Source organism: Ptychodera flava, chromosome 4, assembly GCF_041260155.1.
Source record: "Ptychodera flava strain L36383 chromosome 4, AS_Pfla_20210202, whole genome shotgun sequence".
In the NCBI taxonomy this organism is placed as follows: Eukaryota; Metazoa; Hemichordata; class Enteropneusta; family Ptychoderidae; genus Ptychodera; species Ptychodera flava.
The window spans coordinates 13,872,592-14,000,457 of NC_091931.1; the positions used below are offsets into that span (position 1 = coordinate 13,872,592).

Consider the following 127,866-nt stretch of genomic DNA (forward strand, 5'->3'; position numbering starts at 1 on the left):
TCTGTGTGTAATGTTTAAGTATATGTTTACGCCTGCATTGCTTTAGTGTCTTATAAGCCCTGGATGTAAAATTACATAAGTCCACACATGAAACTTTAATAAATGAAGATAACATAACATAGCATAACATAACATACCTTAACATAACTTAACTTAACATAACTTAACATAACTTAACATAACGTCAAAGGATCGCAGTGTCACATTAGTCTCTCCACTGTAGTTTCGAATCCGTGGCAAAACGTGTCCAACTGTTTTTCCTTTAACCTCACATTTAAATGTAAAAAGGATAAGGACGCCTTTACGTTTTTCGTTAAAACGTTATCGAAAGAGGATTCGTCTATAAGCCCTATTTTATTACTTGGCTACTCACACCGAAAAAAAATTCTAAGAAAACGAGGGTACCCCGTCTCATCAAACGGGGGAGGGGGTCTCATTGCGTCCATTCTTTCCGTCGTAGCTGCCGATACATTACTTAAAGCACTAGACGTTCGAAACGGAGATTTTTTAGTGTCTATACCCAGGGAAAAGAAAACAAAAAGCTATATTTTTGTATTTTTCTTTTTCATGGTATGCGACTTCAAATAATCTCCTGCTTGTTCACTGTATAAGTATACGTGTTCTATCCAAAGTAAATGTGCTGTACACCCATATAATTACTTAAGTTAGCGACAGTGCAGTGTAGAACAAACCGCAGAACTTGTTATACTTGTCCAAATCTTTTGTTACGTAGACATTGTGCTATTTAGTTGAGTTCCCGCCAAATCAAAAAGCAAGCTCAAGTTTTATGGATGGGGTTGACCCACAGCTAGTTTGTCGTTGATTCAGCTATAACTAGCAACATTTCAGCCAGTTGATAGGGCAACTTGAGCGTCAGATCCCACGTCACGGAAACATTGCACTAGTATTACAAGAACCAGTGATGCCATGGCGGCATCGATATCATTTAGGCCTAGTTCTTGTTCAGTCGAAGCTTACATATTTGCGTATTTCACAACATAAGCACATTCAGAGTATTTTTTCTTCTCACAACATAAGCACATTCAGAGTATTTTTTCTTCTATTCGATCTATTTCTTGTATCCTATTTGTCACAATAAACATGTAGGCCGTGATAGTTCTGAAACCCGCAGCTCCCGTCCGCGTCCGCAGCTGCCATTAAATAGTCATAGTGACGTGATCAGCCCTAGGGATGTGCAACAAGAAAAGCGATAAATCGTTGTATTAAATTCAAGAAATAAGCTTGTACTTTGAAAGCGAAATTTGAAATATTTCGTGTATGAGAATATAGTTAACTTTAAGAAAATAGATGAAGTGAAGGTATGAGCAATCGGTTTTAAGACAGTGAGGATGATATGATATCACTTTGCTAGCACTTTCAAATTCGTAAATAATACTGTTATTTATCTGCAAATACGTGAATATTCAGCAACTTGATTTTTTTTTCTACCACATAGGCCTAACGATACCTGATAATAAAATGGTTCTCACATACATCTGTAACCTATAGAGTTGCATTGTAAAGTAAGTTTCGGTATCAGAGGATGTAAAACGGCAATGGTACAACGGAGGCGCTTACCGCCATGGCGTACCAATTTCACAAGATAAGTCAAATGTCACCGTGTAACTGTTAGAATACCTCAAAGAGGGCAGCACGAGAGGAGGGACCATCTCTCAAATCGAAAATTTTGAGAAATTGACGTGTGCAATGATGCAGTCTGAGGGGTGTTTCAATTTGTTCAGCACTCGGTAAAATTGTTTGAAAATGACATTGAACACTGATATTTTATTACATTTTTTGCATGATTAGTGTTTGAGTCACAATATTCAACAGCCAAACAGTGACAATACATTTTGTTACTTTAAACATTCTCAGTTTGCCGGAGATTACGACCAAAGAATGTGGATGAATGGAAAATCTGTTACCTTCTTGTGTCTTTCTCCAGCTGCCAGCTTCTAATGAAACGCCTGAATAGAGTATGGTTAAATGTCAAAATGGTTATTGGACTGAAGTCAAATCAAATATATGTTTCTGTGATAATAAAGGATGAATTCATAACAGTTCGACGAATGCATGATAACTCACAATTCGGCCAGAACACAATTTTTACTATTGTGCAGTCTGATGAAGAAATTATACGGCAGTTTTTGTCTGAGAGAATCGAAGGATGGAATGTTGTTCGATACACACATTCTACTGGCACTGCAGTCACGTGGTAAACTTAAGATAATATATGCCACTCTGAGGTTATCCATGTTTTTCTCAGTGTACAGTCACCATAAATGCTTTGATTGCATCTGGAAAACACACAAATACTGGACTTTTGAGATGACTGTAGTAGCCTAAGGAAATTCTTTCTTTCATGGCATAAATACAAAAATCAGTAGAATGTTTCTGTTTAAAACCAAACTGAAAATCTGTAGCATTAAGACAATCCTGACAATGCTTTAAAATAATTAACTCCAAGATCTTAGAAGTCACTGTGGCAATGGCGACTTATCTATTGTTATCTTTGCTGGACATATCACGAGTTCTGTCTTTGACTAGAGGAACAAGAATAGTTCTCATGAGACTTTCAGGAAGAAAGCCATGATTGAACATTGCAGTAAAAGACAAAGCCAGCATTAAATGCAGACGTTCATTAATATATTTGAAGTATTCGGCAGACAGATGATCATGGCCGATAGATTTTTTCAAGAGGGAGCTTTACGATCGCTTGAGCAACATCAGCTGACAAAATATTTGGACTTTCCCTTATGGTGTCAGGATCTTTTAACCACCACATCACAAATTTCTCATAATAATTGTTTTTATTTTATTTTATTTATTTTATTTTATTAATAATGACTTCCACAGCCGAGGCCATTTATGGAAGACTGTTAGTAAAAATACAGATACAGAGTTAAAGCATGAAGACAAGACGAACAAACTTTAACAAATACTGAGAAAACAATGTTTTAAAACATTTTTAAAACCATTTAAATTTACAGAAAAAGGATCAATGTCATTGTATTCGTTTAAAAGCAAATTAAATTGTCTCGGAATTCTACTAAAAAGAGAGTCACGAACACAATTAACTCTACCAAATGGCACATGAACAAAGTAGTACGCCGAGTTGAAAACCTTGGTACATGAAGACTAAAAAATGATGCTAAAGCATTAACATTAAACTTTGCATTTATGCATTTGTATAAAAATATATAATCAAAAATAGTCCTCCTTGATTTTAATGACTGTAAATTGTAAATATTGCACAACGAGTCAATGTCATCACTGTAAAAACCAGTAATTCTTTTATGAAGAAATGTTAAAAATTTATGCTGTACTCTTTCAATTCTATCAGACTGGTGTTTACTAATACTGTTCCAAATAACAGAAGCATATTCAAGCTTAGACCTTACCAAGGTAAAGTACAATAATTTTAAAACGTGCACACTGTTAATACAATGGCTATTCCTCATAATAAAACCGAGAGCTTTTCTAGCACCTTGAATCATGTTATTTACATGGTCACAAAAATTTAATCTTTGGTCAATAATAACACCGAGATCTCTCATGCTACAGGTGTCGATTGCGATTTTCTTTTTTTTTTTTTTTTTTTTTTTTTTTTTAAATATGTTTATTTACTGTTTAATAAAGTTACAATATCTCGTATACATTCATTAATTGTACAAGTACAAACGCCATTTCAAAAATTCGCTACACTATAATAATCAGCAAAGCGTATGACTAGAGCTAGCAATGCTCCTATTACTGCAATATTTTTTTCCAAAGTGTATAAAAATTTTTGTATCTGTTGCATTTGTGAGTTGAATAAATAAACTGTAGATATTTATAAAAAATGTCGTATGACAAGACAGATTTCATGCTTCCACTGTTATTTCTAGAATTAGCCCAAGCAGCAAAAATACAATATTTTCCAATTGTAATTATAAGATTGACAAATCTGACTAGGGAGGATTCCTGAAGAGGTTTATACCCTAATACAATGATATGGAAATCCACATCTATATGGATGCAAAGTTTACTTAGAAGACCTTTGATATGTTCCCAGAAATTTCCGAGCTTTTTACAATATAAAAACATATGTTCGTAGGAATCAGATACTTTACAAAAAAAGTATCCGATTGCGATTTTCGATGGTAGTTGACTTCGAGTTCTTTATGAGTGACGTAAAGGCATGACGTGTGAATTGCTATGGTGAGGAGACTATTTGTTTTATCAAAAGGGATGCACGAATATTAGGGAGGTGTACAGGCTCATTACGGTAGATGACATTATCTTTTTGATGTAAGGAAGCAGCAAACAATTACAAAGTCATGTGGAATGGAAGTTGGTTGCTATTTTAATGTCAATATACAAAACACAAAAATATTTATGAACAAGACGTAAGTGAAACAGGTTATGATCTGCCGCGCCGTACACGGCCATTATCACACATGTAGTCCGATATTACGGTACTCACAGCAATACACTCAGCCATTCGCTCATACACAGTGCTGCGACGCAGCCTATTATGCTTTCTTGGGGGTCTTATCACGGTTTTACAAATGTAGGAGTTACCCGGGAGGATGACTTTGATTGTATTAAACTTTTTATTAGGTCTAGGTGAAAGTCACACCCTCACTGTCGCTCGCTCTTTGAAAGTGATGGCCTTCACTTCAAGCCCTCACATTTGCTCGCACTTCGATTGTGAGAGCCCTCACTTTGGCCCCGCAGTTGTCGATTTCCGGTACCCTTACACATCTCTATAGTGGAGTGAATCCCTTTCCCATCCCTTCAGTGGGTTGCACCATGTTGTATTTGTAAAGATTTAAATGTGCATATACACCATTTACGCTATTTATCATGTAGTTGTATGGAAGCTGCCAAAAGATTTACATACTGTGAATAGTGAAGTTTTACCTTTGAAAAGTTATTTAAATTAATTTATCGTTATCAAACTTCGTTCAGTCGTTAAGTTTTTAAAGTTTATTCAGCCGGTAAACCCGTAAGTTTGAATCCCACGACCGGAAATGGTCCCGCGGTCTGCCTATCTCTGTTGGCGCAAGGTTCGACTAGTTTTGCCTAAGCTTATATACTACGACCGAAATGTCTAGCGTTTCGTTAAAGCAGCATTTGGTGGACATTCATGCGGTCATGAAACGCGTCAAAAAGTTTCCTCTGTTAGTGCTTTGTGAGGATATTTTGCAGAGCTGTCTGAATGATGCTGTTAACGTTATTCAAATGAAATAAACATCATGTTTATGTGCTTATGTGTTAGCTACTTTTTATACCCGCGATCGACGATCCGTGTTCATTCAGTTCAAATTAATTAAATATTTGCCATTTTCCGTTGCTTCAAACTATATATTTGAGCAGCCAAATGAAAAACAATCACTGTTTCTTTGTCATATTGCTGAGTATTCACCATTTTACGTACCTATGGAAGCTGCCTAAATTACCACTATAGAATTCTTGTTTATTATTCATAATGTAAAGTGCAAAAATATACTAGTTGTCAACAATCACAGATGTGATATGCTTATTTTATGTTTACATCCCAAATTACTTTGCGCTGTCAAACTTCAGTGGGAAGAAACAAGCTAACAAACTAAATAAAAAAGTTACAAAAACAAAAAGTTACCACATTTACTGGCCACAATTATACCCTTCGGTCCTACGTGCATGCCAAACACTAGGCAAAATAAAATCGGTTAAATACTCCGGCCATTTCTCAGTCTAAAACTGGGGAATTTTTAGTGTCGACCTGCTTCGTGCATATTGAACCGATTTTTTTCTGTACAGGCGTACCCGACCAAATCACCGAATCTAGGATGCGTCCTATGTTGGGCATACATTGTCTCGGGCGATGGTAGAATATTTCCACTTCTATCAGTTGTGGGGCGTTTAAAATCGCACGATGAGCACGAAGATGTGTGATTGTGGAGGGGGGATGCAGTGGTCACTTCGTAGTCCGCCGACGCACCTCCTCCCGCGATGCCCGTACTCTGCAACTTTACCCTGTCTGGGTCACCAGACTAAACCTTTGCCTCTCCCCGGCACAACCTGGCAAGCCAAGGGAGCGCTGCAGGGGGCTGGCACCTCTTGGGCAGACCATCGCGCGATGCCCGTGCTCTGCAACTTTACCCCTGTCTCGGTCACTCGACAAGAAGACAAGTTTTGACTCTTACGTCTTCCCAGCACAGCCTGGCACGCCAAGGCAGCGTGGCTGGGCGCCTACGCACCTCTTGGGCAGAATATCCCGCGATGCTCGTCCTCTGCAACTTTACCCTTGTGTCAGTCACCCGACGAGAAGGCAAGTTTTGACTCATGCCTCTCCCCAACAAAGCCTGGCAAGCCAACGGTGTTCGGCCGGGCGCCGACGCACCTCTGCAGCCGGCGATGCCGCGATGCCGACACTCCGCAAGCTTGGTCTCCGTCTCTGTCCCCGTAAAAAAGTTTTCAACATAGTCTCTCCCCGACAAGACCCAGTCGGTCCGGGGTCGAACTTGCACGTCCGCTGCGGGCAAATCAGCTTATTGTGGAAGCTAACTTTTAATAGATCGCAGTGAAGAGACTGAAAGAGTCTGGCAAGTGATTTGCCGCTTCTTCCAAGGTGGCATATATCGCACAAAGCGAGAGGCGCTCTCTATCTCGGCGCTGGCAGGGTTTAGTGGAAGACGAGCGGCCGCTGGCATATACGGGACCTCAGCCGAAAGTGGAGCCATTAAATTGACGCAAACAAGGTGGTCGCCTCGCATCATTACTGTACTTCAATAATATTTTGCGGGCAGAAGCCCTGCACTTTCGACCCGGCCAGGCAAAACCGAGTGCTGCATTTCAGCTGCAAGATCTCGCCACTTTCTTGCAGTTTCGCGGGCAGAAGCCCTATTTTCTCGCATTGTTCCCTTTTTGTCTGTGCGCGGTACGTCACTGCAAGTGGGCACGTATTGCACGTTTTTGTCGCAGGGGCGACGACTCTTCCGCCGGCAAATCCGAGAGCACGCTTGCTTTCATTTATAGACTCTACTCTCGGACCGGTCAGGCAAAACCGAGCCCTGCATGAAGCTGCAAGATCTCGCCAATTTCTTTCAGTTTCGCGGGCAGAAGCCCTATTTTCTCGCATAGTTCCCTTTCAGTCTGTTCGCGGTACGTCACTGCAAGCGCGCACGTACTGCACGTTTTCGTCGCAGGGGCGAGGACTCTTCCGCCGGCAAAGCCGAGACCGCGCCGGCTTTTTTTATAGACTCTACTTTCGGACCGTTAAGGCAAAACCGAGCCCTGCATGAAGCTGCAAGATCTCGCTTTTTCTCTCAGTTTCGCGGGCAGAAGCGCTATTTTATCGCATAGCTCACTTTCCGTCTGTGCGCGGTACGTCACTGCAAGCGGGCACGTACTGCACCTTTTCGCCACAGGGGCGACGACTCTTCCGCCGGCAAAGCCGAGAGCGCGCCGGCTTTTATTTATAGACTCTACTTTTGGACCGGTCAGGCAAAACCGAGTCCCGCATTAAGCTGCAAGAGATGCCACTTTCTTGCAGTTTTTCCCGGGAGGGGAGACAATATTTTGCGGGCAGAAGCCCTGTAGTTTCGACTCGGCCAGGCAAAACCGAGTGCTGCATGAAGCTGCAAGAGATGCCACTTTCTTGCAGTTTCGCGGGCAGAAGCCCTATTTTCTCGCATAGTTCCCTTTCAGTCTGTGCGCGGTACGTCACTGCAAGCGGGCACGTACTGCACGTTTTCGTTACAGGGGCGACAATGGCTTTGGGGCAAAGGTGTACGTACCGGCAATGCTGACGCTAAAGCCGACAAAGCACAACAAAAGTCCGTACTTTCTCGCATTTACCTTCAGCCCATTTCGAGCGAGAGTTATCCCCTATATATAGTCTCGGCGTGGACCAGGATGGAGGGCGAAATTTTTGTGACGGTGTACTCTTAGCTACGACACGCCAAAATCACCATCCGGCGAGATTACTCTTCCGCCGACAAAGCCGAGACCGCAGCCTTTATTTATAGACTCTACTTTTGGACCGGTCAGGCAAAACCGAGTCCCGCATAAAGCTGCAAGAGATGCCACTTTTTTGCAGTTTTTCCCGGGAGGGGAAACAATCTTTTGCGGGCAGAAGCCCTGTACTTTCGCCCTGTACTTTCGACTCGGCCAGGCAAAACCGAATGCTGCATTTCAGCTGCAAGAGATCGCCACTTTCTTGCAGTTTAGCGGGCAGAAGCCCTATTTTCTCGCAAGTTCCCCTTCCGTCTGTGCGCCGTACGTCACTGAAGCGGGCACGTACTGCCAATTTTCGTCGCAGGGGCGACGACTCTTCCGCCGCAAAGCCAAGAGCGCGTCGGCTTTTATTTATAGACTCTACTTTTAGACCGGTCAGGCAAAACCGAGTCCCACATGAAGCTGCAAGATATGTCACTTTCTTGCAGTTTTTCCCGGTAGGGAAAAACAATATTTCCGGGCAGAAGCCCTGTACTTTCGGACCGGTCAGGCAAAACCGAGCCCTGCATGAAGCTGCAAAATCTCGCCACTTTCTTGCAGTTTTGTGGGCAGAAGCCCTATTTTTCTCGCATAGTTCCCCTTCCGTCTGTGCGCGGTACGTCACTGCAAGCGGGCACGTACTGCACCTTTTCATCGCAGGGGCGACTCTTCCGCCGGCAAAGCCGAGAGCGCGCCGGCTTTTATTTATAGACTCTACTTTTGGACCGGTCAGGCAAAACCGAGTCCCGCAAGAAGCTGCAAGAGATGCCACTTTCTTGCAGTTTTTCCCGGGAGGGAGAACAATATTTTGCGGGGCAGAAGCCCTGTACTTTCGACTCGGCCAGGCAAAACCGAGTGCTGCATTTCAGCTGCAAGAGATCGCCAATTTCTTGCAGTTAAGCGGGCAGAGCCCTACTTTCTCGCATAGTTCCCCTTTTGTCTGTGCGAGGTACGTCACTGCAAGTGGGCACGTATTGCACCTTTTCATCGCAGGGGCAACGACTCTTCCGCTGGCAAAGCCGAGAGCGCGCCGGCTTTCATTTGTAGACTCTACTTTCGGACCGGTCAGGCAAAACCGAGCCCTGCGTGAAGCTGCAAGATCTCGCCACTTTTTTGCAGTTTCGCGGCAGAAGCCGTCTTTTCTCGCATAGTTCCCTTTCCGTCTGTGCGCAGTACGTCACTGCAAGCGGGCACGTACTGCACGTTTTCGTCGCAGGGGCGACGATGGCTTCGGGGTCAAGGTGTACATACCGGCAATGCTGACGCTAAAGCCGACAAAGCACAACAAAAGTCCGTACTTTCTCGCATTTACCTTCAGCCCATTTCGAGCGAGAGTCATCCCCTATATATATAGTCTCGGCGTGAACCAGGATGGAGGTCGAAATTTTTGTGAGGGCGTATTCTTAGCTACGACACACCAAAATCGCCACCCGGCTTGATAACTCTTCCGCCGGCAAAGCCGAGACCGCAGCCTTTATTTATAGACTCTACTTTTGGACCGGTCAGGCAAAACCGAGTCCCGCATAAAGCTGCAAGAGATGCCACTTTCTTGTAGTTTTTCCCGGGAGGGGAAACAATATTTTGCGGGCAGAAGCCCTGTCCTCTGCCAGGCAAAACCGAGTGCTGCATTTCAGCTGCAAGAGATCGCCACTTTCTTGCAGTTTAGCGGCCAGAAGCCCTATTTTCTCGCATAGTTCTCCTTCCGTCTGTGCGCCCTACGTCACTGCAAGTGGGCACGTACTGCCATTTTTCGTCGAAGGGGCGACGACTCTTCCGCCGGCAAAGCCGAGAGCGCGCCGGCTTTTATTTATAGACTCTATTTTTGGACCGGTCTGGCAAAACCGAGTCCCACATGAAGCTGCAAGATATGCCACTTTCTTGCAGTTTTTCCCGGGAGGGAAAAACAATATTTCCGGGCAGAAGCCCTGTACTTTCGGACCGGTCAGGCAAAACCGAGCCCTGCATGAAGCTGCAAGATCTCGCCACTTTCTTGCACTTTTGTGGGCAGAAGCCCTATTTTCTCGCATAGTTTCCCTTCCGTCTGTGCGCCGTATGTCACTGCAAGCGCGCACGTACTGCCAGTTTTCGTCGCAGGGGCGACGACTCTTCCGCCGGCAAAGCCGAGAGCGCGCCTGCTTTTATTTATAGACTCTACTTTCGGACCGGTCAGGCAAAACCAAGCCCTGCATGAAGCTGCAAGATCTCGCCACTTTCTTGCAGTTTTGTGGGCAGAAGCCCTATTTTCTCGCATAGTTCCCTTTCCGTCTGTGCGCCTCACGTCACTGCAAGCGCGCACGTACTGCACCTTTTCATCGCAGGGGCAACGACTCTTCCGCTGGCAAAGCCGAGAGCGCGCCGGCTTTCATTTATAGACTCTATTTTCCGACCGGTCAGGCAAAACCGAGTCCCGCATTAAGCTGCAAGAGATGCCACTTTCTGGCAGTTTTTATCGGGAGGGGAGACAATATTTTGCGGGCAGAAGCCCTGTACTTTCGACTCGGCCAGGCAAAACCGAGTGCTGCATGAAGCTGCAAGAGATCACCACTTTCTTGAAGTTTAGCGGGCAGAAGCCCTTTTTTCTCGCATAGTTCCCCTTCCGTCTCTGCGCCGTACGTCACTGCAAGCGGGCACGTACTGCACGTTTTCGTCGCAGGGGCGACGATGGCTTTGGGGCTAAGGTGTACGTACCGGCAATGCTGACGCTAAAGCCGACAAAGCACAACAAAAGTCCGTACTTTTCTCGCATTCACCTTCAGCCCATTTCGAGCGAGAGTTACCCCCTATATATAGTCTCGGCGATTTTTTTGTGAGGGTGTACTCTTAGCTACGACACGCCAAAATCGCCACCCGGCTTCATTACTCTTCCGCCGGCAAAGCCGAGGCCGCAACGGCCTTTACTTATCGACTCTACTTTCGGACCGGTCAGGCAAAACCGAGTCCCGCATTAAGCTGCAAGAGATGCCACTTTCTTGCAGTTTTTCCCGGGAGGGAAAACAATATTTGCGATCAGAAGCCCTGTACTCTCGACTCGGCCAGGCAAAACCGATTGCTGCATTTCAGCTGCAAGAGACCGCCACTTTCTTGCAGTTTCGCGGGCAGAAGCCCTATTTTCTCGCGTAGTTCCCTTTCAGTCTGTGCGCGGTACGTCACTGCAAGCGCGCACGTACTGCACGTTTTCGTCTCATGGACGACGATGGCTTCGGTTTCAAGATGTACGTACCGGTAATGCCGAAGCTAAAGCCGCCAAGGCACAGCAAAGGTCCGTACTTTCTCGCATTCGAATTCTCCGTACAACGTACAGTCCTGCTGGCACATGCCCATATTTATATATATATATTGTCTCGGCGTGAACCAGGATGGAGGGCGAAATTTTTGCAAGGGTGTACTGACAGGTACGGCACGCCAAAATCTGCCACCGAGCCGGATTACCCTTCCGCCGGCAAAGCCCGAGACGGCACGCTCTATAGATGTACTGCGAAGAATTTGCATGATGAACTTTAAAGATGCAAAACAGGTGGGTATCAGAAAACTTTCATTGTGTTTGTGAAGCTTTACAGTGCTGGGCTGTGCATTTTCACCACTTTGTTGTACACGGGACACAAGGCAACGACCACATGTTAGTTCGTTGTGCGCTTGAAAATCCAGTTTCATATTTAATCAGATCAGTTGATGTTCGAGGGAGGAGTTAACTTGTCCACCTCACAATCAAAATTTCTGGAAAGTTTGCGTAAAGAATGTCAGAAATATAGATATCGAGAAAATTAACAAAGGCGCTTGATTTACACTGCAATTTCCACGACAATTAAACTGTACCAAAAATACGACTAGATCGTTTCCTGCATGAAAGTTGTGGTCATGGAAACAATATTGACAACCTAGGAACAAGGATATTCATTCAGAATGTAGCATAGACAGTGGAGGGTCTTTCGTTCCGCTGTCTATGGATGTAGCCAAGATGTAAACGGGTTGGCAAGGAAATTAATTCTCTCTTACTGAGGGCTCTGTCACACCTTGACGATTTAGCCAACGTATATATGCCGTCGTCATATCAAAATTTCTCTACAACGCTGGCTTGCTGAACTAACGATGAAGATTTTTTAATTTGGGGCATTTACATAGCGTATTCATAACGTAGTCATAGGTTAAAAATACGTTTTGCGTAGGCTTGACAATTATCTCGACGGCATCAGCAATCTTTCACTAAACGAACGTGAAAAACGAACGGGCTCGTCATGTTTCCAAGCATGCTATTGGTCAGCTTTCGTCACATTTGCATGTCTCGTCGCAAATTCTGCAACCAGGTTGGACAGTTAGCCTAATTAATTAGTAACCGTCAGTTCTTTCCGTCGTCTTTCGTCGCATTATAATACTCGGGTACTGCTTTGTGTCACTGACAAGACAATGGACAGAAATAGTTGCTCAAAGGGACCATTCATTGCTGCGGTTGACGGGGGTGTTATATATCTGGAACCTTGGATTAGCGATGAGATTTCCAGATGATAGGGTTCAAATCCTGAGTAGCACGACTTCTATAGGTCAGGAGGTAAACCATTCGTTTTTACTGAGATAAATATTGAGTACACGCACAATGTATCGTAATAATAACAATGATTTTCATTCACTTATATTAAATAACCAGGCAACGAAATTGGTTGATTGAACAAAATATTGCGGGATTTTCCCAAGCGTAGTCTTCGTACTAAGATGATGCGGCGTTGAGCGAGAAAGGCACATACATCGGCAACTTCAGGCACGAACCAACGGGGTTGGTGGTACAGTTCTCTCTGTGGCTTTCAGAGGTCTTGAAATATGATATTACGTGCTCGACGTCAATGCGACACCAATTAAAGTCACGAGTAAATATTATACGGTACACCCGATTCTCGCAAAAAGCTGACTCTCTGGAAACTTTGTTAATGTATCTATCATTATCAAATAAACGTGTATCATCCGAAATATTCAATGCCATTCCAGAGCAGATGCCCAGCAGCAACTGAAAATCCAGACTTTAGTTCTATAATATTCTCCCCGGTGTCACAGATTATAATTAGTTTGGTACTCCCAGCATGATATCGAGAATGTCTTTTGTAGTATATTTTACTTTAAATGGCAGCAATAAAAGTAGTTAAGAACAGTGTAAGTGGACTTTGGCCGCAAAATAGACAACAGGGAGTGCTGCTTGTGACAGTTCGAGACACAATCACCGAAACCCATCCAAGAGAATATTCGTAACGTCATGCTATTCCGAACGGCCATGCAACGTGACTGTAACGGTTCCACAAAGTTACTTTGATTACAAAATTGGGCTATTCAATGGATTTTCTTCTTTTTTTTCTTCTTCCGACGTGAATGTATCAAGGTTGCGTAGCCCACAATACTTGTAAAAGCCACGAGCACATGCTAACACAATGGCAAATCCCCTGAATCGCAGGAACACGATGACAGGTGTGCATTTATATCGACACTCACTCACAGTCCTGCTATCCATCTGTCATACGCGAAGCTATTCTCTGATTGGAAGGCATGCATCAACCGCTACCATGGCGGCAATACAAAGCAGTGTCTGAATATTATAATGTGACGAAAGACGACGGTAGGAACAGATGAGTCCTCGGCGGCTACTAATTACTTAGTCTTGAGTCCAATCACTATGTAGATTTGGCGACGAGACATGCAAATGTGACGAGAGTTGACCAATAGCACGCTTGGAAACACGACGTTCTCGTTCGATTTTCACGTTCGTTTAGTGAAAGATCGCTATTTCGACTTATGAGTAACTTACAAGTAACGTGTGTTAATGTGTATCAACGAGCGCATAACCTACCTAAAACTTATGGCACGCGTGTCCTGGACGTATGAGCCACAGCTTGGCATACGTCGAAAAGTTTTGTGTATGCACGAAAGTTTTCGACTACCTAACCGTACTACAACCGAATATCAGCGTGCTTCAGCATGTTCTTAATTATACAAAATTTACCCATAACGTATTCGACGTACGTCCAGCGTATTCGCCATTTTTTTCATACGTTGGCATACGCCATTTTTAAGCGAAAGTATGTTCGGTAAAGTTCGTGTTGTTGTTGTCGTGTAGTACTGAGCGGAATTGGCGTGCTGGCGAAAACGGGAAAAGGATTGAGCTACAGGGAGATGAGTTTTACCATATTAAAAATTCCTCTCACTATTTTATGGATATATGATAAGTATGTTAGAACCAAATTTGAAAGTCTTTTATCGATACTGTCAGATTTTACTCAATGGTGTACGGTCAGTCATATCGCCTTTCACAAGTTTATGAAACTGCTGCCGTGTTATTTATTGATTGGCGTGAAGCAGTGTTTCTGCCCTGAAAGCCCACAAAGTAAGCATGGCTGCTACGCGACAGGCAGCACGACGCCATCGACTCTGGGAAATCTCGTCCTACGTTTCGCATAATATCGTGCAATTATAAACCACCCACGTAATCTGCAAAAAGTATAACACCTGTGAAGCCCATTTTGATATGAAAAGGCCATAGTATATCGAGACGGCCATGACATCAAACGGCGTGCCGCATTTCTAGCCAGTTTCTCTTTGTCTGTGAGCAAATTAACCAAACTATAAAACACTTTCTACCTAAAATTGTCATTCATATATTTTAAACATATTATCAAACATTTTTGGTTTGAAACTCGATTCACTGATTTTTTTGAATCATCCTTGGTCAAATCTAAAATTCAATAGAAGAAACAAAACTCATCTAAAATAATGTTGAGGCCAACCCACTTGGTCGTAAGCTTACAGATTTGGTAATTCTGAATAGCCGAGCTTACTCTGGTAATCGATATGGTGGTCTGCAGATAGGCACTATACTGCTGCAAATATTTATCTCTGTTGTGAATTGGCAGCACGCCTGCTTCTAATCTGACAGATACACGCAAATGCGATATACCATAATTTGGTCCATTTTCACGTTAAACATTTTTGTGACATTTTCATTTCTACAAACGTACCAGTTCCACCTATAATAGGTCTGGAGACATCTTTTGCGATAATACGAATTATCAGTAATATTATCCCGTGGCGCATTTCGGCCAGTCGATATTCCAACTTATTTATTCAAATAGAAAATAGAAATTAGGTTAATTATCAATTTTGAAACGTTCTTTCACGTTGATAAAGCGCCTTTTGGTCCTTTTCGAAATGAACACGTTTTCAACGCCTGTGAAATTATGAGAATTTGGTAAAAACCTTTGTGAGGATAGTACTTTGCGGCTAGTCAGTATTTCACATACAAACGTCATCGTAAATTATAGTTATCTTAGACAAGTGCCTATTTTCATTTATGGTCGGTAACTTTGTGCAGTGTGGTGTTCATCTTTCAAAACAGTAAGTTGAAATTGGCGACTGCAAATTTGCCATTTTCCGACTTCCTATTTGAGATTAGGCGTGGTCTATGCTAAGAAGAGGGCTAGGTGGAGCACGAGATGAGTTATCATGATATCTAGATTGATAAATGTCTATAGAAGCATTCCCGTGAATATTACGATCAGGCTAATCATAATTTCGTTAAAGTTTCATCGTTACATTCCTGGCAGTTCGCGACCTAATTATGAATCAGCCTATTCCTGTACTTTTTTCTGGAAGTATTTCTGATAGAAATGAAAGGATTGACTTGATTGAATTGTTTATTTTCTCAACCGTTATAGCATGTCCATCCAATAGCTGTGGAAACGCAGCTATCTGTTGGTGGGGTAGCGTGCGTCGCTATGCGGGTCAAAGGTCAACCCCGCCACGGATATTTCCAAAGAAAGCCCATCCAATTACTCTGACGGCAAAATTGATATGTGAAGTTAATCAACGCGCCGAGGTATATCACTCCAGTACAAATACTAGCGCTTCTTGCGTAACCTGTTACCGTGACGCGATAACCAATAAAATGGTACATATTTCAGAAGAATAATTTAATTATTTGGCAACAGGAAGTTTTCATATCTCAAGATATTCAACATCGGGATTGTTAAGTTGTTCACCTTGACTGAGTTCCTGCTGCTGCTCCTGATTTACGTTGAAACGTTGGCTGTCCAAATTAAGCTCTGCATGACAGGGCTGTGAGCAATCTGATTAAAATCAGATGTAGAGTATGGCGACGTCTGTACTTGCGCGGTAATATCTTGCGTAGTGAGAGGCGACAGCAAGAGACTGAAGAGCACACCGCGCAAGTACAGACGTCGCCGAACTATCATCTGATTTTACCCTCCCACCACGCCGGTAACACACAGCCCTGCCATGCACAGCTATCTAAATTGAGTTGACAGTTCACTCAGTTGTAATTATCTGGTGAGCGGTAATATCAGCCGATCACCAAAAAAAATCCAAGTCTGCGAAACATATACGTGATATTTGGAAATATGAAGTCAAAACAGGTCTAATTATCAGTATCATCCATGGTAAATAAATTAACAGTCCGCAAACAAAAAGGAGAACATATCAATGGGGTAATTTTGAACAGTTGCTTAGAAGTGGCGGCATCAGGTATCCCCAATAGCTAAGCGTACCCTGCTAGCAAGCCGACAAGATCGTCAAGACCACTCGTCAAGATCACAGCAAAGTGACACAATTATTGTAATATGGCAAAGCAGCCGAATTAATTAAAGCTAAATCACATTCAAGGCCATAGGCACACCTTGTTTCATTCGATTACGGCTGAATAATTGTCAACAGTTACTGTATTATGTTCTCAGTGGCTGAGATTTTCTATGTCCGCGAGGAGACTATGGTGTTGCAACACTGTGACATGACTAGTCGTATGATTTGACCTTATTAGTAATATTGTAAAGTTGTTCAGGATACGCCGCTATACTAAGACAGCTTGTATTATCATATCATAATATTGTGACCATTCAAGTGTTCGCCTTTGGGCGACTTCAGCTAGAAAGCTTTTCGTGCATTTTCCTTAATACGAGCAATGTGGAAAATCTCATTTTATTGCGACACCGAACATTTGTCATCCTAGGTAAAAATTGGTGAGTCACCGCTTTTGATAAAAATTAATAGAGTCAGTTTTTATCTCGAAGACCCGCTTCTATTAAATGTTTCGATCATTTTCTGTTTGATGTCACAATGTAATTATGTTCTTTCTGGTCATGATAAGTCATGCATTGCAAAGCATATGACAACCATGAGGAAACAAAGGCATGACTGATATTACCGGAAATAAATGCGAGACATGCCTTGAGACAGTTATTATTTGCTAATGTTTTATTAGTCACCATCAAACATATTTGAATTTCTTTACAGGCCATCTTCCATACATAAAGCAATATACATGATCAGCTGCTTAAGAAGGTCTACCAAAGTCCGATGAATTTCTTCGATAATACTCCATCAGGCAGAATTATGAACAGATTCTCAAAGGACCAGGATGAGGGTGAACTAACATTACATTTGACCACTTCTTACTATAAAGAAGGGCTTTTTATATGACACACTCTGCTATATTCGAGAACCAATCATAACCTGTGTGTCTGACAACCAGGAGTCCATGCATCTTTCGTTTTGGAAAGTACAGTAGTGGCTTTTGCTACAGACTTTGTTATTTTGTGAGTAATATTTCGTCCAGGGATATAACAAAGACATCAAGATTTGAGTGGCTGTACAGATATCGGTAAACAAGGGACAATAGCTCCAATAGCAACAAATCCATTTCACAGAAAAGCATAATAATTACGTTTCCATGCAACTACCCTTGCATTGTTTCCTCTGGCAGTCGGAACTATCTATAATGTTTTGCTTTAATTTCGTAAGTTTTGTTTAAACTCGCGACATACACAATTTTTTAACTAAAAATATCCCTTACTCTGTCGTAATGTGTTTTTATATGATTGTCACGAGAAATTAAGCCTTGTGACAGTAACTCACTGTTATGATACCAGATTCAAAATTGGTGTGAATCTGCCTTTGCACAAAATCCGTACTACTCAAGATCAGTTTGCGATTACTGACACTGATGAAAAGTTATGGAACAATTTACTGCATGATGTTAAGATGAGTACATCAAGATATCAGTTTATAAAATCATCAAGACGATGGCTTACGAGACCACAAAATTGTGTAATAACTGTCAACGAGCGTTATAAAATTTGAAGAGATGGGGCAAGGTTCAATGAGCTTTTAGTTACTTTTTCTGGCTGAAAATTATCATTTTCTGTACTAGTTTTCAAATTTAGTGTGAAATTGACTCTATAAAAGTTACATTAGACTTATAATTACTAAAGCCATAAATATCTGATGTTTGATCTAGATGCATAGAGACTCTAGACTCCAGGCTTATCAATACCGTATATTGTCAAGATAAGTTTACGCTAAGCCAACTCTGATGTCCTCATTCTTTCGTCACTTGTTACATTTCTCTGAGTTCCTCGTTCTATCATCACTTGTTACATTCCTTAAAGCACGGGCGCCACTTATTTCAAGTGCCCTATTACAAGGATGATTAACCTTAAATGTTACAATCTTAAAGTTACGCAATTCTTTATGCATGTAACATTGTATTATGGTTCGATTATACAGATTTCTGCCATTGCGGTCATCAGCACATATACACGTAGATCAGTAATCGGGCAGTTTATATGTCATCCATTTTTTCACTGCTGCACATATTCGGAGTCAAGGAGAATATGTCTGACAATGACTGGCGACTGCACTGTGTTTTAAAGGTATACAGTCACCTGTAATCTAAATATGCCCATATATGGTCAAAGGGGCGTTCCTTGGTATTCAAAATGCCCATGTGAGGGCGCTGTTTTTAAAAAGCAGCCACCCGCTTAAAATCTGTAATTGGCCAGATTTTCTCTTTCCACGGTAACTGTGGCATAATTGGAACAGGTGCTAGTGTACCTTTAAGAAATGTATCAAGTGACGAAAGAATGTGGAAACCAGAGATTTTAGATTTATGATTACAAAATTCATAAATAGCTAATGTTTGACCAAGAAACATGGAGACTGTAGATTTAAGGCTTTATTGTTATTATATTGTCAAGCTAAGTGTACGCTAAGCCATCTTTTTTTTTTCCTCATTCTTTCGTCACGTGTTACATTTCAAGTACTTGGGCGACTTAGTGTGCTCACCATAGTTAGTTCCGTACTTTGATCCTGTGCATTTACAACATCAAAGAAATTCAGACATCATGAGTTTAAACAGTCTGAATCGAAAGCGACTCAAAACTTAGAATGTGGCCATGATATTGTTTTTCTTTACGGCATGGTAATTAGCGGTTGATTTTCCTAATCTGTTATCATTATAATTTTGTCCTGTTTCGACCATTAGGATTACTGACGGCAAATTTCATTTTTGATTGCGCTGAGCGTTCTGAAGGTTAGGGGATAGTAGTTTTCGAAAAAACTAGCTGTCTTTTCATAGAATCGGTTACAGTATAATATTCAACGTCAAGAAAGACCATATCATGACCACATCCTAGGTTTTGATGTCGCTTTCGTTTCAGACTGTTTTCAGATTGTTTTCACAAACGAAGTCTGAATTTCTCAGCATCGTAAATGCACAGGGTCAAAGTACGGGACTAACAGTGGCTAGCACACAAAATCGCCCATGCAGGTACTTGAAATGTGACAAGTGACGAAAGAATGAGGAAATAAGAGTTGGTTCGGTTGAGCTTGACAATATACGGTATTGGAAAGTCTTGAGTCCAGAATCTCCATGTTTCTAGATCAAAAATCAGCTATTTATGACTTTTGTAAACATAAATATTACATGTATGTTTACAAAAGTCGTAAATAGTTGATGTAAGTTTCATGGGGTCAATTTCACACATATAGCGAAACTACTATGATACCCGTGAAGAGCATTAGACTGTTGAAAATCAGGCTAAACTAGCAATTTATATAAGGAAGACGAATATGTCATGACCGCATCCTGATTGTTATTCGATTTAGATTTTTTCGACTCAAGCTGAAAACTGAATATTTGCGATGGCGCAACTGCTCTGGGCAAATAAAGGGCTAACTAAACTTAACATTTTTAAAGGGGGTCGGCGACTGAAATGCTATAAACCTATAGTCGTGGTGCCAACAAGTTTTTTTAGTTGCCGTAAAGCGATTGTTGATTGTCCTTGCTGAAATATTAATGTGAGCAATAAGATTTTCAATCAGAAATAGGGAGCGACCGTTAAATGCAAATAAAGGAAAGGGAGCGACCTTTAACCTGATGCCTTCTGTTTGTGGCTGAGTGCACAGTTGTACCCGTTGAGTACACAGAAACAAATTCTACTACCAAAAATGCAACTTCAGTCACCTGACCACTTTAGCCAACTGGGATATATTGGCACATGTTGATGTGCATGTCTAGTCACTTATGTCACTGATCAGAGGGTGAAACAACAGAGGAACAGTGATGGCGGATAATCGAGTGAGTGGCCAATCATTTTCCATTGTGTTTTGATATAAATAACAGAGTGCTGACCATGTAGCTCGGTGTTATCAACGCATGATCGCGCTCATTGTTTCTAGAATTGTGTTAAAAGGAAATATTGAAATTATAAAACTGTCATTAAGACAGTGGATTACTGCCTTTTTGTCCACTCTGTTGGAGCCTAGGTGCTCTCTCTCATACTGAGAGAGTGGGACATGGACATTCATAAATATATGTGAATTTCAGACCTTTTATCAACTTCTCATCTTATTCAATGATGTAATGGAGCAATGATGATGCAGAGTTTGTGATATCTAATTGTACGTAACTGGTTTCAAAAAAGACTGATCATGTTTGTATGTCGAAGCTCTTCGACAGAAATGTAAACTGTACTGTTAGGGTTCTATATTCGCCACTCTCTGTCAGTTTTATAGCCTCAGCCTCGGCTTAAAGAATGGTCAGTGACCAAGTCGTTTAGAAGGAAACAGTGATTTTGAAGTTCTAAATGCAAGGCTATAGTCACAGGCGGTTCGAGTTTGTGAATATTTTGACATTAAGTAAGACGCAAACACGGGGCGACCTATGAGTTAATTATAATTAACATTACAGACTTTAACAGCTTTTTATTGCCAGCTTTATCAATACTGACCAGTAAATTTCTTGCCGTCATACCCCAGATTATTACTGATAAGATATCTGATTATCCAGTATTGTTTGTGGTCCTTGATGTTTCCTAATTTCCGCCCATAATAGACTCAAGCAAACTTCGCACTTCATGATGTGCACGACCACGCTTAAAGTTGTTCTTTCGTCCATCATCATTATCCGGGTAAGGATACATTATTACGCATTATTGTGAATGGCTGCGTCTGAAACGGTTCAGTTGCATATGCCGTCTCGTTCTCGATGCGTGCAAGTAAGGGTGTATCTATCTCTCTTTAGTTTCACTGGGGCATCGCAAGCGTCTTTCGGCTTTCAAAGAAAATGCTGATTTACCGGAGGGAACAGAACACTGTGAAACGAATATTTGAGATTTAGCAAGAGCAAGAAAGAGAAAGCCACTGTAATATTTAAATTTATGTCGCCATTTTCGTTTATTTACAAAGCAATACAATCAGGAAGTCAAAATTTAAGATTAAGTGTAGATCCTCCCCAGTAAAACAGTTTTACCGTATTTTGAATCAAGTTCATGTTCAGCATTCTTCCCCGTGTCACCACCATATAGCCACGATGCAACTATTGTCACTGAATTATTTATGCAATACATATTGATAATGTCTTGCACCCATTTATTTAAGGGCTGGATTGTGCTCAGAATTTGATGTTCCGTCGATAGAGACCATAGCACGGTGTTATCGCTTGTCATCCTTCAATGTCGACCCTCGATAATTGCATGAAACTTAAGTGTGATTAACTGTTGTTTTGCACAACACAAATGAACACAAACCACTGGGGGCAGTGATATCGTTATTTTTTGACGAACCCTTCTTGGGCTACTTGTTGTTCTTCAACTTGCGCCTGTTGATTTTGTAACACAAACACCCAAATCACGGTATTGAATGCAACTCTTACGATGCGCCTGAAGAAAAGTTGGACGATTTGACATCAAAGTAAACTAGCAATTTATACATATTTGTGTCAATCGTACTTTCAAAAAGACTACAACCATGATAAAGAAAGAATACAATCTTACCGAGCAAAATCGATTTGAAAAAAACACGCGGGCAAGGTTTAAAACTAAAATCGCCTGGCCATTTCAGATTACTTCGGTATGTTGCAGTGTTGTCATGACTGTACATGCACAGAACAGCTGAGGAACAGTGATCATGGCGGACCAGGAAAATAAAATAGGGAGTGGTTTATCCTTTTTTTTTATTTTCACGTGACATTTTATGTAAACGATACAGTGCTCTCAATTGGACTCGGTGTTGTTAGTCATAAGGTGTCATAGAGTAAGATGGGCCGTGCTTGATAAAAGCATAGACTCTCGAGAAAGTTTTTCTCGAGAGTCTATGATAAAAGTAACTCTGAGTGCTATGTTCGAATTTCGGCCCATTGAGATGAAGTTTAATATCTACTGCTCAGAAAAGCGTGAGAAAATTGAAAGTCTTCTTTTCATACCGACTTCTGTATTCATTGTAGTTGTTACTTTGTAATTCTATTTTCACTTTATGTAATGAATATTTCCTTTAAAATGCATTCAACTGTTTCAATTGGCATGGCACATTATTATTGACACGCGCGGAACTTGTATCTTAATTCTCATAAAGTGGCATTTTTTATTTCCCGGTAATAATCTTTACGGCCCTATACGACAGTCCCGTCTGACACTTCCCACCTCAGCCTCTCGCGTATTCTCTCCATGTACTTTTAAGTTCTGCCCAGTCAGATATCCTAGTGAAAACCCTGTCATGATACCCATCCAAATCAAACAATATTATATGGTTGGATACTGGTTATAGCGTGAGCTTTTATATCTGTATTTTGTTGTCACTGTTCATTTCATTTTGTTGGTTTCACTTTTTTCAAACGTCATAAGATAACCAATAATAATCTCAGCTGGAAAGGTACGTCAGGATTTGAAAGGTTTTTACTATTGCTGTATTTTGTAAATTTTACAAATACATGTATTGGTATTTAACTCTTCTAAGTCGGAGGCAGTCAACATCTCTGAGTTAGAGAGGGAGTACTCAAATTCACCATGGTTGGCAAGGGGGGTTACTGGAAATTTTGGACTTTTCGATGAAATTCCTCCGACCCCCCCCCCCCCCAGTCTGTAAATAATGACGGTTCCCCAAGGTCAGCAAAAGCCATATCCGGGCCGTAAAGGTTTTATCATATACCTTATGGAATGATAATATTCAGCATGATATTTTAGGAGATACAAAATGCGTGCGATATCAAAAATTCTTTGCCATTTGTGTCAATTTTTCGGAAAAGCGATGGCCGCTTTCCGTCGCGGATTGACATATATAAGACGTCATTTGTTTACCTACAGAATTCTAGAGCGCTAAAAGCAACATCCGTACTATTACGTGACCAACGCAATAGATATCCATCTATAAAGGCTGAAATCGATGTGTAAGAAGGACAAAAGCGTGATGCCAATTTCTTGTAATTTATACTGAACAGCCGTGCACTTAGTACACACAGGATTTAACTAGAATAAGTCGATGTCACCGGCGCGGCTCCACTGTTGCCACGCGCTGCTACGATCTGAGCGAGGAGACGTTTTTCTGAGGCTGAACAAACAATGCTGTTCCGATAACCCGACCTACCCTATTTTTGACTTGCCGACCCTAAACTTTTTAGAGCTACGTAAACACGGAAGTAAAAAAAGAAAGAAAGAAAAACCAATAAAATCACGCGTTCGTTACTTGGCATTTGATTTTTGCTTGAACGAGAATGTCTTCCATGCAGTTTTTTTTTTCCTTTCTATGTATTATGCATTTTCTGGAAATGTTGTGGCCAGTGTTTGACCGCCCTGAACCCCTGAAAAATGCATATTTAAAAATTAAAATATTTTGATAAAAAATTCCTGCCGACCTACCTACCCATTTATTTTTGAAAACCATTTTATAGGAACAGCAAAATTTATTTGTTTTGGCCTAATCTCGCGCTGGCTTTGTACACGAATGAAACGTTTGCGGATAGCAACGCGCGTACTAACCAGAATCTTGGCTGGTCCCCGCCTAAGTGACAAGCACAGTGTTCTGCACAAAGAGTGCGTCTTACTACGTGCTGCTTGTCTGGTCACGTGAGACGCTGTGATCAGCGAAAACCAGAATCGAGTTAGTTCAGAAATGCACGCGATTGCCGCGGCATATTTGGGCACCGGTCCGGGGTGTGATACGTAAAAAAAATGCATGGATGTGAGGTATAGCTTTACACAGGCATGTGAATGTAGGTATATGATAAACATCGATTTTATAGCTCGATTCAAATCAACCAACATGCACATTCATGGTAACTAGATAATACGATAGCCAGGTACACAGAGAACTGCTATGTTGACATGATTTATGTATTGTTTCACATAACAGGTAAATCCTTATCCAGGCGACGAACCTGATGAAGGTATGCTTCTTCCATTCATGTCAAGGAATTCTCCTTCGTTTACCATTTTTGCATTTAGTAAAGACGTATTCAGCTTGCTAAGATTAGGCAGCACATTACGGGAAAGCTCCATTAACTTAGGAATACCCTATTTCCCTATTTAGTTATCAGAGGATCAATTTCACAGACCTGCCTTTCCTACAATTGCACTACAATGGCACCAGCTGGATAAGATAAACATTCACACCTTGGGGGATTAAAAGTCTTCTGTTTGTCACCCGAGTTGGTAAGGCAAGGACCCGGGTTTCAGGTACCATGCAAGTTAATGCAGTCTTTCCCTAATAAATGATATGTAATTATGCAAAAAATAATGAATGGATTTGTCAATCAATATGTACGTTTGCTTATTCAGAACAGGATGTTTGAAATGGTGAATATATTTGCGAGGCTTCTTATACTGAGATTGACCAAATATCAACAGGTAATGATACGTGGAATCGGGATGATGAAAAGTATGATTGAGGGTGAATAGCTTATTTCCAAAATTTTGTAGTCACACCAATATTGGAGTTATTTTATGATTTGCAAACTGTTCTAATTTCATTTCTACATACTTTTGCCACTATCTTATGACTCTCTCTCTCTCTCTCTCCTCTCTCTCTCTCCTCTCTCTCTCTCTCTCTCTCTCTCTCTCTCTCTCTCTCTCTCTCTCCTCTCTCTCTCTCTCTCTCTCTCTCTCTCTCTCTCTCTCTCTCTCTCTCTCACTGATTTTATCTTTAGATGGCGTAATACATCGCTTGACAACAGCAAGACGAGAATCAACGGGAGTCAGAGACTTTTGCACTTCACTTTGTGCTATAATATGCGGTTCAGGTAAGTAGTACACCTACTTCGAATTCTGGGCCAGGCTTCTGTATTTTTACATTTCCTTTTGTATTTCCTTTTGTCTCTGTATGACAAGCTTTTTCTATATTTCTGGTTTGCAAGATATTTTGAGGTTGTTACCCAATACCACCTGACATATCAGCATGAACTTCGTTTGCGCTCTGTCAGACGCAAGACGATTTCACCACACAAGTGACACGAATGCTGATATGACACAGAGAACAGGTGATATTGGATCAAAATTCCAATTCGGCGACATACTGTAGAACGCTAAGAGCGGAACCAGTTTGTTTTTTCAGTGAAGTGTTCTTCGAGTGTATCCCACAACCGATGACGTTTAATGTGTAACACGATTGGAACTAATTTGGGATAATTGGATCATCATATTTTTCAAATTTCTCAAAAATGTTAGGTCCCCTATAGCTGAATGTCTCAATATTACAAATTACTCATAAAAACAAGTGTGCAATGTAAAAAGAAAAGCAGATTAGCTTACATTTGCAGATTTTAAAGACATTACTTCAACATCCAATTATCCCAAATTAGTTCCAATCGTGTTGTGTGTATCTCAATCTTTACCGCAAAATTTCAATAACGGTATTTTGAGAAAAAACGTCACTGTGACTTATAATGAGATGTTGGCATGGATACATGATCAAATGAATATTCTGTAAAGCCAGTATAATATAAGTCGAGATTCTTTCATAGACCTTTGCTGCCTGAGAATATGTCGTATTGCATGCTGCGCGCCCTAAATCATGATTGGGGGAGGTTGGGACTGCGAGTTCGCACGCAAAAACAAGAAAAAATGAGAGTAAATAAAGCTCACTTTGTGTTACGTGAACGAACAGCCTCGCCTTGCGCGGCCCCATCGTTGAGAATATGCGATAAAAAGACTTCACAGTCAGCATGTGAGCACTGTTCAATTAAGGTAGTATGTACCTCAAAAGCGAAGGACAAACTTTTGCTCAGACTTTCCTCAATGAAACTTTCAACCATTGTTTTCTCAAATCCAGATATAAATGGATAGCACACGAGAATCTTTAACCCAGACTGCCATCTTGAGTGTTGTCAAGTTCAACAACGTAATTGAAGTACTGTACCCAAGCTGACTTACACGCAAGCCACCTACCCATACGCAAGAGTCCAAATATCTATCCCAGAGGCACATTCTACCTTAATGAGAGATTCAGATAATGATCGTATGACGTTATGACTTGACATGATTCCTCCTATGAAAGAAATGCAGCATACATTTTACAGTTTCCATTCATATTTCCGCGTTACTCTTTCAATGAAGTGTAATTATCATATTCTTTTGTATTCTAGCCTTGGTCCTCATGATTTTCCTTGTGGTCGTCGGAATATCACTGTCTGTGCCGATTACGATGATAGTCATTGGTGAGAAGCTATAGTGAACACGTACTGTCTGGTAATGCGGGCTACAGACCCGTCGTATTACCCCGAGGACCGTGGGTTAGGGCGACATTTTTTATTTTTTGTGTTTCTCATCTCCCGACGGACCGTAAATTTCAGCTCCGACATGAAAATAAAAAAAAAATTTTGCGCCGCCTCTGAGGCGATCATCCTAGCAACAGCACCACCGTCATCAAATTGTGAGATTGCAGCGACTCAGGCTGAAAGGACAGAGAGCACAGAACACTGAACTGAAAGACATTGCAGTAACTGAATGGACAAAACATTGAACTGAAACAAATACACGTTTTTTTGTACTTAAAAAGTGTAGAGACTGAATGGACAGAACATTGAACTGAAACAAATACAGTTTTGTTTGTTTTTGGTACTTGTTTTGTTTTTGTTTTTTTTATTTCGACCGCCCGCCCTGCCCGAGTATTCCTCTGGAGATGAGAAACAAAAAAAAATAATAGGGTCACCCTTACCAGGAATACGTCGCTTCTTGCTCGAGGCCGAAGGCCGAGGGAAAGGGATGACGTGTTTATGGTAACGCCCAGCCACAATGGGTAATAAAGGGGCGCTATAGTACGACTATAAAGATTTCTTAGTATGTATTTTATAACACTTGACATGCTTACGTTGTTCCCTTATTATTTTTTAATGTGCTGTGATGTTTGCGCTGCGTCACTTTTGAAAAGTTTAGTTAAAGCCGTTGTAAACTTAAATGTAATGACCACGCCTTATCCATACTTTGTAGAATTATTTAGATTTCCAATCCAACAATTTCGTTTATTTTCACATAAATTATTGTTCAGATATGCACATTATATGCATCAAATAAAGATATGGGGTCACCAGCCTATTTACAATGGTACATCGCTTAACATTACCCCTTCCCATATGTGAAATGGGAAAAATCACAATTTGATGAGAAATATGTCCTTTCCAAATCATTTTGTTGGAATATTTAAATACTTTGTAAATATATCAACATTCAAACATTTAAAACTTACAACTCGAAGATAGTATAATGATCATTCAATCATCACTAACAACGTTCGCTTTCATGCTAAAAGCTCTGACAATAAGTTGTATGAAGATAGGTTTCCATCAAAACCACAGTGTAATTTTTACAGTGAGCACGGTCCGGTACATGTATACAGTGGACGCGCGCGTCGTAGAGTGCGCGTTTTATTGTTTGCAGCTATGATAACGTGCAAGTATCTCGATCACCCTTAAAGGTATACAGTTACCTGTAATCTAAATATGCCAATATACGGTCAAAGGGGCGTTCCTTGGTATTCAAAATGCCTATGTGAGGGCGCTATTTTTAAAAAGCGGCCACCCGCTTAAAATCTGTGATTGGTTAGATTTTCTCTTTCCATGGTAACTGTGGCAAAATTGGAACAGGTGGCAGTATACCTAAATTTTGCCACAGTTACCATGGAAAGAGAAAATCTAACCAATCACAGATTTTTAAAAAACAGCGCCCTAACATGGGCATTTTGAATACTAAGGAAAGACCCTTTGACATATATGGGCATATTTAAATTACAGGTGATTGTATACCTTTAAGGAAGTTCGCGCCTCCAAAGTAGGCCTAAAGACTTAAACTTCTGCTGAAACTTTCTTCAATTAAACTTTCGACCATTACCATACACCAACATACACGTGCCTGTCTAAAGCCATGAGGGAAAGCGCCCTCACATCCGTGCAGTTTTTTACATATCACTCCCCGGCCTGCAAAAATATGGGCAATCACGTGCATTTCTGAACTACCTCGATTCTGGTTGCTACGCGCGTTGCTATCCGCAAACGTTCCATTCGTACACAAAGCAAGCGCGAGAGTAGGAAAACGTCTACTCGCTCAGATCGTAGTTGCGCGAGGCGACCGCGGAGCCGCGACGGTGACATCGGCTTATATTTCCAAATTCTAATGAAATCCTGTGTATACTAAGGCCAAGAAAAATAAAAAGTTTGTTTCTCATCCAAGACATATCGCAAACATGATGCGGTGACGCGGTTTTTTTTTATACTCATTTTTATATTCTTCAACCAACAAGAGCGCACAAGAAAACATGAAAACAACATAGGAATGCACGCAGAGATAAATGTACAGCAGTGTTGCTTTAAACACGAATGGAACTAATTGGGGATAATTGGATTAACATATTTTTCAAACTTCTCAAAAGTGTTTGACGCCATATAGCTGAATGTTGTAATATTACAAATTACTCATAAAAACAAGTGTGTAACGTAAAAAGAAAAGCAGATGAGCTTACATTTGCAGGTTAAAATTACCCTATTTAACCATCCAATTACCCAAAATAGTTCCAACAGTGTTTTAGTATTTTTGTATAGCAACAGTTCTGTGGTTTGACTTTCAGTGCAGCATTGCACAGTTTTGACGGCTTAATATAACAGTGACATCTGTGTACAGTTCTGAATGGAATGTTAGTGTCAGTTATTTTGTTTACAGTTCTGTTTTATAGAGCAATGTGTTATGCACTATCGTTGCGTATGTTTTCGTTTTGTTTTTGGGGGGTTTTCTTATTTTATTTCTCATGAACAGAAAAAAAGGTTGACGCGGCGGGTTATTGTTATGCGTGCCTGTTCAGTATATATACCAATATATTGATATCGCGCTTTTGTCCTTCTTACACCTCGATTTCAGCCTGGATCTCTGTTGGCCACGTACTAGTACGCATATTGCTTTGCGCAGCTAAACAAATGACGTCATTATGTATGTCAATTCGCGACGGGAAGAGACAAATGGTAGTGAATTTTTGATATCGCACGCATTTTTTCTCCAAAACGATGCTGATTAATATGTAAACTACATATTTATCATGATGATTCCATAAGGTATAAAACCTTTACGGCCTTGGTCGTACAGCGTACGGGCCCTCGCACGCTCGGGCCCTTCCGCCGTACGACCTCGGGCCGCAAAAACCGTATCAGGGCCGTAAAGATTATTCTCTTATCAAAGCAAGAATAAAAAATGAAGGGTCACCCTGCGTTAACTCTTTGGGAAAAATATAATTTTCGATTTTCGAAAAAACTAAGACGGTGAAAACTTTTCTTACATCAAGAGCTTTAAAATGAGTCCCCAAAAGTAGTAGGTCAGAAGAGAATCGAGAAAATTTAAAAGCCCTGATTTCTGTCCCCGAGGCGCTTTCGTTCCAAATCAAACAATGGAATTACGTTTCTAGCGCGTCAGTTTTTATAATCAACAGCCCCCTAATAGCTACAGTGCAAAAAATCTGATTACTGCCAGGTATTTGCTAAGAGAGCTGATGCAGGCTTGCTGACACAGCACTTAAATTTGATCAAAATTTCAGACCCTGTAACAGAGGTTTTTAAACTTCACATATGATAGGCACTGGTCATGGCCTGTCATAGGCATTCCCTGAAATCTGCATGCCAGTGTATTTCCTGCCATATGAACCATTATTTTCAATTTTTAAGCCACCTATGTTTGTCTTCAGAGCATGAAAGCTCGTCAAGTCATTACAATTACTCTAGTTTCTAACAATGTACAATTTCTTCCCCAACTCAGGAGCCATTTACAAAGACCAATGTCCGGCTGAACCATACATACCAATTTTTCTGATCGTCAGTGGCACTTTCACGATTGTAGCTACCCTCCTGTCAATATTTGCCGGTATGATGTACCAGTGTCAGTTGATATGTTGCGGTGACGAGGACGAGTGTGCTACTGTCCATAGCTGCATGTTGTGTTTTTATGGATTAATTGGTATTTTCATGATGGCCTGGTTTATCGCAGGTAATTTCTGAGGGGATCGGAGCTATTCTATTTCCTTCCTTGAGCTACTGTAAAATGTACACGTATAAGAACCGTTGGAAGGCCGTCTCATTCCTTATTCTTGAGCTCCTCTTCTGCATTCAGTTCTGCACGTTGCCCGGCAACTCACTAAAAAGAACAAAACAAGACATTGAAAAAACAAAAACACTGTCATAAAAATAACAAGCCATAGCCAATATAACTCTAAAGAATCTGACCAAATACCCTCATTTCATTAAATTTGGTCAAAAAATTGTCAGTAACCTTGCTTCTTCACGGTATCTTATATTTTCAACCATGATTGTTGATGAATACTGAGGATATCAATTCAGAAAAATTCTTTTATTGGATGTAAATGAATTTGATGAAATAAGTTTTAAATATTTAGCTATATATGTATTTCAATCGATGACACTTTGATATGAATGATCAGATGTAAAATTTGTACTACAGATTGCAACACTTCTCTTTCTGTCTTTTCCAGTACTCTTTGACAAACAATTTGTAAAAGAATGTTTAGTAAAATGTACATAATCACTGAACAATGATCTGTGACTTTGAGTTGAAAATTTGAGGCCACCACGTCCTCTTCAATGTTTTCAAGTCATCCCATTCCCGCGTCTTTCACTAAAAAATGAAAAATTATTTTCTAGAGATGTCGATGAACGCGGTCAATTGTCTGATGACAAATTGATACACTTTATTCACCTGTCCCGAAGCTCCCCTGTTGACTGCTATAATGGAGTCACAGACTTCCTACTGTTGCTAATGGGTCTTTGTGTGTTTTTACAGGTAACGTGTGGATCTACAGAACACATGAGCCAAACTACTACGATGTGGAAGCGGATGACTACTGCCACAAGACTCTGTATCTGTTCTCGTTTTGGCTGCTGAACGGGACCTATATACTGATGGGGTCGAGCTGCTGTCTTGGATGTTGTTGTGGCTACTTCGCTAGCTAATATTATCGTTAAGCATCAAAGAAGGCTGGAAATTGTCTTTTGAAACATTTAAAGCCTATATGTCAACCATAACAGAGCGATCAGACATTTTTTGTTTGTCCTCTTCGTAAACATGTTCAAATCACTTTCAGTTTGCATAGAGAAGGAATTCCGCAGTTATTTTGATATTTTCTGGTTTTCGTGGGTTTTTATAAAAACCTTTCATTATAGTTCGAGTATTACATAACGAATGTTATTGCAGCATTTATTCGTAATTGTAATTACTTGTAGATTGATCAGAACGTTTGAAACAGTTGTTGAACGTCTTATGCGCTGGCTGTTTCAAGGTAAAATAGTCAGCTACATATCCGTCCTTGTTTGTTGTTTTAAAGTTCAATTGTTTTATACTGGTGCTTTCTGGTTTGACGTATTCTTATCTATCGATTCCTTTGAAGTATACGATGACGATTTCTTCAATTTGATTACATAGTTGTACTTGGTAAATACAAAGAAAAATGAACGGGTATAAATATTGGTTTCATAACACATGTCACATATACATTATATTCTGTCATAATTTTTTTTAATTTTCACTACCCCATGCATGCAATAGTTTCCAGTGATGTAATATCTTTCAAGTTATATATTAAACTGCTGTACCATCGTCGTAAAACACACACCCATTTACGGCAACAGCTCTGCGTTACCTTGATTTTTGCGTTGGTTCGCGAAGCGGAAATCATGCCCTGCTTCACGAGAATGAGTTATACGCGCCATATCTTTCAATGTCCATTACTTCTTCATTTGGGAATTCCAGATTATAATAAAATGCTTCATTTCGTGTCAGCTGCCTTCTCACTGTCTCTGCTTGACCGATCCTTCTCCCCCCCCCCTCTCTGAGTGTACAATAGGAAATGCCGGAGGGCATGTCAGAGAGAGAGAGAGAGAGAGAGAGAGAGAGAGAGAGAGAGAGAGAGAGAGAGAGAGAGATGAACAATGGTGCTTTGTAAAGGCGACAACTAGTGGTTATACATCGTTCACGAGTTCAGTTTTTCATTGTAACAGCTGTCGATTTCTTCGAGCTGGTACACTGTGTATCGTCATATTGGCGCATACCAAAGCCACCATCCAGTAATTCACCGTACATCTTCATGGGATATCAGTTTCGCCCGCGTGCATAAATTATGTTTCGACTCGCGTTACTTTCTAACTTCCAGCTGTCCCGGGATAGCATACAATGTAGGCGGTGAATCTCCCTCGTTGCATCCTGCAGATACCGCGACGTTCACTGTCCTACTCATCTTGCGGTCATCAACTGTCTTGCCGCGGTGATTTATGGGAAAGCATTCCTCCTTTCGTATCGCGCTACAAACTGAACGTCGATGCGACTTTTAAAAAACGTGTACAGACTTATGCAATTTGCAACACTTCAACTTTCTTATACCAGCTTCCAGACTGAATGTTTCTTCCATGACACTCTATTGAACTTTGGTTCGTGCTTGGCGGTGTTTATCCCTTTTCAACGCATGTTCACTTCTGTTAACAATGGTAGGCAACAATAGCGTAGTTGGCCCATTGTGATATGGGTTGAAATGTATCTCGTGCGTTGTTATTTTATTCTGCGTTCACCGAATGGTATTTCTTGGTCGGACGGCGCTTTCCTTTCTATTGTTTGTTTCGTCAATAAGAGACTTTACATCGGATTGAAGAACGTGACGGTTCCGCGGACACGTGATCCTGGCCGACATGTCAGTACAGGGGACGATTCATTCGCTCGGCAAAATGGCGGCCATACAAGCAGCTACAGCACATAGGGTAAGTTCGAACTCAACTACGGAAAACCCGCGTCTGATTGTTTTTTTCTCTTATTCGAGATAGGAAAGCAATGTTGCTATTTTGTTTGTGATACGACCACAGGTTACCCTGACCCAAATGCGAGATTTGCAGCTAGCGATATTTTTTGTCGCTCCATAGCCAGATTTGTCATGGCAAAAATGTCGACTGGTCCTTAACAACAAAACAACATACCAATACTGATTCAAAATTACGGTTAGGTCATCGTCGAGTTATTTCATTGGAAGTTTTCACCTCTGCGGTATAAACCTTCCTGGTAGTAACCACAAGATCAGGTTCATTTCACTGCGATCCTTTGTTTTTATGCCTATTGTTGTGTTGGAGGTCAAGACCTTTGTCACTTGACTGACAAGGACAATGCAGCACTGCAAGTGGTTCACAAACAGCTTCTCCTTGCTCGTGACATCAGAGCCCTATCAGTGCATTCTAAGAATGCGTGTTGTGTCCGTTAGGGAGCGTTCAGTTTTTACGGCCTGGGGGGGGGGGGCCGGCAAAATCTTGTCGCCGGTGTTCAAAAAAATATAGACCCCCTGCATTTTTTGTGAAAAAATGATGACCCCCCCCTTTGTCAGACGAAAAAAATTGATGACCCCCCCCTCTGAAAAATAACCAAAACCCATATGTCAAATTTACCTGCATGGTTTGGATTTGAACTCCGGTACGCGGCGCACTTTAGTCGATGCCAGTGCACAAACTTCTCAGCCACATCCATTGAAACGTCTGTTAATTAGGACGACTGTAAGGCAATTTTTAACTTCATTCCATAGACAACTCATGTCCATGGACATTGTATAAAGTAAACTTTATCAGAGTGGTTCGCCAAAGGCAGCCCTCCGGTTAAGAGGGTCATGGGCCATTACGTAAAGTCAACTTTATTCTAGTGGGCCACCAAAGGTGGCACGCCGGTAAAGAGGGTCGATCATGGCTATTGCATAAAGTAGACTTTACTGGACAGGGCCGCTGAAGGCGCGCGGCCATTACCATTATTCAGTGCGTGATCCCAGGGGTCCCTCAAAAATGTTTCTAATACAAGCCGCGGCTTCAATTGGGAATTTTACGGTAAGATTGCCGTGGGGTATTACATAAAGTCAACATGTAGTGGGCCGCCGAAGGCGGCCCGCCGGTAAAGAGGGTCAATCATGGCCATTGCATGAAGTAAACCTCATTGGAGTGGGCCGCCAAAGGAGTCTGCCCTTAAGAGGGTCATGGGTAATACATAATGTATATTTATTGTAGTGGGCCGCCGAAGGCGGCCCGCCGGTAAAGAGGGTCAATCATGGCCATTGCATGAAGTAAACCTCATTGGAGTGGGCCACCAAAGGCGTCTGCCCGTTAAGAGGGTCATGGGTAATACATAATGTATATTTATTGTAGTGGGCCGCCGAAGGCGGCCCGCCGGTAAAGAGGGTCGATCATGGCCATGGCATAAAGTGAACTTTATTGTTGGTATTATGTTTTTGAAAATGTGGTGACCCCCCCTTTCCTACCAGTGAAAAAGCGATGACCCCCCCCCTTTGCGGATTCCAAAATTATGATGACCCCCCCCCCTGGATTTTGCCGGGTCCCCCCGGCCGTAAAAACTGAACGGTACCTTAGATCGTCGTCTATGGTATCTTCTAACACGATCTCAGGAGGCCCATATATCTGAAACTAACTCGACGTCGAGAGTTTGCAATTCCTTGAAACGGTGGGCATGTCAGGATTCAAGCACAACGCTATGACAAGACAAATACTAAATAACTCACACTTTTGCGCTTATCTTTCTGTTCCTGTAAGTAAAATACCAAAGGTCCTCAAGCTGTCGTAAGATAATGGTAATTAGCATGCAGTCATATTTCATGGTGATCTAATCGATAACAAATGATGGGAAATGTTACTGTCATATGGATACGTCGCCGATCTCAGCTACAACGCCTCTTACTGAGCTGGTATCGCTGTTTCACATTTTTTTGTTGTTGTTTTGGGTTTTTTTATTTTCTTGTACGATTTTAGTGAATGCTACGTGTCATTATCATTTTGCTTGTAAAGTAGAGTATGTGGGTGCGATGTACGTTTCACGATCAACGATTATAGAGAGAGAGTAAAGCGTATACTTACATTTCACGTTTCCGATCCTGAAATTTACATTTACCCAGGTTCCAAGTAATGTAAATATTGTCTTTCCCGTCTAAGCTTACGGAAACATCGCCAATTTAAACCGCTTTCGAGCTTGCGTATACTCTTCAATGTGTTGACCGATGTTCAAAGTATTTAACTGCCTACTTTGTCTTCATGTCTGAGTACACATGCAAGCATGTTCTACTGTCACTGGAAGAAGATGTTGTATTTAATGTATAAACACAGTCTCTATAGTTTCTACGACTTCAACTCAATGTAGTATCCTTTTAATTTGTTTTCGAGATACATGGCAATTCTTTCAGTGGCACCAATATCAGACTTGAGTATTGTATGTATGCCATGTGCTCTTCCGTGAAGATGTAAAAACAAAGGAATAATGTAAACGCTGTGGCATATATGATGTGGGTGTGTAAAAGCACACAATTGTACAATGGTAGTGTGCTAACGGCTGCACACAAAGCATGCTGTTTGTCTAAGATAAACCCTCCAGGCGCCTATTTTATTGTTCTCGACCGACAGAGCGTGCAATAACGTGGGGCTGAACATGACCACAGTCCGTGGGTGGAGGGACTGTGACATGACAGCGAATTTTGCCCAGAACAACCTTTCTGCATAGATTCATTCAATTTTCATTAATTTGGTCACTCAAGATTAAAATATTGATTGGATTCACTTTTAATACGACAAGCAGTACATTTATGCTAATTTATGCTAATCACCCCTACGTCGTAGCTATTTTTCTCTCTCGTTTTTAACATTCCAAAAATACATATTTACTCCACTCTGGCCTTGTCAAATTTTGAGAAATTTTCAGGTAATGTATCTCAAAACAAACCGACATTTTTGTTAGGCAATGAAATTCGTAAGTTTTGAACTTTCATTTCAATTTTGCTTCATAACTTTAATTACTTTTTTGAATGTCAGTCTTTCAACCCCTGCCATCTAAGAATGATAATGGACACATCCTATACACATACTCAAGTTTCATATAAGACATTACATTTTATGAAGGAGTATCAAGTTTTTGACTAAATCATTTTTCATCATAAGTACCAAAATTGAGGTTATCTATCCCCAATATTTACGCCTTCATCCTACGAGCAAAGTATTGCTACCATACTAAACTTTAGATTCTCTGCGTTTTGAAAAAATAAAGTATGGGTGGGTTTTCATGTCATCTTTGATAAGAATTATTGCTTTAAAAATGTCCATGTTAGACTGGCCCAAGTCGCTTGGCTTTTCCCTGCAGAAGTTACTGTCTGACCAACTTGGTCATCGCGTTCACCCAACGATCTACGCAACAACCTACCTCTAATGCGACAGTCTCCTGAAGTTTGGGGTTTTTTTTCAATTTATTCTTTTTTGAAATCTATATGCAAACAGACTTGGCGCAAGTCTAGATGCAGTAGCGTGAAAATGCATTTCAAGCGCTTCAGTCTTCACATACCGCTGTTGATTTGAGAAAATTCTTCATGCCAACCAAGGGACGATCGTAAATTAGTGCTGGATGTTTATTCTCAAATCTGCCAAATTAGCTTTTTAGAAAAAAACCACTGTGATGAGTCATTGGCATTTACAAGCAAAAGATGTTTTGTAACTTGGTTGGAAGTTTTCCAAGTTTCTGACGTCATAAAAGCGAGCAGGCAAATGTTTGTCAATACATCAAAAGATCTAGACTTCGCTACAACTATTGATCGCGAGGAATAAGCACGAACTAAGTGTCGATCCACACCGCTGACATTGTGTGACCATTCGTGGACCCGATCTTAACTTCTCACTGGTTGATAAAAGGTATAACCCTGTTTTATCTTTTCTTACTTTCCCAATAAATGAAGTCACGAACCGATCGCGCGATGTCTATTCTCCAAATTCAATTAGTGTCTCTGAATTTTTGAAATTATTTCTTGTTTGCATCTTTCCAGATCTTTGATGAGATCAATGAAGACGAAATGGGAGTTGACTTGGAAACAGACGACGAACTTCCAGATTATGAGTACATCAGAGGTAAATGCAGACAATCCTATAAATATGTTACGTACGTTTATGACATCGAGTGTATAACAAGGAAGGGGAATTGGTTACCAGACTATAGTGACTGTTCCAGATGGTGATGTACAAACCACACTCCTTGTTTGGATAGCGAGAGTAATTAAGGCGGTATGCGCCTCGAAAGTGAAAGACTTGACGTTTGCTCAAACCCTTCATAATTAAACTTTCAACCATTATTTAACCAAATCAAGAATAAAAACTAGGGGTCGCTGTGAAATAAAAATTCTCCAGATTACAAATGTTTGAAATTCAAAATGGCTGCCATCCATGTGTTCACCATACGGGGGCAAATAACAGTTTCGATTTTCTAAAACCAAGGACAGTGACAATTTTGTCATAGTGACTACAGGAGCTTTAAAATGATCTCCCACAAGCGGTAGACCAGATAACAGTCGCAAAAATTGAGAGTCCAAATATCTGTCCCCAGGCACATTCTTACCTTAACTAATTTATATGAGTATATTGATAGACTGCAAATCTCCGGTGATACAAACTGACACTCAGTGTGGGAGAATAGCCATCATATTGTCATGTTATATACGCTTGCTGCTATTATTGTAACCTGTTGAATGGTAAATGTAAGTTATGAATGTGATAGCGATCTAGAATCGTGTTCAGAGTGTATTTTTAACTCATTTGATAAAGCTTGTGCACAATGGTATACTGACTGGGCTTAGGCTCATTTCACTGTAGGTGCCAATATTTAAACACGAAATCTCTTTCCCTCAAATCACAGCCAACCCACCGTCGTACGAGAGCTCTCTAATCGCCAGGATTAAAGCAGCTAAGCACCAGGCCAAAAGCACCAAAGAATTCCTCGACAGTCTCTGTGGAATACTGTGTGCATCAGGTAAGTGTAGTATAATGCGTCATAGCGAATCAACTGAGCTGATTCAATGTTGTGTGGGTCTATAGTCGCTAGCATTGTGTACTGCAGAATATTGTATCGACCGTACTATAACCGACGATATATCGTGTACAAAGATTTGGTGACAGAAGCTATTCGTCCATAGCATTTTTCTGAATTAATATTTTGAAAAACAAATAGTAAAATTATGCATAGATCGGTTACTAAAGAATACAACGGTACCCAATGTAATTGATTCCTAATGACGTCACATTTATGACATTAATGTGCGAAAAAGTATTCATCTGGGTATTTTAAACTTCTCTCCAAGATTAACGAACTGGAATACCTCGTCATCATTACTGTTATGATGAAAACATTAAGATACACATACAGAGGGTTCTGACAAAAACCAGGCAGGACGATAAAGTTGCAAAACAGACTAAAATTGCCCTTATTTCTATCGGCAGCCACTATTGGTGCCATACTATAATCCACAGTTGCTATAATGTAGGCGCTCTCCAGTCGATACTCGCCCCGTGCGTGTAGACTCCGATGAAGACAAGCTTGATGTAAAATAACTCTGTTTTTGCAAGTCCATCATGATCTCATGATCGATGACGCCAAACATAAATTTTATTGAACTCAGTTATTTTACAACGTAAGGGGAGATATCAACGTACGCAATAGCATATATTTGATACTCTTTACGATACATAGCTCCGGGACATTCCTCCACGCTGAGATGACATCGGTAACTCACTTCTCCTGGTCCAGTTACAGTCAACAACCGCTGTCGAAGAAAAAAAGATGCTACCGTTATAGTGATCAGAAGGGTACCTCTTTGTACCCATTGTATTCCTTGGATCCCCAAAAATGTTTCTGTTTCATTTGTGTTCATTGTCATCATACATTCGACTTACTTGAAATCCAGATTGCAAGATCATGATTTACAATATTCACGATAAGTGCGCGCGTGAAATATAATATGGCGTTACGACAAATATGGAAATTGACACCACTTATGACTTCACACGTCTGCGTAAAATCATCAACTGATATACGCAACGCTCCCGGCTGACCGAATTAATAGAGTGAGTAAGATACTTTAATTACACTTTTTTTAAAAATCAGTTTTATATTTATTTCAGCTGTAACTTTTATAGGAGTCTCCATCGTCGTGGGTCTACCTTTCGTCTTGATTACTGTCGGTAAGTTTTGGGCGACCCCATAGGCCTACATATATGCCTAAGTGCATGATTAGCGTGTGTGTGTGGTCTTAATGGGTGTCGGGATCAATTCAGTATTCTCGTATAAGGTGTACATTTCTCACTAGACACGATTAATACCGAGACAACTATCTACTTCACGTGAAGAAAACTATTAAAATTCGAAGGACGTGTTATTTTTCAATCGCATAGAAGAACGCGATATCGCATGATGTTTTCCCGCCAGCCGCGGCTGATGACCTCGGACTGGAGCCTAAGTTGTTCACACACTTTGGTTCTATTTCCATCGTGATAATGATTACAAAAGAGGATTGTATCTGACAGGTGGATAATGGTAAACTTACTGTGTGTACGTTTATCCCGCGCACTGGGAAGTGTATAGACATGACTGTGCAATTGCTAGACAAATTTCCAAGTAGACGGAAGTATGTAATTTACAGAACGGCTTGCGCATCACTTTGCATCATCTGCAGCGCATCCATCTCAACAATGATCGCCAAGAATCGCAAAGGACCGAGAATCCCTTGGTATTGGATCACGTTCGCGTCCACATCTCATCAGCTATTTGGAATCTCTTGCTGGCGCATCGCATCGTATCATAAAGTTGATCACATCACATTTTGCATATAAATGGAAGACATCAATCCAAAAGAAAACCCCTAAAAGCCCTTTGAACCCTTACTTGAACAGAAAGCAAACAGCTTGCTATCAAACACAATACTTTGATACATGATATTTTCGTCATGTTTAAATTACCCTGCATGTATGTCAGTAAACGTGCACCGACGCTACAAATAAAAAGCATTACGCCCTTTCATATAAATTGAACGATTATAGATTTTATATAGGAGCTTTATGTTTCATTGTATATTAGCCGATATGTTTCACTGCCATGAAATGGACGGCCGTCATCAAGCACATTAATTAAGAATAGACGCTGGTCGGGTTCGGGATATGTAAACGTAGTTCATTTGTCGTGACTGTATGTTTTAAGTTTTGTTGGTGTTTTCAAGCTTTGAAAATGTAAGTTTACGTATGATTAATGTGCTGTGATTAGAAGCAAAGTTTTCAGTTACCGTGGCAACGGCGTACGGACAAGCAACACGAACAGAAGAGACACGTTTCGTTCCGATGTTTCATGTCTCAGTTACGCCCGTGTTCAGTACTCATGCCAGCCCTCATTTCGAATTACACTTGTTGGATATTACCATTATTATCAGAAGTATAAGACTGAAGGCTTTTGAAATGTTTCTATTCTTTAGAAATGTACATTCAACAGCACTTCCTCGACCTTATCCGACGTCAATTCTGTCGGAACCGACTTTCTGCATGGTCTGACCTAATCCGTGCTTGTTTTTATCGCTTATATGGACTGTGGTTTATTGGCTTTTGCCCTTCAAACATGCACTTTTCTTGTGTCTCAAGTGTTTCTGTTCACAAATGAGGCGATACGATGCGAAAGAAAGACAACATATTCGACGAGATGTGGATGCGATACGGACACTATTTATCTCTAAGTTCTGCGTAATATATACATTCCAATATAAAACGGTATTCTTCTTAACCTAATTTGTCAAAAAATTGTTCTGTTACAAGCCCCCTACAATTTTTTTCGCGATCTCTAACAACATCTAGATTACCTTCTCCTTAACAACGTATTCTAGCCTATGGCTGATACATTGTACCTTTCTGGTAAACAAAAATCGTACCCCATTCCGACACAAAAGGTGCAACGCACTGCATCTGAACTCTACCCTATGGTAGTTTGTACATATGCGACCTCCTTCAGCTTCGTATACTCAACCAGACATCATGAGCACCCTAGCAGTCAAGTTGCAAACAATTTTGTCTTGATTTTATGTGCCAGGGTCATTATACGTCAACAGGTGCCCGGCCGAGCCCTACATTCCCATATACCTTGTGGTTTTCGGAGCCGTCTTGCTGGTGACGATAGTTCTGGTGATCGTCTACTCCGTGTTGTCGAAGAGAGAGAGGGCCAAAGGTGATATTGTTGCACACAAGGGCGCCCCCACCAATGAGGGCAACTGTCCCATCAACTGCCTGATGTGCGTGATTATGCTAATGGTGTCGTTTTTAGTCACATGGCAATTTGCAGGTGAGAGAGTTTTAGAAATACCTATAACGCACCGTATGATTTCCCTGTACGACGAAGTTGAATGAAATGTACGGGACATGATTCATTTTGACGTACTGTCGTCATGTCGGGCCAAATGTAGCGTTTTAAAAAGAAACAACGACAAGCAAAGACAAACAAATACAAGAGAGACAAATTGCAATTCGGTGTTCAAGATCGATTGAACACAAAATAATATGAGTTGTGTAATTATTTAAATGTTATAGGAAGATTCACGTGTCTAAATATATGTGCCGAGGCCATTAAAGAAAAAAACAAGTGTCCGGGAACCCGACTTTCTCTGTTTAAAACCAGCCCAGCCTCAAAACTTTTATTCTCATTTTCAAAAAGTCATGCACGATATTGGATTTTGTTTTTATTTTATGATGGGTCACACAAAAATAAAAAAACAAGTTTCATACTGACCGACCATATTTTTCTGGGGACATGTTAACTGAACAAACAGCCTGTTTTTATCCTGAGGAGACTTCAATGCACATTTCTGAGTTTGGTAGATTATAGTTGTTTTTTCCGTAAACAGGTTGATCGTTAATATTCTTTTGTCTAAATCTGCTCACCTAAATGATAAACACGTTTGGAACTAATTTGGGAGAATAGTCTTTTCTAGTAATGTTAGTTTAATCAGCGAATTTTAACCTCATCTACTTTTTCATTTTTTTATACAATTCACTTGTTTTTATGCGTAATTTGTAATATTTCAACTTTCTGCTATAGGGCGTTTTAAACTTTTGATAAATCCGAACAATTAAAAGATCTCATCTCCCAATTTTAGTTCCAATCGTGTTAATAATTTTATTGCTTTTCGACTTGATGATAACCAGAAATGAAAAATTTAATGCATGTAATATGCATTTAACTCACGTCGTCTGCCTCTTGCGATTGTCTACAAAACTGCCCACATAACGAGTTTAGTGAATACATATGGTGCAGTATTTCGCTATTTTCAAGTCACCAAGTCTTAGACCATGACAAAATTGTGGAGACTTGACGGGTAATGATGTGTAGTATTCACTGGTAACTTGCTCTTTGTAAGTATCAGGGTCAAAATGACGCGTTGCAAGTGACCATAAATTGAGGTGTCACCGTGACAGTGTTATGATTACACTGTTCAATGTCCATGTACCTCACGCATACGTACTGTTTTTTTATTGCCACAGCTTACGTGTGGGTTTTCAGGATTCACGAGCCGAACTTCACCGAACCGGATTCACCAGACTTCTGCTTTCAGCCGATTTACTACCTGGCCTTCTGGATGAATATAGCGTCATTCGTGATCTACGCCACCAGTCTGTGTGTCGGCTGCACTATCTGTTGCTGTGTTTCGATATCCAGGTGACGTCACTCGGAATCCGTGACGCCTTACATCAATCATGAATCGTATAGGTGTATGGAAGACAAAACGATGCAAGGACAATGGTAGTGAGCGAATGTGTAATGTTTTCAAGTTGATGATATAGGTCCATATTGCAGTGTACTTTTTTCTGTTCCTCGACATCACGTGACTATTGTTCATAGGCCTTGGGCCAACGATAGGTTCTGCTATATCAGTAGAAGGAAGATTACAAAATCATCAATGGATGAGAGGATGAGAAAAGCATGTGGACTTCATTGAAGCTGACACTGAGAGAGAGGCGCTTGGTATGACCATAGACAGTGATAGCGACTGCCTATGGTACGGCAGGTGTACTAGCAGCGGCGACTCACAAGTGCAACCGAATGGACAGACGGACCGGTTGTAAGTCCGAAAGCAAGGCACTGTCTGAAAGCCATACATACTCGACTGTTATTTCGCTTTATTCGAACAGGTAGACAAAACATTTGCTGCAGAAGTATAACCAAATTCCATTTCAAGTTATTCTCTTTGTGAATGGATAAAACCTCTCGATGACGTTTCACCAAGTTGCAATGAACTCTGACCAAACACTCGTTGTGGCACAATGGATGGTTGATTGAAAATTGCATCGCAGACAAAAAGTTAAAAACTAATGAAGAACTCAAAATTATTAACAGAGTTTACCTCTTAGCATTGGTTGCTCGAGACAGAATAAAGCCAACCTACGCTTCGGTACACTTTACGTACCACATTTTTGCATGATTGAATTGGAAGTCGTTTGGTTTTCGATGTTTTCTGTATCCCGAAATACCCTCTCAGAATCAGCCATGCACTAAACATTGCATGTCGTTATTTGGAAGAAGTCAAATAGAGCTCTGCTGTACCATGAACTGGGATTTGTGATTTGTAAGAGCGCTAGCTGATGAGCGAATGTTTCCAGGAAACCACAGATATCGTGACATCATCGTCCTCCTGTTTATCCTGTATGACATGTAGGTTGAGGGCGTGCTCTGTTTACTACTCTTTTAGGATCTTTCTGGGCTCAGACAAATGAAGCAGCCTATTTCTACATCATTTTAACTGGGTTGAATGTTATACAGTGTCTCTTTTGAGAGCATTTCATCTCAAAAATATCTGAAAGTAAAGTTTAAAATAATTACTACAATACGGAATATTAATGGACATTGCAGAGGTGACATCATACTAAAGAGAACTTGTGCAAGATGTTGTCATCGAAAATTGAGCACAATTTCGAAAACTAAATCAGTATCGTATCATATAACCTTCAAAGAAGTTTGAAGAGAATCAAGCGAAAATCGAAAAAACGATGTCCGTATGCAGCGGACTCTCCTTGTTACAAGAATTCGAAATGTGTTCGTAGATTACGATGGACGTTTTCAGCTACAAATGGTGGCTTGTTTGAAATATCTAATCTCTTGTTTTTGTAAATTTTCGCGTATTTTTTTGATGTGACTGAGTTTTGTCCTGTTTTTAAAAATAAAGTTTTTTTGACCGTATGTCGAAATTCGTGTCGAAATGCCAAGGCTCCATAGCGTACAGATAGACTGGTTGTCCGGCATGCCCAATGTTATCAGGGTCAATAGCATACGACCGAATTTTAATCCGCACTGAACTCATTTTTGTTGCGACAATGGCATTGAATATTGCTCAAAGAACTTTCTGTTCACCATGCTATTACTGGGTATTGCATCACACCTCAGAGAAACAGAAAGGGAAATTTGTCTCCGCAGAACAAAAATTGGAATAAACACACAGCATAATTTTTCAAGTAGCTCCATCCATGCCTTCACCACGACCCGGCTTCTGTCGACTTTTCTGTGCTATGTTTATCAGAAAAGCGAGACAAAAAATTAAAATTTTCCACTCTCAAGTCAACATCGGAGGGTTTACTCACCATTAGTGTCAACATGTCCCTCACAGTGCGAGCAAAGATGAACATTAGTTTCTTGTGCAGGTTTAGATGGATACTGCAAACAAATTCCGCTCGATTCGGAAAATATAAAGTATGCAATATATATATATATATATATATATATATATATATATATATATATATATATATATATATATATATATATAATTACACACACACACACACACACACACTCACAACAACCGAATATTGGAAATACATGACGACTGACCCCAATGTTGATTTTGTTACTTTTATTGACCTCTCAATGTAAATGTTGAATACAATATATTTCACTCTGTGAACTTTAATATACAATTACCAAGTGTCTATACAAGTCATAAAGAGTGCAAGTTTTACGCCAAAAAAACGATAGAAGAAGACCACAAGATATGAAAAAAAAACAAGAAAACAAAAGATGAAAGGACAATATAAAACAACACACTCTACATTTTTATGAAAAAAAATCAGAAAAAAAATGTTTTGCATGTGCCTGAAGTTTAGTTTTATTAGAGTCAAACTTGAATTTAAGTAGATACGAGCGAATATTAGAAACCTTCGAAGACTGTGAATTGGTATATTCGTGACAGTAATTTGAAATGTGAGTTGTATTTTATAGTTCGTTAACTGTAGAGAGCAAACGTTGTAGGTCAACACTGTGAACTTCTTGGCAATTTAATTTTGTTTTCATCGCGCGTCTTGTATTAGGATCTTCTCAAATCGTGTTTCAAAAGTAGCCACTTAAGTTCCCATATAATGCTTATCACTATGACTTCAGATGTGAATGAAAAGCTGGATTCTGAGGGTCTTTCAAAAGGCTGGAGCGGGACAAAAGACTGCCGTTCTCAAACTGACTTAAATGCCATAATTAGAGACAGCGGGCTGCATTCTTTGAACCAATAATCTAAAACGACGACCATCTCAATAAGTGTGTCTCCACGGTTGAATACACTTTTGAAACGATTATCTATACGACGGCCATCACAGTATGTCTGTCTCCGTGTTTAAACACGTTTTGGCTTCGTTCCAATCTGAACCTCGAGAGTGACGTAAAACATGACGAAATTAGTACGTCCACGCAAGCTGAAGTAAAATATTTTAGCTTTTTCAAATTGTGTCTCAAGCGTGGTAATTAAGAACGAGAATGAAGAAGTACGACGTACTGTCTCACTTCGTTTGTGAAAGAATATATTAATTCAGTAACTGTCGGATAAGCATCTTTCAAAAGTTAATCTCATCAAATGATAACTATTGAGCGATATATTTCTGCATTTGCTTCGATAGTGTCCCATGCAAGTGGGAGGTTCTGTAGTAATTCAGGGCCAATCTAATCCTTCATCATGCGATAACAACTAGCATATACCCTCTATAGTCTTGTCGTGCGAAATGTGCTAGTTTACATCTGACACCTGCCTGGGATGTTGTTGTCCGCGGGGATTGCCATACATTATAGAGTTCAGATCACCTCTGATTCATACATGTATCAAAAAACTCCAGAAAAAAATTTAATCAGAGAATCTATAGGGGGCGCTACTAATGGCAACGTTTATCGCAATCTATGAATTATCATCCAAAACTACATTTATTATACAGAAGATAAAAATGATGAAGACATATTTATGCACCGTCAACTTTCATAGTGGTTTTCTATACATTACGAGCACAGTCCATCCCGTATAAAACACATTTGACGAGCATATAGGTGTGACACGGCTCAATGAAGATGCCGACGTCGTGTGCGATCAATGCAATTTACATCGCGTCACAACACAGTGCGTTCCTCTGTTCTTTCAAGCGGATATACAGCAGTGAGCAGCATCAGTCTGTTTGCTGATTGTGAAATTCATTGCGTGTCGCCTTGAGATCCACACAAGTGTTTTCATATTCGACGAGTTGTCTGTCTCTCTTCACTTTATTCCTATAGGCCTAACAGGTAGAATAGCGTGTGCACAACATGGAAGACAGTCGTTGGTGCTTTTCAGTTCAAAAGCAGATGGAAGAATTATAATGCTGCGATGAGTTCTAAATCCTGTGATTCGTTGTGTCTAGGGTTGATCTTATATGTACCGCTAGATATGAGAATAATAATTGTTACTTGAAAGATAAAACAGTCGCTTGATAACGTCGATTCATGAGCAGCGCGGCTCACATTCCCCTTCGACATGGCCATTCTGATTGTCCTTGGGAACTTCAATCGATGTCGGCTCCACGCACTGAGTGTTTCAAGCCAATTTCGAAGGAGCTAGATGCCCTTTCCGTTGCTTCCTTGAAAGACGTCGCTGAGATGCAGCCGATTGGTCTGAGAGCGTCAAACTGAAACCACGTGATGAAAGTTCTTACTATTTAAAGTTTTGTCACTGTGGAGTACACAAACTCCACTCGCCAAAAGAAATACAAATGTACAGTTCTCTGTTGTCGACACATAAAAATTGGATACATGAACAAAGACTTTGTATAGCGATTTGTGTGCGCTGTAATGTTCATGCAGTTCCTACAAAGGAATTTGCAGTTAAAATTTGGTCCCAGTCCCAATGCTCTTTTCAAACGATTTTTGCGTTCATTAAAGTTATATTTGTTGACAAAAAGGAAGAAAACACATTGGCAAATGGTTTAAACATTTACAGTTGTTCTTACTTGCAAGAAGTTACCATATTTCACACAGACATAGAATGTAACTAACTTTGATTACTATCACGGCCATATCATGACAAATACATAGTATGTGCAAATGTTCTTTCGTTAAAGACCCATACTGCAAGTTCAGCCAACGTTTTCGTTGTTTTTAGTCCATGTGTCACCAAACACCCTTTCCTCGTTCACTCCACACAGCGTGTTCAAATACCTGGTATTTAGCTAGTCAACGCGCAGAAACATTGCTGTTGATGGTTGAATCCCGGTCCTGCATATGTGTGTAATACATTTCTGTTGTATACGTTCACCACCAGATGTGAACTACTTTGGCGAAAATAACAATGCACAATACTCGTACTCGTTTTTGAATCGATGAACAAAATACTTCGTATTTCAGCACGCTGCGCTAGAAGTAAAGAATCTGCTGTCGGTTTATTTCTCGTCCAAAGCATTGCAAAAACGTCAAAAGTTGTACTTACTGAGACTTTAAATCGTGAGAGTAATAACAAGATATAATTTCATCACGAGTTGTATTTGAGTGTTCGACACGCACGGGGAGTGTTGTGTCCACGATACGAACACTATAAGTAATTCAAAATTTTGTGCACGTACATATCTGTCAAATTTACACGTAACACCGAAGGTAACTCAAAGTAGAATGACAAAAAAGTACGGGGATGATAAGATTTTACTCTCAATGTACACTGATTATTTTCTGTAACATGTCACGAATGCTTACAATGCGTAGGCGTTATTACTCGGCATCTTTGACCGACAAAGATGAAAGAAATTAGACTCGCACGGTTGAGTGCGCCCTCCTCAGCACAGGTCGATGCAAATTCTAAAATTACAGGGTAGCGGGAACTTGCAATTTTTCACTTTCTGCATCTTCAACGGGTAATTTCGTCGGTAAAGTACAGTTGCGTGACGTGACATGACGTTTTTCCGAGGACCTTCCTGAAGGCTACGTGCAAATAAGTTATACCATATTGATCTGTAGCTCAACGCAATCTCAGCATATAGATGTGCCAGTGACGTCATTTGTCATTATCTTCTGACGGAAAGCCGGAGAGATATCACAAGAACTATAGCAAGTCTAATCAACTACTACACTTTGTTATCTGTCAGAGGTGTGTAAATTTTCTGTCCTGAACATTGATAACGCCCTCAGCGAGTACGAGTAGAACGAACTTCACATCGAAGAAAGGAGACGGTGATGGTGTAGTGATAGACGGTAGCTGCGGTGCCATTTCATCTTATTTGAAACGACTGATCATCAAATATACACCCGTTTGATACAAACGTACTGATGTACTTAGTAATAAATTGATATTTGCGTAGCATCCTATCTAATAATTAAACAGTGTCAACGATGATAACACTGTACAGTGTCACGGATATTGCCGGAAGTAATGTAGTTAATCGTTTTCCCTCCGTAGGAGTATTGGGGTCTCACTTCATTCTACTGTGTAAATGTTTTAGAATTATAAGCGACTTTCAATTATCTTGGAAAGAGAAAATCGATGGATATTCTTTCATCGGTCAGAAACGTAGACCTGCTAGAAATGGTTGAATCGTTCCGACCACACTCAGGCTCACCGATGGTATAAATTAAATGTTGTGATGTGAACTTGACGAACCTGAATTTGTTTGAAATCAAAATGATGCGTCTCTATAGCGCTATCCTTTCAATTTTTCATGTCGATTTCAACAGAAGCAAACTGGCAAGTGTCTGAGGAGTGTTGTTTATCAGTCGATGATGAACAGCTCAGGGAAAGTCTCGCCCACTTCTCAGACGTTCTACCGTTTGTACTTTGCTGATATTATATCAGAAGTTAAAGCGGTAGAAATATTAAGAATGAAAGAACCAGCGATGAATTGGGAAAGTGTATCTTCATTGATGAAATCTAACATCAAAAAAGTGAAACCGAAAGTCGTGTGGTCGAGTGGAAGTAGTTTTCATCAATGCCGACACGAAGCTCATCATCCGGTAATATCGAGTAATGATCTCCAATAACGACATCGATTTGTTTGATATATAATGGAAGCAGAATTAAAAGACTCATTTTGCCAGGCTGACAATAGGGAAGAGTTCCTCTGAGACAGTTCGGAAGCGAGACATTGTCAAACGGTGGAGATGGAGTGAATATCTGAAAAAAACATTTCAAATATGATGCTGACCTGAAATCCAAGGGCCAATGGCTGTAACATTTGATAATATTTCCAATGGAGTAACAAGGTGCAAAAATGTGCGATGTTATTGTTGATAAGTGAATTTTAGTGCGGCCTTTTTAGTCAGTTGTCAACAATAACACTCTAGCCATTAAACATGTACGTGTCAAGAAGCAGTCACGGTGACAAGTTGAAGACTGGGCATCGTATCGTCGTGAGTTTTTGAGTTAAGAAACTGTTATACGCAGAAAACAAAATACTGGAAAATTCATCAAAAGTTACAGCTTATTGACAAACGTTACAGCTGACGTCACAATTGGTGTTTTTTACGAAATGCCGTACAAAAACGGCTGCATCGAAAAAGTAAAAAAAATGTAAATAAATTGTCTGACGGGTTTCAAGAAGGTAGACATATACATACATTTACATACAACTATATGTACAACACAATTGCCATTGAACATCAAACTTGCATAGCTCAACAGTACGCCTGGACACTTTTCTTCCATCACAAATCTTTCCTCGGCGATATTTTCGCCCAATGAAAGAATGTGAGAACAGTTTTTCTGTTGACGAGTCAGAAAGAGTCACTGACATCGACTGATGAAATGTAATTGGTAGTTCAAAGACAGGTGAGCGTTCGGCGACTCCTTTCACTCCTCGAGAGTGAACTGTGATTGGCCGATGACGTAAGCAGGAAAAGGAATTCGATCTTCTGATTGGTTAGCTGTTCAGGATTCGATACATTTAAATTCCTTCGACCCTTATTTTTTTGCATTGCATCACGGCTCCCATTGGTCCCCAAACTGGCACTGAGAGCATGCCAGAGTTTTAAAAGAAGTCGATTTGTTTATTTGAGTGTTCGCGGTGCTTCTTATGACGTAATATCACTGTTCCAAATGCATATGAATATTCCCTTTTCTTCGTTCCAGACCGTGAAACTTTTTTCCCACTGATGCTTGATACACACAAAGAAAAGCGCCACGCTATTTTGTTCTCAGCTGGACCAGCAAAAGCTGGCTGACATGCCGTTCTCCTCTAGCGCAAGGAAAATTATTTTTCCTGAAAACAGATTCTCCAGTACTGACATCGTTGACCTTACGCCAAGTATTTTTTGTCTGACTTTATCACTCTGACGTGGTAACCCCTGACAACTCGGCGCTGACCAATCGTTCTTGCCTTGATCGCTGACGCACGCGCAGTTTCAGTCTGTGCATCTTGCGGTTCTCCCGGCACATGACGACCCCGAAACAGCTCATAAAGCAAAGCCACAACGCCCACAAGACATTAATGACGTTGTGCGTCCAGAATGCGAAGAAGTACAACGTCTTCTGGCAGTAGCGCGGCGAGTTCGGGTCCTGGTCTGGAGGAGAAGCGCTGTATATCCAGATATTGCCTGCAAGAAGACACGAAAAACATCTCTGTTACAGTCGTATGTAGAACAGATATCGACTTTCATTACATATTTATTATCTTTCGTTTAAAAATTGTTAAACAACAACAACAAATATGAACGAAAGTTTATTAAACCATGATTAAACTTCTTTCGACCTCCCCTTGCTTCGTTAGAATTTGAAGCACAGGTTTGTCACACAAAGACATAGAAACTGTACAATGTCAAGCTAACATTGATCTTTGAATTGAACGGAAACGGATTCCTTTAATTTCATTTTATTATGTGGCATTTTACATCCTTTGGATGTGTCTCATAAAATCTACATAAAACTGCGGATAAATTAATATGTCGTTATTTTTTCAGCCTTAGGTTGCAATCAAACAGCCGATCAAGACTTTTGAATTTGACAGGTGGTTCCAACGTCTTAAAGCTTCACCTCTTACAAGTTGATTTATTATTCATTGTTGACATGCAGTCAGCCCACATTTGTCAACTAAATCCACATACCAATACCTTTTTTGAATTTAGCTTAAAATGACATTAAGTAGCAAAAATAAGGACCGCAACGCAGCCCACAAAGTGATAAACGCTTCATAATGCATATTTAGACACACTTCTTTTTTATGTCCGACATGTGAGCTATCAACGTGAAGAATTTCGAATATTTTTCAAAGTTTGCAATACTCGCGAAGGCAATTGAGGAATTGGTTCTAAAGATAACTCGAAATATAGAAGTGCCGTCAATTTCTTGGTCTTGTCCATATATCGGTCGTCATATACTATGGACTATTCTATTTTCACTGGAATTTAATTTAGCTTAAAACAGATTTTCAATGTTTCACTGTGATCTTATTTCATTTCGTCTAGTCTGACAACATGCAAAGTATATAAAACTAAAATTTTCACTCAGATATTATTTAGCAGAAAAACAGGTCCAGCGAAAATAGCGAAATACATTCCCAGTGAAAATAAAGTATTCCTCAGTAGGCCACATAGCTATTTAATTATGTATGCTTTTTATTGTATTACAGCCTTGTCAATACCATTTAAATTTGTGACGTCATCCCCTGAGATTGTTACTGATAATATAGCCGATTATCCAGCATTGTGGCCCGAATTGTTTATACATCTACAATCCAACAAAATGCCTTCGCCTCGTCTAATATAACGTGCAAAGTTTGTTTTCGTCCATTATGGTCCGCGAGCGGCTACTTTATTGCTTAGCTATAAATCATTATTTCTTAGTACAGGGCTCGAAATTAACTTTTTTCCATGGTAGTCCCATTTGGCAACCATTTTCTGAAGTTGGTAGCCCAGTGACAAGGTCTGGTAGCCCATGCATGGATGAAGAGGGTTTTTTTGTAAAGGATATTTTTTATTTATGTCTTGACAATGAACGATTTATTTTGCATGATTCTATCCAATAAGTGAATTTTCTAGTCATTTGACATCAATACCTGCAAATCATAGCCTTAGGAGAACGGTATAGCATGTGCAGTGGACAACGGTGACGCCTCAAAGTTTGACGACCTATTTACACATACGCAGAGCTTATATGCAAATTTTGATGTTCGCGATGACAACGACTTTTCACTCAGCATGTGTAAACATAACACGGCTAAAAATAGATTGGCTATGAATTTCAGGATGACAACTTGGTACAGTCATGTTCCTAATACTTTCGTGGCAATTTTGACTATATTTCCCAACCATATCATGGGATGATCTCATACACTTCGGAAAGCGAAATTTGTGGATGGTCCGACAGCTTTTTCTTTGCAGTTTGAATAATTTTGTGTTTAATTGTGATTGATAAATTGTGATTAAATAACTATGAAACTAATTTTCATTGGCCATCATTTCCCAAGCCTGTTATCCAAGTACATCAGTTCAGATAATGATATTTTATTGAAAGTTTGTCGCAACAAAGTCGACATGTCCTTTCTGTGTCCAGCTGAGTTGACTGTATAAACGTCGGCCCATATCACAGCGATCAACATCATGTCGCCCACTGAGTAATTTCATGTCCCAGGCTTTTGTAGTCCATGTGGGTTACCATTTCATTCGTTTTGGTAGCCGCAGGGAAAAAGTCGGTTGTCTGAGGACGCGGGACTACAGCTAATTTAGAGCCCTGTAGTATCATAATTTATGTCTTATTTATCCATTTATTTGTCAGCCAGTCAGCCAGTCACGTTCGATGTTTTAGTTTATATATCTGCGTGTTATTGGTTTGGTTATATGTTTGTTTGTTTGTTTGTTTGTTTGTTTGTCTGTAGCTGACAAGTCACAATGTCCCTGTCTCGACATCTATACCTGACAAGTCACAAGCCCCTGCCAATATACAAGTAATATATTTGCACTCGTTGTATACATATTTATTTGGAACAGTTTCCAAATGCCGAGTACCACAATTGCAAACAACTATGCTTAACAAATAAAAACCGTGTGATTGTTTTTCAAGGTAACATCTTCAAAAGTCTAGAAATGCAACACGCCCACGAACAACTGTTCTTCTCCCTTGCCAGTTGAATGGATATCAAGTTATAGCTATACGCGTAACAAATATCCCCACGCGGCCTTACGGTCATTGAATTTCAAATATCCTTAGCGGTTCTCGGAAAATGTGCCCTCACACAATGAATACATAAAAAGAAACAGTCTCGTTACGAGAGTTCGCTTAGAGACAAGACAGAATAAAATACAAGAACACAGCTGCTTATCTGTACACAGTGACTGATGAAAATTTAACAAAATGCGATTAAACTTTGAAACATTACAGTGCATTCAGAAGATATAGACGGCAAGGATGAAATGAAGAATTAATATTTCAGAGGGCGCCCTTTCGTCATGTATTCATTACACGACATTAAACTGACTACAGGGCACATCTGCTCGGCTTGATTAAAAAAACGACATCGCCATTATCTGGTTGAACTGATCACCTTGATATGTAGCGGCAAGTCATGAGTCTAAAGAAGTGAATTAGGTGTCGCGATGAAAGCAGACGGACAAAAACACCCAAAGACGGAAGCATTTTCAAAGTCGCTGGCCTTGTAAATCACCTATGTCATACAGCTGTATGGCCTTCTGTCCAATCAGACGTGCCAAAACCAAATCGGAAAGCTCAGAGAATGAAGCGGGATAACATAATTTAACTTCGTTTGAAACTACCCTATTTCCAGGGATACGTGTTAAATTCTCAGAGGAGGGACATTCATTCTGTACGATAATGTTTGCTACACGGACATTGCCAATCTGAGTTAGAAGTTTCCCCCACAACATGTAACATTTTGTATTTCCTAAAACATTTTGCATACCATTAGGCCTATTGCATATGATACCATTTCGAAAAAAAACCCAGCGAACTGAGTATTACACGTACATGCGTTTTTCCTGATTTTTCCCTGATCAAATAATTTATCAGCATCTAGTACATCCCTCACTGTAAAACTGAACGGCACGCTAGCTTATTTCCGAATTTCATTTTTTAGTTAATCCCTCCCACCGCTGCTAAAATTCTCTTCACGGAAACAAATCGATTCTGGATTCGTAATGTTACATGAAATTAACTATCACAGTCCCAGCGGACGAAGTCCTAGGGACTAGTAGTTTTGGTCATGTCAGTCTGCAAGCTTTCCTCGAAGATGTCTGGACCGATTTCTTTCTAAGTTCGTACAAGAACATACGCCAATGTCATACCTTTGCACGTCGATTTGTTTTGGGGATAAAATCCAATATTGCTGCCGGGCGGCCAATTTGTTCACATGCCAGGACCGATTTGTTTCAAAGTTTGTACAAGGACTTTACCCAGTCATACCTGTCGTTTTTGTCTGAATGTAAATAATTTTTTGAATATGGTCGTAGATTTTTACTCATCAATACCCGCTTACGTCGAATTAATAATGATTCGTGAAAATTCGAAACAAAGCGTTTGCCTCTGTATCGGATGGCAGACTCACGTTCAACTAAAATTATAGGGTGGAAAAGCATTCGCGATAGAGGGCGCCCTCATCCCCGTACATTTCAGCGATGAACGATGCAATTTTTCCTACCTAGAATATACCATATGAAGCAGACGATAAAGATGATCGAGGGTAGCATGTACGTAGATGTGCCGCCTTCGCCGTTCTTCCAGGTCTCGCGCGATCTCAGCCGTTCCCCGTGTCTCTTGTCCCAGCGGTCTTCGCAGAAACCATAGCAGCAGACGACGATTATTGCCGAGAAGAGCAGTGATCCGTTGACTATCAAGTAGACAGGAATCAGCGGTTCGGCAGGGCATTCTTGGATGTAGATGCCACCTATTCAAATCAAATTCAATGAAGACATTGTCACAATTGCTTTCATCAGTAAGATTGATATATACAAGGTCAACAGGGGAGTTTCTGTCTAGCCCGCATTGACATCACTTTCAAAATCTCGCTTCGACCGTCTTCCCGCGGGAGGCGACTACTGACGACGTAAAAATCAAATCAGTCAAAATTAGATGCTGCAAATTTCTACAATTCTGTGCGATGCTAGCCATCGTTCGAATACAAATAGAAATCAATATAAATTTATCAAACATGTCTGTAACTAGGCAAGTATCGATAGTAGTGTGACCCCCTGGGGAAGGCATAACAACGCTTCACGCACATTTTAGCAAAACATATCTTCTCAAACAACTGTTTTCCTCTTTTTCACCTATCCTATATTTGTGATCTGAACGACTTTCACACTGAGTATTCATTCACAAAGAGAGTGATCGATCAGTCTTTGATTGCCTGAAAGGTTTATTTTGCCCTGACCGCCCTGTAAGTACATGGCTCGAACAAAGTGATCAGAGAGAGAGAGAGAGAGACAGAGAGAGACAGAGAGAGAGAGAGACAGAGACAGAGACAGACAGACAGACAGACAGACAGACAGACAGACAGACAGACAGACAGACAGACAGAGACGGACAGACAGATAGAGACAGAGAAGTGAGGGTGACAGAAAGACTCAGAGATAAGATAGAGACACGGACGGCGGCAGCTACAGGTGCAGACAGATAACTAGATGCTTAGAGAGATAGAGAGGGACATGGACAGACAGGTAGACAGACAGACAACTGACTGGCAGACAGACGGGTAGACAGACAGGCAAGCAGACAGACAGACAGGCAGACAGACTGACAAACAGACAGACAGATTGTGCAGGGAGATTGGAGATTCCCTTGATGAAACAACTGCACCAAATAAGATGAACTGTCAGTTCTCTATTTCATGGGCAATTGTTGAAAAGCTGTTATGAGTATTAGTGAAATGGTAAATACTATAGACCCTGGAGATCCAGCGTCGATTATGCCATCAATGACAAGTTTTTGTCCCTAAAATTAATGACCAAATGCTCACTGATTTTTCGTCTATCTTCTGCGGCAGTAATCTGCTTTCAGCTCGTCTAGACATTTGGAAATGGAGTATGTTACGGACCCACCGTGCGTATCGATTGAATGGTTGGTCATTGCGTCTACCATAGACCCTCGAGAAAAATGAGGGTCTAATTATTTTATTTTTTATTTATTTCTCTTTAAATCGGACATCAATTGTCCATAGAAACACTATTACAGAAATGAAAGAATAAACTTAAAGACACTTGGAATAAAGCACCGGAGAGGGTGCTGACAGCCAACATTATCTCACTAGAAAAGAGAATCAATCCAAAACTTGCGTAATTCAGATGAGAAATTCAAGCACTGATTCACTTGCTGAATAATTACATTATCACATATAGATATTCGTACCATAAAGCCATACATTGTTTTCTGAGTAAACTGTCAAAATTATACAGATCGTTTGAAACAAACATGGAACTTGCACTACTGAACTTTCTGTATCCCAGAAAAATACGGGCAGCATTATTATAAGCAACTCTCAGTTTCATCATAGCCCCAAGGGAATATCTAAACCAAAGGTGAGATCCGTACAATTGGTAACAATAGGCTTTAAAAATCATACATTTTACCCTTAAAGAACATAGCGAAAATTTCCTCAGAAGCATATTAGCTGAAACATAGAATGATCTCTTTTGACGATCAATATCTGCATCGTCTAAAAAGTGAGACGTTAGAAGACAGCCCAAATACTTCTTAGTTTCTACACATGCGATTTGTATACCATTTATGTAAACTTTAGGAAAATGTACAACTCTAGATTTGTTAGAGATGACACACAGGCATTCGGTTTTCTTTGTATTGAAAACAATGTCATGAGTGGTACCATAAGAACTACAAATATCTATCAATTTCTGCGTCCCTTTGACAGAAGGACATATCAAGCAAATGTCGTCGGCATACATTAAATGGTTTATAAATGTTCCACCGATATTACAGCCTACTTGAGATTTTACAAGCAAAGCACTCAAGTTATCATTATATACATTAAACAGTTTTGGGGATAGGACACCGCCCTGTCTTACACCATTAGTAACAGTAAATCCAGATGAAATGTAATCACCCCAACGAATAATAATAGATTGCGTCCGATACCAAATGAGTAAAAATCTTACAATATAAATTGGAACCTTGCGAGAAATCAACTTCTTAAACAATGTCCAATGGTTCACGCGATCGAATGCTTTTGAAGCATCCAAAAAAGTAATTATGACATTACTACCATTTTTTCTGTAATAATTGACAATTTCCTTTAAAACAAACAGGCACATGTCAGTAGAGTGACCCTTCTTAAAACCAAACTGGTAGTGAGACGTGTCAAGATACAACTCCATACTGTTCAAAAGAACAAATTCGTTCAAAAGAACAAATATGCGTCTACTAGGTAAGATTCCGACATATGGCGTAATTCAGTTCCATCAGAAATCAGAAGGTATAGGAGAACAAAGTCGTACATGTACAATCTCATTTCTCTGTTCAAAATACACAAGAACATATATGCGTAGACCCGATAAACAGATTTTCCGTGATGCAGGAAGATATAGTCTGCCTGGAATTGACAAGTACTGTGATTGGCCACTTCGTGCATGCTCTGGTTTGGCAATGAGCAAAGACTACAAGTGTTTGACAAAAGAGAGACAACGCTGTGGGCGAACACGCACGGAAAGAGGGTTCGTTCATTTGCCGGCGATTGCCTACATGGTCATCTCTCGTGAGCTGCCTTCACAATTGACGATAAAGCAGGCCTTTCGTTGATTACTAGTAGTCATTCATGACAGGGGAAGATTAAGGTCACAACTAAGCTGACGTTAAAATTCTCGACAACTGAAGACTTGATGTTGTTAGTTAATTGTACATGTACTATGGACGAGACGTGGAGTGATGGATGTTTGTTACTAGTAGAGTAAACGTGGAGAAAATATTGAAGGGAAAATATTGTGAGAAAAGATCGCTTTTACTGGAACGTTCCTTAGCCTGGAAAAGTTGAGCCGAGAGCGTTCAGTTAAAAAAAAACCCAACCATTTTGTTTTAGTTCAGTAGTGACGCCGTTACCTTAATCGCCGCTGTGCTGTTACTGATTAATTTCTTACTTGTCCCCATCAGACATGCAAATATCGAATAGAATGAAGTCATGGGGATTACAGCCAGTCATGCCTCTGCTTTAATCGACTCTCGTGGAGTATTGTATGGGTGCCAGTCCATCGCTTAGGAGTTCGGAAATGGGCATTCTATGCGACCATATTGAGCACCGCGAAACTGAGTTAATCACTGTGATATTCCATGACCGTTTATGAACGGGACTTCTGCCGCTTAAATGTTTCTTTTTCTGCTTAAGCACCTACAGTTATGACTGCTCGAGCATCAAATCGTGTTCTATAAGGACTTACGAGCTTCCAACCTATACTATTGGAAACTAATTTACCTCTTCGTTGCAGCCACTCAGCTTTTTCTCTTTAAATATTTTTCGCCTCTCTTTTTCAAAATCATACTTGCATGAGCAAGAATGTGAATACGAGTGAATCACAAAGAAGTGGATTTATGGGTCATGAATGCAGCCGAGTCCTACTGTGGGTAACTTGCCCTCAGACTGACTACTTAGGGAAGGGCGCGCCACTTCGGCCGTACCTCCAGCACAACCCGGGTAGCAAACTCCCCTCATCTCACGATCAGCAAACAAACAGATGAAGGTAGAAATTGATTACTCATCCCTGATCAACTTGTAAAATAATATCTTATCAAATGTTGAAATCCAAACAATTACTCATTGAGCAGGCATTTTTTTCCTGGTAAAAAGTGTTAAACAGGAAAAAGCCGTCCATTTTATTTAACGGTAAAATTGAGTATTGTTGATTCTAGTTTCGTACTTTTTCGAGTGGAATTACAAAATTATGAAATTACAGCATTGCTTTTCTGTTTCTAAATTTAAATGAATTAAATGTACACTGATACCGTCCGCGATCAATGCATCATCTGAAAACTCGATTGCTCCCGGGGGTAAATGCATCTGATGCAGAGAGTGTCGATGCCCATCGTTTGAGTACGGAAATTAATTAATGACCTATTTTATCAATGGAGAATATTTATTGGTCTAAAATCATGCAAGAATCTAATGTGCGTTAATGGCCTTCCAGCCACGTTCAATGCGATGTCTTAAGCTCATCTCTGCTAAAACACAACTTATCCATATTTTCCAATTGCTCTCTGGCAAATTGTCGTCCAAAGGTTTGAATCTTAAAGGTCTAACTCTGAGTGTATAGAAATAGTAGAAACACGAGTAATACTCTAGGGAGCAGAGTAAAACTAACTTACCGACACACACCATGGGTATGGCCAGGACCAACAACAGTATAAGATAGCCGATCCCACCGACTGCGAAAAAAGAAGAAAACATCAAGCATTCACGAGATATTTTCATAAAACCTTCCTTGGATGAAACTAGAAACATTCTGATGGCAATGGTTGCTATCCATGTGACTTCGCAATATAAAACATCCATGTACAATAAATATAATAAACAGGGGTTGATGAATAATTTAGAGACAGATCGAGTAGGAAATTCTCAGCAGCAGTCAATTTGCAAAATTTACGAAATTAACTTTTCTTGAAATGGTGAAAAATATCAAAAAATATCCACAACTATCATCATGCAGTTATATTTCTCAACTACCGTCAGCTAGGATATTCGGCTCTGTATAAATTAAAGCTACATTAACTGTAACGTGTGACGTTACAGTATTTTCTCATTTTTCTTCTGTTTGCAAAATACGGTTTCTTGTTAGCATTCCAATGTCATGTCCAGATTGTTGATGAGGCCTGTATTTTGTTCAATGATATATCTCACTGCTGACAAATAAATGTGGGTCTGGACAAGAATTCGTTTATCAATATTAACATTGCATGTTGTATGCAGTGCGTCATGTTTGCAAGGCCAATACTTTATATTTCAACGTATTTCAGAAGTGAAAGGTAAAAATTACCGTGTTCTGGAACAAAAATTATGAAAACACTATAAAATTACAAATATTGCTGCTGAAAATCTCAACTAACTTTCATCAAAGGTTGAAATAATCATCGAACTGCAACGATCGATAGCGTCCGCGTGAATCACATAACCAAAACAAAACTCAATCATTGGCTGCGCATGTCTCCTTTTGGGATGTATTTAGTCCGCTGATACAGCATTTTTGAAAACGTTCTCCTTGTCAAAGTTACACTGGTATTAAACAAACGGTTGACGAACTAATTAAAGCAATTACGTCCACCGACTTTGACTCGCAAGCTTTTTAGTGAATCCTCGAAATTCTGCTCTTTTAAGTCAAGTCATCGTCACCACGGAATAACCCATTGTAACAAAGTGACCATATTTGATGGAATTTTGGAAACAAAAGAATTCGGTAAGAATTTTAAATTTAAACGTCGTAATCTGACAGTGTTTTTATTAATTCAAATGCTGTGAGTTTTATAACATTCAGTCGCTGCAAACATTGCATTTATACTGCGAGTAATTGTTTTGATTTGAACTTCTGAGGTTTTCTCCCGACAATCAGGGCAGGCTACGGTCCTGTAATAAGTAATTATACTGCCGTCTATACTTACAGTATACAATGACACAGTTGAAAATGCGTTTCCAGTACTGTTCGCATTGAGGATTTGCCCATGGGCAACTTTTCCATCGCGACTCTGAGCGCAAGGGTGTGGCTGGTGTCGAAGGGGGCGTCCTTTCTACATCGTTGTCCCTGTTACTACCGCCGTTCTGCTGTAGCTGGTCGCTTTCACCGCCTTCGGGCGTGTCGTCCGGCACCTGCGATTCTGACGAGTCTTTTTTGGATGGTTTGCCGAAAACCGTTTGGTAAGATGGCGGTCTTGTCCCCTTGACTGTAAGGCAAAAAAACAGAGAGTGTGAATTGGTCAAATATATACTCAAGCACATATTCCACGTTGTGAAACCTACAAGATATACACAAACTAGACGATAGTGTAAATTCAGGAAAATGCATAAAAATGAATGAGCTGATTCTGTCGAAATTAGAATCTTTATGTTAATTTTACAATCCAAACAGCGTTTGGGAAGGAACATTCCGAATTGTCCCCTTCGATGTCACGGTCGATCTCCAAGAATCAACCCACTAATCAACAGTTCATCCTGTGTGTTCACATACGTTGCTGTGTGGACTAGGATTCGACCATGGAATTCACGTCCATTTGTGGCAGTATGTGCACAACCCTTCTGTCTCTAAACATTAAGGGCTGTGATATTTTCATCGAAAAAAAAACTGTCGGAATTTTTCAAAGAAGAGATTTCTCGGATCACCTGACTGTAAGAAGATAGGTGTGAATCAAAGTTCCCGTCATCACATTTGGCATTTCTAAACAGCCGCCAAGAAAATTTAAAATTGCCGACACAGAGTCTAGTAAACAATATCTCGATTTATTAAATATGACAAATAACGATATATATATATATATATATATATATATATATATATATATATATATATATGTATACGTATATAATATATTCGAATGTTCGAAATATCGACCAAATCACTAAACACAATGACTTTCGTTTGAAGTATGCGTGTCATAATAATCAGTCTCCCGATGCCTTATCTTAGATATTTACTGCAGGGAATTCGATTTGCCGGATGTTACTTAAAGGTCGTCTGGGTTTTAAATTATCGTACACCGTTGCCTGGTCACATTACAAAGGGACATTCTCATTAAAATGTACTCTAATAGGTGCGCCAAATCGATTGATTTGTCCTTGTTTCAAATTTACTCGGTATTGCTTTGTTGCCTGACCTAGTACTATTTATATTGATTGGCAATTTGAGCCGAAGCCAAGGAACAAAATGGTAGTATTTCACCTGGAGCTGAAAATAAGGCCGAGCTTATGCGAATTCACCATTCATCTTGGCTGCAAAGACATAAATCTCCGGAAATCGAGAAAATCTCCGCTACTAGTATCGAAGTGCCGTGCCATGCACGTGACTTCGCTACCATTATCCATTACATAGTGTTTGCACTTCACCTTTGTAATTGAATTAACAGGCAATACAGCTCGAGTAATACTATAATGACGTCAGAGGAAAAGTCGGCCATTTTGTATCCTCAGGCGAAACTGCCTCTTTACTCCACCGTGCGAAGAAACCTGATTGACTGAACGTCTAAGATTTAACCAAGGACGAATGGCTTATATATTATGTGAACAACGAGTGCGATTTTTTTCTGACGTCAAAGTCAACTATCAGCCAGACTACGACAAATTTGTTTCATTAAAACGTGAATACCCAAGTTTGCAAAGGCTCAATGTACATTGAAGTCCAATATTGACATGTGTCAATGCGGTAAATGCATTAAGATCAAAGGCAGGCGGCATTGTAAATAATATATTCAATGGGTGATATTTCGCTAAACCATAGACCTTAAAAACGGAAGGACAGGCAACTAGCTATTTTCTTTCATGTAATCCTGGTTATAATCCGTGAAAAACTTGAACACTCATTAACATAAACAAACGTAACTGTTTATCTCTCGTATCGCAAGCTCACGGAAATTCCCGTGATTTGAGAGACTTGTTAGACGCGAGATTATGTTAATCACTACAACATTGCGATCAGCGCATGCTCAAGCTTTCGCGTCTAATTTCAAAGTGTCGTGCTGTAAACAACAATGGCCGATTGAGACGGAGACGCGTGAATTTAGTCCTAGTTTTACAAATGTACGTTTGACTTCCTCCCAAAAATACTAGTACAAACCACGAAATAAGACACGTAGAAACGTACATTAGCACTGTCATGCATTATTATTACAACAGAGAAACATGAGACGGTACGATAAATTACTCAGAGGAAACGCACAAAATGTCGTGTTGTAAACAACAATGGCCGATTGAGTCGGTGACGCGTGAATTTAGTCCTAGTTTTACAAATGTACGTATGACTTCCTCCTAAAAATACTAGTTCAATCCACGAAATAAGACACGTAGAAACGTACATTAGCACTGTCATGCATTATTATTACAACAGAGAAACATGAGACGGTACGATAAATTACTCAGAGGAAACGCACAAAATGTCGTGTTGTAAACAACAATGGCCGACTGAGTCGGAGACGCGTGAATAGTCCTAGTTTTACAAATGTTCTCATGACTTCCTCCTAAAAATACTAGTTCAATCCACGAAATAAGACACGTAGAAACGTACATTAGCACTGTCATGCATTATTAAGAGGGTAAAAAAAATACTTAGTTGAAACGCACAAAAAAGATCGTCCATCAACAGCAATAATGATGGCCGATCGAGCTGGAGATGCCTGCACGTGAATTTGGTACAAATTTGGTGAATTTGGTACAAGTTTTACAATGTAAACATGATTTGCCCCGCAAAATACTAGTCAGTTGACGAAATACCTAACGTTGAAACGTTTTACTATCATTGACATGCATTATCATTACAGCAGAGAAATATGACAGGGTATGAAATTTTCAGTTGAAACATGAAGTCGCTTCGTAAACAACAATGGCCGATCGGGCTGAAGACGCACGAGTTTTTAAAAATACTACAGTGCCGAAGTGCAAGAAGTACATAATGAAGTAAAAGAAAGTTTACAGCATTACACATGAATCAGAAATAAACGGAAGAGTTATCAGGGGTGTACAATGATTAGATTGCAAAATTAACTTTGCCGACTCGATCATGAATTGACGGGAATTACAAAAAACAACAACAATAAATATACCTAATAGTGACTCATCTGTCGAAAATGGTAGCAAAATTGTCTGTAAAAATCAATGGGTAATACAATGCTTGAAAACAACGTGAACTAGACCCCGGAACAGAACGCGACTTGACTCGACAGCACAGGTATAGCGTCTTCTGTGTAGCTCCAGTGCTGCAAGACGTCACTGTGTCATCACGTGACGTGTTTTGCGTTTACATAACTGCGCAGAGGATTATAACCCAGATCGTACGGGTAAACACGCAAGTTTCTTTGTCTTTTCTGGCAGTTGCCTGTCCTTCCGTTTTTAAGGTCTATGGCTAAACATACCAACAAATATTGAGTTATTTGTACATCTATCGTGTTTTTCTTAGTAATCAAATCGCACATCCGGTTTATCCATAGCTAAGCTATGACTTTGATTTCTAGTGTGATTTCTAGTGAAAATAATGTTCAATTTAATCCTGCCTAACACAATTGGTTTTCAGCATTCCGAAGGTATCAACCGTGCGTGTTTCTTTATTTTGACGTCCGTTTTTACTAGTAATCGATAATTATTCGATCGATGTCAAGAAAACTAGTATGAGTTCGAGTCACCCATTGCCGTTCGTGGTGTATTTTAATGTAGAAAGAAAAACCAGGGCTGCGGTTAACTCATGCTACACACGTACGCAATGAATGCCTTCATTTCCTCGGTAAGTCAGATTCAAATTGCATCCCTTGTTATGTACGATCTACGCGGTTTGCACGTCCCTCATTCCGGGAGTCAAATCAGTCACCGTGTTCAGGTCTGACATCCACCCGAAATGTTTTACGACTCTCGCAGAATCCACTGCGACTTCGAATAATCAGTTTGATTTCAAGGTCATCAGCGCGGCTACGGTCGGCTTTCACTCGAGGAAAAAAAGAGAACTCGTATCAAAGACTGTCAAAGCAACTGCGTATTTTACTAGCCGGGATGGGAACTGCGTCAGCGTGCGGTTGCCATGACAACTGCCGGCGAGGCTTCGCCATCATATGCCAGTTTACGCTTGTGCACGCTTAGGTAGCTAATGACGCGGGTTTGGTTTTACGGTTTTAACACCGCTAATTGAAGGCGGCGGGAACCGCAAAAGCAAAGAGAGGCCGACCTGATGTCGTGAACCTGCGGATTTGATTCCAATAATTTTCGCATCGCAGGAAAGCGGAAAATTGAACGCGTCAGTTGAAGTCTTTAAATATGCAAATTACTCCGGTGACGTTTTCTTTCCCAGACACGTTGTGGAATTACAATATATTACCCATATACGCGTTTTGCACTTATGAAATCACATTCGTATCTTAAACAAATGAACAAATATTTATTCGATTTCGTTTTCCATAGCAGAACAAATTAATCACGACAGGCCTGAAATAATCTCTCGCTGATGATAAATTCAAATGAATAATAATCTCTATATGGGTCATTGGCGGTAAAAGGCTGTCCTGTGTGATTGAATCGCTCTCGTGAAGGACATCATGATCACCGAGGCTTACATCGAATTATTATTATGGTTCAAGATGATCTTATTTATTTCCTAATTCTGCACAGTAAATTCAAGCCGGTCTTTATATGTCAATTTCGGACGATATTAACAGTCGCAGACTTTGCTTTTAGTGAAGGACAAGATTGAAGATTACAGGGCGCATTCTACGCTGCAGTATACTCAACAATTCAAGATTCTCTGAGAGACTACGTTGTTTTTATTCACCGATGAAGCCATCTCCAGAGAAGCACTGATTTCTGCAATAAGGTGGATGTGAACAAAGGTGTGCCGATGGATTCCCTTTGTACGATTCAAGCTTAACTATAGAGCGCATGGACAGGCCATTCCGCCGACAGACTGTCCACGAGTATTAATCAACGTACTACCTCTATGTTCGAAATTTTAATGATATGATAATTACGTAAAGAGCAAGCGGGCCTTTCGCTGAACTATAATACATAGCTACTTTCCTCGTTGAAATAAAAAACAGATCGAATTAATTTTAAGTTTGAAAACCGAAGTCATTATAGTAACAGAGATGTTCGAGATGTCATGTGACCTGTGCGAAGAATGAAAGTGAGTTGCCGGCGCGGGGCTGTTCTGCGAGTTTGAAGACATGCCTAAGGTGGCTCTTGCTTCGATGAGCTAAGTACGACTTCAGTCACTTTATCAGTATGGCCGGTGAATGGTATTGACTGACAAGTTGGGCGAAATGGCTGGTGTCATCTCAGAAAGTGCATATGTCACGAAACACGCCTCTACGTACCTTATATACATCCTCTCAACGGACAACAAAAAGGCGCGGCATTAAAGGTATACAGTCACCTGTAATCTAAATATGCCCATATATGGTCAAAGGGGCGTTCCCTGGTATTCAAAATGCCCATGTGAGGGCACTGTTTTTAAAAAGCGGCCACCCGCTTAAAATCTGTGATTGGTTAGATTTTCTCTTTCCATGTTAACTGTGGCAAAATTGGAACAGGTGACAGTATACCTTTAAAGGGCGTATAGTCGCTGAAAGAGTATGATATAGACTGCGTCACACGCAACCATTTGCATGCCTCGATAGCGATCTTGCAAACTGTCGAAATGTACTGAAAGGTGTTTCCTTGCACTTTCACGATGCAAATCGAGTCATTTCTTTATTTTATCCGGCGAACTGGGAGGAATAGCTTAAACCTGCGTGGAAATAACTGAACATGTCTCGGTGAGAAAGCAGCACATAGGCGTGCATGTTCCTTGTCTTTATTTTCGAACACAAACTCCTTCGCGGTTGCAAGAGCTTGATCGTCCGTCATTTTCATCTGTTGCAAACCAGTCGACTTCTGCTTACATACCACAAAAAATAAGGGAAAGTAACGTGTATTTCGCTATAAGGTCAAAACTTGCAGTCATCACAAATCTTAGCCTACGAACCACTAAATGGCCTGTGCGTACAATACGCATAATATACGCATGTCTATAGAAAACTTGAGACATGCGCAGACGGCAAACCACCTTGCTGAGGAATGTCATTACAGAATGGTTTTACGATGGTTACCAATTAATTACAGTAAAGAAAACAAAAGTGCCGTCAGTTGTATTCTTGTTGATACAAATCCATAATGCCGGTTCATTGTCCAATAAAATCTTTATTTACAGTAATCTTACTCGTTTCGGTATTGTCAGATGATAATGAGAATTCTAATTCAATTCATCGCATTTCAAAGCTATATATGATATTATAAATTTATATCTTACAATATAAGTATATAGTGTTAACGAATGGCATGATAGAAAATATACTAACAAAGTATTTTTGCCGCGCTTTTCAATCTTTAGCGTTTTGTTCTTGTACAATGTTCCCCGTCTCTCCTTCGTTTTCTGTTTTTCATTATACACACATACACACACACATACACACACACACACGTACAGACACACACAAATAAAAAGTTGACATTTATATTATTCATTTCACATATGTGTGAATTTGTTCTAGAACGGTATGAAAAATGTATTTTGTGCACATTGGGAAAATGTCCCAATTCTTTTTCATATTCTGAACAAACCGAATTTCACTTTTCTGGAAGCTGATTTCTTTGCAACGCGTCATTTATATTCAACCACATTTCGCGTCGATGAGACATACAAGATGTTCGTACAGCAGTTAATAAGCCAACATAAAAAGGGAGAGGGGAAATCAATTGAGTTTGACAACGGTGCCACGGTAAATGTCAATAACAATTTGGAAGTTTTTTCCAGCCTCTATCGGTGTCAGACGTCCGGGACTGCCTCTTTACCGAATCCGGCCATGTCAGGGGAGTCGTTTCAAATTGTGTAGATTCAGTGCCAAACACGTCACGGAACTCATACACGTACGTTCGGGTCAGACAACGATGATGCAAAACCGACATTAAGGTACTATGCGCCTCGAAAATGAAAGACTTTTACTTTTGCTCAAACTTTCTTCAATAAATCTTTCAACTATCCTATTTCAAAAATACGAAAAATTGGGGGTCGTCGTGCAAATTTTGGTACCAGAGAAAGAAATGACCTAAGATTTACCGATATCTAAAATTCAAAATGGCAGCCATCCCCGTGTTAACTCTATGGAGAAAAATATAATTTTCGAATTTTGAAAAACTAAGCCGATGAAAAGTTTTCTTACACTAAGAGCTTTAAAATGGACCCCCACAAGTGGAATATCACACAAAAAATTGTAAAAACTTGAAAGTCCGAATATCTGTCCCCGAGGTGCGTTCTACCTTAAGTCGAAATCACGTTCACAACCAAATGGGACATTTGATGGATCAATTGTATAGTCTCGTAAAATCTCTTCACACGCAACATATATAGAAGTCACTGAGGGATTAAAATAGTCCCTTTTAGACCGGATTAATGATTAAAATTGTGTGAGGGTAGGCGAGTAGTCGAAGAGTGACAAGTGTTCTAGGTATACAGGCTAGGATTCGTTCCACGTCACTCTGACAAACCCACAGGCGGGCTCTCTAAAATTGTACACCAAGCTTTCAACTACCGCTGGTATGACATCATGGCATGCTGTGTGTCAAACTCTGCTAAGTGTCTGCTCGAGGACGCCACGCACTTTGTCATCACGTTAAACATTTATCTTTCCACTGCGTGTATCAGTGCATCAAAATTGAGTCGCTGATGATCAGTAAATCCCCGGGCAGCACTACAGCTCGCGTCCCGTAAATTAGCACAAATATATATAGCTCGCAGTATCACGCCGTAACAAAAAAAATAGCGTTTAGGTGTGCAGCAACTAAATGCCACTGTAAATAAATGAATAAATCATTGAAATTATGACTTAAGAGCAGAGGTGAGTGCCATGAATTTTATGCGATATATAGAAAACATCATTCCATTAGGTAAAACTAGGTCGTGGGCTAATTAGAGAAAGCTAAGCAAAGTCACGTTCGATAATCAGAGGCTCCCCCGGACGCAGATGATTTTATTAATTGTCCCTTGAACAGGAAGATGAACGCTGCTTGCCATAGTATGCTAAAAGGAAACATCCTTCTGAAATATTTCTTCAAAATTGATTCTCAAATTAGCAGAACAGAGCGGTGGCCAACGCAGTCACAAGCAATGTCTGACCTGACAAAAATTTACACGATGAGATATTTAATAATTCCATACACATAGCAGGAATAGCAAACTGTTGTGATTTCACGATTTTAGTGAAAAGCTATGGATAATTTTTTTAGAGATTTGAAATTTTGGGATTTTCAAATCTGGCGATATGAAATAGGGGGCCTAGATTGCTTTACCGTCCGCTTGCCTCCGTACCTCCGTCCCCACTACCGTCTAGTCTCGTGAGCACTATTTCGAGCTGGAGTTGTAAAAACTGCTCATTTGAATGTCAATGGTCACCAACTGAGACCATGACGTCAACAGCGTCCCTTCCAAAGTCAATCACTGAAAATGACCCCTCATGATTGGCCTATGACTTGGTTGGGCAGAGCTGCAGTGTCTACACAATTAACATATTTGACGTCATATTAATTAGCTCTGCCCAACCAAGTCATAGGCCAATCATGAGAGGGTCATTTTCAGTGATTGACTTTGGAAGGGACGCTGTTGACGTCATGGTCTCAGTTGGTGACCATTGACATTCAAATCAGCAGTTTTTACAACTCCAGCTCGAAATAGTGCTCACGAGACTAGACGGTAGTGGGGACGGAGGTACGGAGGCAAGCGGACGGTAAAGCAATCTAGGCTATGAAATAGGGGGCATCTTTTCTGAAGTATGCCTACCGAAGGTGCAAGCTGGGAATTACTCCTGAAAACGGATAATCGGTATACAATGTAAAATTAGAACTGTAAATCGAGATCCAGCTCTCTGACCGTTCAGTGCCTGTGATTATGGTCTTAAAATCGTGTTTTTTAGAATTGTGAAGAAAGGACAAAGTATTGAGCGCATCCGTAGAATATGTATCATGTTACCAGCAGACCGTTATTTACTAGAGGACACATTACCACCAACCAACAAAGTCAAATGTTGTACTTTGATAGAGGAAATCGAAAGAGTGTTTATTGTCGGTTTTAAAGTTCCGTATGTACGCAATATTAGCTTCTTTGTCGGTTTGTTGATGGCATCTTTCATCGGGTTCATACGCACAACATGAAAATAGTACATACCGCGGCGTTGCACCATTCAATTGCTTATCAAGCGCGCCATAAAATCCAAACCTAAAGTTATTAGGACGGACCATTATACCTTTGAAGGTGAGGTTACGACGCCGACTCGGCGGACATGCAATTTTTTCGTTATCAAAAATTTGGCAAATATTGTTTCTTTTCCACAGGCGTATATCTTTTTTTTTGCAAAATTTACAAACCTTTTGGGCCGAACTTCATGTGAGTTGTAGTTTTTTTTCCAAATTAAATCAGCTTCGATGCAAAAACAATTAGCAATATTCGTTCTGCGGATTTTTGTCCGGGCATTTTTGACGACCCTTACCACGATCTAAAGGTCGACCCCACATTTTGTACGAGATGTAGAAATTCCTATGACGTCATCAAGTATTCTGACGTCAGCAAATGGTGTATATCTCTGAGCCAAATGGAAAATAGGATGAGGACTGTTCGGCGGTGAATAAATACAACAAGATCTTATCGTTTTACACTACATGTACCTTTCCCGCTCTTCGTAGACCTTGTGCCTTGGAACACCACATTGTATTCTGGAGGGGAGTCGGCGACGAGACTTGAGGGACGGGACTGCTCTGAACGAAGACTCTGTTGGGAGGGAGAAAGAAGAAAAAATTAATAACCTGAAATATGAGTACACGTCCGCTGGGACGCCACGTAAACGAGGTTGTCAGCCAAGAACATGTTGTTTATTGAGTACATAAATTATCATGTTCGCGTGAAAAGTACTGTGACCTCCTCAGTGAACATTGAGTAGAAACAAGGAAAGTACTATACAGGTTGAAAGTATTACCGGACAATGAAAACTTATTGAAGTTAATGATGATATTGAACTATCTGGGAGTGACTAAACTTAAGAATATATGCGATATTGATAATATTATGCAAAACATTTGGAAGGGTTTCGTTCGCATTTTCGCTTCAACTTCGTTCACGAACAACGAATCATTTTTCAGCGACTTTTGTTTTGTCGCTCTTGCTGCCGATGACGAATGACATCACGTGACCACAATTTGTAAGATTCCCGGTTTTATTTACAGCTTCTGTCACGAACACTGAAAATCCAAGTGCTCAACATCTTCAGTGAGTTTCGATGAGTTGAAACCGGTGAAAGGGACTACATCGCAATCTTTTGGGTATGTGTCAAAAGAATATGGTGAACTTTCTCGAAGTAGTGCGCCTGAAAATCTTAACTTTTTAAACTTTCGCTCATACTTTGCTCAAGCAAACGTTACAGCGCTGTAATATCACCGACATGCAAAGTTTATGATTAGAAAAACACCCTAAAATTTACCGATATTTGAAGTGTGTATCATACTGTTCTAATATACTCTCGTGCCTTGCCTTCACAATATGCCGATTTCACAACCGGACCCTGATCGGGGTCAAACCCACCAGATGACGTCATAGGTCACCCAGGAGTCAGAGTTCACAGGGTTGAAATTGCCCTCGACTCGAGCGATCGAGATAGCGAACCTCAATACAAAATTGTATGCAATGAGACACGAAGGATGAACGAAAACTCACAAAAGTTACAATGTGGAAAGGAAGGAAACCCTTAAAAATTATGCAACTGTGAAAATCACGCACCGATACAAACAATGCAGGCTTTGTAGTTGGTAAGCTCATTTCCAACACGCTTTGGCTTTCTCTTTGAAGGAAATATCGATCGATCAGAAAATTTATTGTGATTCGTGATAGGATCGATGACGGCAATGTTGTTCTTTAATCTCTTTAATATAGCTGAGTGTTAGATAGAAGTCACACTCTGCTCTGGTAGCGTCTCAATTAATTTCATGATACAATAAAATTAATTACATTCTCTTCGCAACGCCCATTAGTTTTCACTCAAAATTACGTAGGATCAATACTTTTTCGATATAGCGAGAACGGAGAAACATCTTCATCGGCTACAACTAGTGTGTCGCCTATAGATAACCTTAGTTAATCGGAATGGTAGCACTGTCTCTGTTTGCTGGTACGTGTATTTAAGACTAGTTTGTAAGGTTGTTGAAATGACAACACAATCGTACCACCATGGCTTGTGTATAACTATAAAGAGATACAGGTTCATTAATGCAATTATCTTTTAATAACGTGATGCACACACATAACCGCCAATTTTTTGCACGGTCCATTTAAATAACGCTGTTTGCTCTGTGCTATGTCGTAGGAAAATGTGCTAATGCTTGCGGGCGTTTTCCACGCGTCAACATATCAGTTTCTGCGACCTGCTGGCGAGATGCATGTATAAATGTGTAATAAATTGATCTGTGCTTGTGCTTGTGCGTGAGCGTGCCATTATTGAATCGGGCGCGTAGTGGTATTTTGCGCTGTTTGCATGCACTTGAACCATAAACAAGTCTCCGTTGGGAGTCGAATAGCGAGCTAGTACAGGGGAAAAATTAAGAATGGAATACAATTTCGCCTTGACAAAGCATTTCTCGATATGCCATTATTTACTTCCTTTGTGCCCGTGTATTATATCTCTCATCACGCACTTATAATCACCAAAACATATCGTTGACAGCGGCGTCATTTATCCCCGTCGCCTGAATTATTGATTACCTAGATATGTAATTTACATGTTTTGTGAGAGCTTTATTTAAATTGCATTGAACCTACGCGGCTTTTTAATAGCGTCTCCATAAGAGCGTGAATCGCGTTGTGTTATTTCTATAGATATCAACTGAAAACGATGGTACATGCTGAAAAATACGATGTTTTGAATATTTTTTTCATAATTTTTTCCCCCAAGGGATAGTGAATCTGGTAACATTATCACATATTGTTAGAACGTTTATCGCATTTGCATCGACAATTGACGTACACCGCGCGCAGCGGTGACTTGGTCGGCCATGACCGATTGGTAATTTGGAATTCGTCACACGCACGAAAGTTCGTCGCATTTCTTTAAACATGCATCTCACGCAGATATCTCTCCGTCTAACACACCGAGCACTTTGCAGGGGTTCTTTCGTGCATAGCAATTAATGCTGTCGTTGTTTTGCCGCCTCTATAAAAGCGTTTGCAGTCAACCTATCTTTAAAAACGTAACTGTTATTCTTGGCAATGCATGATTTGAAAATTTCACAGCACTAAATTAATTTGAGCTGGGTTCATATTTAAAGTAAAATCGCGTTGTATTTATCGATATTTATATATAATATCATCCGTTTGAAAAAGAAACGAAATGAAAAGCAGAAAGTTAACACGTTTTGTTTGAATTTATCAGAGAAAAGCGTTGTTCTCGGAGAGGGAGTTCGGATTTCAGGCGATATTTTCCTGATCGTGATACGGACAGGTGTACACCCTGAAATAAATCAGACGAACACACTGCATAGCCTTATCATATAGGTGCAGGACGCGCACACACGGAGACAGTTAGCCCGAACGAAAACGCCTGTGAAGTGTGCGTGGCCCCCTCATCCGGCTTGGAAACGCAACGACGCTGCCTCGGCGAAACAAAACAGAAAATTCCGGCGTCTAAAAGCACTGTCAAAATGTTTGCAGTTGTCCAAAGCTAACGGCGGAATGTCAATACACAAGTACGTACACCGTAAAGACTCGAATGAGAAAGTACACAAGCACACATTAGAGAGTGAAACAATGCCGGCTCAAAGAAACAAAAATCTCTCGCTGATAAGAGCTTTTGTTTCGAGGCTAAAGCGAATTTCCTGTCTTGTTAGTCATCGCTTTGTATCTGTACGTCTGTCGCATTTTACCGGTGGAAAGGACACGTGCAATTAAACGAAACTCCATTAATTTTTATGGCGCATCGTGAAAGTCAAACATTTACATCGTCTACCAAGCGTACACGTCTAAGGTAAAGTGCTTACCCCGTCACTTTGCGGGTAAATAAACATAATTTCCGTGGAGTGAAGGGGAAAAAATCTGTGTCACATATTTCAGCAATGCTGGGATGTGATTGTGCCTCCTACTTACCATACTGCTAATTTGTCGTGCCAAACTACGCAATATTATGTTCCAGACGAGGTACCGACATCCTAGTCCCCGCCATCTTGAAAATTATAATACCTTTCAGGGATATTGTACGAAATAGACTGCGGCAGAGTGGTGATGATGATTTCGCGTAGCTGCATAGTATTCCGGTTTTCAAAACGAGGGGATGGGTTGAGGATTTTGACTTCGTTGAGTATGTAAAATAAAATCTCGTTGGCCGCCTATCAGTGGAGTTAACCGGTATCGCTCTTTACGCTTGCTCCGACAAATAGCAACGGTGAATAAGCATGCACACATGCACGCAGACACACCGGTGTTCGATGCTATTGTGATCCTGCTGTTAAGTGTCTATGGCATTTTCAAAGCGCCCTCTCTGGTATCAGGATAAGCGTTTCGTTTATTTAAACAGGTGGATTTCGGTATCTATGACCACAGACAAAGGCTTCCTTCCACCGTCTTTGATGAGGCAAGTAGCCAATAGACAATTCTGTCATACAAGGACGTGCTTGCATCGAAAAAGGTGTAGAATTAAACAGTGAGTCACTGTTTACACACGGAACGGAAATCACATTATAATACAAAAACGGAAACATGTTTCAGGTGTGCGGCACATATGCGGGTAAAAAGCCGAGAACTGGACTCGACACTGATTCATCATCCGTTCTCATCATCGAACCAGAACAACTGTAAGGCCCCAGTGTGTGGAGGGACTGTGCCCCAGGGTTTTATTCAACGAACCTGCCTCAAGTGCCGAAATCACAGGGCGGGATAATGACATCATCGATGACGTAATGATACGACTTTATATATTTTCGTATGGTACACCACCACCCATCACATAGTACACAATATAAAATGATGTATGTTGTTACATGAAAAAGTGCAGATATTCCTGAGAGGTTGAGCGAGTGTACGCGCATATATATACAGTGAAAAATGTCTAAACCGAACTGTATCTAAACAGGAAACCTGTCTAAACTGAACCGCTTTCCAAATCCCATTCAAACAGAACTCTATGTTAAAAGGACCTCCGCCGTATAAACCAAACACCTCTCCAAACCGTATATATATATATATATATATATATATATATATATATATATATATATATATATATATATATTATATATATATGCGTCTAATATACTCGGAACAAATATTTTCTGTAAAGGACTGAATCTGTGGTGTAATATTGGATAGTATGTCTGGTATTTAAAAAATGACGATATTGATGGAATTAAATATAACATATGATGTAATGGAAGCGAATAATATGATCTATACTGTGAACGATCGCCCGTTTTATGGCGAGCGACGATAGGTGTGTTTTGTTTTAGTGATCGAGTTCGACGGACATGCTTTCGTTTCAGTAAGATCATCCCGGCTCGGAACACGTACGATCATGTTACACTCGTGGGTTTGTACTCGGTCCTGCAGAAAACGGTGACCGTCCATCGAATTTCCGTTTGAATGTTCGTAAATGCTATGGTGGTCAAACAAGCGTACACGCGTTGCTAGTCAGACTCGTAGAAGCAGCCATTTGGTTCGCTTACATTTTGATATATGCAGTATTTGCCCTTAGACAAGAAAAATACAATAATGACAAATTAGCATATCTTTAAGGTTATGTATCTGAATTTTTATATGCAGTCATTTCACGAAATATTATCCATGTTTTTACACACACTGAATCTAAATTAAGTATATTTAATAATACACGCTTTTTCCAGTGTTGACGTGTTTACTTGCCCCATAATAGTGACTCAAGAGTCATATGACAAAAATGGGCAAATTAAATGCCCCATTGCAGCTACCACGTTCTTATTGTATAACAGCTGCCCAATATGAATATGATCAATTCATTGCATTGATAGTACAGTGATTCAGTTTATCATATAGCTTTGTGTTATTTCACAGAGACGGTAGGCGCTATGCATATAATGTCTAGATTTCATATGAGGCTGCATATCGAGGGTAATAATCCAAGGAGCTGGACGACTCGAAAACTTGTAATCGGTAATTCAAATTTAGCTACACTTACTTTTTCACAAGTGTTAAATGCAAAGAAGACACAGATCTCTTTTTGAGAAAAGCAAAGTGAAATTACAGCAGTTTGGAAATAAAACCATTCAATTATTGTGTAAAATCACGGGGTTATGAAGATGCGCGCCCAACAATTTTGTCATGTTTGAGTGCCCCCTCTCACAATTTCTACCATTATTTTTAATCAAATGTGACATTACCTGGTCAAACGTCTTTTTGTGATGTGACAAATTTAGTTAAAAACTCCTCCATTATGTATATACTAACTACATATATTTTAAATGGTAGAGAGGGTATATGTCCTTTCTTGGTTTGAGGTTTGTTTTTCTCCCTTCAGATAGTCGTGTAAGTCTCATGCCTTAGGTCAACCGGTGCAAATGTTTATTCCAAGCGCAGTGCGCGTAAGTTATTAGTTGTTTTGTGTGTTGTGCTGGTACTTATTTGTCTATTTTTGACAGTTGCCATTTTGATTGCCCAGTTTCGGGGTGAATATCAAAAGTATGCCAGATCCGTTTCTTTCTATGCTCTGTTCTGTGTAGCTCACCATATTGCTGATGAGGGCGCACTCCTGTTGATGATGTTGATCATGAAAGCAATTCAATTTTGTCATTCATGTCGTTCATCTCTGTATTTTTTTAAGTATGTTTCTCCGGGCTCGAGAACACAACAGAAATGAGGATATAGGTATGGGGAGAAATATGGGGATGTTTTCACGCCATTTCGAAGGCAATTTGTCTGAAATGGTGCAGACAAATAAAATGTTCTTTTATTTTCTGCCTTTACTGTATTCAAAGATAAGCTTTGATGGTCAGCTACAATAACATATAAAATGAGGATAAAAAACATAATCAATGGTAATATGGATAAGTATTGACTCTATTATCTTCTGAAGTATTCCAAACCCATTATGTTTATAGTACTGTAATTGACTTGTATGACAGAAAGATAACTGGTACGGCTGAACAAGAGAGAATCGATGATGCCGACGAAGAATGTGATGATGCAGAATGATCAGAGGAAACTATACCAATGAAAATTTCACAAATCAAGTTTAATTTATTAACAGCTGCAAGATCCAAAAACAGACATTAAACCGTGAAAACAGAAATAGTCGTATTACCAACGAACATGGAGGAAATGAAAATCTGAAACATAACACCCTACAGCTCCATTATAGCAGCTTTCAGTTAATTTAGTTTTCTCTCAAAATCATGCCGCCAATCCATTTGTCCGTATCATTGCATATTGTCCAAAAAGCCTTGAGTTTGCGTGACTTATACTTCGTATTTCAATAGACTTCAAGTGAGAACAAGCAAAAGTGGGTTTGTTGAATTTGACAAAGACAGAGAAAATATTAAAGCTCAGTGCAAGCAGCGTTACTGGGACTTATATAATAAGCGCGATGGCAATTTGCACCGAAAGCAACTTTTAGTCCAGTTTGTCAGCTGAGAATGTTTGATCCTTACAACATTAGTTGTCCAGACCTATTTGCCAACCTTAAATAAAGTATACACATAATTAATGAGGTGTACTTGTTCTGAAAGCGATTAGCTAGAGTAGGTACCTTTATCTATATTAACACTCTTCCTGTAATTGTTGATGTTGCCGACATAGAGGACAGTAGGTCAAAAAAGGTCATCCAAAACATTTTGAAAAATATTCAACTATATATTTATATCAGACATACACTAATATTTCTGAACTTGTAGTTAATGAGATGAAAGTAGCTCAAAAGTCATCCAAGGTCATCCAACGTTTAAGGAAAAAATTGTCTCATACTGGTCACCATCTAACCAGAACTGTAGCCCTTATAGATGCTGAGATAAGTGAAACTAGGTCAAAGGTCATCTGGTGTCATCCCAACATCTTGGAAAAAAGTTTTGCAGCATGATGGTCAATATGCAAAAGGGAACAAACTTCTGACCCTTGTAGTTACTGAGATACATGAAAGTAGGTCAATGTCATCCAACATTTTGGAGAAAAGTTCAGTTCTATGCTGATCGATATTCAACAAAAACCAAACTTACACCTTGTAGTTACTGAGCTTGTCCATTTGGTCTGTTGGTTCTGATGAAGATTTTTCAAAATTATTTTGTTTCTCGTAAGTTTCCTATAAATGGCACTGCCAAAGCATGCATCGAATTTGAACGCCTGTCAGAAACTTGCTAGCACTCCTACTGATATGTGATCTGAGCAAAATTTTGATTCAAATGGTCCATTGGTTCTGGAGAAGATTTTGTAGCTTTAACTGAATTCTGTTCAAAAATTCAACATGGCACCGATGGTCACGAGACTGCTCACAATTTCATTTCAAAATTTCAGCAGACCAAGCTGAAGCATCCTACACTAGAAATTTGAAGTGCTTTTCCCCTTTATTTTTGAGAATATGCTATTTTGTTGATTTTCTTAAAATCCAATATGGCCACCAAGGTCTTGTGATTAATTGAAGTCAAAGTGTACAGTGCACAAGTACCTCCCTATCCCTGAACAACTTGGTGTGAAGTTTCAAAATGATGCAGGCAGTAGTTTCTGAGATTAGGAGTGACAAAAAATTTACAGAAGTAGAATGAAAGAAGAAGACAAAGAAGAGGAACAAAAGCAATAGGGGCCCAGTAGGCTTGGGCCCCTAATTATCAAAGATTGCAGCAATTGTCTCTTTAAAACATATGAAAACTGTACATTACAGAAAAAATGGAGATATACGCTAGGGTAGGTTCATGATTTATTTATTTGGGAAAAGTTGACAAGACAACCTCAAGTGATAGTAAGAAACTTAATTAACTTTTTCAGCAATTCTTGGTAATCATATCCATTTTCTGTTCTTCAGTTCTTATCATCTATAAGCTTTAAGGAATTAAGTCACAGGTAAGTTAATACAGATGGCTTGATTTCTTGAAAGCTTCATAACCAATCATTGATTTTAAGTTGGTGCCCACCACCTATACACTGCAATGCTTCTGACAATTGATAAATAAACATACTACCATGGACATGTCTCTTTTACCATATATGGATATGTACATTTCATTTTACCATATATGGATATCTGTAAATTTCAAGTGAAGGACTAGCCTGAATGCATGCATTGCTTTCACAGATTCTTGTAGTCATAGTGACGAAACCCTGATAGATACCTAACAAATGGGCAAAAATGGGCCATCAATGACCTCTTCTTGAACTTGTACATGTATCTGTTCATATTTTGGTGAGGCATAAGTATGAATAACCCTAAAGTTTACAAAGAGAAAATTTTTTTTCTTCAAAATAAATTAGTGTAAAAATGGCATAACAGTTTTCCAACGATATGTCTGACAATCAAAGAGAATAGAGCACAATGCAACTAGTCACATGCGAATCATGTAAAATGACTGTCTGCGTGCACTATCTTTAACTGCTTGCCTTCTTCAAGAACAAAAACGTACATACACTTGACAATGAAACTTACTCATAAATACAGAAAAACAGGGGAGTACATATGCAGAGTCTCTTTTATCTCATGATTTCCTGAGCTATCAAGGAAAATGGCTGATAATTCACTTACTCTCATCATATAGAATGCATGACCCTACACAGTTATGGCAAATGTACAAAAGACTATAAATGACCCTGATGTCATGAAATACAATGTACTCTGTGCACAGACTTTCTATACAGCCACTAGTATTATTACACTGCATTGAGTTCTGCTATCTGGGCATACAGTAAGAGTGGAAATGCGGCAAGAACAAAAAGACAAGTTTTAAAGTACTGTACATAATCCATACTAAGTCTTTTAGAATATAAATACTCATAATGGCATCCATCCACTTCAAAAATATTTTTTAACATTGTATGTACTGGTATAGCAGAGCTCACAACAGGGAAATACTGACCAACAGAGTTCAAAAAATCAGAAAACTTAATGAGGCACTGCTATTGGCACAACACTATCTTGGACTGTAAGGAACAGACAGTTACACATTCAGAAAGTATTCCTGCTCTTCCTGAACTCAATATATAAAACACTATTACCTGAAACATTTAATGCGTTTACCATTGTTTTTGTTCCATTTGTAGAAAAAAGTTTCTGCTTCTGCCACTAAAAATCATGTCAAAGTTCCTAGTCTAAACTTCAAGATGTCAAAGCAGCCTGTACCATTCAACGGTATTGTCGACTGTTGTAAGTTAAACCAGACTAGAATTCATTTGTAAACAAATGATATCGCATATCACAGTCAAAGAGTTGGGTTTCTTAAGTGATTTCTTTCTATTTAAAAATAATGAATGAAAAAACGAACTTGCTTTCCTGATCCAAAATAATGAAGATATTATTTAAAATTACAGCTACTGGGCCCTTGAAGCCAATATCATTGTGACAGTCTGTTGGCATGTTACCATGATAGTTCTAATCATACTAGTACACTACACCAGTGGTACCAGTAAAATATCTGTAAATCACAACACAGGCACAGATAAACCTTGTTTTGTGTTGCTTCTACGCCTTGAAAAACAATAATATTGATGCATTTCTTGCAAGAGGCAAAGATGACCTAAGCCATCAACATGATCTCTGGATGAACCCTTGCTTAAGAATTAGCTACATGCAGTCTTAACTCTAAAACGTATTAAATATCAGGCAAGAGTAGCAAACTGAACAATTTTGAAGAAACTGTAACCATGGAAATTTTGACACATAAAGATACAACTCTGAGGTATTTTGCATGATAAATTAAAATTTGCAGATGAAAAGTTAAAGCTGTTCAAAACCGCTCTCCCATTATGCTTTCAAAATTTTCAATCCCTAACTCCCCCCTCCTCCTCCGGAATAACCCCCTGTAGCACATTTCCTGCCCCTTCCCCACCATACAAACTCCAAAATGTCCTTTCCAGGCTATGCTAATACTCTCCTGATCTGCAAGGCACCCATACACAGATCCTACTCTCTGTCCATTTGAAGAACTTCTGCTGAGCAAGCAAATAAAATTTCCCCTGCCGTTGATAATATAAAAAACAAATTATCCGTCCATCCTTTTTCCTGCCTGTAGACATGAGAAAAAAAAACCTAGCTGCTCACAAAGAAATCATTCTTAGACAAATTTTAATGAAATGCTTTGTTAGCTGCCTCAGGTCCTGTGCTCAGCGAAAGAGATGAACAATTTAAACACATGATATCCATGCCAGCTTGTAAAATGTCTCTTTAAAATTTACAGAAGTCAACTGTTTATAAGCTTTGATGGTCAATAGTATTGATTGCTCTCAATCAATAATAATGGGATTTGATCTGGTAGTAGTAGATTTCAATGGTTCTGTTGATGTTTGTTTTGCCACAATGGTGAACATCTGGCATAGCATGATTGCATTGATTCTGTACAAACTGGCAGTCTGTCAAATTTTCATTTTGTATGCATTGTGGCTTGAATTGCATGACAAGCCATAGTGATCATAGAGACTTGGTATCGTAACAATTTTCACATTTTTACATATTATTTTTAGACACCAAACATTTTACAGCAAACTTTATGAAGAAAATTTGCCAAACTAGGTAAAAATCTCAAGTTTTTTTCACTATAATTGACAGCACTGGGCAAAAAATAATCAAAATTATTTTTAAAGGGCCTGTAGTTGTAACTTGTTATGTTTTTTTCACTTCTTTTAGGTCAATTGCAAATTATTGTGCAACTTCAAAGAGCATGTTCAGACAGTTTGTCAACACAGTGTCAGCATGTATAAAATGCACAGTTATCGTCTGATTTGATCTCTAATCAGACCAGAATTCACTTGTCAACAATAACAATGCAGTCTACACATGTACAGGCTGAGTGTACATGCTGAATACTGTGAATCTCAACAAACTTTGGGGAATAGTACAAGACACTGTAGTTGACATTGAAAACATAAATGGTGGGAGAGAAATCATCAAAAGTTACAGATACTGACCCCATAATACATAGCATGGTAAAAATATGTCTGGTTAGAAGCATACAGTATGACTTTACATGGCAGTGATTGTTTTACATTTACCCGCTTTCCTGCTTTTACAGAAGAAAAAATAGAGAACAAAATATTAAATGAGTCAAACTACAGAGTTGATATTGAAACAAAAGAGGATAAATAAAATTCCTATTGTGAAAGGTTGAAAGTTCAAAGTCAGTTGCTGTGCAAACCTGTACAGCAAGTGTTTTTTTATCATGTTTGCAATTGGTTGTGCTTCACATACTGAGCAAAGAAAAAACACCGTCCCACGACACTATTGTGAAAAAGACTGTGGCACTGAACAATCAGTGAATAAATAACATGGATGACGACAATAAATAATGAAAAATCAGTTTTGGAAAATTGACAGCACTGTTGTGATTGAAATACACAACTTTTAATATCCCCTTAAAGGTTGTGAGCAGAAACTAGAACTTTGACTCATGACAGTAATTTATCTAAAATGTGATCTAAAACAGTAATTACCTTTCTTGTAAAAAGATGAAATTAAAAAGAATGAAGAAGATAAAAAGATTGAAGTATAATTACAGAAGATTACAGTATAATTGAACTCATCTTTCAAACTCAGCTGAGAGTCTAAGGTTGTCTGGCTTACATTAGATTTTGTGCTGATATAGGCATCAGCTTAATGCTCTGTTGTATTCAGCAATTTGTTTCATATATACCGGTATGTAACCTTGATACCCAAGTTCAGCCAGCTTTGGCCAATGCCCTATCACAAGCTTATCACAAACTCCTTATTTGTTTAATGTAATTCCTATATATCAAAATTCAAATTTGGGCGAGTTGAGGCAGGCTGCATCCTGTAACTGAAAGCTTTCTAACTGAAAGCCAGTTCTTGATAAATTTGGTGAACATATGACTGTTTAACCTTTTCAACCATGACCCAATTATGGACCTACCGGTACATGTATCACATAAAATTTGGGGGTTAGCTCTAAAATGTAAAGAGTTACTGATGTCTGCGGTTAAGGATTAAGGAGACGACCAGACAATACATGTACAGTGTAGGGCGCCACCAGCGGCAGTACTAAAAAATTTGTAATGCGGAAGTAAGAATTTGCCGCGATCAAAAAAAAAAAAAAAAATTCCAAATATGCCAAAGTAGAAGCGGCGATTCCGATGAACAATTTATTTTTTCTTCCTGGCCTAATTGTAAAATGCACTATTATTGGTGACATTTGAATTCTAGTCTGACCCACAATTCATCTATCAACAAGAACGTGTTACAACATTAATGGAGTCTACACATGTACATGCTGAGTTGACCAGCTGATCACAATGTATCTAAATATGCACCAGGGAGTGGAGCAAGAAACTATAGTTGACATAAAAAAAACAACAAAAATAGTGAAAAAATTACGAAAAATAATAAGGTTACTGGCCTTTTACTTAAGATGTTAAAAATTTCAACAGAATAGGAAACTGATTCCAAGTTTGGGTTTATGTGAAAACATACTTGGTAACATTAAATTTGAAGAGCAATACTGGTGAACGTCTTTAGGATACAGCTTTCCAACCAACTTTGTGAACATGAATTCTGTACACAGTTTGCAAAAATCCAAAAACTCTTTTTAGATAAATAAAAGCATCATCCATTAGAAAAACAATTCCAACAAAAAACACTGTCTCTGCATAAGTATTACGGTCACCATGGCAGCCCAATACATTTGAATGAAACTTACAGTCCCATTAGCTGTACACACTCAGGTACACACTTGTCAGATCCTAATAACGTCACATGCTGTAACACAACTGCAACGCTATCTGTCTCATCGCTATGCTACCTGCAATCTCCCTGCCATACATGTAACACATATCATACCATGGGCTGTAGAGGCATATTGTGGTCACCAGCTTAAATGCCCAAAATAAATTTTTACGTAAAAAATATGCAAATATGCATGTTGACTATCCATGGCTCTATTAAAATTTTGAAGAGAGCCCTGGGCTGATATGCAACAAATAAAACCCTGTGCTGATATGTGATCATTACGAGATGATATACAATATATTCTACTACTATTGTGTATCATGGAATCTTAAATGTTTAACTTAGAATGCCTCTCTTGGACAGATATTTGGACTTTAAAATCTCTACGATACTTTTCTGATCTACCACTTGTGTGGACTTATTTTTAAGTCCTTGGAGAACATGGACATAACATCTTTTGTCTTATTTTTGTGAAAAATCAGAAATTTAACTTTTTTTTCATAGACCTAAAATAGGAATGGCCTCAATTTTGAATTTCAAATATTGGTAAATTGAAGGTAATTTGTTTCTCTGGTGTCAAAATTTGCACATTGACCTCTAATTTTCATTCTTGATTTTGAAAAAGAATGGTTGGTGGTTTTTCTTAAAGGGCCAGTAATGCTAACGTTCAATGATTTTTTTCTTTATTTTTATTTTATATATCAATTGCAACTTCCTTTTGTACTACCCAAAAATTGTTGAAACACCCACTATTTAGCTTGTCAACTTCACGTTTGTGTGTGTAAAATGCACTGTTATTGTTTACATTTGAGCTTCCAGTCTGGACCAGAAGTCACTTTTCAACACTAACAATGCAGTTTACAACCATAGGGGCTGAGTTGACAAGCTGGATACTGTGTATATCAACATGCTTTGGGGAGTAGAACAATGAATTATGGTTCACATTCAAAATAAAAATGGTGAAAATATTATCAAAAGTTAGCATTACTGCCCTTTTAAGTTTTTCACTTTTGAAGCACAGACTACATGTACCAATTAAATGTCTTTGTCAAAGTGAGATTACAGATTGTCATAGCATGCAAAGATAGATGTAGTTAAAGCCATCAACAGAGAGATACTTCTGGTATCAATTATCAACAATAACATATTTTACAGAGTGGCCAAGACGATTATTGCAATGAAGATGTGAATGTGTGATCAAGATTGGTGTTCATACAGACTGTACATGAACAGGTACATAAATAAAATTTCCTGTCATACATTATTACTGACCTGTGGTGTGTCGCCTTTGGCATTCAACGAGAATGTGATTTTTTGCATATAACTAGGTCTTCAGTGAAATATTTTGATGCATCACAACGTGGTAAATGTACAAAAATATCCACGGATGCTCTCAACCTATAGAGAGAGAAACCTTATGAGAAATGACTGGCTGCAGAGTACTCAATCACTCATGCAAATAAACCGGAGGAATATTGCAACCCTCAGCTTGTTTTTCACTTCATTCCAACAAAATTGCAGAAATCACGCCTGAAGCGTAGACTGTCCACTCGGCTGAGAACGGCAGCGGCAGAAGTACTTCGTAATGACCAGCATTATCCAGAGAAGCCACAGGACGTTGACTGTGATCTGAGACCAGAAGAACAGGGAGAAGACGGACTCTCGGCAAAGATGTGACGGCGGTGAGAAGATATAGTGAAGATGGGAGCTGACGTAATCTTGCTCTTTCTCACTTTGGAAGAGTTTGTAAAACTCACCAGCTAGGATGTTGCCTGCAATGATAAAGACGTATCATCAAGCCTTAATATCCATCATGGTAGAATATGCCTTACAGCCTGCTATTTGGACTCTCACACTTCTCTGATCTACTGATTCTGGGGGCTCATTTTGGAGATCTTGGAGTAAGTAAAGTTTGCACATCTAAGTTTTCTGAACATCGAAAATTTAACTTTTCCCCATAGAGTTAAGACAGGTATGGCAGCCATTTTGAATTCCAAATATTGGTAAATGTTAGGTAATTTGTTTCTTTAGTACCGAAATTTACATGGCAACTGCTATTTTTTATTCTTTTGAAAGAAAATGGTTAAAAGTTCCCATGGAAAAAGTTTAAGCAAAAGTTTATGTCATTCAGTTTTGAGACACATACTACCTTAAAGCTAAAATCATTTGAATCAGATGTATTTTATATTATTTTTGTGATGTTTTGTAAAAACAGAGTTTCTCATTCTTCTATCAAAAATCTTTTTGAAGTACTGATCAGCACTGTCTGTATCTTCGTTATATCCAATTTTATTGTTCACTATTTAACACTCGTCAAGATAAGAATTCATCAACAAAATTGAACGTTGTACACAATTTGATGTGCTAGCAAGACTGAAAGTATGCATTCAACACACTTCAGGGAAGAGAATGAAGAATAAAAATACTTATAGAATTATTAAAAGTTACAGATATTGTCCCTTTAACTACCTTCAAGGTCTTAAGCCCTGAGTATAATCTTTATATACATGTTTTATGTATTTTAACTTTGCTGTGCTGTTGTTTGTTTTTGTATTTTAACTTTCTTTGTGCTCGACCCTTGTGAAAAGAGGCGTATACCTATCAAGGCTATCGAGTTGAAATAAAGATTATTATTATTATTATTGTATAATTGTATCATTCCTTATTATAGCTGATTAAATTCTGCAAAGCTAAAGCTAGTACTCACTTGAGAACTAAGTTTCAGACTTTGCTCAAGCATCTCTAATGGAAACATATTAGCTGTTCTCTTTTATGATGATGAATAAAAATCAGGTTTCAAAACGCAAAGTTTTGGTATTGGAGAAATAAAGTAATTGACTGATATCATACGATATGGTATTTGAAATGAAAATTGTCACCGTACCCATTAGTCCACTTTTGGCAAATTATTATTTTTTTTTCACTTTTTCAAGAGCAAAGTGGTGCAAACTTCAGTTACTGAAGAGAATTAAGGCTTCAAACAAGTCAATACCAGTAATTTGTGTAGAAAAATTGACAAGGATTCTCCATGAGGGGACTCTAGGGGTGAGCCACCGCTCTGGTTTTGGAGCAATCAATTCATATGGTAATAGCTGTACAAAAGAATACACTCACACAACAAATGAATATGCAAATCATGTATTGTTATGTACATTTGTCGCCCTGAGACTGTTTTACCAGGCTGTGGAGAACACTGTTGACAGTTTGAATATCTTTCAAAGAATCACATTCTTCAGGAAGTGGACACCTTCCTAAGCAGAAATATTTCTCTTTCATGAGAAACCAACCATCAGTGAATATATCACTGGGGCCCGGACAAAAACCCCTCAGAAAAATCACTTGTTTGGTAGACTTACCATAGACATACCATCCAAGCAGTATCAAAAAGAGAACAAGATTGACACAGTAACTCTTGGACTTGGTGCAGTAACCTCTTCTCACAAGGTACAACTCAACCAGTAAAATACCCAGTGAGAACATCCCCAGCCAACCACTGGTGATGAGATGTATGGGCACTGAGGGCGCTGCTGGGCAGTCATTCTTGTACATGGATCCTGCAAGCCAGGAAAATGCGAGGTATAGAACAGGTTACGTCATACTAACATTATGTGACACACATAGGCTAGTGCCTGTTACTTGGAATTTGCAGGATATGAAAGAACACTGGTTTGAAAGTGTACCATACTGCAATTCAACTTGGTCAGATGGGGTACATCTCCATGCATCTATCATTGAGAGAACACACTAAGATAAACAGATCATTGCATTGAACAAGAGAGGGCCAACATTATACAGAAGCACCAAACTTTGGCTCTTACATACAAGCATGTACAAATTATCGGCTGAAAAATCCTTTGAATTCCTGCCATCATATTCAATCACAATACACTTCGTCTTAAGATTAATCCAGCTTTCTGGATTGTGGAAGCAATTGATGAAACTTGTCATAGCATCTATACACTTAACCTACATTTAAAAATTCCTAGTATTCATCATGCCACACATCAGAATTGCAGCCTCACAGAAATTTTGATTAAACTTTTATTAAGCCTTACAAGTTCAGTGAACCTACATATGTTGTAATGGAAAGCATGTTCAAGCAGCAATGGTAGTAAAGCAACAGTGAGCTCAGTGAACGCCCTGGTTTGTGCCATTTATAACTTTAAAAAGAACACATAAAATTTTCATGCTCTTGGGCACAAGTTACAGATGCTGTGATTAATGGGAGAATATTTGAATAATGGTCTCCACTGACGTTGACATCTGAACACTTCGTAGCGGGAGCGTAAAATTTAAACTTAAGTAGGTGATACATAAAACATGTGAGGTATCCATTTCTATGAATTTGCCGCGAAGCTACATCAAAATGTCATTTTACAGACCTTGAAAGCATAGTTGAATAACAAAACATTACATGGAGGACAAGATCACAAGAATGCCTTGCTAAGGGAAGGTGCTTATGACAGCAATGTTTTATGCCTACACTGAGCGATACTCATCATCAAAGTCCATGTTTTGATCTCTGAGAACAGGTAACAAATCATGATATTGCCCGTCATATCATGTTTCATAAGCATGGATCAAACTACACTTGAATATGCTTTCGTAAATTGCAGCTCAAATAAAACACAACATTCACATATTCTGACTGACCCTTCAAAATACCATATTTCCCTGGCATACAGTTTATACTGGATACTCACCAAACCAGACATTTGGTATCGCAAGTAATATCATCATCGCCATAAATGTATAACCGCCTCCTGCATGAAAAAGTATACAAATAAATATATCCACAATGTCTTTTATTGCATGTTGTACATGTTCAAACCAGTTGTACACTATAAAATTCACCAAAATTGTGTCATACTGTCACGGTCATTTGTGTTTTCTCTGTTAAACAACAAAATGTCACACCATTAAAAGGGACAATTTACAGAGGACTCAATTGCTGTTTTGCCATGCTGAGATGCTGTCTTATCTTACACATGCCAGAGAACTTTTACTGAATTTGTGTAACATATCAAGTTGTTTGAAAAGAATGTTGGACTTGATTACATGCACCCATAACCATCCTAGCTTGATTGTATACCTTTGCTACATACAAGATGACACACTCATTGAATCTAGATGTTCTGAATAAAGTATTTGCAACAATACTGCCTGTCTCACCATTCCCTCTCCCCTGCCAGACTTGTATCTCAAAATCTCTTAAGGTAGCATCGGTACAGATATTCACTCAAATTTTTACAAATCTTTTCTGATCTACCCCTTGTGGGGACTCATTTTAAAGCTCTTGGATTAAGACAGATTTTCACTGTCTTTGTTTTTTGAACATCAACAATTTTATTTTTTCCCACAGAGTTAACACAGGGATGATGGCCATTTCGAATTTCAAATATTGGTAAATATTAAGAAATTTGTTTCTCCTGATTCTTATTTTGGATTTGGTATGAGAATGGCTGAAACTTTCCTTGAGGAAATGATGAGCAAATGTTCAAGTCTTTCACTTTCAAGGCGCATACAACCTTAAGTTCTCCCCATTTGTTGCAGTTGTTGGTTTCACCCAACGAGTTCTCATACCTTTCCGGAGGAGGGTCTTATCCAATGTTTCCATCCATTCCTCGAAAGTCTTTGGAACCCGGCATCCCGATTGGTCTGATTGCCTGGAGCGAGCGTTCTCGTCTGTATCTAGGTTCAGCGGCCTCTGGGCGCTACCATTCTCTGAAACTCCACTACTTTGTACAACTTCGTTGTCATAGATTTCCTCATATGGTGGTGGTGGCTCTGAAGAAAAGTGGTCAGATATTTCCTTGATATTTTGTGCGACCTTTGAGGCAGATGCAATATTTTACACTCTAGTCCCCTTCTTTCAACAAAATACCAGTACTTTCTCTTACATAACATGGTATGCTTCCAAATTATCAGGACAGTTGTATGCTCAGATTTGGGGCAAAGGTGCTTTCTTTATGTATATTATTAATAAAATAATAATATTCATTATACTCACAATGTTAACATTTATAATGATAATCTCACCACTACACAAGTGTTATCAGTTGTGTATTGAGTATAAATGTTTTCTTGAGCATGCATTTGCTTCTGAATGCATAAAGTATTAGATGACACACACTTGAAGGTGTTATACTGCTTTAGAAACAGCATTAGCTTTCCAAGACTGTAGGGAAAGATAATTACATGCAACCTACCGTCATCTGTCGGAATCAGCCCATTATAAGGCTGTGGAGCTGAGTTCAACTCGGTGGCACTGTTGTCATACTGCTCGTCAATGTTGCTAGAGTTCTCCGCTGTCCCGCCATTTGAACTGGTACTCTGAGTGTTCGTTAAAGCCCACTGCAAGATATAAATAGGTTTTCACATGCATGTATTTACACGCAAGGAGGCATGGAGGATTCCTGTCTTCCTCAATGGTACATGAACGGCAAATAGTTCTTCTCCATCCCTTACCTATCTTGTGTGATAATCAGATATTTAAGAAAGCTACATCGCGTACACTATCTAAAGTTGCCTGGTATAACGTCCAAGGTGACATGTATACGTTTACTTTCACAAAGCAAATGCACTCATGACCTCCTCTGACGAAAGTACAAGTAATACTGTAGCAGCTCTCTCATCATTTTCTAGTAAAATTAAAAACAATGTACTCCGATCGTGGAGGTAATAGTTACCTCCATGCTCCGATTAAGTTTTCCGAATGAATGAAATATTAAACAGCAAAGTATTATTTGAGCGCGACAATATAATGCACAAACGTGAGTGAACCTTCAATGAACTCTCACATTATCGCCAATCACACCGAAGACACCATGGTGATAATAAGTGCGACTGTTAGAAACGAGGACCATCGCATCGTCCAGTAACAATACCGCTGACTCGGGAAACGCTCTGAAGATGACCATGATGACATTTTCCTTCAATAAATTACATGTTATATACTGGGTCGCTCGACGCTCTGGGCCTCGGTGATACACAGTGACGCAACCAACTTACCGTCAAGTCACGATCCATGTGTATTCACGGTCTCGATGTCACCATGGTAACCAATGACGTTGTGTAAAATACGTTACTGGCAAAAAATATTTTGCCAAGAATGGAGCAGCGAGGAAAACACGCGATGCGCGTACTATATAAAAGGCGTTGGTTCACTCATGGAGCCTGGCATGTAACGTATGGCGTGCGCACACGTAGAAAGACGACATATTTCCCTCAGCGCGAACACTTCGATTATGTAGTCAGTGACGATCAGAATGTCACTGCTTTTAAACAACCCAAAGAACAAAATGCAGGATACGAGAGCGGGAACTGCTGATTACGAATGTCAAACCACGGCACTAGCCAAATATTCACTTTCAGTAGACCGCTTGTTTTTGTTGGTGCCCTCTGACCTTTGAACTTGATATTAAGGTTCGACGTAGGCGGCGTTCTTTACAGTAGAGAGACCAGTCTATTACCGTGGAGAAGCAGGCCTGGTGGAGAAGTGCAACTCCATCAGTTTATCAGTTTATGTAGAAATGCAACATCAGTTTAATATTTTCATTGTCTTGAAACTTTCACAGAAGACTAGGAGAAGTCATTTTGAAGAATGATGCAAGCGTGCTAGATTACAGGATTAAATAGGAAGATTATTCCATTTTCATATATAGTATACAAAAAAGAACCTACGAAAAAATGTTGGCATACAAGTTTTTCTTTGTACATGTGACTCGCATATCTTTGTGTACCTTCATTTCATGGTTTGCAACACATTTTTTTTTCATTCGGTCCGAAAAGGAGTATTTAAAAACTTCACGCTGCAGGAAATAGCAATGTTGCAATCTGAATTATCTAGCCCCACAGCTACATGTTTTAGGGCTGAAATTGATAAAAGTTTAGTGAATCGAACGAAATCAATGTTATTGTATGGCGTATTTCCATATGATGCTTAACGGAAAGTAAGACAGGAACACTACCTTTTCTCATCATATTTCTTGTCTAGCAATTTCCAACGACATATGCAATTATAAAGAAAATAATGATATTTTAGATGTATTCGCCAACGAACACGTGACCTGACTTGATTTGTCAGAGTGGTATATATCATTGGTCAGGTATCAAAAAAAGCCCATTTCAGCCTTCTTCAATCTACTTTCAACAATTCCAATCGCGGGTGGATGGAATAAGGCCAAAAAATCGTCTCAGCCTTAATACTAGTACCAAGATCCGGTATATAATTTCTCGGCTTACGCAGGGCATTCAACCTGATTTCCCGGCCTGGCACACTTGATCAGTTTCCAGTCATATGGATGATATAACTTTTGCAAAGGCTGTATTTTATCATATTTTCCCCTCCTGTCTGAGGTCAGCTGGTTGTTTCTTTGATAACACGGGTGTTCGATTTACTGACATTTTGAAAAGCTGTATATTGTTCCCAATGTACTTCAACTATGCCCAGCAATGATATGGTGGCGCTCTACAAAAAAGCCGTAAGAAGGAACACAATGACAATTAATGTGCTGCGAACACGATAACTGCGTTTGTATCTTCGATCAAAGCATGCTGCAAAATGACATATATTCTTAGCTTGGTGTAATTGACAGTTAGCAAGAAAAATAATTTGGGGCTTAAATTTTCCTACGTAAAATCTTCCAAACGCGTTTTAATGAGGTTGAAATATTCGTGCCCCTTTCTGATGCATTATCAAAGAGGAGCCTTTGCTATAGAGCGCCGCCAATGGTCTTTGAATGTGGCTCAACGTTGTTTACTGATAGGGAACAAAATTGATATTTGTAGCACATTAGGTCACCATATTGAAATTTGACATGAGCTTTTTTAGTTCCCTTGTTCTGCTTTTGACACCTTTTTTCTCTTTTTTTCAATTCACTCACAGTATTTCCGTGTGACCCTTTGCTTCTTTGTCAATTCCACTGATGTATCTGACGAAGGAGACTTTTGTCTTCAAAAGCTCATTCCAAAAGTTAAATAAGCTTCGAGTCAAGATTAAACAGCTATTCCCAACTTGCTTTACTGACAGAAAATCCTTCTCCGAGTATTACGGTTTACATCGACTGAAGCAAGTGCGAGTTCGATCTTCTCGGTGAATTCCCTGAACTTTTCGCGATGCATATATGAACTGTGGAACACTCAAACAAACAAACACAGTACAGTCTTTTGTGACCCATGGTGGCTATTTACTTGATGCAAGATACATATTTTGAAGAAAATTAAAATCTAAGAAGAAAGTGATGGCTGATCGAAATCCCGGCCCCTGCCACCCTCTAGGATTCAAAAAATCATCCTGTTGCCTATTAATTTCCCGGTCTCCGAGTCCCCATTCCTCGCCTCCCAACTGCCCGTTTCTCCTCTTCCAACTCAAAGCTCTCCCACTGTGCGCCCTCATAAAAGCCGAAGAATCTCTAAAACTTGCCCGAAACAATATCGGTTCTAATGACTGTTTGTCTGCTAACTTTCAATCCAACTTTAAGCTGCTCGCTCAACATGGTTCTTTAACATTCCCCCATGCCTTCGGCCCCAGATGAAAAACATTGCCCGACCGCACGTTCTGAAGCCGTTGATACGAGATAAAAATGCCGGCCGCCCGTCAAGAAATCACTTGCGTGCGCCTTTTTAATCATTAGACCCCAGGAAATGGGTCGATGTTTCAACAAACGCTTTGTATGCTGCCGCTGTTAGGTAAAACCACAGTCACATTCAATCTTCATTGTCCTATGTTTTAGGTATATGTTTTAGCTACAGCACTTGCGTACAGCCCATCGGTCTTCGTGAGATAATTACAGTTGACAGTCAAATCCTCTCAACGCACTCACCCGCACTGCCATCTTCTAGAGCTAAAACGATGGCAGGTATTACAGCGGGCGATCGAAGAGAAGATGCGTCCGTTGTAAATTTAATTTTTTGTCGATGACAGATCAAAAGGTCATCGCTGCCGTCAATATGATAGGCAAAGATAGCAAAACGTAGCCTACGGCCGGATGAAGACCAACATAGGCGGAGCTGATAAAGGGAGTAGATTTAAGCAAAGCAGACAGTACTTCAGGTTGGCGTATTGGAAAAAGAAGAGCAGAATGTTTCTAACGGGAAAGAAAGAGCGGGAGCAGGGAGGTTGTGAGGCAGGGGGACTCTGAATGATCTAGCGATGCGTTTCCATCGAGATTTTGTCATAAGATGTACCATTTTTAAATCATTTAGTTTTGAGGGTTGTGCATTGCCTTTGCACGTATTTCACAGTCCATTTATCGAGTTATACATTTGTGGTAATATGTTAGCAGTGGTCGGACATAGATTGCCGATAATCCAGATAATATATCTAGAGCGTTCTCCGGTTGGTTTGCCTGTGGTATCAAGTGTGCCGTGCCTAATAGAGTAGCTAAAAAAGTACAGCTACCATGATGACCCGTGAGTTGATTCGACCACACAGAAAAATGTCAGTGGAAGCTTTCTAATTAGAATTTCCCATGCCCACTGGCTCAGGGCTTTCTAGTGCAAACAACAGATGTATTTTTCCGACTCAGATAACCTACAGCCGTGACACACGTACAAACGGTCTCGGTTCCGGAAGGAATTACATTTGTACAGATAAACACGGAAGATGGATGGTCATCACTTGGTGGTTATGCAGTGTCTGGCGTTCTATTGCGCAACAGCAAAGAATGTTTTCTGCTTGTAGAAAAAAATCGAAATTCGACGTACACAGCTCACTGATTTCATATAGGAATCGATATGTAAACCGCACCTGTCATCTGCAGTTGGAAAGGACGCTGTCGAATGCTGTCGAAATCCAGAGATTTTCTCTTTAAAGGCAAACCCTCGTGCTCATCCTAAAACTAACCGGGGATCGCAGGGATTTTCCTCCGAAAAACTTTTCATTCACTTGTTTCATAAACTATACCCAAAAAGCACTTTCGACCACACGAACCATTGGTTGAGCTGTAATTTTCTTAAATTCCCTTTCTCTGCATCGACGGCCCCAGAAGTTTTCACGCGATACTTGAAATTCTCTTTCACCCCTCATTTTTTTCACCAGACCAGATTCATGCCCAGTGTTTGTCAAGAGAATGTTTATTAGGCTGACAAAATTTGTTCGATCTCGTGAAGGTTCAGACATTTAGTCCTGTACATGGCTGATGAATATTACTGACTTATCCACTCAGACACACTTTTGATTCCATGATCGAGAGTGGTCCTTTATTTTGACATTATCTACACCGAACATGTACATATACGTGAACACACTGATAACACCTCGCTTGGCACCGTGAAGCAGTACATCGGCAATTGCTATGAGCAGATGAGATTTTCTTCTCAGCCTCTCGCGACTCCCGGCCCGTCACGTGATGCAACTCGCAGACTAATATTGCAGTGGCGTTTAAGTAAGCGTTCGACCTTGGGAAATCTCAAAACAACCGATACCATTATATGAGTGGGTTTTGGTGAGCATTTACTAACAGTTTTTCTTACAGCTTTCAATGTGCACGGCGTGTGGGAAAGTTTATCACGGAAAACTGCAGTGCCTGCCGACACCATGACAACACTCCAAGGCATATATCGCACAAAGCTTGAGTGCCTGCTTGTATTTCGGAACGTCATGTACACGTTTGCAATGCACGCAACCTCGAAAATGTGTTTCTTTTTTGACACCGTTTTCCTCTAATTGGGTTTGAGAAGATCAGCAGTGCGTATAAAATTAAACGATGCGTCGGCTATTTGTACTTTGGTATCACTGTCTTGAACGCGTTTTGTCGGTATTAGGTTATTTTCAATGTCACCGACATCCTCCAATCATGTTAAAAAAGTCTACAATATATGTCAACAATTTGATAGTCTTGAAAAAAATTAACGTGATGATACACTTTCTGTGACTCTTCAAGAAATAATGTGCTAATGAAGCTACGGCACATCCTATACGCATTGCTATCATCATGTTTATTGTTGATCTCAAAGAGGGATGGATCGTCAGTACCAGAAATTACATCTGACACTGATTTCTTCAAAGACAACGTGGCCATGAACAGTGCAAATTAAGTTTGGTGGGATTAAAAAATTCTATTGTCAGAGATTTCTCAGTCACGTTGCAGGCGAACAAGGCATGCATTATGATTACTTAATTAATAGCCATAATTTTTTGATAATATTGTCGATATAGTTTTGTTATTCTTCTCCCAGTTGTGTGAGATACATAGTAATTGTCCCGCCAACATAATGCATTGTGCGAGATAATGCGATTACTAATTGTCCGGACCAAATTTTAGTTTGTCAACAATTCAGGTTGTATATTATACTCACATACAGACTGTGTTGATGAGCTGAACACTACATTTCAGTACGATTTTGGAAGTGGACATACAATATATGTCAACATTTGATAGTCTTGAAAAAATTAACGTGATGATACACTTTCTGTGACTCTTCAAGAAATAATGTGCTAATGAAGCTACGGCACATCCTATACGCATTGCTATCATCATGTTTATTGTTGATCTCAAAGAGGGATGGATCGTCAGTACCAGAAATTACATCTGACACTGATTTCTTCAAAGACAACGTGGCCATGAACAGTGCAAGTTTGGTGGGATTAAAAAATTCTATTGTCAGAGATTTCTCAGTCACGTTGCAGGCGAACAAGGCATGCATTATGATTACTTAATTAATAGCCATAATTTTTTGATAATATTGTCGATATATTTTTCTTATTCTTCTCCCAGTTGTGTGAGATACATAGTAATTGTCCCGCCAACATAATGCATTGTGCGAGATAGTGCGATTACTATTTGTCCGGACCAAATTTTAGTTTGTCAACAATTCAGGTTGTATATTATACTCACATACAGACTGTGTTGATGAGCTGAACACTACATTTCAGTACGATTTTGGAAGTGAAACGAGGAGCTGTATTTTTAAAACAAACAGATACTAGAAAACGCATCAAAATTACACCAAATGAAGCCTTAACGTCAGGAGAGTCGTATTTGACAACTTTTCTTTTACAGAATCTTGAAAAAATTCGTACCCATCTATTAGTTTGTCACTCAGGCTGAAAAGTTTACTATGAACACGAAATTGTTGAAGTCTCTCTATATTTCACACGAATGTGTTCAATGAATTTTAGTTTTCTATGGACTACGCAACTTCCCTTCTCTCATTCACCAAAAATTTATGGCCACAATTCATACATGTCACCCTCAAGTCTTCCCTCCTAATCAGACTCTCCGACATGCAATACCCTTCGTTGGCAACGCAATGTGTGTCTTCCCCGGCTCGGACAGCTATAGCGTAGGCGTTTGGTCTCCTGGCTTTCATATCCAGACGGTTGAGGACATATCAGCGAAGTGCACACATTAAAAAGTGGCGTAGTGGACTAGGGGTTGTGAAATTGTCTTCCTTCACGATATCTATCGTCTTCTTTGCTAGCTAAGGTTCCAGAACTATTTGGAGAATCTGTTTCGTTGATCAATTCATTCACTGCCACAGTTTCGGAGCGGAGTAGATTCAAATTCAGACTGGGGAAAAGCAGTTCAAGGTCGAGTATTGGTATCTAAAAGGGGCAGTAAATGTAACTATTATATTGTCTATTGTATATGTTTGCCGGCGATATAGTGGTATGATACAAAGTACAATATATGCGATGTTATTGCTGACTATGAATTGTAGTTCAAACTTGAGTTTAGTTGTCAACACTGACATTGGACCACAGTTCCCCCATGGAAGATCTTCGATATCCACATATAGGCAGTGGTTAAATTGACAACTGGTAATTTCGACATGATTTTGGGAGTATGGAATAAAACCAAAAAAAACGAGAAAAACATCAGAAGTTATAAGCAAATGGAGCTTTAAAAGCAAATTGCTGTTTCGCCGTTTCACCTGCGCTGCAAGTTACAAAGAAACGAACGATTAATTCAGAGGCAAAGCAAAACCACAAGAAAGCTGACTGGAAGGTTTTATTTTAAACTTAATCAGTCGCTCCAGCCATGCACCAGTCTATCTTCACATCTTCATATCTCAATAGGTACGATATGCCATCAACACTTGTCTAGATATACATGTACTGGGTACAGCATATACATGTAGAGAACTTCCCCCTCCACACTGTCTCTGAGTACAGAAACTAGAGCAGATTATGATATGAGGATCAGTTGATTTAGATCACTCTGTCTAACATATGATGAAGCACTAGAAGGGCACATTTTGCGGAAACATGCAAAATTAAGAGGCATGTACTCGGCACTCTGAATATGAGGGTATACATGTATTGTATGTCAGAGTCGCCACTGATCATATAAACGTTCTAAATCTGACATGCTTTGAAATTGATCAATCTAGATAAACTTATGAATAGTGATTTGATTGACGGCAGGAACATACGATGACCTTAATGGAGAGGGTAAGGTGAAATGCTTTACGCTGCAGGTTACATTTTCTGCCATGTTTTCAAAAGTTAGAACTTTGTTTATTCTTTCACTTGTACTCGGAATGAACTTTGAAGTTTTGAAAAGCCCCTTGTATGAATGTGGATAACAGGAGAATACGATCCTCTCTGTGTCCATAAACAACCAAGGTGGCCCGTAAACTTCCACCGGGCGTTTTTGTGCATTAGCGAACTACCGCCGGGAAAATACAGTAATCCACGACATCATAGATGTGACTGCCGGCATGTGAACATCATTTTCCATCGCCGCATTCAGGGTCAACCCGACAGAAGCCATAACTCGGACACCATTAAAGTACTAGAAATGCATTTCTCATGATGCTGACCTTTTATGCTGGCGACAGTGTTCACAGTCATGCCGATGGAGTCTTCCATTTGTAGAGTTGATCATGTCTCAGTTGTTAGGCTATACCTTTACAAGTGGAACACAAAGATCAGGTATACCGCTCTGCGACCTATACTGTCCAACCGGGGCAGTTTATCATTCAATCTGAGCTTCCTTTCCTAAAGTTTTACTCATACGTTTCCCAAGAAACTTTCAAAGTTAAATATTAAAAAAATAAGGGTGATCGCGCAGAGTTCAGGATTAGAGCAACGCATTAAATGTTCAAAATGGCCTCTAACCTTGCGTTAACTCTATGGAGGGATGTGACTTTGATTTTTACACAAAATATAAAAACTTTTATACTCTACGGGTTTCAAAATGGTTTATGCAAACAGCATGTCAGAGATTCTGAAGTATTGTAAATCGTCAAGCGTTCGAAAAACAAAGTAAACATATCTGACACATGCATCCCTTTCACAAGATAATACGCAAACATAATGTGACCGTTGTCTTTGATAGAGTTAGTGCTTCTATGATAGATAGACATCGAATATTGAAATATGACTATGTTAGAACGTAAGTCAATCGTTAAATGGTACGGATTTTAACATGCAATGCTGTTTTACGGTTATTTCACTGGCATATGATGAAAACTTAACAAGTTCTATAGGTAAATGCAAACAGGTAAAACCCGTTTACTTTCGAAACGCCGACTCCCCAATAGTCTTGAAAAAAAGGAAGGACTTTTTTTTTTTTTTTTTTTTTTTTTTTTAATAAAATCGTTGGTTTATTCGGTATTTGAAGGCCATCGGCCCATATTCAATTAACAGTATTGATAAAGGTAAACAAAAAGACACAGTACATTATTTATTCAATTCATTTGCACGATTTCGGATATTGAAAGCATGAAACATAAAAGCAGCTAAACGTTGTATTGTTTCATACATTTTCATGGGTAAGCAATTCAGTAAACTTAGCTTCTGATGGAGGATTATAATAATAATGATCAATATATTTTTTCTGAAGTGTTCAATGAAAGAGCAAACCAATAAAAAGTGAAATTCATCTTCAACCTCATTAGCTTCACAAATCTACATAGCCTTTGACTCTTTTCTATGCCATGTTTTCTGTCGGTTTCAATTTGTAAATTATGTGATGAGCACCTAAAGCATATGCCGCCCTTTTTCTAAAGTAAAAGGCTTCAAAATTTGGTGTAGCATATAAACCTGAAGATATCTTAGGGAAGGTTTACTGTATTCAGGTTCTCGCCAAATTTAGGGCATGGGTTTTAACAACCGTCTGTCGACCAAGTGAAGTGATGACGTCAGAAAATGATAACTAAAAATTGAGGTATCTACATAAGCATCGAACTTAAAAAAATAATTACGATAGCACACAATAAAGAAGCTTTGAATATTAAACAAATGACAGATATAATACAAAATATATTTCAGAATAAAAAACAGGAAACTGGTTTATTAACTTTATTGGCAAGTATGAAGTCCACGTGTTAATACGTCAAGTTTCATAATTGTTTTTATCCTTACTGTAATGTAACTCTCCTCGCTTAATCCCTGCTGCGATGAGTGAATGACACGTCCAAAATGGTATTCATGACATAGAAAGGGAAATTTAACACAGTCATATTTATTCGGTGTTGGAGAAATTTAATACATTGCCATAACTCCCATGAGTGTTAATCTCAATAAGCTTTATGTTGTTCTCGTCGATATTATTCTAATAGTATTGAAATTTACATCAGATCCCTCAACGTGCATATATATATATATATATATATATATATATATATATAATATATATATAATATTATATAATATATATATATATATATATATATATATATATATGGAACATACAGATCAGCAATGCTAGAACTTCGAGTATTGAAGTGATACATCTCAGAAACAGAGGAAAACCGCTGTAAATAATCAGGTGCAAAACCATTCAGTATTTTCAGTGTCTGAACTGCAACAAAGCAAAGCTCGTGGCTTTATCTAACTTGAAGCACACCGCTGTTACGTAATCATGCAGGGATATTAAGAACTTGTCACATACTTTTAGAATGATCAAAGCACTTAAGCCGCCATGTATTTGGCCTTGCTAATTCTCCACAAGGAACATATACAGCGATAAACGCGATATAGAAGGAAAAACTGCAAACAGAGACGAACTTTACGTACTGTACAAATGAATAACCTGGCCCTGCAGATGCTTGTTTAGCAATGTCAATGTTAAGATTATTTGAGAATCCCTTCGAGACATGTCAAGCAGAAATATTCGATGCTTTATTTCACTTAAATCTTTGAGTGATGATCTTCGTTCAGCGACAACGTTTAGTGTCTCGCAAGAAATTGTAAAAGCAGTTGTAAAAGCATAAAGTTTTCATTAAAAGTTCAGTGCGGAAGCTTTTAACCGTTCCATTTTGCAATGAAATATAAAAATCAGCGATCACCGTCAAATATGTGGTATGAGAGAAACAAATCACTTTATACTTACTAACACTTGAAATTCAAAATAGCTGCAAACCATGAATCAACTCTTTCGGGTGAGATTTATAAATTTTCGATTTTCACAAAAGAGTGGCCCGGTGAAGCCTTTATTTAATCAACATTAAAGCTCCAAAATTATTCCTCACGAGTGATAGACCAGAATTGTGAAAGTTTGAGAGTCCCAATATGTCCCCGAGGCGCATTCTAACTTTTAGTTATAAAGATGCTCTCTATGGACTTCAGAATGCCGATCAGTCTGGCGTTCATTTAAGGTATAGGATAAAATCCTCGTACTCGGGCTCTTCTGGTATATAAAGTCCAACCCAACGATAAAATGTCGAGGCCGCAACGAGGGTTTTATCCGACTTAAAAACTATCGCCCCTAACTGATATATTTTCGTTTTCAATGTGTTTACGTCAACCGTCCCCTTTGTCAATGTAACATGTTTAGGATATGAATTAAAACTTTTATTTGTGAAATAGCCTTCCAATGTAATGGAACATCCTATAATGCCCTAGGGCACATTATATAAATGCCCTAGGGCACAGCAGATTTTGTGTTGCAGCTGGTTTCCGCTGTGTTACCAAATTTGAATATTAAAACGTACCAGATGTCTACAGAATATGACATGTTCACTTTTGATTGGACAGTACTTTACTATGGCGCTGTCATTCGTTTCTGGAATTTGGTGACCAAGGCTTTACGAGTAAATAAAACACCCTGAATTGAGCACTCTGATTGGTCAATCAACAGTAGATAGTTTTTAAATATCAGTTACACAGTTCGACACCTGCAAACCTGCTGTTATAACGTTGGCGAAGAGACACACACAGTCAATCCTGCCTGAAGATAGAACACGTACAAGGAAGGTTGACGTGCTTTCTGGTATCTATGTTAATGAGATAACGTCTCGTCTATATATCCACCATACTGCAAACTTCAGTTGAAGGTTCAGCGAGGTCATCTCCGGGACTTATCATTTATTGTACTTGGGCCTCAGCCCAAGTACATTTGTTTTCATTCCGTGGGAAAAAACTCTGTAAGGTATAACCATTTCTGGCTGAGACCAGGGAGGGCAAAATGTCTTGGCTTCATCTTTCTTGGCATAATAAATGCGTAATGATGTTAACTGAATGAAGTGCTGCTCTCAGCCAGTCTTGAATAAGTGAGATGTGAATATTAATGCTTCTCTATCTGAGTTTTTTTCCACAAAATCTTCTGAATTATCAAAATGTGCTGAATATAATCAAAATGTGCATCGAAATGCAACAATTAATGCACCCTCCGTTTCCTAGGCGATGGCACGACCCTTGCTACACCCACTGGACGAGCCAAAGTGGGAGGGGTAATTTCGGTTTGGTCGAACAAGAGGGCTCGAGACCAGAATTTAACATTTAAACTTGAAACATGTTTAATCGCTGACAAGATGTGGACTAGTGTCAATCAAAGTAAAAGTGTAAAAAGGAAAGGTTTTATATTCCGGACACAATGAAAAACATTACGACTGGAAACTGTACCCCCAGTTGAGAATAGTAATGCCCACAGCGATGGAGAACACTTATCCTTGAGCTGAGAAAACGAGACCATCATTTCGAAATAGAGCTGCAGATTCGAGAAGCTCGTTCAAAATAGCTAGGTACACCCCATAAAGGGGTGGTTTCGAGTTTTGAGGGCAAATTTCGCCTCCTTCATATAGAAAGCGTACGTTTGTTTTTCCAGGAGAACACACATTTGACACAAAATTTGCATGTAAAGGGGTCGCCAGTAAGCACGTGGCCAAATCTGGCATAAGAAACAATATGAAATGTTGGGTAAAGCCAGTCCAAAATAAACTGATTTGAACTTTTGTGTTTTGTAATTTATACCACTGCAGTAACATTACCTTCTTTTGACAACATCACACAATGTAATACGTTTTGAAACTGAATACTCCGACGTATTCTGTGTCTCCTTTGCTAAAAAATACGGTATGCCGATTACCATGTAAGGAGATGATGACGTCAAGACAGATTTGTAGTGCGTTTGGTCTTGGATGGTGCACGAAGTTTTGTCAAGGTAGCTTGTGTATTTATTTCCTAATGGAGAGATTAGGGTCGATCTAAACGAAGGCCGAAGAATGTTATGATACTCTAAGCGAGCTGAACTCTAACGCAAATGGTTGGATAATTTGGAGGATGTCTAGAATGATCTCGTCTCATTAAGATTATTTGGCGGTCAGCATTGAATTCCAACTGCGTCACAAGTTTGCGAAATGAGTATTCCGTCGAACGGTCAACCATAATGGGTCAACGAACGATATTTTAGAAATCTGGAGACATGGCACATCGTATTTTTATTTTTAGTATTTTATATTTTACAAAAGATTTAAGAAGCAATGATTTTGTCGAAAATTCTGAAAAAAATATAGGAAGATTTGATCGCGAACACATTTTCACTTGGGGTCAACTAGCCCTGCGTACGATGCTGTGTGTTCCGCTACAGCTAATCGCCCCGCTCACCACAGCCCTGCAAAGACCCGTACGTAGGGTCGGTGACTTCAAATCTATTTGGGTGGACTTGACGTAAAAAGCCAAATTACTGCCGAAATTCAGAGTTCTTGGGCCCAAGTCGTATCCCAGCCTACCTCAGCTACTCGATCGCTTCCAAAAATGACAGTCTTTTATTCACTTCTCGTAAATAACCGTCGATGTCGGCAACTCTCTCGCTAGCCCTGCGTACGATGCTGTGTGTTAGCTGTAGCACATAGCATCGTACGCAGGGCTAGGGGTCAACATGGGGTCGCAGCCATGTTGCCTCAAAACTTATTTCTGTCTGCACTCAAAACTCAAAAATGTCAGATATGAACCTGAAAAATCGATGCAATTTTGTCAAACTTCGGCGAAATTTCAGCCTATAGACAAAATTTCATCTAGGTAAGGTAAATTTACTGAAATTTGATCGACAAATAATCCTGAGCTTGAACGTGACAGCTCGCCTTCTCCGGGAAGTCAAGTATCCAGCTGCCCGTACACAGTTGCCCATATGGCCAGGTTTATGAGATTGTTTTCAAGCGACGGCGGCAGACCGTACGTGGCTCTGGATATGAACCTACCGCCGGTGTAGCTGTAATAACTGTTGCGTTGTTTTTAATGCCAACGGATGAAGTCCTGGGGGAGTTATAGGTTTGGTCATGTCAGTCCGTCCGTCCGTCCGTTCACGCAGATATCTCAGACATGCCCTGGTCAATTTCTTTCAAACTTTGCACAAGAATAGTACCCAACCCCATACCATACAGATGCACGTCGATTTGTTTCACAATGCGATCGAATTTGGCCGTGTTAGAGGACTTTTTAGTTTACACCTCCATAGACTCCCATGTATAAGGCAGTTCTCCATAGACTCCCATGTATAAGGCCAAAAAAATAAAATTTAGTTTCTCATCGTATTCATATTGCCTTAAAGGATTAGTTGCAGTGACACAGTTTTTTGTCCCCACGGATAAAGTCCAGGGGGCTTATAGATTGGGTCATATCTGTCCGTGAGTCCATCAGTGAGTCCATCGGTTCACGCAGATATCTCAGACATTTTGACAAAATATCATGTGACCTTGGTGACCTTTGACCTCAAATATACATTATTGTCCATAACTCAGTAACCACAAGTGCTACACCCTTCATATTTGGTATGATGGGACATCTTATGACACCACATATTGTACCTCATTAATTATGCACATATCTAATTCTGAGCAAGCCAATAGAGCTGGATGTCCGATTTTTGGTATATAGGGATAACTATAGGGTAGAAATCTAAATATGCCCATCTAAATATTAGACATCTACCATCGAGAACAAAAGAAATTTGCTGTAATTTGAATATTTAAGGAGTTTAAGCAATTTCCACTATAAATAAAGAACCCCTGCCTCAAACTCCACAAAAGTTGCTAGACATATTTTGCCGTTATCATGCCATTGCTTCGTTTAATAACCAGTTAATCAAATGCCTAATTGACAGGAGGAAATTCAAGACCATATTTGAATAGTAGTATATATTGTCCTCAAAATTACTCTGTCACGGCCCAAGTACTCATTGCCTTCAGCAATACTGCCTTGTTTGATATCATTTCAGTCGTTGGTTGATTTCACCAGACCATGGTGGTTATTTTTTTTTTTTCGTTAAACTAAAAAGAATGAAACGCTAGTTTGTGAGTACCCTTGGTGTGGCCTCAAATCGGCGTTGAGCAATGTGACACTTTTGTTCGAACACGGTCTGTGAAGAAAATGGAAAATCGTGTTTGTTTGTCTGTTGCCATTCAGTCCCTTTACACCGGTGTCGTGTCTGTAGCGGCCTTAATCCTACTGTGCAAATTGCTGTAAATGTGACGACTGCAACAAAACAGTAATGTTTAGGTTTATCCGTTTTATTAGCGTGGTACATTGTGTATAGATTTCATGTTTTATCAGAAATGAAGGGGATAAATTTACCATCGATCATAACTCAGCAGCATTTGATTTGCATATCTGAGCATACCCATTGACGTTGCTTAAATGAATGGTTCATGCTTTAATGTCGCACTTCAACCATCAAATAGCATGACGTGGGATGCAGAGAATCGCTTAGTAGTCTAATATGTATAGGATAATGCACGAGTCGAGTGCAATCGTTCAGATATTGAACGGCACGAGGGCCGTAGGCCCGAGTGCCGTTCAATATCTGAACGATTGCACGACACGAGTGTATTATCCGGCTTACAACACGTCAACAACACCTGGTGCAAATATTAACCAATCGGGAACTACGTAGCGTTTGTGAGTAAACTAATTAATGACCTTAACATGCACACATGTATTCGGCTATTTTTATTGTCGAGAGTTGTCACGTGCTAGCCATGAAGAGTTATTTATAACGCAAAACACATTCAAAATAGAACCTGACAAGCGGGAAGATGCAAGCGAGGATGACTGGCTTTTCCGAGACTTCGATGAACTTTTTGACGGGAAGAGCTTGCAAGAGTCTGCATTGGCAGAAACTGCAATTCCACCAGGTTGCCAAAGTCCGCCCCGCTCGCTCATACCGAGCCGACACTGTCTAATGTACCCAATAGTGTTTCTGATACCTCTCGTTTAAATATAAAAAGTGATGCTGAAATACAAGCAATGGCACTCGAAAGAATTCCCAAAAATACCCTGTATAAAAACAAATGGGCTGTGAATACCTTTCGATTTTGGCAAAGTGAAAGAAATAAGCTGGCACAGAACCAGTCTTTAAATATAAGTGTAATCCAACCACAGTTAGAAGAAATGACCAAAGATGAGCTAAATTACGCGTTGTCGCGTTTTGTTTGTGAAATGAGAAAGAAGGATTGGAGTGATTATCCTGGCCAAACAATTTATGAATTAATAATGAGTCTGCAAAATCACTTATCTGTTGAAGGTAAGTCCTACCGCTTTTTAAATGATTCGGCCTTTAAACAGCTCCAGGATAGTTTAGACTCTGTTATGAAAACTAGAAGTAGCATGGGCATTGGTATACAAAAACGTCAAGCCGAAGTCTTGACACTGGCTGACGAGGAAAATCTCTAGGAGCAGAAGTTGATCGGGGACAGTACACCCCAAACTTTATTGGGTGCCCAAGTAGTCTTGTTTGGCATATATTTTGCCTTGCGAGGGGGGCAAGAACACAGAAATTTACGTCCCGGGCAAATAGTAAAAACGTTTTGCAAATCTGTCGGAAAAAATTATCTGAGTACACAATGGACGTGTCGAAAACAAACAGTGGCGGCTTGGCATGTAGGAAAGTGCAGCGAAAGATTACCACGGCATTTGAAAATACCGACAACAAAGAAAGATGCATCGTCCGTTTATACGATTTGTACAACAAACTTTGGTAAGTTCTTGTCCAATGTCATTTATATTCTCAAGTTCCTTAATCAAAAAAGTTAAAATGTTAGAAATTGGCGATTTGTTATCAAACATCGTCGGATATTCTCGAAATTTGGTAAACATAATGAATTTGTCAATACAAAAAAATCGGCTATTTTTTTCACATGACCAAAACCGGCATTTTCCCGCCAAATTGACATTTGAACATGAAATAAATATTCCAAACTCAAGCCATAATTTTGTCTTCATTTTTTGTGATTATTTATAATGTACGGTTTTGGCGGGAAAATGGAAGTTGTAGATCACGTGACAATGCTATTTTCACACGTACCATAAAAGATCATCATATGAACCAAGATGTACACGGTGGCGAAATTTCAAGCCATTTTACACATAACTCATTGAAAATTACTGCAGTTATTGTGTTAATTCATTTTTAATATCGAACAGATCTGGACCAGTGTATTAACTTTAACATGCGCAACTATTGCTGTTTTCGCCATGTAGTAAATAACTGTTTTGTGTAGTCCTCCAGATCGTCCACAAGACGTATACTACTTGCAGTCAGCCAGGAAGATACAGACAAATTTTGGTATTCCACTACGCCAATGGGAAAAAATACACTTGCAAAAACAGTGGGGAGATTGTGCGAGAACGCTGGGATATCAGGTTTTTACAACAACCACAGTTTGAGGGCAGCTGCCGCCACACGTCTTTACAGCGATGGAATAGACGAGCAGCTTATTGCTGAAAAAACTGGTCACCGGAGCGCTGCCATCAGGTCCAATAAGGTAAGCTGGTAGCTAGACAAACTTGAATACGAAATGTCAAACCAACATGGAGTCGATAAGCCCGTAAGGCTGATACTGCGCAAGAACCAGTAACATACGACTGCAAAATTAGAGTACAAGACAACCTATAACTACTGCTAATTCAAATTGTATGCCAAACTATTATAATTTAATGTATTCAGTATCACTCAATAGAATCGAAAGGCTAAGTACTGTAATATTAGTATATTCCATTAAATGTCTATATTCTTTATACCATTACAGCGTACCAGCATTGAGCAGCAGTTTGAAGTTAGCAAGGTGCTTCAAGGAAACTCGAAAATACCGAAGACCTGTGACTTCAAACACAACAAGCAAACTATGAAGAATGAAGCGGTTGAAAGCGAGAGTGGAGAAAATGAAACCATCGACACGAAACACGAAAGTCTACAAAATTACGTACACGTGGAAGCTGTTATCCCAGAAAATGGAAGCTTTTCTTTCAAAATGACTAAAAAATGATCGTGTTTAACGAATAAATTATATGTAATAAAGTCGTATGTCATGCACCTGTTACAAAATATTTGTTTACGCGTTCTTTTCAGTGTTTACTCTGGTGCAGGGCAATATCTAGATAATGCCCCCGTCAGGAGCATTATCTAGATATTGCCCTCCCGGGGATAAAATTTGCATAAAATGGATGCTATATTACACAGAATGCCCCTCTTGAACAAAGACAATTGACGTGTGTAGTGTTGTAAGGTCTAATATGACATGTGTTGGAACTGGTGACCCATTGAGGATGAAGACACTGTTACAGAGGTCATTCACTTTGACATTAACTTCGCTTTTAAGAAATAATCTATCGAAAGGTCGTACACTTGTTACCTTTCGCCTCGTGACCAACGAATTAAGAACTCGTCAACAAAAAGCCATAAAGTGTGAAAGGTTCTGATCACGCGTGACATCAAAATGAACAGGGGATGGTACAATGAGTTAACATTTTATTTGTATGCAAATAACCACTGGAATAAGAGGTGTGATTACGAACACAGGCGAAGAAGGGACAACATCTGGCAGTGTATAACATTCGTGAGTAAGAAAGCAACGGTGTTATCTTTGTAGACTTTGAGCCTCTAATCCGTTTTTGTACCCGGTGTCCTCTCGCTTGCTATTCCCCGATGCGAGACTGTGCATCTGTAATATCGCGTTATGATTGCACTAATAATGGATGACCAAAGAGGTTATGAATTTAACCAAATCAAAGCGGAAAAAACCGTTGTTAATATAATCTCGATTTTTCAGAGAAAAAGGGAACGCTATATGCTGTGGATATTACTTCAGTTACTTGGGCATTATTGTGAAACGAAACGTGATAAATAGCACATGACATTAGGATTGCAACATGACGCCTACACAAGTATTATCTTTTATCTGCTTCTAAGCTACGGAAAACCTCGCGTGAGAATATCTCAAAGTAAATGACGGCAACTAGTCTAAGCTGTAAGATTTTAGTCAACAGTTTTATCACTGACGCGTAACAAGGCGACTGTTATCTTCTTTGTCAAGTTCGCGTCTGCAATGATGATAACTAACATATATTCGTAAATGTGTGAATGCCATTCATGCATATATACATACATACATACGTACATACACACATAGATACATACATAGATACATACATACATACATACATAGATACATAGATACATACATACATACATACATACATACATACATACATACATACATACATACATACATACATACATACATACATACATACATACATACATACATACATACATACATACATACATACATACATACATACATACATACATACATACATACATACATACGCGCACAGGCAACTACACGTCCAGACAGACAGTTATGAACGAGGATATGCAGATAACATAGTTGCATATATATAAAGATTGCAAGAAGGGTGTCTCTCCTTCATTGATGTCTTGCAATTATCCTTGAGGTGATCATACGCAACCCGCGAAACATTTGCAAATGACTTCTTTCATAGAGACATTTGGTTTGTAGGAATACATCTGAATAGTGGTCGTTCTTAAGTGACCCAGATTGTAAATGTTCTGAACTGCTGCCGTGTTCTTTCCGGGCTCTTTATCGTCTCAGAAATGGCTGAGAGACTCTGGAGAAAAGGTTGATAGCCACTCCATTAAATGGTTTACCATGATCGAAACGTTTTGAAATTCGAAGGCAATTAGCAGTGAGTGTACATTGTCCAGTGGTATTCAACAACCACAAGTACAGATACGATATCACTGGCGTGTTATCGAATGGTGTTCGTTTACACAGGCAATCGGAAGAAACAAGAAAATCCGATTGTCCTCTAAGTGCGGACAAGAAAGAAGAATTGCTGCTATGTCGATAGTCTCTATCGGCCCGAAGCGGAAATTTAGATAATTTCACCTTTGAACAAAGCTCTGAAAACGCCATGCTGTAGAACATGGATAATAGGCGCGAATGTTGTTTTCGAACGTTAACATTAACTGTCAAAGTCAATATGGATTATGATAGACAACTAAAGTGCAAGAAATTAGCCCGAAACCGTTGAGAATCGTTAAAGGTCACCGTCAAACGGGGCAATATACTCATGTTCACTGAAACAAAAGACTTCAATCGCGACATACATTTTTATCGAATTCATCAGATAAAACATGAGTCAGCAAAAACATTCTATTGCACTGATACGAGATCTTTGCCATAAGTCCTCTCTCTGTATATCTGTCTCTCTGTCTTTTACACCTTTCAGTCTCTCTCCTCATCCTCCCCTCTCTCCCTCCCTACTCCAAATATGATACTACAATAAATTAAGGATGAAAGTCAATAACTTTATCCTGAGTGCGGTAATGCTTGAATATTATATATTAAAATGTTTCTGTGAACAATTGATATAATCTCAAATCTTGCACTGGCGAGCCAAAGAAAATATGGCAACTGTTGAAAGGTTGACTAGATCATTCCAAGTCTGGAACTCTGCAGGGTTGACACGTTCGAGGAATGAGTGATCAGAAGAAGAAACACTGTAAACGAAGAAACTGAGGCTGGCAACGCCTGAAAAAAAGTGCATGATATGTTTGTTTTCCTAGGACAGTAAAAACGAGCAAATAGAATGTTTAGCGACATGTTAAATTTGAGAGAAAAATTCTTAAAAATGTTTTTAAACCACTGTAGATAAATATTGTTGAAAATAGCCATCGATCGCATCGCAGCCGGTTTCCTTACTTATTTTCCTTTAACCATAGACAGTGGAAGGGGATCTGTCTATGCCCGGGTGATTTAATCTTCACATCTAAATGATGTTGGATGGCGCCCAGTTCAAGATGTTATCATCCGACTTACAGAGAATAAATGTAAGGCTTTGTGTATACACATGCCAATCCTTGTTCAATAACTGGCAGGCAAAGACGCAATAGTTTGGGTGTCACGCTCGAAAGCGCATAACATACAGCGTCACCTTTGATGACTTGCGCGTTATGTAAATTAAAAGCGAAAAGTCATTCTGAAACGTACATAAAATGCTCTATGAATGACGTATTAATTTATTACAAATTCTGATAAGAAATTGGAAAACACTGTTGAAAGGCAAGTTTGACAATACCAGGATAAAATTATGGGGAAAATTCCTTTGCCGTTGTTTTTGCTTACATAAAAGAAAGATCGATCAAACATAAGCTTACACCTTCGGGGTATGATGGACCCTTCGTTTGTTTTCTGAGATTACCAACACCTTTGAATGCCAGTACTAGTCCAACTAGCTTTTGTCTCGTTTGAAGCGAACATTTTCGGCTAAAGGCCCGGGTCAACAGAACTATACATGGAAGTAGAGTTTTTACAGTTTGTCCATAATGGTTTAGAGCAGACTGTTGTGACATTTTGCAGTTCCTTCACTTGAAATTTTGCCTGAACACTGTTGCTGGAGCGTATTCGTTGAAGTACAAATGTGAAATATTGAACAAGGACAAGTCTCACTCTTTCATACCAGACCGCTGTCTCTTCAGTGTACATTATTCCGTTTCCAAAACGCTTCCGAATAATGGTCAAGCCTGATCACAAATACTTCATAATTATATTTACTAGTGATCGCCAGACTCTATGTAATGTAATGAAATTGATATAATTTCAGTGCAAGAAAGGATTTTCCTTGGCGAGGCATCAGTCTGCAATGGATTCACTATAGGGCCTATGTCGGCCAGTCGCCCCATTAAGAATTGCGGTCTTTCTAATATAAAGAATCGTCAAAAAGGGCGGCCAGTCGCTTGAATCCCATGAAGTAGACCCACACTCTATTGAGGAGATGCTACGGTCTTCTTTCCGATGAATTCGAGATGTGATGAAAATGTCTCACGCAAGAACGACCAATTGTAACAGCATGGCGCTGCAGATAGAACTTTCGGAGGCGCTCTTCTCTGTCAGCAAACGTTAATGCCGTCCTGCGTGGGAGACTTCGCCCTGTAAGGGGCTAGACGACCGACATTGGGTAGTTGCAGCAATACGTCTGAGTACCCCTGAATGTAGACTTTTGGCGGCATTCTCATCTGAAGAAGGGTGTGACATGGGACGCCATTCAAAATATACCTCGCTCACAGTGGGCGAGTCTCGCAACCTTATCTCACCACTAAAACGCCCGAAGGAAAGTTCATCTCTGATTTATTTAGAGCTCATAAAACGACTATCTGTAGAGAGTAAACGACAGGAAACTTTATTGTTATGATTCAAACGATACCGACAGTCTGTTACCTCAGTCCACATAATGGCGGTCAGAAAAAACTGTTCTCTCGCACCTGGTCTGCCACAGTAGCTTGGAGGGAAAATGCTATTACCGAAAGTTACGTGTGTAATAATTACGTCGGAAAAACTTAATCGACTTTTCCCCGGAGCGTCCGAGACTTCCGAGGGTTAATCACGATTTTCGGAATATGTCGCGTGTGAGATCTGCAGAGGCAGTCACGGTGTCGCCTTTATGCATTGGAGACTACGACTTTTATTCATCCAAAGCTTCAAAAGTGCGTTTTTTCTTGAAAGATTGTAATAACCTTTGTATAACTTTCAGCGGAGTTTCGTAAAAAGTAAGGACGCCTTTAGTGATCGGAAGATGATACCGAACGATCAGTTTCGACAGTCGGGACAGTATATCAGTTTTCAAAGGGAAAGTTGGGAAAAAGCTCCATGAAGTTTTACATCATGAAAGAACATTGGCCTTTGTGTAGTATAAAACATATTGTATTATATCAAACAGCTTATTTTAATTAATGACATCAATCTCTACGGGCAGAAATTAAAAAGTCCTTGTCTCCTTCTACGTTCAACCATCCCTAGAATCATCTAACTCCTTAAAGCTAACATGATTAAGGCATTCTCACGGTTATGTTCGCCTTCCCTGGAGGAAGTAGAGAACACTTAATACAGAGAAAATCAATTATAAACAGCAGCTAAATCAACATCTAAAGCGCATATCAAATTCCTCGATAAAGATACATTAACATGTAAGTGAGGTTTTAGGGGATTAACGACCCTCAGATGCATGAGAGAAACCCACTTAACCGGCTGGGTAATCTGAAGCTTGAGTTACTCAAAAAGCGGCGATTATTTCGTAACATTCTCGTCAATATTGGGAAGAGTCTCAGCAGATAAGTTTCGGGTTTGTTCCAAAAGTCTTGTGTTTTGAACAGGCTTGTTGTTCGGAATAGTCTGTGTATACAGTCTTCCTTTTTATCGTGCATCAATCCCTGTAACAATCCGGACTGTAATATGGCAGCCAAAATTTCCTGCGCAAAGATGTTTGTACAAGGAACACGAACACACTACTTGCAAATGCCCTACGAACATTCGTCGGCCATCCCATACTTAACAAAACAATTCTACGACCCTTGAGATTTATAGAGTTAGCAAAACAGATATGAGTATGGGTCTTGAATTGATTGCAGGGAACAGAAGCCAAGTATTGTAAACCCTTTGTTATCCCTGTGCTCTTTAAAATTGAGGTTTTTTCGACCAGAAAGAAGTTTACTCAATATCATAAACAGTTACAAAATCATAGAATACTTTAACGCTCTGCACTTCTTTTTTGAGAGCGCAGATTAGAGACAACAGCTTTCGATGATTTTGTTATTGTAACCATTATTATTATCGACCTTTTCAACTCAGCCTCATAACACAGACGGACATTCGGAAGAGAAAGAAAGAGAGGAATATTTATATTCAGAAAAAAGATAAACAAAAGCAGAGAAATAGGTAGAAATGCGGTATGGGGCCTATGTAAGGAGCATGTAATCGAAATGTGTCCTCCATATTGTTTGAAATTTCAATATTTTTATTTTTTATTCGCTTTTTGTAATTGCATTGTTACAGTTCGGCCAGGGCTCTCGTTTGGTTCTTACTAAAGTTAGAATGGTCGTCCTGTGTGTCCCTTGGTCAATTATTGGCGTTTCAAATTGAATTCAGAGAACTAGAATTAATTCCAGCATACCCATGAAAAATGCGTAGCGTGTTTACAATGGTGTATCTTATATCAAGGGGTTAGGAGTGGAGCGATTACGCTGATTCTGGCATGGACAAACGGGCTTTTGACTGACCGGCAGACATAATGCATTTTTGCGTATGTATGGGTAAATTCATTGCCAATGTCTGTGCGACAAGCGTGCCATCATCTGTCGCTCACTGATGATTCTTCAAACACAAAATTAATCAAAATGTAAACGAATTCGCTTCTATCAAGTTTACATGTATTATTCAGTCACCCATCTACGACCGAATTTCAGCGATGAGGTAACGCGATATGGCGTGTACATAACACCTGACGGTGTTTTGGAGGCACGTAATAGACTGTTTATTGATGATGGAATAATTAACAGATCCTGATGTAACGATAACAGGAAGGTACGTGACATTGGCACAAACAACCTAATCAAAATGCCATCCTGCATACGTCATTACTGTTCATAAGTTGTTGGCTTTGGCTTTACAAAGCAGACATATGATTCGCACCGCAGCCCCTGAGCGTATTCCATTACGTGACCACTCGTATCTCAGGCAACTTCGAGTTGTCTGAGGTAATACATGATACTTCAAAATACTGAGTGACTGTGGTTAAATGAAAGGAAAAGTGAATTCCATAGACAAGGGTTAAATGATTGGAAGAAACAGACACTTAAAGCGTTTCGCATCAATCATTATAGGAACCTATGGAGTCAATTGAGTTAGGGTTAGGGATAAAGTATATAGCAGCTCAGTGGAACCCCTCAAGGCGAATCCTTTTAGTTTACTCATCCTCCCTTGCGCTAGTCCACGTACTGAAAACTTACATGATATAATAAAACCACAAATGAGTTGTAGGTTCTGCTGTCAAGTGCGCCATGTTGTATATCAACAGTTGTCTGTCAACATGTAACTTCAATTTATTTCTTATTCTATTGTTATATTATTCGTAATTATCGAAGGTGCATACAATTACGAAGTCGTTGGCGCTGAGGCGTGTCACTCATCCAGATAATATTCCCATATAACGCGCACGTGGTCGAGGTTGGTGATTTGATATTTGTGTTTACTGAAAAATGTCATTAGGATATCATTGTCATCTCGTTTATCGCATTTATGTATCGATGAATATGCACACCGATGCAAGTATTTTTGAAGGACTAGTTTTAAAGAATTGGAGATTAAAGAAACTACAGGAACGGCCTCTCTGCTTCATGTCTTGATGTTTTCCCTGAATTTGACTCCAATTGTCACCTTTCTACTAGACAATATGACAAGAGAGATGATTTCAACTTTAGTATCATCAATGTCCCGCACCTCATCAGTAATATTCCATTCTGACAAACCTGTTGGGTGTTGGATATGCAAAAGCATGCAGTTCATATGGTGATTTTGTAGAGAGACATAATCATCTCTGTTACAAACTTTTAAATCAAGGTTACACCAGCGGAAGACTTGTCTCTACATTCAAACGCTTTTTGGCAGGTATCGCAAGCTGGTAGATAAGTATGATGTCTTTCTTCGACAAGTGATCGCTGATGGTGTCAGTGACATTGGTCTTTAGTTAGTGACCATTACCTATTTGACTTACGAATTGACATATGGTGGATGTTACATGTGGGGCGGGATGCGCTCACTATTTTCGAAACACCTTACATCACTACTTGGCTTTTGACAGAAATCCGTCTTAAACCACGGATGTGACTTTGTTGTGTGTACCGGTACTTTGCTGTCTGTTCTATGCTTGATATAGTGTGTAGTTAAAGCATACAGAAAACAGTGTTTATGTGTAAATATAATTGTTATCAAAAACAATCAAAACGGTGCGTCACTATGACACAGGCATAACAGTTTTATAACATTGACCATTTTTGAGCTAAAGTTTTAAATGTTTAACGAGGCTCTTGTCACATACGTTGTCGACATATCGATCAGTAAATATGACTTCAAGTTGTCTCTGTGACGTCATCAATTCGATGTATGAAACGCTCGAGCACCAGACGGTCCAGATAAACCTGCGCAATGTTACGAGCGAATGTAGTACACATTTAAGGGACATAGTAATGTTGCTATCTTTTCAAATTATTTGGTCAATTGTGTTTCGAGTGAAAAGTTCTTTATGTTGTTTTGCATACTGAAACATGTTGAATTATCAGTTAATTATCAGTCTAACATGTGAATTAATTTCTGGTATGTACCATAAATTATGTCATTGAAACAGTTATTGTTAAATCTACTAACAGGGATGGAGTAGAGATCTGACGAATGACGATTTACCATGTTTCAGTGAGAAGAGCACATGAAACAAAATTAACAAATATGATTTGAAACCAATAGCGACTTTCTCCCTCCAGTGGAAGGATTTCTTGCCTTCATGAGGTAGCGAAATTGCGTTCGATTGAAGTGATACAGAAAGGGGCTGTTCCGAGAGATGACAATAGAGTCTAATATTTAGTGCTTTGGCAGCACTTATTTTGGCAGCAACGATTTCGTTCTGCATTTGCGAGGATGAAAATGCATACGTCACTTTTCATTGTATTCATCGCCTGCAGGGATGTCAAACTCATTTACATTTGTATAACAGAAAAGTTCCAGCTGTATTTCTGAATTTGACCTTGGTGTCAATGAGTCACTATTACGCAGCATATCAGTCAAACGTCAAGGGCAATATCGCTTGTTGATTAGAACAGTCGCTGAATAATAAATTTTTTTCGTAAATACATTGTTTCAATGAATACACTTCAAAGGTTTAAGTTGTTTTGTCAGCTGTACAATAGCGTATTTACTTACAATGCCGAGAGGTCGTTTGTTTTTCTGTGTGGTATAAATAGGTTGATGGTTTTTGCCTTTGACTAGCAAATGATTTCACGTGAGAAATGTTGAAATGAGTATAAAAATTTTAAGCAAAAACATCAAATTCAATATTCCAGATCTACATATCGTTGAAATGCATGGGGACAGGCGGTGCCGGAAGAAATATATTCCATTGGCCAAATCCGGACCCTAATAATGTAGTATTTGTCGGTTGTATTGGGAATTTTAACGACATCCGCACTTGGCCGATTTTTTTCAACATTTTATCAGGGATACTAGAAGTACATCAGGTGGGAATATTTAATACCAAAAATGATATTACAGGGCTGGTTTCTCAGTTCAGAAATTTAAGGGAGATTATTCAAGAACGCTGTCGGTGCTGGTGGCTAGCAGATTTGTTATTGAGTTTATCACACTGGTGTTAAGTTGCCATTGCTGTTAGCTATATGTATTCACTATTTACTTCATTTTTTACAAATGTAGTGTGATTGGTGAATATGGGAATTATAAAACATATTATCAGCTACCTACCTACCAACCTATACCTGCCTAACTAATTAACTATTAGTAAATACCTAAACACATACATTCCTACCTAAATACCTACCTACCTACCTACACAAACACACATCTATACCTACCTACCTACCTACCTACCTACCTACCTACCTGCCTGCCTGCCTGCCTGCCTGCCTGCGTACGTACGTACGTACGTACATATATACATACGTACGTACATACATACATACATACATACATACATACATACATACATACATACATACATACATACATACATAGATACATAGATACATAGATACATAGATACATAGATAGATACATACATACATACATACATACATACATACATACATACATACATACATACATACATACATACATACATACATACATACATACATACATACATACATACATACATACATACATACAACATACATACATACATACATACATACATACATACATACATACATACATACATACATACATACATACATACATGTGTATATGTAAAGGTGTTGCTGTGAAGATGTTCAAACATTGCCTGGCACAATTACAGGTCTCAAAAGTGAGTTTAGAATATTAGTTTTAAGAGACGCGTCGCAGTTAGTACAGTCGTATCAACGGGTGGTGCTCTGTAGGTGTAGAGTAACCTACGAGTGACTATAGGACTATGTAGGAGAATGAGGAGATAAGGAAATTCCTCCTGATGGAAGGAATAGCTGGTTCGTAGGTGAGCTGGGTCGTATGAAAATGGCAACATATAAAATCATGGAGTAGTCCTCAAAAGGCTGCGCTCCCAGCGTAGCCTCGTTTCGCCTCAACTGAGAAATTTGTTATGTCTTCCTTGTGATTCAAATCTGCTGAAAGATATGATATTAAACGGTAGCATTTTAGGGAGAGGCCGCCATGTCATGGCGCCAAAAGCTGTTCAAGGCCAAGTGCAATTTAGAGGTCCGGAAAGTGAGACTAATCAAGTGCAAGATTAGTATTTAATTTACTGAATAGTCAATCCCCCTGCAAACGCTCACGCTTAAAGTATCTCTCTTGCAAAATTCCCACGTGAATTGGAATTGAGTTATAATGGCCAATGTTTTTCTCCACAGATATCGTGATTGTCATGGTCCGAATCAAGACGGCGTTGAATGTGACATGAACTCTGATAGATAAGGTAGAACGCGCCTCGGGGATAGAAATTCGGGCTTTCAAATTTTGTCAATTCTCTTCAGACCTACCACTTGTGGGGGCTCACTTTAAAGCTCTTGGAGAAAGAAAAACTTTTAGTTTTTCGAAACTAGAAACTTTGTTCCCATAGACTTAACACAGAGATGGCGGGCCATTTTGAATTTCAAATATCAGGAAATCTTAGGTGATTTGTCTCTCTAGTACCAAAGTTTGCACGCTGACCACTGATTTTAATTCTTTCTTTGTCAATAGAATGGTTGAAAGTTTCATTGAGGAAAATTTGAGCAAAAGTTTAAGTCTTTCAATTTCGAGGCGTATATTACTGTGAGAAATGTGGCAAGACGGCTATGTTCTACGTTTACTGAAGTGACAATTAAACTGTTGAATTATTCAGATAAATTTGCAGATTGCTATAGATGTCAATTTTCTGTTACTATGCACTGTGTTGAAAATAAATCTTCATGTCGTGTGCAGAAACTCCTACTAGCAAAAGAAAAGCTTAATTAGGGATTTGTAATCGAATCCGGCAATTTTGGTAACGAAATTGTAAGCTTCGTTTAGGATCAATGCTAACAAACTAGTGCATTAACTATCAGAGGAAGGAACAGATAAAAAGTGGATTAACATATACATTGCGCTAATTATGCAAGACACTAATCAATCGTCTAATTAAGTATTTTATATTCACTTATAAGGCTGTGAAGATATGGAATATTACTGATCAATGTGGACACAGGCTGACGCGGACAAAGACTGGCACAGACACCGTATATACATACACAGACCACGCCTTGCTCTGTTACACAATTATTTTGGGAAAAATCTGCCCGGCATCTTGAGAAATGTATCTGAATTGAATCAAAGTTACTTTACAATTTACTCACCGAACGTGCAATCGAGCTCCGAGCAGAGACATACAATTACCAAAGTGAATTTCGAAAAAATCTAGGAATTTGTTTTCTAAAATACTACATGTACGAACATTATACGAGTTGACAGAAGCCAAACAACGTACAGAATCTTAAGACAAGATCCAACACCTTGCTATATGATATATGATACATTATTTTATTTCCTGCTCTCTCTCTCTCTCTCTCTCTCTCTCTCTCTCTCTCTCTCTCTCTCTCTTCTCTCTATTAGATATATATATATATGTGTATGTGTGTATGTATATGAGAGGATGAGACAGAGACAGGGAGACAGACGACATGTTTGTTAATGTGACGGGGTGCTACCAATTGCGATATATCTTGTTCTGCAACCGCACCAATAGGAGCGTGACTGCCTATCACGCTTGTAGTTCTGTAAGGTGATAAACGCTAAAACATTGAACATTTGTTGCTGTGAAATGGAAGACAGATAAAAATGAGCTGTGTCAAGTTCAATGGTGCAAGATTGATAATTGAAGTTGTTGACAAGGTTGAGAGTACTATACTGGAGCCCGAGGGCGACTAATACAAGAAGGAGGCATCACGGGACGGGTCAGCGGACCGCAAACCAAGCAAGTTGACGAGTTATCATTTGGATTTACGGGAGTTCGATGACAACAAATTAATGTGACATAAATTTTGCTCACAAAATTAAGCTGGATGCTGCAAACATTAACCTGCTTAGCCTTATTTATTTATTTATTTATTTATTTATAGGGAAAGCTCCGGTAGTGAGAGCCCTCGGTGTTTCGTCTATCCGTGCTCTGTACTGGATGAAAGATTACGGAAACTCGATTGAGATCACATAAATCATGGCGTTAAAAGCTATAGACTGTCCCAGGTCAAAAAACGTCTATTCCTGAAAGTTCGGTAAGTGAACACGGCCGAAGTCTTTCTCATTAGGAAAACGGTGATTATTGCAGCTCTAAACATGAACTTGACACAAAAGGGTCATCCGAGCAGTGTGCAACTTTTAAAGTTAATTTGAGTAATCTTTTCATGAACAAGGCTTCAAATTCGGGCGATGAATGAAGACATTTGCGACAGTGTCTGTAACAGTTACAACTCTTATCACAAAATAGCTAGCATTCGGGTAAGGAGTAACGAGACTCCAGGGCAAAAGGGACTAGCAATCGCTCGAATCGCCTTTTTAACGGATTCTGTTCCTCTTATCGCAAAGTGGGAATGATTTAGCTCCCGTCTTTATTCCAGATGCTGCCGTTGCACGAATTTTGTTTGCATTTGGAAGGCAGTGAACAGAGATTGTGATCAGCTGTGTCGAGAACAAATGACTTCACACCTTGCTAGCGTACCATAAGCAAACGTTTTTGGCCGAATCGATGGATAACGACAATATCACTTCAGATGTACTCTAATTTGTTACATTGAAAACTTGTCAAACTGTGTGTTTGCATTTTAGCTATCTGAAGATATACTTTCTTGGTTTGATAAAAAAAACGAAGCGCTTGCCATCTGGAGCCTTGAAACCACTTAGAGGAACTCTGTAAGATTAAACATGCGAAGCTGGCTGTTTCTCAATCCCTGGGGCACACGTCGTCATGAAAGGGTATGGCCATGTATATTCCGCGCTAGTCAGTCATGTAGTCTCGCATGTTGCCCAGGGAGGGCGGTGAACAAAAGGGGGAAAGTCCTCTGTCGGTAAATCTACGTGTAGAATGGCTTCCCACTGTTGGTGTTGCACATTAGTTTTCCCTAATCCTTGAGATGGAATCTGCGAAATAATAAATAAAAATGGGACTTTTCTGCCGGAAAGGTCCGCTGCTGTCTTGAGTTTCTTTGGGTTCATTTAGAACACGATGGGGTCTGGCTGTAGAAATGTTTGCTGTAAAATATTTAAGGTGCTTGAAAACTTTTAAAGTGGTGAATTGTTTGCTCACTTAACAAGGAAAATGCAGACTCGAGAGAGTTTTTACCCTTCGTTTCCTCTTCTTAACGCTTCCTGCTTTGGTTTTCACCATCAATTGCTCAACCTGACTTTGGTTTCTCATTTTGAAGAAAGCAACCCGTGTTCCTTGAATCGTTACATTTTCCCCAATACAACAAGAGATTCTCAATTTCACTGACTCAATATCGATAGACCACTGATCACTGTCAGACATAAATGATAAGAATGCACAAACGACGTCATAACTATTGTCTACGTAGACAGGGAATAAGGCGTCGGAGAGGTGGCAATGTGGAATTTGTTGAACATTCATATCAAAGATCTAATCATTGGTTGTTGGAAACAAAGAAGAACGTTACAATCATAGAAACAGTCGATACGATGTCATGCGACATAGCGAAAAATATTGTGATATATTTGAAAAATCTAAACTGTTCACTATAACTTCAGGGTGGTAATGTTGCAATGCACAGGTCAGGTAGAAGGAAAAACAATCGGAAAAGCAACAATATGTTCAAGACTTAGTAAAAATGCAGGTTGGCTCTCAGCGTAACCTCAAAATAGACTTTATCCCCTTAAAAGAATTCCACACGAAAACAAATTAGGACTAATACACCGCCGTGAATAGTCGATGTCAACAGGAACTGATGATGGAAACAGCGATCGTGGCCTTCGAAACAGATCAAAACAGCAGTGAGTGGAGACAATGAACGGGATCGCTTACAGCTTTGAAAAATCTCAGTAGAAAAACGCTGGCACTGATTAAAGCTGTAAAACGATGTCTATAATATGACAGCATCGCTATTATTACCACACATACACACAAAAACGCTGGTTGGTAACTTGCGCAGTTTATGTGCAGCATGTTTAAAATCTAATTTTGCATTCGATAATCTGAATCGAAACTATAGTTGTTCTGTGCATCCATTGTCAGTGATTTTCCTTGTTAATCAACATTATTAGCTATGATTTGTTGTGTATATTCCAGACTTTTTTTGTATTCCTTCTTATCGTACTACAAAGTCATAATCTCCAGTTTGCAAGTTGTCAACACAACTTGTATATATATATATGATATATATATATATATATATATATATATATATATATATATATATATATATATATATATGATCTCTTAGTTCTAAAGAAATACATACTTCCCAATCAACGACATGGTGTACTTTTCTTGATGTCTCTGTATTGCAGACCTCAGTGAACTCAGATTCGTTCTCTATGCTTATGTCGACATGGCTTTATTTTCAGGGTTAGCCGGCAACCTAGTTCATGAAGGAGAGTACAAAGAAATTTGTGGACCGCAGACTGAAAGTTTTAGCTGCGGATGTCTATTATATTGATAAGAGGGTGATTTAAGATATATATTCGTGGGGCAATGAGCAAGTCGTAAATTATTTCATCTTTATCAATAAGCCCCTTCCTACTTTTTCTTTTTACACTCGTCCCTCTGAAAGTATCCATCTTCGTCAGTCATTCTGTGAGTCTTTTTTGTGTGATTGTTTCTGAAATACATGTACGCATACTGTGATCATGGCTTGTTTGTTATGATAAGATCCTAAGTAGATTAAAGGTTTATAAGTTTTTGCGGGTATATATTGTTTGTTTCTGCCAAGGTTAGTTACTATAAGTCTTACTTGCTGGTATTTTTGTCAATTTTGCTTTCCTTTGCGTGTGGCCTCTCTCTTTCGCTTTGTATGCTCTAATATTTAGGACCTGCATTTTTTTTTCAATGTCACGCTTTTCATCGAAACATTCACAGTATTACTTTCTACTTGTAAAATCAGTAAGAAAACACCTCTATAATATTTAGAGGCAATGTTTGTCCTTGTCTGTTGAAATCAGGTTCTTCCCGGAGCGAGCCTCACAGCTAAATCCGAAGAAGTCTCTTGGTGGGTTACTGTACTTCGTATATCTCGTCAGCAAAACTTTACGATAGAAAAAGTCTGGTGCATTTCTACTGGCTAATCACAAAGGCGATAGTTCTGGTCGTAATTTAGTTCCAAATGGAAGAGAATAAAGGGTAAAGGAGTCTTATATTCGGCATCTAGTACGTGTGATAAGTGAACTTCCTACTCGGTGAATGTAGGTTGCATCGAAAGGAAAAGATAGTTCTGCTCTAGATATCTCAATATATAGTTCCGCCTTAGATATCTCAACATATACAGGGCTCGAAATTAACTTTTTTTCCCAATAGTCCATTTGGGCTGCCATTTTCTGAAGTTGGTAGCCCAGTGACTATGGCTGGTAGCCCGTGCATTTTGTAGTTTAGGGATATTTTTTCCCTCAACCGGGCAAGAAAAGACCTATTTTTTTCTGTCCCTGAAGTAAATCTTCTAGTCATTTGATGTGAATACTTGCACACCTTTGATACCCAAAGGAAACCAGTAATACGGTATGAATTGGACAGCAGTGGCACCCAAAAGTTTGGTGATCTATTGATAACCCGTTCTATACTCAGAGATGTATGCAAATTTTGACAGTCGCCACGACAACGACTTTCTCCCTGCCGGTGAGACATAAGCTGTGGCACAGCAAGGCTAACTTAGAGTATGGCCTTTCTGTGCAGGGGAGGAGACAATAATTTCAGCGTAACTGTGATTGATACATTATGATCGAAATGTAGTGAAAATGCATTTTCATTGGCAATAATTTCCTGTGCCGTCAACCAAGTGCATCAGCTCAGATATTGAAACTTTGTTGCAAAATTCCACTGCATTATCGTTTTTGCAATTTGCATAACAAAGTCATAGGCTGGCCTTTCTGTGTCCAGCTAGCTAGCTGGGTTTGGCTGAATTCAGCTCGTCCCAAAGTGACCGACATCGCATGCCAAGTTCTAGTTCTGACTGAATTTCATGTCCCAGGCTTTGGTAGTCCGTGTGGGCTACCATTTCATGGATTTTGGTTGCCCAAGGGAAAAGTTGGTAGTCTGTGGACGCGGGACTACCGCTAATTTCGAGCCTTGACACAGATATTGCTTTAAAAGGGTTTGTTTAAGGCAGTATTGGAAAAGAAAGTAACAGGCTTCAACTTTTGCCCAAACTTTTCCTCAAGGAAGCTTTAAACTATTTCCTTTCGAAATAAAGAATATAAATAAGGGGTCATCGTGAAAGAGTTGGTGCAAGAGAGACAAAGTATCCAATACCGACACTTGAAATTCAAAATGGCCGCATCCATATGTTAACTCTATCGAGAAAAATAAACTTTTCGATTTTCACGAAAAATAACCCGGGGAAACTTTATTTTTTTCCATGAGCTTCAAAATGACACCGATGAGTGGTAGACCAACAATATGTTGTAAAAGTTTGAAAGTCCAAATATTTGTCCCTGAGGTGCATTCTGCGTTACCGTATACACGGTTTTCTCGTACAAGATTGCGAAAAACGAATGTTGCACAGCTTGATCTGTTACGTGTCACATGCTATCAGGAGATGTAGTCTTGTTTCCACTACAATCTGGTGCATTGCACGGATAGGTTAGACAAGTGTTATTGCTGTACTACATTAAAGTTTAAATCGATTGTCAGTCACGTGGTTGTTAAGTACTGCTGATAAGGACGCAAACGACCTTTCCGGCTCGTGAAACCTGAGAATTAGTGTGGCTTCATCATTTTGTTGGGAATTATAGGCATTAAAGTGAAGTGATCGAATGGGCTGTGTCTAGTCTCAGAATGGGTGACCTTTTTTCGACGTCTCATCTATGAGAAGAGAAATTGCATCATGGGAAGATGTACACGGCGTGGCTAAGTATAACGTGATGTGATTTGAAGTGTTGTGATGTGATATTGTTTGATGTCAAGTGATGCAATGTGATGTGGTGTGGTGTAGTGTAGTTTAATGCAGTTCAGTATAGAATACTGTATTATTTATGTGATGTGATGTGATGATATGATATAATCAGGTGACAAAATCATTCATATTGTACGATATGTTGAGTTATGGTGCTATGGTTTTATCGTCGAGAACTACCTCCAATGAGGCGTCCCATGCATAGAAGTGTATTTCATCAACTGCTTTGTATACCGTATATTGGTTATTCAGCCTGCAACTTATGGCCTAGTGAAGAGAAAACGTCCGATTTTTCCCTTTACCAATTTCTTTTATTCGCTACAATACAGAAGACTAGATTGCGAAACGAAAATTACGGAGTAAAAGTCCTGTTTTCCCCCAAAATTACACAGGAAAAGTCATGTGTTTTTCATAATTGGTGACATGGGTTAAATTCGTTCGGTGGGAAGGCCAATGCAGTAAATGCATCGACTTTCTTTCCATTATGTACATCATGACCAATTATTTATCCTGATAAACGGACTTCGGTTGAAGTCCAGAGGTCAACTTCAAATACAACACAATGCAAAACAAGACATTCCCAAGCCAAATGCAGCATCTTGCCTGACTTGCCCACCACGTATCTACTTTGCAGTTGTACCATCCGTGTTTTATTCCTCCAACTTCAAATGTTGACGTGTGTCTAGTTGGTTAAGGCAGTGTGCGCTTCGAAATTGAAAGACTTAAACTTTGACTCAAAATTTCAGTAAAGGAACTTTGAACCATTACCTTTTGAAAGCAAGAAAAAAAATCAGAAGTCATCGTGCAAAATTTGGTCCTAGACACACGAATTTTCAATATTTCCCCGACACTTGACATTCAAAATGGCCGCCATCCCTATATCAATTCTACGGTGAAAAGTTAAATTTTTGATTTTAACAAAAAGAATCCTGTGAAAACTTCAGTTACTTGAGCTTAAAAATGAGCACCCACCTTACTTACGCATTAAACTAAAAACAATATGAGGCAGATATGAGTGAACTACTGAAATGCTAAGACTATTTGCCACTCAGAATGAAGCCCTCAGACCTACAATAGTCATGTTATGGTATGGTATCCATAAGTTAAGGTAGCTATATTAGACAGATCTTGGGGAATTAACGTTATCTCGAGTTGCGCATAGACCGTAATACAAAACCTCGCCATAATAATACTGAAGGACATAACGCATATACATTCTTGGATTCTTGTATCTATGTTACCTCTTTGGTGTTTGTTAATCAATCATTTCAGCTGTTGTATACGTCGCCTAAATAAAAGCTGTTTCAGATGTTGAAACAGGCAAATGAAATGTCTGATTGAGTCAACAGATTAGTGACACAGCCCCTAGGACATGACAAATGTTTGCCAATACACGCGGCGAGAGTGTTCGTGTAATGGCTTAACAAGGACATCCCCCAAGGGGAATATGGAAGACCTCCGTCCGATTCTAATAGGTATGGACGTTTTTTAATTTGCTCAAAGTTTACGTATGCAAGGCATTATTTGTGACGTCATCGAACGCATGTTGCTTAAAACATTCTCTGAAAATAAGCGTTGTCTTAAAACCATGTACATTTTTTTTCTGAGAGTCCACCACACTAAGCCATGCTGCAACTATGCAAAAGTTATTTCTCGGTCGCATTACATTCAGAGAAATCACATCTATTCCCCCGAGGGTCTAAACGTCTAAATCTATACTGTCTTACAGCTATTTTTACGGAAAGCGTACTACAACACACTTTATAATAGATAAACGAGACTTCATGACGGTGACGCGAAGTGAACGAGGGAGTTCCGATAGACATTGCCCCCATGGTACACATTTCCCCCATGATACAACAGAAATACTGTTCTCCTACTGCCAACCGACGTTTGAAGTGTTCATGCTGCTACCACACTGTTGGCTTTGCCCTGAAGGATCTGGTAGTTATTATAATCCAGCCTTCATTACAGGTCAAAATCAAGTGTTTGACAAATAAATATTTTAAAAGGGGGAACCATACATAGGCGAGCAAAAAAAGATAACAGATACACACTTAGATACCTAAAATAGTCTTTACAGTATTTTTTAAATTCCCAGGAATTA

At 39.4% G+C, this 127,866-nt stretch overlaps 4 protein-coding genes across 5 annotated transcripts; 2 read left to right on the forward strand and 2 right to left on the reverse strand.

Moving 5' to 3' along the window:
- Nucleotides 1-25,218: 25,218 nt before the first annotated feature.
- Nucleotides 25,219-32,301, forward strand: LOC139130952 (transmembrane protein 272-like). The gene is made up of 4 exons (XM_070696808.1): nt 25,219-25,297; nt 26,639-26,710; nt 30,285-30,512; nt 31,323-32,301. The coding sequence occupies exons 2-4, from the start codon at nt 26,650-26,652 to the stop codon at nt 31,490-31,492; spliced, it is 459 nt and encodes a 152-aa protein (XP_070552909.1). The 5' UTR covers nt 25,219-25,297; nt 26,639-26,649; the 3' UTR covers nt 31,493-32,301.
- Nucleotides 32,302-32,443: 142 nt separating this feature from the next.
- Nucleotides 32,444-44,573, forward strand: LOC139130951 (transmembrane protein 272-like). Of its 2 annotated transcripts, none has more exons than XM_070696805.1 (6): nt 32,444-33,286; nt 37,366-37,447; nt 38,229-38,342; nt 39,491-39,550; nt 41,436-41,684; nt 42,881-44,573. In XM_070696805.1, exons 1-6 carry the CDS (start codon nt 33,218-33,220, stop codon nt 43,057-43,059), a joined length of 753 nt encoding a protein of 250 aa, XP_070552906.1. In that variant the 5' UTR covers nt 32,444-33,217; the 3' UTR covers nt 43,060-44,573. The 2 variants fall into 2 exon arrangements, with proteins under 2 accessions (XP_070552906.1, XP_070552908.1); XM_070696807.1 differs by lacking the exon at nt 32,444-33,286 and adding an exon at nt 33,927-37,234.
- Nucleotides 44,574-45,228: 655 nt separating this feature from the next.
- Nucleotides 45,229-74,771, reverse strand: LOC139130953 (uncharacterized). Its single transcript, XM_070696809.1, has 6 exons — nt 74,424-74,771; nt 70,964-71,066; nt 61,192-61,470; nt 59,905-59,964; nt 55,241-55,486; nt 45,229-51,188 (listed from the first exon to the last, which is right to left on the reverse strand). Exons 1-6 carry the CDS (start codon nt 74,424-74,426, stop codon nt 50,920-50,922), a joined length of 960 nt encoding a protein of 319 aa, XP_070552910.1. The 5' UTR covers nt 74,427-74,771; the 3' UTR covers nt 45,229-50,919.
- A 9,899-nt stretch (nt 74,772-84,670) lies between these two features.
- Nucleotides 84,671-91,581, reverse strand: LOC139130954 (uncharacterized). Its single transcript, XM_070696810.1, has 6 exons — nt 91,183-91,581; nt 90,381-90,525; nt 89,755-89,958; nt 88,875-88,934; nt 87,528-87,725; nt 84,671-85,943 (listed from the first exon to the last, which is right to left on the reverse strand). The coding sequence occupies exons 1-6, from the start codon at nt 91,198-91,200 to the stop codon at nt 85,696-85,698; spliced, it is 873 nt and encodes a 290-aa protein (XP_070552911.1). The 5' UTR covers nt 91,201-91,581; the 3' UTR covers nt 84,671-85,695.
- Nucleotides 91,582-127,866: the final 36,285 nt, after the last annotated feature.

Coding starts and splice junctions, on each gene's coding strand:
- LOC139130952 (XM_070696808.1), top strand. CDS start 26,650: ATGATTTTCCTTGTGGTCGTCGGAATATCACTGTCTGTGCCGATTACG. Junction 26,711..30,284: donor GATTACGATGATAGTCATTG/GTGAGAAGCTAT, acceptor TCCCCAACTCAG/GAGCCATTTACAAAGACCAA. Junction 30,513..31,322: donor GATGGCCTGGTTTATCGCAG/GTAATTTCTGAG, acceptor GTGTTTTTACAG/GTAACGTGTGGATCTACAGA.
- LOC139130951 (XM_070696805.1), top strand. CDS start 33,218: ATGTCAGTACAGGGGACGATTCATTCGCTCGGCAAAATGGCGGCCATA. Junction 33,287..37,365: donor AAGCAGCTACAGCACATAGG/GTAAGTTCGAAC, acceptor GCATCTTTCCAG/ATCTTTGATGAGATCAATGA. Junction 39,551..41,435: donor TTTCGTCTTGATTACTGTCG/GTAAGTTTTGGG, acceptor TTTATGTGCCAG/GGTCATTATACGTCAACAGG.
- LOC139130953 (XM_070696809.1), bottom strand. Junction 61,471..70,963: donor GTCTACGAAGAGCGGGAAAG/GTACATGTAGTG, acceptor TTTGCCTTACAG/TCAAGGGGACAAGACCGCCA. Junction 55,487..59,904: donor CATACCCATGGTGTGTGTCG/GTAAGTTAGTTT, acceptor TGATTTGAATAG/GTGGCATCTACATCCAAGAA.
- LOC139130954 (XM_070696810.1), bottom strand. Junction 87,726..88,874: donor GATACCAAATGTCTGGTTTG/GTGAGTATCCAG, acceptor CCTGGCTTGCAG/GATCCATGTACAAGAATGAC. Junction 85,944..87,527: donor GCTTGGATGGTATGTCTATG/GTAAGTCTACCA, acceptor TTATCATTGCAG/GCAACATCCTAGCTGGTGAG.